The sequence below is a fragment of the Sphaerodactylus townsendi genome, linkage group LG12 (assembly GCF_021028975.2).
Source record: "Sphaerodactylus townsendi isolate TG3544 linkage group LG12, MPM_Stown_v2.3, whole genome shotgun sequence".
NCBI classification, from domain to species: Eukaryota; Metazoa; Chordata; class Lepidosauria; order Squamata; family Sphaerodactylidae; genus Sphaerodactylus; species Sphaerodactylus townsendi.
Window position 1 is genome coordinate 41,012,794 of NC_059436.1, and position 104,980 is coordinate 41,117,773.

At 45.8% G+C, this 104,980-nt stretch overlaps 1 protein-coding gene across 1 annotated transcript; it reads left to right on the plus strand.

Moving 5' to 3' along the window:
- Nucleotides 1–1,168: 1,168 nt before the first annotated feature.
- NIBAN2 (niban apoptosis regulator 2) lies at nt 1,169–104,680 on the plus strand. The gene is given in 15 exon segments (XM_048512585.1): nt 1,169–1,428; nt 50,549–50,679; nt 71,343–71,471; nt 72,793–72,898; nt 75,689–75,856; nt 89,984–90,099; nt 90,620–90,724; nt 94,065–94,227; nt 94,472–94,659; nt 95,482–95,629; nt 96,896–96,915; nt 98,721–98,837; nt 99,918–100,025; nt 101,065–101,176; nt 103,129–104,680. Coding segments are annotated over 15 exon segments (2,391 nt in total). The 5' UTR covers nt 1,169–1,373; the 3' UTR covers nt 103,854–104,680.
- The last annotated feature ends 300 nt before the right edge of the window (nt 104,681–104,980 follow it).

Below are 104,980 nucleotides of genomic sequence, written 5' to 3' on the forward strand. Positions count from 1 at the left end.
CTTTAAAATACGTACAAAAGATGCAGTTTTTTCCAGAGGTGGGATCCAGCAGGTTCTCACCAGTTCCCGAGAATGGGTTACTAATTATTTGTGTGTGCCGAGAGGGGGTTGCTAATTGGGTCCGCTTTTCCGTTAGAAATTCCATTAGGTCCAAAAACTATAAAGTCCTGTTGTTTCCTATGTGGCTGGTTAGCGAAGGTAGAAAATGGGACAATTCTCCCTGTTGGGCTGTTTTAAAAACATGTTTTAGAAATATGGTGAAGTTCCTTGTTTAAGGAAAGTATCCTTCTTTTGATTTCTAGAAACAAAATTAAGTATTTGAAAGTATGAAGTATTTGACAGGCAGTCAATTAGAGGAGAAGTAGTTGTTTCTGTTGGCAGTAGCCGATAGGACTTGCTATAATGAGTTTAAATTATGGACAGAAAGGTACCAGCTGGAAATTAGGAACTTCTTTTTTTTTTTACAGTAAGAGTTTTTTACAGTAACAGAGAAATTATTATTGCCCCACCCCGGAATGCCCGGCCACGCCCCCGTCGTGCCCCGCCCATCCCCATTGGCGCTACACCACTGTTTGAATCCCACCATCAAGGGAACCTGTTACTAAAATTTTTGGATCCCACCACTGGTTTTTTCCCTCCACACTGTCATCCTGAGCTGAAATGGCCCAGGGAAAGAACTAAATCATCGGTGTCAAACATAAAACCGATAAATGAGATCTGGCTCCTTGAGAGCTTCTATCTGACCCACACGCCACCCACCCCTTGCCCTGCTCTCCCCCTCCAGCAAGGATCAAACTGAACCTGATGTTTCATCTGCAACCCAAACTTTGGAGCATCTTGTATACAGAATTAGATTAGGGAAGCTCCTGTACCCCCGTGGCCAAACAAATTTCCCCCTGTTCTGCTCTGTGGGGGGCGGGGGTACGACGACCCAAGATTTTGCAGGCAACTTTTGAGCGTATTCTCTTTTTGGCTGCCAATATGTGTCCGTTTCGCTCCTCTTTTCTTGTTTTTTGGAGCTGATGATGGCGAAGGGAAATCCGGCAGGCCAGCTCAGCTCAGACGCCCGGGAGGCGAGCAGGGGAAGGCTCTGCTCAAGAGCGAGGAGAGACGGGAAGGTGGGGGAAAAAAGGAGAGAGGAAAACCTAAGAAGGGGGGAGGGAAGACGGGAAGGCAGGCGTGTCCCGGGGAGCGCGGCGTGCGCAAGGGAGGGCACTTTACTTCCAGGCTCGGGCTCGCCCCCTTCCTTCCTCCGTTCGCCTTCCCATGGAGCTGGCCGCCCGGCGGCGGCTTCCTCTGTGCCTCTAGCCGGAGCTCGCCCGCCGTCGCCCGCCGCTTTCCTCGCTCGCCGCCTCGCTCGCCGCTCGGCCGCCATGGGGGACGTGGTCTCCGCACACCTGGACGACAGCCGCCGCCAGTTCATCGCAGGTAATCCAGGGCGGTGGGCGCCGTCGGCGACCCAGTTGGGGCTGTGCGAGAGAGGAGGGTCGCGATTGCAATCCCCCCCCCCCCCGTTCCCCCGGTTCCTTGGGCGACGCTTCTTTTTCATGACGCCCTAAAATATTCAGGGTTGAGTAAGGCGTGCCAGTCGTCAGGATGCACGGAAAATAGTATGGAATCACTTTTTTTTAAGGGTCAAACCGTGATCCCCCTCCCCTTCGCCTTGTTGGTTTGTTCCAGGTTCCAGGTTGTTTTATATTAATAGACCTTGAGGGAAACACCCCCCCCCCCTTTCCACGTTGCAGCTTCAAAGAGTTTGGGATAGACTCGGGCCCGCCCTTTTCTTGCCTCTGGAAATGTAGGGTGGGGTGGGGGACGCAGGAAAGGTGGTTCTTATTGGGAAGGCAAGTCTCTGCAAAGACTTCTTGTCCTGACTGTTTTTTGGGGGGGTGAGGAGGGGCACCGGTGTGCTGGGGGGTTTTTGGTGGAGGGTGGGATTCGTCCTTAGTTGCTGCTGGGAAAGTCAGCGCGGCTCCCCTTCTTCCAAACGTGCTTTAGTTAACGCGCATTTAATGAGCAACCTTTCCATTGCTTTTGTTGGAGCATACCTTTTCAGCTCCCTTCCTAAGGTGTTTCGTTTTGGGTTTGTTTGAAGCCGAGGGAAGGGAGGAGATCTTCTACGCCCAGAGTCAGGCTGAAATCCGGCAGGTGACGTTTTGCCATGAGTTTAAATAATGGGGAGGGTCGTTTGTTGGATAGCTGCCTGTAAAAGCCAAGGGGCTCTCTGTTCAGAGACTGCTTTGCTTCAAGGCGAACTTGCCAGTGGAGATTGAAATCTGCGTTTCTTGGCTCTGATTGTACACCAAGGGAGTGGCAGCAGTGCCGGTTTGAATAATATGGGATATCAAGGCTGGCTGTCACAGGCCAGGTGTCAGAAGTGGACATAAATCAATTAAGCTTTTGAGGTATTGGAGACTCTGTTTGCTAAGTTTTCCCTTGGCGGTTGGCCTAATTGATTTGCAGCACCGTTTACTTTCAAAGTGCCAGGGACCAGGGCTTAAAGTCCACAGCTGAAACAAAGCAGGGTTTAACAGCAAACTAGGAAACTCTTTGGTGGTCCTTCGGATCATGATATGCCAGCTCCTGGTTTTGTTTAGACGCAAAAAGCAAACTGTGTTCATTGGCCGTCTTGGGTCTTCGGAGCTGGCCACTTTGAGCCTGGCTTAATCTATGGTGAGCTTGACTTCTGGAACTGCATCTGTGCAGTTAGGTCTGGAGTAGTTTCAGAGGCTCATTCCGCACATGCAGAATAATGCACTTTCAAACTGCTTTCAGTGCTCTTTGAAGCTGTTTGGAATGGCAAAATCCACTTGCAAACAGTTGTGAAAGTGGTTTGAAAATGCATTATTTTGCGTGTGCGGAAGGGGCCTGGAGCAGTGTTTCCCAACAGTTTCGACGTCACAGTACCCTTGACCTCACTCTTCATATCTCACAGTACCCCTGCCATCCCCCCACCTTCCCCTCCCAGTGCCCCTGCTTGCCACCCCCATGCCCACTACCTTCCCCTCCCAGTGCCCCTGCTTGCCACCCCCACCCCTCACCACCTTCCCCTCCCAGTGCCCCTGCTTGCCACCCCCACCCCTCACCACCTTCCCCTCCCAGTGCCCCTGCTTGCCACCCCCATTTCCCACCACCTTTTCCTCCCAGGGTGAAGGGAAGCACTGTGGGGCAGGGAGTGGCTGCTGACCTTGTGGCAGATCCTACCCCCTGGGCCAGCTCCATGTCCTTGCTGGCACTGGCGGAAGACACTGCAAAAGTGAAGGGGGCTGGTAGTATTGCCGCGGTACCCCTGGGACATGCTCACGGCACCCCAGGGTACCACGGAACCCTGGTTGAGAATCACTGGTGGAGTATTGTCCTGCAGGGTAGAGAGACCACATCCGACATGGATGCTTTTGCCAGTTTAAGAAGGGCTATGGTCAGGGCAGCATTTCTGGTGATCAGCAAAGTTGCTCGGGCTAGCCTGGGGATTTATTGGCATGTAGGATCTTTGCTGCCAAGAATCCATCTCTGTCCTTCTGGGGGTAGGATATATGGTTCCCGGTGGGAAGAAAATTCCCCCTTTCCCCCTTAAGTGGGCTTGGGATTCTAGCCAAGATCCTGCTTTCTGTACAATTTGCTATCGCCCCAGGAAGCATCGGTCTGATTATAGACTAGAAATGGGGGGTGGGGTTGGGACAATGGTAATTGCTGCCTGCAGATACTTGATTGACCCTAATAAGGGGGGAAAGAGGAGAGGTCAGTGGTCAGAGAGGGGGCAGATCTGCTGTCTGGCTCTTTTCTGACTCCCCCTAATTGACAGGGCTGAGCTCTGCCGAGTCTCAGGCTTGACCTCTTGCTGTCTCTGCAAGCCTGATTCACATTTCCGCATCTTCTGTCCAAGAGAGGAGCAATTTGTTTTGGCCTATTTTGTAGAGACTGTTAAGATGCCTGTATTTTGTCTCTTGGTTTGTCGTCTCTGGGGCATCTAAAGAGAGCGGAAGAGAATAGTAGAACATAATCAGAAGATTAAAAACATTGGCACTAAATGAAAAAGAACCAATCGGTAGATCCCATCGGTAGAACTGGAGGTTTCTGGTTTGTGGAGCAATCCCAAAAGCTCTACTTTGGCTCAATGCTGAAATGCCGTTGGAGGAGGGGGGAAGCAAACCTCCATGGTGAAGGATCTGATTCCACATCCGGGAAATCTCAGTCCCACATAACCTCCTTTGCCCTTCAGATGCCAAAGGGGCAGGGCTTCCCAAGAAGAAATTAATGCAGATGGTATCATCTGTCTGGCATGATCATGAATTGCCATCAGTTTTAATCTATTAGTGTGGGTGCTCAATATTGTATTTAAATTGATTTCAATTGTTTTATAGTAATCCTGTATTTTAAAAGTTAAGTGATTGTTAAGTGTTGATGTTGTAACCCACCCTGAGCCCTGTGGGGAAAGGGTGGGATATGAATGAATGAATGAATGAATGAATGAATGAATGAATGAATGAATGAATGAGATAATAAGAAACCTTAGGTGGGTTTCATCATTTCTACCACATTCTCTGACCTTGAGAAATTCTCTGACCTTGAGAAATGCTTCTTCTATAGACTCATTTGTTTCATACAGAGATTCACTTTTTGCCTTGGCTGCTGGAAAATTACAATCCAACTCCAACATGATTGTGACATTTTTACAAACTGAATGCTATTTATCATACGTTAGTGCGTTTAAATTATTATATACTTTCTTTGGATAATTTATGCCATGCATGTGACTGGTACTTTTATATTTTGTGTTTTGTTTAGCTTTTTATTTAGCTTTTATATTTTGTATTTTGTTTATATTCACTTACTGTGATGGCTTATGGCTATTCCCTTCCACCTCTTATAGTTACACTTGTGTTCATGACCAAGAAGCTAGTGGTCACTGTAAAGCAAAAGTAGCTGGTTCTAAAGTAGGGGATGTGAGAAGGTCCTCTTCTCTTTTAATGGTCCTTTTTTTAAAAAAAGTGCAAAAGGGCACAAGCACATAAAATCAAGTTATACTTTCAGGTGGAGCTTACTGGGGTGGGGGTTAAAATACAGGTGTGAGCATCAGTTGGGTGGAGTGCACACCCTCCAACCTGTCGGCTTTCAGTCCCTTCAGTGGTTTCAGAAAGCGCATTCATATCCACGAAGATATGAATCCACTGATTTCATCAGAACTTTACTTCCCCGAAAGTGAGCACTGGAATTCAGCTGAACGTGGGCAGCCGTCTTCTGCTGGTGCCCTGGAGACCTTTCCGAGAAAGGAGCCCTATTCCTGCTACTGAAAAGGCCATCCCTTCATGACTTGTCCGGCATGTTCAAGTGGAACATCTGAGTAGTTCTTTGTCGGGAAAGAACTGGTCAGTTCAGTGGGGCCTTCTCTTCTCACTCACCCCTAGCAGGTCTGTGAATCATACTTGAGTTGGTTCCTGTAAAAGGTCTAGATCTATGGTGTTTAATTTGCTGAACCCAAGGTCTTCTTGAGGCGTTGCTGCCTATATTTGTTAATTAGATTAATTTTGTTCTTGGCATAGTGCTTGCCTAATTTCATGCCCCATTTCCACGACTGTGAAAGATTTGTTGTGACTCCCAATCTAATTTGTTGTGTCTGTAGTGACTTGGTTGCACCAAATTGTGGTTTGTACTTCCTATAGAAGCACACCATGGTTTGAAGTTCCAAACAACCAGAGAAATTTACTGAGAAATGCTTTTTTTTCTTGAGCTTCCTGTCAAATGAGCATTCCCATTCCTGTGGCTTCTAATTCTAGCTGCTGGTGATAAGCCATGCTCTGTCAATTCAGGTTTTGTGCTGAACCACAGTTAATCTGTTAACCTTGTTTTAGTACGATGTCTGAATGGAGTCAGTGTTCCTAGTGCTTCTGTTAAATGTAAGGTGCTTGCAATGAAAAGCAATTGAAACATTTTTGCTCCTTAAGTACTGTGACCATCATGGTTTTCATAATTATCTGTGGGAGCACAAACACTAGAAACATATTGTTGTGGTTTTCCCAGGCTGTGTGGCCATAGTCTGGTAATTTTTCCTCGTAACTTTTGCCTTCACCCATGGCTAGCATCTTCAGAGGCATGTCATGGTGAGATTATCTCACTGTGACATGCCTCTGAAGATGCTAGCCATAGATGCAGGCAAAACATTAGGAGCAAGAACCGCCAGACCACAACCACACAACATGGGAAAACCCACAACAGCCAGCTGATTCTGGCTGTGAAAGTCTTCGACAACATACTAGAAACTTAGCTGGATTGAATAAGGAAGTTGAGTATTTCCGGATTCCTGCGAGATGCTACAGACAGCATACACTACCAAGGAGGCCCTAATGGACCAATTTAAAAGTGTCTTCTAACTTCTCAAAATAGCATATGTGAATTTTCTGCTGGTATGTGTTTCAACCCAGTGAAATTAGTTGGAAAGCTAAGGAAAGAATGAAGGGAATGGTCTCTTAGATTTTTATCCCAGTCTTTCTCCAGAAAGCTTGGGGCAACATATGTGGCTCACCCTGGCCTCAATACTTATCTTTGCAACAACAATCTTCAGAGGAATGCTAGGCAGAGCGGGGACTTGCACCACAGTCTTGCCTGCCAATAATGTCCTTTCTGGCTTCAGATCTGTGCTGTATCACCTTTGTAACTTGGGCAGTGGGGCCATTGTTACAGTAGCAATCAACCCCTTAATACTTTTTTCCCTGGGAAGCCAAGGGTGTTTACCTGTGGAAATGTGAGCCAATCAGGGTGTACCGAGAAAGCTTTTGAGAGGCTGCCCTTGCCCAAAATTCTGTGCAGGTGTTTAGATGGTTACTTCAGAGCACCCTACCCCCAAGCTCAGGAGAGGCTTGGTCCAGGAAATGGGTATTGTGCTCTGTGGTTTTACCGTTTTTTCATTAAGAATTCATTCTTCTTAGATCCTGTTCCTTGTCCAAACAGGTTCTGTTTTTGCCAGTCTCTGTCAGTATTCTTAGGAGTGAAAGCAAGGAAAGAAAGACGATTGCATTGTGGATTATGGTAAACCTTGCTTGAGTATACACTGTGCAGCTGTTTCACACATTACATGTTTAAGTGCGCATCTGAAAATGTCAGACTGTGAATACAGTACATATGGGTTTAAAAACTGTTTCTTTCTGGTAAGTCTGTAATGTGTGAAATAGCCCCCAAACTTCACTACTTCTGTTATATTTGTTTTTAGAATGCCTTTTAAAGCTAGACCCTGAAATGGTATGTGGTACAAACCCGGATTTCTCTCTTGGCACAATTATTTTGACTCGGGGGGTGGGGGGTGGGGGATCCATGGTTGGATGTTCCTAAATTTTTTTTTGAAAGGACAATCACAACTACACAGGACCCCAGTTTGGAGGAAGGGCAAACAAAAGAACCTTAACCAGCTGAAACTTGATCTCCCCACACTGTGGGAGGCTTTGGAAGAAATTAGTAAAGATGGTGTTTCCTCCCACCCCAGCTAACAATGTGTTTATAAAGTGCCGTCAAGTCACAGCTGACTTTTGGTGACCCTGCAGGATTTTCAAGGCTAGAGAAGTTTGGAGATCGGTTTTCCATTGTCTGGGTCTTTGTGGGCTGAGAGAGTTCTGAGAGAACTGTGAGTGGCCCAGGGTCACCCAGCAGGCTTCACGGGGAAGATTGGGCAATTGAACTCAGTTCTTTAGAATAGAATGCACAGCTCTTAACCACTACACCATGCTGGCTATAATAGTGGTCACTGTACAAGGGGCAACATTGTGAGTGGGTAGAAGACCCAAGTCCCATACTGTGGTTTTGCTTTGAGTTTGCCTATCTGTCTAAAACAAACCCGAAGCAACTTGCATTGTTCTTGGACTTGATGGCCCTTGGGATCTCTTCCAACTCTATGATTCTCCTCACCTCCATTTTATCCTTCCAACAACCCTGTGGTGTCATTTAAGCGGAACGTCTGTGACTGGCCCTTGATCACCCAACAGTCTTCCATGTCATAGTGGGGGTTCGACCCTCTGTCTCCCAGATCTAGTCTGAGCCTCTGGCCCAGTGTTTCCCAACCTTTTCGACATCACGGTACGCTTGACCTTACTCTTCATATCTCATGGTACCCCTGCCATTCCTCCTTCCCCTCCCACTGCCCCTGCTTGCCACCCCCCCACCTTCCCCTCCCAGGGTGAAGGGAAGCACTCTGTGTGTGCGTGCGTGCGCGGGAATTGGCTGCTGACCTTGCAGCAGGCCCTGCCTCCTAGGCCAGCTCCATGTCCTTGCTGGAGCTGATGGGAGACACCACAAAGTTGAGGGGGGCTGGTAGTGTTGCCACAGTACCCCTGGGACATGCTCACGGCACCCCAGGAACCCTGGTTGGGAATCGCTGCTCTAGCCACTACACCACACACTAGAGTAGATCCAAATGGATCTTCTGTAGATAAGCTCTCAGTGCAACAGACCCCTGTGTTTGCTAAGCGTTTTTAGATTCAAAACGTGGTTTGAGTTGCTGGTCACATAAGTTAGCCATGTTTTTCTTTTTGCCCGGACTTGGTGACAATGGGAACCAGTGGCTTGTTCATTTGAATAGCAGGCCAAGCAGCAGTTAGCACAGACTGGTTTATAAACTGTTCTAACCCTGGTTTCAGGTTTTTTTTAAACATCTTATAGCAGATATTGACTTAAGTTCCCTTGGCCACCATTTGGCATGTCTGAACTGGTAGTGATGGAGCAATAGATTGTTGTGTAGAATAGTTTGAACTAGTCAGTTGGTTTATTCTCTCTCCAGAGTGTTAGGAAAAAAAGGGTTCTATCAACCGCTTGTCCATGTTCCTGAATATTTTATCCTACATTTGGTTTTCCTTGGATTTTGGTTTTGTTAGCCTTCCAGTAGAATATTCTCCCCATGCCATTGCCCCATGGCTGTCTGGGAAGAATGCCATGCTTTTTTTTTTTTTTTTAGAAAAATGCTTATTTAGATCACCATGCCAAATTGATCACCATGCCTTGGGTTTTGTTGGTAAAATTCTTGGGCCTAAGATTGATTGTTCCCCGTCCATTGATATTTCCTGCAAAATCCACACAAAACCAAATTGGTCTTGGTGCTTACTCTTGCTTAAAGAAAGATACAACATAACAAAGAGAGGGGGAGGCCTGAATGTTTGTGGGAGCAGTGTGGCGGCCATGCTGGTAGATTCACCCTTTCTGGGGCATTTACCTGAGCAGAGGGATCAAACCGCATCTGTGCAGCCACTGCTTCCCTCCTTGGCAGTAGAACGTGGTGCAGGATGCTGTGGCAGCATTGCTGTGTCTCTGGCCACCAGTGTAATGGGGGACAGCCAGGGGCTTTACACCGGCGACTGTGAATTAACTGTACGCTATGGGGGCTTTTCAGTGTCAGGAGGCTGTTACACTTGTGAACCCTGCTGGCTGAGTTATCTCAGAACTCTCTCAACCTGCCCCCCGCACTGCCCCCAGAAGCAAAGTTCACCAAGACTGAATGTTATTACCAGGAGGGCCTCCTGGGGCCACCTTGAATGTCTGGTGCAGGGGTAGGGAACCTGCGGCTCTCCAGATGTTCAGGAACTACAATTCCCATCAGCCCCTACCAGCATGGCCAATTGGCCATGCTGACAGAGGCTGATGGGAATTGTAGTTCCTGAACATCTGGAGAGCCGCAGGTTCCCTACCCCTGGTCTGGTGCCTCTATCTTCAAAAATGGGCTGCCTGCACAGAAATTTCCCGTTGGGTACAATGGAGCCACTGCAGAGCACAGAATCTGTCAGGCTCTTCAGCAAGTTCAATGGTGGGAAAACCTAATTAACTTTTCCCATCATAGACTTCAATGGGGCTTGCTGTTATACCCAGCTGGCTCTGTTCTGGATATTTGGGGGGGGGGAATGGGGGATGGGGCACACACTTTGGAGGTCCATAACTTTAGACCCCCTGAACCAAACATCACCAAACATGGGTGACATCATCAGGACAGTTTCTGGATGAGACCCTGAAATTTTGGTGCCGCTGGCTTAAAAATGCGCCCCCTGCAGGCCAAAATGCAAAAAACCCACCAAAAATACCCCCAAAGCCCGAATGTCTTGCATTCGGATTCATTCATATTCGGGCAGGACACATTCAGGCTGATTTGAGCCTGAATGCACCCAGATTTGGTCTGAATCTGGGATTCAGTGCATCCAAATCTCCAAGCCTAATCCAGACCTCTTGTCAGGGTATTTCACTCTTGCAGTCAATTGATGGATCCTTGATAGTTTAAAAGCTAACTGCTTATCTCTCTTTTCCAAATATGCTCTATAGCCTGGCTTTTGTTGTTGTACATTTCATAGTCCTATTTATTTATATATATATATATATATTTATCCTACTCAGTGCTCCCTTGCAGAGCAGCTTATAAAATATAAAAGTCCTCCTTCAGAGAAAGCAACCAGCAAGATCAGTGTGACACCTGGCTGAGATGCAGCAATTTATTTTATTAAATTTCTACACTGCCCCTCCCCTTTCAGGTTAAGGTTCAAAGTCAGTTATGGAAGGTCTAAGTCAGTCATGGAAAGACATAATTGGGGTGAAGAGAGTAAGACTTCTGGAGCTGAAAGCATGGTTGGACAGATTAGGTTTTTGCTGTTGCCCTAAAGATGGCAAGAGAAAATGTTTCCTAGGTTAGGGAGTGTGTTAACTAATTTTGGTGCTGCCACTAAAAAGGCCCTGCCATATATTGCTATCTGTCCAACTTGTGATGGTGACACACAAAGCAGAATCTTGCCATATAACCTAAGTATCCAGGTAAGGTTGTGTTGAAGGACATGATCTTTCTCCTTCTATATTGTATCCTTCTTTAAAACCTCCTTGGCATCTCCAAGTTGCTTGTGTTTTTCCACAGAAGAGTCTGAAGGCCATGGCTAGATCGTTGCTAAAAAGGACAGAACAGTGACTTTCTTGTGCTTTTTCTAATAAGATGCTGGCACAATTTTATCCGGTCAGTGATTGGATAGGAGGCTTCTTGGTGGAGGCAATTCCACGATGAAAAAAAAAACCAGATAAAAATGCGACGAATTACCTTTTCCCCTTACCCTTTCAGTCTTCATCCCCAGCTGCAATTGAGATTAGATTTCCCTGTTACCATGCCTCTTTTTCCACTCTACCCATTGTCTTCTTGACTGATCCACTTTGTTGTGTAACCTGCTTAGGGGCAGAGAACTAATTTTCTTTCATTTACCTTGTAAATTGACCTGTGCGGTGGAGACATTGTATTAATAACTGGAATGGGCCACGAGCCCCACATTAGCTGCCTGGAAGCTGGATGGTGACTCTCAAATTGCAGTTTGTGCTCTTCCCTCCACAGTTGTTAAAAAGCAGCCGGTGTGGTTTTGACTTCCATTACAGACCTGGGAGTCTGGTTCGTGACCCACTGAAGGCCTCTCTTTCTCACCCTGCCCTCCCCCCCCCCCCGCATCTTTCCCATCAGTGCAAAGGTCTGATGACCATTCCATTTTTATTTTGCCTCCAGCTCTGCCACTTTGAGAGTCGGGGGACGGACTCGCTCTGGAACTGAACACTTTTTTTTGTTCCGTGCTGTGACCTCAGCTGCAGGGAGGTTTGCCCTTTGGGCATAGCCAGAGTTTCCCCCTGCTTTCCCTCCAACAGCAGAACCTCCTATGGCTTCTCCCTCCCCCTTCATGTCTACCTACAGGAATGCCCTGCAAGCCAGCCTGTTTGCCATTAGTGGTTTAGCTCCGGCTCTCCCTTCACCTGTTGGTCGTGGATGGGCAAGGCGTTGCAGGTTGGCATCAGATGTCACTTTTTGTGCCAGCTTCTGTGTCGTGAGCTGCTGGTTGGATGCCCAGCTTCCTTCTCTCTCTGCCTTTCTGAACAAAGGAGGACAAATAGGCTCTTTAAAGGGAGGCCCTGGTGCAGGAACAAAACCATGCTTCTTGATGCTTTGGGTGGGTTTGTTTTTCATTGTGGGTTTAGACAGTCTTGGATCCTGGCTTAGGGGGTTAGGTTGGCAGAGAGCCCAGAGTCATGAAAACCTGTCAGAGGGGAAGGGAAAAACTCTGGGATTGGAGAACTTGTCCTCCCTCTGTCTCTCACACAACGTGTGTTCAGATTTTTCTCCTATTATTTTCTATCTGGGCCTGGATTTTATACCTTTGGAAGGCCTTCACAGAAGTGATATCTACCATATGTTCATACCTCCCACTGTGTTGGGGTTGTCAGGAGTCTTCCATGCTCCACTCATGCAAGCTATTTTTATTTTATTTATTTCTAAGCTCCAAGAATGCATCTTGTGGTGTATAGACACAAACTAGGGTTATGCAGGCTTAATAGGAGGGAGGATTTCCATTCCAGACCTCTTTTTCAGTGGTACGATGTAACTGTGGGTTGCTTGAAATAGTCCCTCTGGGCATATAAGGAACACTGTTCTGTAGTGATTAATAATGGCATGTCTGATTTGGGGAGGAGTGTTGTGGTATCCTTAGTTGGCAAGCGACTGTGGCTCAGTGCTATATTACCTACTTTGCATGTTTAAGGACCAAAGTTTACTTCCTAACATTACCAGCTAAAAGACTGCGGGCAGCTTGTAATGAGAGAGAGATTTTTCTGCCAAAGAGCTGAGTTGCTGCCAGTTGGTGTAGGCAGTATAAACAGCCCAACAGTCTGAATTGATCCAAGACAGTGACTTCATAAGTTCCTGTGAATGCTTTGAAGGCTTCCCACCCATGTAAACATGCTCAGAAGGTGTGGTTGGTTGTTGGTCTTTTGCGCTGGGGACCCACTTTAGGCAAAACGAGGTTAGTAGGCTTTGTTTACTACAAGGCCTTATTGGTGGCTGCCCCCGGGGCATGATTAATTTGGCCCTTCATGGCCAACAATTTTCTGTTCCCTGTCTTAGTCTACATTGCTTTTGTAATGTGCTCTATTGACTTTGTAATGTGCTAATGTAGCATCTTACTGATACTACTTGGATTTCCTCATGTTTATTTTCTTTGATTTCATGCATAGTTTAGTATAGTGTTTTGCCAAACAGGGCTTTGTATATCCCACTCAGGGAAAGTTGACTATGGATGCCCTGAATACTTGCGAAGTCAATTACCATCTGGGCACTGCAAGCTGTCAGAATTTATGAGCCCCCAATGTTTTGTTTGCAAATCATGCACCAGCCAGAAAGGAAATATATAAACATGATACGGGTTAGATTGGGGAGACCTGGGTGCACCTCCTTTACTGGCCAGGATGCTTGTTAAGTAACTTCCAGTAATTGTCCAGCCTAACCTAGTTTGCAAAGTAGTTTTGAAGAAAGATGGTGGTGGCAGAGGAAGCATTTGCTCCAAGGGAAGGTGGGAGCTGGGCAAAGATATCGATTTCTGAAATTATTCCCTTACTGATACCTCAGTGTTACAACAAAGTGGGCGAACCATCCCTTTACACCATAGGTGTCAAATTCGCGGCTCTCCAGATGTTGTGGACTACAGTTCCCATCATCCCCTGCCAGCATCATGCTGGCAGGGGATGATAAGGCAATCCTAGTCCACAACATCTGGAAGGCTATGAAACTATTACCTAATGCCTGCTCTGGATTAATTTATAAATCATAGCTTGGCAGTGGTTCTTAATTCATAGTAGGTGACCTACCAGGGCTCTGTCTTGGACATTGGGTTTGTCTGTTGGCAGTAGTCCTTTTTGCCTATGTGTTTGCATGTGCTGTGTACACTTACTACGGCTTCATCCCTACCAGTGCCTCAAGGAACTCAGACTGACATGCAGTATCCTCCTCCCTCTTTCCTCCCTCCCTGTAACACTACAATTGTTATCTTGAAACAGTGACTCTTCCCAAATCGCTCTATTAGTTTCCTGGCTAAGGGGCGCTGGGGGGGGGTTTGATCTAGGGCAGGGGCTGATGGGAATTGTAGTCCATGAACATCTGAAGCACCAGAGTTGGACACCTCTGATCTAGGGTCTGTATGTTTCTAGTTGGCTATGCTAGCCCATGGGTCCCCTACCTTTGTGAGCCTGCAAGCACCTTTGGAATTCTGACAAAGTTTGGTGGGTGCAGCCACAAAAGGGTTGCCACTCAGTGGGTGCTGCAGGAGGCAGAGCCAGCCAATCCAATGGCTCCCACAGCTTACCTTCATTCACACAATGAAAATCCTTGAGCTGCGGTGGCAGCTTTTAAAAAATCTGCACAGTCAGTCAGAAGCCATGTGAATAAAAGCCCCACCTGGCCCAACCCATTTCTTGAATGCATTTGGTGGGCAGCAGGAAAGGTGTCTGTGGATACCATGTTGGGGACCCTTGCTCTAGCCACTGTATCGCCTTGGCTCATTGGGAGGATGCTGGAAGCGATGGGGCTGTCTTGGCCTCCATGGCGGTGGGAACTTTCGGGAGACGAAACACAACATGCCAAGAGGAGCTGGAGAGCAAGTTGGGACAAAAGCCTGATTTTCAGCCTCAAACAAGCCCTGCCTGTTCTGGGGGCGGGGGCTTTTTGTCGGGTCTGTGCTGTTCTTCCCGGAGCGGGGTGTCCTGCCAAAAGAAACAGCAGACGTGTGGGGCAAACCTGCGGCATGGAGTAGAACAGGGAGCTCTGACATGTGCTGGGTGGGGTGGATGAGATTGTAGGGCTAAGTTGAAATGGAATGTGACCAGGCGTGTTTGGGGGAAGCGACTTCTTTCTGCTGTTGCAGAAGAGGAAGGGTTCGAAGTCTGATCTGGCAAACCCAATTGCCTCCCTGGTCCCATGCTGGATTGTCCTCCTTTTAGTGATGTGGCGGGGCAGCTGGAGATGTGAACTTCCCTATTGATAGAGTGAGGGATCAACTGTTGGCATTGGGATTTGGGGTCTTGATGTCCCCCAGCCCTTGATGGATTTCCTTCCTTAGACTATCTTACAGGTCGAACCAGTGAAATCTAATCAAGAGACAGTATCATGGGTGGCCAACCTATGGCGCTCCAGATGTTCATGGACTACAATTCCCATCAGCCCCTGCCAGCATGGGCAATTCAGGGGCCGATGGGAATTGTAGTCCAAGAACATCTGGGGCACCATAGGTTGGCCACCCCTGGATAGATAGAGGCTTGCAAGTTAGATTGGGGAGACCTGGATACAGCCCGGATGCTTGCTAAGTAACTTCCAGTAATCGTCCAGCCTAACCTACTTTGCGGAGTAGTTTTGAAGAAAGATGGTGGTGGTGGAGGAAGCATTTGCTCGGAGGAAAGGCGGGAGAAGTATGTAGCAGTTAATAAAGAACCAGCTTTTTTTTAATTAAGGCAATTTAGCCGCTTAATTAAACTGCTGAGGATGTTATGAACTGTGTTTTTTTTTGCTAATTGCTGTTTTGTTGGGTTCCGGCTCCACATTGCTTTTGTTGTTGCATGGGGTTCACTTGCAGAGCTGCTTGGCTGTAAGGCAGAGCAGAAATTTTGGAACACGCACACATTGTGCAATTTTGCAGAGCTGACGGTTTTGTCCAGGGGCTGTGAACAGGGATTGTGGTTTAGGAGCAGGGCACCTGTTTTGCGCACAGAATTCCCAAGTTCAGTTGAGTGAAGCGAGGTGTTTTATCGGAAGGAAAAGTATGTCGCTGCGCTGTTGACTTGCTTGGCCTGTGTTTGGGATCTGCAGCTGATAGACTGTGGGTTTGGGGAGGGGGATTCATAGGAGGATTCTGATCCCAATGACTATTTCCATGCACAACAGATACCTTCTTCCAACCAAAGTGAAGAACTGTTTAATAGGGTGTTGCATATACTTGACTTTAAATAATAAAGGTCCTGTGACTGGTATAAATTAGATGCACTAAAGCAGGGGTGGCCAACCTATGGTGCTCCAGTTGTTCATGGACTACAATTCCCATCAGCCCCTGAATTGGCCATGCTGGCAGGGGCTGATGGAATTGTAGTGCATGAACATCTGGAGCACCATAGGTTGGCCACCCCTACACTACACTACACTACACCCCTACACTAAAGGAACTTGCATAATTTCTTAGGATAATTTATTCTGTTCTACTGTTGCACTTCACAGTTTTCTTTGTTGGTTTTTGAGCTTTCTTCTCCCTGCTGACTAGACCTTTTGGATGTTCTAGTTCAGTGGCGTCCAGCTCTGGTGCCCCCAGATGTTCATGGACTATGATTCCCATCAGCCCCTGCCAGCATGGCCAATCACCCTAGTGACTCACTTGTTAAGTTCCTACTAATTTCCGCCATTTCATACGCAGTGTTGAAGTTTTGTGACATTGCTAGCAGAATATGGAAATCGACGTCAGGTGAAATTGCTCATTAACCGTTAATTAACATTATTGCTGTGTTTGTTTTAATTTTGTTTTGCTATTCTATGACTGTTTTAAATAAAACAAATGAATGACAACATGGAGGAGAAGAGCCTGGAAGGTTAAGTGGGATAAACATGTGTGTTGAAAATTGGGTGGCACAGCACAGGAAATTGGAATTGGCTTAAAATCTAGTTCAATGCTGGGGTTGCCCTAGAGAAGGATAGGAATAATGGCAGTGGACTATAAAACGTTTCTGAAAAAAACTCTGAAAAAAGGTTTGGTTTGAGTTTTCTTCCCAGTTGGTCCAGAAAATATGCAGGCTGAGTGTTTTCTGAACAGAGATGTGATTCAGGAAGGTGTTTGCAGTGTGAGGAAGAAGATTCAAAGGGAGAGACCTCTATCCCGCTTGGGAAGATGGAGCAACTTCTGTAATGGCTGATCCCTGATTTGATAGGGTGTGTGTGTTTGTAAAGCCATTGCCAAGTCTCAAAGGAATAATGGCCTCTATTTGGGCTCCGCTGTTTGCCTCCGGATGTTTGGCACTTTTGCAGCCGAAGAACAGTTGAGGCTTGTCTTGAGCTGTCTCTGAGAAAGCCAGGGAGGCATCTTTCAGTGAGAGATCTGCTCAGACTCCACAGGCAGTACGCATGGGTGGGTAAAAGGTTTTATTTACCCACAATGCATCCTGGATAGCACTGCTGCAGGAAAGGCACAGGAAGCCATCTTAGGCCCCAGAATCACTCATTGGAATGTTCCAGGACTTACAGGCAACCCTAAACTCCCTCTTGACCAAAGTGCAGCCAACTTTTGGCTTGGTTACTCCTGTGGCTTGGTTACTTCTGTGAGTTTGGTTACTCCTGTGAGCTATACTGATACGGTATTTGATATATGTGTGATTGAATGGCTGGCTTCCTGTCCACCTGCTCTACAATTGGTCCTTTACAAGCATGCAGTTTGTGCGATTGCTCCCTTTAACAGGGAAACACAGTTTCTAAGTAAATCTGCGAGGCAGCTTTTAAATGCCTTTGCAGAAGCCAGAGCTTGCCTTGTCCAAAGCTTACCCTACGGGCAAAGGTGTAGAAGACAAAATGTTCAGAGTGGATGGATCTTCTTCTGGGAAGTCTTGCGGAACGTCGGTCTGGCAGTGCTAGGGTATACATTAGAGCGATTATCCTCCTCCCGCCCCCGCACAACCCATGCGGGTAGCTGTTGACCATTTGGATGTGAAGCCCCTGGCTTTGCTGGTGGCTTCCTGCTTGTCTCAACAGTGGTGTCAGAAGCATCTCAGTTGCTTCCATTTTCAAGTTTTGTAAATAAGGCATTTTTCTCCACTGCTGTACACTCAAAGCATAGGTCCTTGCGTATCCTGTCCTTGCGAGAAATGTCAAGCTGTGGCCACAGCTGCCTGAACAATCCTGTGTGGTCGATTCATGACTGCCCTGTGCAGCTGCGTCCGTGGCTTGCTACATTTAATTGCCTGGTCCAGTGTGGTGTGCGTGTTCTTCCTCCTTGCTGGAGGGGGAGCGGGTAGGTATGCAACTACCGTGGGGCTTCCTAACTTGCCACATAGGTGCACTTGATTTACAGCTTCATGCAAGAGCTAAATTATAAGGCTGCCTTAAGGTAAACATACCAGGGTCTTGGGAATAATGAAGGACCAGAGAACACCTCTCTTGGAAGTCTGTATGTGTGTGGATATATGGTTTGGTATTCTGTACCGTAGCGTGCGTTGTAGGATGCTCAGAGGAAATACCCCAAGAGAAATCCTGTATGGCAGGAAATACCAAACATTCTTGCGCCTTGGTCGCCGTGGTCTTGGCAGATCTTTGTAGCCTTGGAAGGCCCATCTGGTGAGCACTCCGGGCTTTTCACAAATTTTGCTGCTGCTGTTGACTCCCTAGAGCCAAAGCCTGAGAGCAGAATGCTCCTCACGTCCAGGAAGGTGTTGTTTTTGCTGCAAGAAATAATAGCTCCTCCCTGACGTATGCATGTGCTGTCTTTCTTCAAGAGACTTCCTTGTTCTGAGAAATCCAGTTAGTCATCTACCCCGTGCTCCCGGTTTCATGGTATAAATGTCTCAAGTTTGGAATGGTTTCTGTATTATCATATCTGCTCTTTAAGGCATGCTTGAGCATTTTGGGCCTGTGATTCCCTCCCTTTTGGGAAGTGGGGGTGACGGTGAGAGGAGAAAAGACAGTGACAAAAGGGCCGATTGGATCAGGTCATTTTCAGTCAGAAAATGGTAGTCTCAGAAGAAACTGTGTTGCTCTAACAGTGAAGTGATACATAGCACAAGCAATCAGGGCCTATAATGTAAAGTATGACCAAATATTTCAGAAACCTTTAATAGGCATTAGGAAAAAACCAAAACATTTAAAACTAAATACAATTACAGTTGAAAGTTAAAAGTTACAAGGCATACAAAACATGTATTAAGAATGTGGCATCATCTTTGGATATGTCTACCTCAGGATTATTCAGTAACTTAATCATTTTTATTTTGTCTGGAAGAAACACAAATCCTGTAGGAAATAATGCAACCAGATCAGATCTAAGATTATTATGTTTAGTGCAGTAAGCAAGACATGAGTGAGTCAGGTATATGGAGACAGAACAAGTAACGTCCCTCAAGATGAGCAATATTAGAAAAACAACCTTGGAGTAAAGCTGAGGGAAAGGAATTACATCTTGCTCTGGTATGATCAAATATTATCAATCAGACTTTATGGGAAAGCATATTTATAAACTGTCATTCAAGTTTATGCCTCAAGAACAGATGTTTTTTAAAATATTTTTATTCAATTTCAATTTATTAAAATACAGACAGTTGAATATATGTTGAAAAAAGAAGGCGTTTTTCCATCTAATTGAGGGAAAGGGTCAGTAGGAAAGATAGGAAGAAAAAAATAATATAATTGTCTTAAAGTTATAGTTTAACAAATAGTGTCTAATATCCAAATATTTCTACCTCTTCCGTCACTCCCTTCCCTCCCTGAAACATACATTTGGAGATCCTTATGCATGCTATCCTTATGCATGCTAAAAGAACAGATGTTGAAGAGGAAGAGACTGAAAGCTGAAACAGTAAAGATGACATGTTAGAAGAGCTTGGACTTCTTTCTTCATGTGACCAAGAACAGGAACTTATAAGTGCTGTGTAACTGGAGACCAAATCTCAATTAGCCTGATTACTTTCATGCCCCTTCCAGCCCAACCCCCAATGGAAATTAACCTGGTTCCACTGGCGAGTTGTAGAAGTCTGCTAATGCTGCCCACGGGGCTTCTGCAGCTTCCCCTTTTCCTTCGGAAAGGAGGACGGCTCATCTGGGGCTTTGAGCCAGCTTGACGCCATCTGAGGGAGGGGGGGAGAAACAGCTTGCCCCTTGCTGTGCTCTGGTCCTCTGGCCAATCTAGCTACTGGCAGCAGATATCCCCCCTCCCATCCTTGCAAGAAAGGTTGGAGCAAATTGGTTCATTAAATCAGTTGCTACAACAACGCACTCCAGGTTTTGGCCACAGCACTCCCTCCTTCCTGCCAATGAGCTGAAGGCTGCCTGGCTCAGCAATTCTGCATAATCAGAAGTGTGGTATTGTGGTATTGGTGATGGGGAATCACATTGAGCAACAGGCATTCCCAGTGACTCACCGCAGGCGTGTAGCAGCCGAGGAGAAGGCGAACTTGACTGTTCCTTTACAGCGTTGGCTTTATACCCATTTCTCTGTAGGCCTTCCCTTTTGTTGCCCCGGGGCAGTGTGATCTCTTGCTCTGGTTTATCATGGATTGAATTTATCCATTTGGTACACCAGGCAAGCTGGGCCCAGGGTAGTTTGGGGATCGCTGACTGGGGCGGTATGAAATCTGCAGAACACTTAACAGGGCATTGTGGTTTCCGAGGTTAGTTGTGTTGGTCTTCAGTAAAACAGTTAGATTCAAGCCCGGCGGCTCTTTAGACATCAAGAGTTTTCAGGGTATGAGCTTTTGACAGTCAAGAGTTTTGTGGGTTATGAAAGGGAACTGCAGACACAGACATTTGGCATTGGGTTGGGATTTCACAACCTGAGAACACAAAACTTTCACTTTTCTTTATTAAAAAAAGGATTCTAGTATTTATGACTGCAAGGTAGCCCTCAAACATTTGTTGTATTTTAAACATTCCTGCCTCTCCTTCTTCAACACCCCCACCCCCGTATTTTACAATTGCAATTTAAAACTGACTTAGTCTAAACTCAGCCGTAATTACATAGAATGAGAAAAGAGTCCAGTTGCACCTGAAAGTCTGAATAAAATGTATTCCATCTGGCACATGTTTTAGTGAGTAATAGCTCACTTTCTCTGATACACAGGAGTATAACTCCATGAAGCTGATTTATATGCATGACTGGAAAGGGAGGGGGAGAGAATGCTACAAAGTCAGTCTGGTTCAAAAGAAGGTATGTAACCCGCACAGTACCTTTATTAGAACCAATCAAATCTATCTATATAAAAAGCTAACAGTGACTTTGTTAGTTATGCCCTAACGCTGAAACGGCTGGACGGATTGCCCCCAAATTTTCACACGACATTCCTCCCTGTTGCGGGCAAGTAATCGCCAAAAGTCCATACCTGAGCCAGGTTAAATATATTTTTCCTGGCACACCAGGCCATGAAGCTGGCTGTGTTTAACTGTCACCCTTAGAATGTTCATGCAGCATGACTGTGGCCTGAGGAGTTGGTATGCCCTTAGAATGTTCACTCAGATGGCCAGAGATGAGCAGTGAAAATGGTAAATAGGTAATACTGTTAGGTAATACGAGTGGAAGTGAAACACATACACACTTTGCCATGTGAGACGCCACACACATGCAGGTAACTTTCACTCTTTGTGCCTCACCCACTGCTACCACACAACACACATACTCTCATACACTCATACACTCATCCTCACACACCTCACTCTGCCCTCCCTCATGTCCAAGCACCACTTACCCACTTCCTCACCCATAGTCCTTTTACTAAAAGTTAGCTGGAGTTCGCCTTTTTCTTCTAAGAAAATCCGCAGGGTGGGGGCGAACCAACACTACTGGCTCTGCTTCTTTTGCACATGGCCCTTTAAGAACCCAGGGAGCTGGCCTCGATCTGAGCGCCTCACCACCCTGCCTCTGCTGACTGACTGGGATAGCCTCCTTGCCCCAGTTCTGCCTTACCCAAGCCAGGACTGTGCGTGTCAACCAGCCTCATGGACAGCGGGATTCGCACTCTGGACAGTTCCATTGTGGAATGGAAAGGGTTACCTTATACTAAAAAAAACAAGACACCACCATATAACAATGTGAATTGAAAAGGGAAAGAGGGATTCCATTTTACCACCCCAAAAGGCTATGCTGGGGATCATTGGACCTGCATGGACGTCTGTGTGGGTTGCGGACTGCGATGAGAAGGACAATTGCCACAGCAGCGTGTGGCCAGGCCCCGCTAGTGATACATAATAGGATGTCATGATGGCTCACATGTATGTATCATCCAGTCCTAAGGAAGGGCGTTATGTGGATTACGATCTGGTTTTTGCCCTTTACATTGGGACACTCATACTTTTCTTAAAACAAGATCTAATCCAGGAGTTCACTTGACCTGGGTATGCTGATGTAGGTGCCTCCCACTTCCCCCGGAATTCTTGTGTAACCCATTTTGACTCCTTATTGACCATTCTGACACCTTATTGACATGTTCGAATATTCTCTTTTTCATTCTTCTGGGACTAAGCAAGCCAGATTCTTCATTCCTCACTGGGGTTAAGCAAGCTGGATTAAACAGGAGTTCTCAGAATAGCTTGGGATGTATCTATTAATCCACTAAAAAGACAAGTTGGTCTTGGGTTGGAAGCACTTCATGAGCTTTTCTAGGAAGCGGTGTAGTCCCTTTCTGAAATTGCTCAGGTCCTCACTTGTGTGCCCCACCAAATGAACTCTATTCTTTCTCAGAAAAGCCTTCGGGGAGGAGTCCTTTCTGGGGTTTGCGTGCATGAGGGAACTGTGGGAAAAAGTTAATCCATCATTAGTATCCTTTGGAGGAAGGGAATTTTGATAGTGATGACTTCTACCTGGTGTTACCAAGTATATGAGAAAGCTGGATGGCTCTGTTTGCACCAAGAGGTGGAAGTTGGCTTTCATCTAGTCATGTTAGCTGGCAGTGTAGATAAATTGAAAAAAAGGGTGGGTAATGCTTGCAGGCTTAAACTTGGCAGGCTCCACTGTGCATATTTGCCAGGTTCCTCCTCTTCTGCTGCTTCCAGCCAGCTTGAGGGGGCCACTAAATTGGACTAAATTATAAATTAACGGAATCTCAAGATGGCTGCCAGCAGGGCTGGAGGCCATCCCTTTTTAGCCAGGTAATTTCTCTTTCACAGGATCTGTGCCTCTTGGTACAGTAGCATGCCTCTGATTTTTTTTCCCCATGTCGGAAATGCCTCTTGTGCAAAGAGGTCTTTGCAGCCTGAATTTATGAACACTTCACAGAGGTTGTACTGCATTTGGGGATGACTGGAAACTCTGTGCTTCATATGTGTGAATGTGCTCCTGAAGTTACTCCCTGGTGTTACCCACAACAAGCATGAAGGCATAAAGTAGGTGCATACCTGGGTCTGGAAGTTGGTCCTGATCAGATTTCACAGAGGCATGCTCACACTTAAACTGGTATTTTCCTGCAGCACATAATTTCACAGGCATCTAACACACCCTCTTGGCCCCATCCTCAAAAGGAAGGTTGTTATAGGGTTTGTTTATCCTTAAAGATGTGATAGATTGGTTACAGTGACAGCCTAGGGCAGGGTTAGCTGACCCCACCATACCACACGGCTGACCACACCACAGTTTTGTTGGACATCAGGGCCAGATCTCTGTTGAAACGTTCAAAGCTCTGTACTAGCCATAAAGGAGAAGACGAAGGTATTGTTTATGAGCACCATAACCTCTCAGATCTGTACAGCCACTAGCTAAGTCAAGGCTAGACCCAGATATACTGATAGCCACACTTGGGCTTGGTTTGCTCCAAGCATATACAACCCTTAACTTTCCCCCCACCCATCCTGTTTGCCAGCACACCAATATCTTCATCAATATTGCATTTTGGGGTACCGTGGCTTACCCTGGTTTAAGACTTGGAAAAGCAGGTTCAAATCAATTCTCAGCCATATAATTACCTCCTAGCGTTGATAGGAGGATGAAATTGGGGTGAGGAGCAACCATAATGCTGCCCTAGGGGAAGGTTGGAGTAAAATACAACATATAAATACGACTGATAACATGGCAGTAGTTTTTTGTCTAGCCTCATTGCTTTACACCTAGGATTTGCTGCGTCTGAGCAGATTACAGGCACAGCTTAACATTTCCAAAGGAGATCAGTAAGATACCTCTTCAAGCTCATGCAAGAGATGTGTTGGCCTTACCCACTTGTACCTTCTACTAGAAGAGACACTGCCTTAGGATAGGGAGGTTCCATTTAGCTATCTTGACTGTTAGCTGCAGACTGATCTCCATGCACTTAGCTAGTCCTTTGAAGACCATCCCCAAGTTTTGGATCCACCCGCATCTTCTGATAGTCCTCTGAGCCAATGATACATTTGTGAGAGGTACTCTTTGAAAAATAAAATCCTGAATCTGCTACCTGTCTGTTTTATTAAGCTTCAAATCCTATTACTGCGTGAGAAGGAAAAGAATTTCTCTCTACACAGATTATAACTTTGACAGCATGATTTTATGAGCTGGCATATGTGTATTGGGACATAGCCATCCGTTATTCTTTGCCTAATAAATGAAGTTTAGACTAGCTTTTAACTGTGCCTTTTCTTGGCTGCCCAACACTGTCCACTGGATCTTTGCCAATTCTAGGACTGTGTACTGTATTGTGAGAAAATGTTTTTGGGATGGAGAATGCTGTGTGGTGACAAAGTACACTTTTACAAATTAAATGTGAACTGGGGTGTGTTCTAGGCAGCGTGGAAATGGTGTATTGGCAAGTTTAATAGTTTTGCAGCTCTTGAAATCCTTTGCTGGGCTGTACTGCTAGCCAAGACTGGAGAGTTTTGGGGTTGTTGCTCTTTGGGCTGCAATCAGTCCTTGCTGCTTTGGAGAAATCTTCCTAGATTGGCTGTTGGGACACTTAAAAAAAAGAATTTTATTTTTTCTTAGATGAAAACATAGAAAAAAAACACATAACATGGTACATCAAAATAACCTAACACATATTGGGGTATAATTATAAGGTGGGAAACCACAAAGTGAAAGAAATAAAGTGAAATCACCACACTAACACTACCTCATCAGCATAAAAAAGCTCTATGCCTATTAAAGGTTAAATAATAATAATAAAAGCATAAAAAAGCAGTTGGTAGCTGCTCAGTGAGCCCTAAAAGTGACAGTTTTAATTTTGGAGGGGAAACTCCTGAGAACACCTTGCCTGGGCAGGACAGGGGGAAGTTGTCTTACGAAGAAAGCGGAAGAAATTAGTCAGATCAACATGTTTGGCACATTACCTCTCTCACTGGTGAGCCTCCCCCATACTTATTTTGTTGAAGTAGGCTGGGATCGAAACAACCACTGAGGATCATGCAAAGCTCTTAAGCGAGCCTTGTGGAATCCCTGATCAGCTAGTCCAGTGGTGATGAACCTATGGCACTCCAGATGTTCATGGACTACAATTCCCATCAGCCCCTGCCAGCATGGCCAGTGAATTAAATGCTGGCAGGGGCTGATAAAGTATGAATCCATCGAACGCTTAACATGGGATTAGCCTACTGAGCTAGTCTCTCACGTGCAGTATCACTCTGCTTGGCAAACTCCACAGTGTGGCAGAGTGTGAGCGTAAGATTTGGGAGACTCAGATATACATTTTCGCTCTGCCATTTACTGGATGACCGTATTATTATTATTAAGATTTTTCTCTGCTTGTTACAATAATCCCAGAGCGAGTTACAATAAAAAGCCATAATAAAATCCCATACAATAAGATGGCAAGACCACTATATAACCAATCCTAAAACCATAAAACATTCGAAATTCTCAAACTCCCATCCCAACCACTCCCAAACAGTGGCAGAACTATTAGGGGATGCGGGGGTGCCGGGCTTGCACCGGTGTGTGTGGGGAAATCCCCCTGCCCTTGTCCCCTTCTCCCTTACCCCACGGACCCATGCCCCCCACTTACCTTAGTTCCTTCCTCCTGCCCCTTGAAAAATCACCATGAAAAATCACTTGTCCTTCTGTCAAATAATAAAAAGTAGATACCAGAGTCTCTTTAAAGTAAAACAATGGAACAAGAATATTTTATTTACAAGAAAAATGAGTTTTGGCAAAGGAATGACTATTTAGAAACATGAGGCTGGTATACAAGTAGTTACAGTGTCTATCTTTATAAGTGCTACAAGATTGACTCAGGTCACTAGCTTACTGTCTTGATGTTACAATAAATTTAATTTTAAACACACACCAGTTTTGGTGACACTATATTCAGTTGTTAATGCTGTTGGTTTGAAAAAACTTTTCTTTTGTCCTCAGGAGAGTATTTCAAAAACAGTTCCTTAAAACAATGTGTTCTAGACCAGTGATGGCGAACCTTTTCGAGACCGAGTACCCAAACTCCAACCCAAAACCCACTTATTTATTGCAAAGTGCCAGCATGGGAATTTAACCTAATACTGAGGCTTTAGTATGAAGCCGGTTGGCTCCAAGACGCAGCGTTGCTTTCAGAATTAAGCTTGGTGGTAGTTGGTGGCTTTGCTTTGAAGCAACTGTGCAACACTTCAAACGAGTGAATCACGACCCTAGGAGGGTTTACTCAGAAGCAAACCCCATTGCCAGCAACCAAGCTTACTCACAGGTAAGGATCATGCTTTCTTCCCATGAAAATCAGTAGGGTTTAACAGCGCTTAACAGAGTTACCTACACTGTTTCCCCAAAACTAGGTCTCAGATTTAATTCTAATAATCTCCCTGAAATAATTACACTATTATCACTTGACGGATTCTGTGCACGCGTGCCCACAGAGAGGGCTCTGAGTGCCACCTCTGGCACCCATGCCACAGGTTCGCCATCACTGTTCTAGACTATCCTTTCCTCTGAATGTGTCTAGCCCACACATTGTTTAAAAGAGCAGGAATTCCAGCTAATCCTCAGGAAGTCAATTCCTCTCTTTGTCTCTGCCTCCACATTCATAAGCTTTCCTTCTTAATATCTGCATGGGGTTTCCTTCAGAGGCAAGACAACCAAACAATCCCTGTGTTTATTGAGTGTCATTGTTTCTTTTCACCAGGGACGTGATACAGATTCTCCCTTTAATCTGACTGTCCAGTCCCTCAAACCAACTAGAATGGAGCCTAGTTGGCACACACCCATTCATAAGCTTATTCTGAAACCAACTGCCAAACCACCAGAGAGCTCACAATAATTTGTTCTGGCATTATAATCAGAATTCTCCTCACAATCTCACACAGCCTTTAGAATCCTGTCCTTTGCAGTCAGCCAACCACAAGTCATTTTCATGGAACTCCTTGTGGGCTGCAGTCCTCTTGCAGAAAATAAGGCTAAGTGTTGACAGTTGTGGTATCTTGAATGTTTATCACCAGGGTCCATATGTTTGGGAGCCAACCATTGTTTCAGGTGGCCAGCAAGGAACTGCTTTCTTCTTCCAAAGTCTAGAGATAATGTATAGGTGTGTCCATTTTGAACCTGCTGCCTGGCACCAGGGGTCTTGTGGGGCAGGATTAAAGGGGCATTGCATGTTTTCAGTGGCGTAGTTCCTACGGGATGGGGTGTGTGTGATTCCCCAAGCGGAGCTGTGGAGGAGGCGTGGCCTGGTCATGGAGGGGGTGTGGCGGGGGTGTTCTGGGGTGGGGTGGGTGCCTCCGCAGCAGTGGTGTGGGGTGCGTGCATACCCTGGGCGCAGTTTCCCCTCACTCCGCCGCTGCACGTGTTTATATCCATCCCTACCCATTAACTAATGCTGCTTTAGGGGCTTGCATGCAGTAGAACTGTGTGCCAAGTTTTTAAGTGGTACTTTGTTAAAAGCAGTAAAATGAAATCAGGTATGATAAGGAAGTATATATTGCATCTTGTTTCAATGTCCACCGCCTTCCTTTAACTAGGATTTCCCTTTTTTCAGTGGCTTCAAAAGGTTCAGCAGTTGTACGTTTTTATTCATACAGCATTACCAGTGTTCAAGGCACTGCACTTCATTATCAGACTGTTGTAGTAATTATGATAATGTCAGTCAATAGTCAGATCTTCACATTGCAGTTGTTAAGCATGGGCTGTGGCTTGCTGAAGGCTCAGGTGAGTTTGTGGTGGATAAAAAATTTGAACCAATGACACTTTGGTTCTTCATACAGGATGGGGGTGTAAAGTGACATCAAGTCACAAATGACTTAGGGTGACCCAGAATAGGTCCGCACAGCACAAATATAACGTCTTTGGGATGTTATAAATAGCATTTTGGGGAAGAACTTTGCACAGGCCTGTTCCCCAAGACAGCTTAAGCCTGTTATATTTTTCTCAACCCAGGTTTTTCAAAAACTGCTCAACTAGCAGTTTGTTTGTTTGTTTTTTTGCAAATCCCAGGTTGAAAATGACACAACAGGAAGGAGACACTTTAGGCTGATTTTCTGAGTGCCCGTCATTGCACAAGTTCCCCAAGCACATTTTCTCCCTGTGACAGCGAGTATGACCACCATTTTACTCATAAATCTACAGAAACACATTCATTATTACCTGACCATTGTACAAAAGTTTCTTTTTTTCTCTTTTAAAACAAAATCTTTGTGTTGAACATTTGAAGCTATGCAGGTGTAGCCAATCAGATTGCGAAAAAACCAGCATGGCTGCGAGGACTCATTTCTGTATGCCTTTGCAGCTATGCATGTGTTGTAAAAAAAAGAGAGAGAGAGAAATGTCTTCATGCAAAGGCACGAAAATAACCCAAATTGTTTCCATGGCCTCAAATCGCTTCCCAGACGCACAAATGGCACATACATGAACAGAAAAAAAGGAAAATGGGTTCATTCATGATGATTGCAACTTGTTGCTGATATGCTGTCCAGAATCCACCGTTGTTTAGGCAAGTGATAGTAGTTTGCTATTGCTTAGCTCTCTGTAGAGCCCCTGGCCGAAGTGGTCTCCCATCCAAATACTAACCAAAGCCAGCCCTGCTTAGATTCCCAGATCTGAAGCTATCTGGGCTTTCCAGGTCAGGATCACAGATTACGGTATCAAAAAGCGCATTATTATTTGTAGAGATGGCTTTCCTGTGCCTTTGGTTTCAGTCTTGCTGGCTCTCTCCTAGTCGCCATTTTTTGGCAGAATGGCATCTGCCCCAGTGTTTTGAAGCCTGCAAACATTTGCCAAACTGTTTCCACACATCCGCTCGCACAACTTGCAGCTCCTACTTCAGGGCCTCTCACCTGCCTGCTTCTGTTGAGAGCCATGATGGCAAGTTTCTACCCTTAAGCAAATGTTTAGCTTTGAATGAATTTTTTTTTTTGGTTTTCCTTCCAGCCATAGCTGGCTGCTATTGATAGTTCTTGCATCTTTTGGAACAGAGGCATGTCACCCCAGGCAGGCAAAGAAGCAGGAAATGCTGTGAATAGCTGATGTCTGAAGCTGGCTGGAAATTTTTTTTACTGCTGGTCCTTTTTCTTTCTCCCACCCCTCCCCTCCCGTCCTGGTGGAATCCAAAATGTGTGTTTTTGGTTCCATCCCTCTTCATTCTCCCTTAAAGGGCAAGGAAATTGTCCAAAAGAAGTCGTAATTGAAAACACTCATGTTTTGTGAAATTTGGAAATGAAACATGTGGCGCAGGCCTTTATCTCCCTTGCATGTTAATAAAGCCATCGTCACTAGTTCCAGAATAGAAAGAGGATTTTTCTTTTGTTCCTTAGATTCAAATGCACACAGATTTAGAAGGCAGTGGTCTGTGGAGTTTGGGGAAGATGTGAAATCACTTTTGGCTGATGCTCTAGGAATTTCCCATAGTCTCTTTGGTGAAGACCGTAGGGAAATTCTGTGGATACTTTTTCTCACCTGTCGTTTTAATATCTCAAAGACAAAGGATTGAGGCTAAGGAAGAACAGTTTGCCAGCTGCAGGTGGCCAAATGACAAGCATAGAAGTATTGGAGAGGCCTTTCTCTGCCTGAAACTTTGCGGAATGGGAGTAGATGGTACGGGGATGACAGGCGTCCTGACAGTTTGTTTTGGTGTAAAGTAACAGGAGGACTGAGAGCTTATCAGTGAAACTTATGTTCCATGTGCTGAAAGGCCACTTAAAGGATTTCAGAGTTCATCAAGTTTTTTTCTAGGCCTTTCTACCCAAAGGGACTTCAAGCAGTTTAAGCAAATTTCCAAAACAAACACGGACCCCAAAGCACATCCTGGACAAGGCCTTATCGACTGGCCGACTATTTTTTAAGCTGCCCCAGGGTTGTGAGCCTCGTGCCAAGAGCTCTTTGTCTCTTGCCCTTTCGCTCCTGGGGGCCACACCCAGGCTGAATTCCTGCAAGAGGAGAAACCAGCTCGACCCTGACAATATTTGCATGCTGTTGGCAGAAGCTTCCCTGCTTCTTCTTGCCAGCAGTTGGGGGAATTGGAGACTGATCTTTGCTTTGGACCTCTGTTAAGGTTGAGTGGGGCTAGATCAGAGGTCTTCAAACTATGGCCCTCCAGATGTTCAGGAACTACAATTCCCATCAGCCTCCGCCAACATGGCCAAGTAGCAGGGCTGATGGGAATTATAGTTCCCTGAACTGGAAGAATCACTGAACAATTTGAAGACCCCTGGGCTAGATGGACCAGGGGTCCAAGCAGAGGTCCACCTATTAAAACCTAGTGGGGTTAATGGTTGGTATCAGATTAGGATCTGGGAGATCCAAGTTCAAATCCTCACTGTGTTATGGAAGCTGTCTGTGTGACCTTGGGGCAGTTATACTTTCTCAGACTGAGGAGGAGGAGTTTGGATTTATACCCCACCTTTCTCTCTTGTAAGGAGACTCAAGGTGGCTTACAAGCTCCTTTCCCTTCTTCTCTCCACAGCAGACACCTGGTTAGGTAGGTGGGGCTGAGAGAGTTCTGAAGAACTGTGACTAGCCCAAAGTCACCCAGCAGGAATGTAGGAGTGCGGAAACACATCCGGTTCACCAGATAAGCCTCTGTCACTCAGGTAGAGGAGTGGGGCATCAAACCTGGTTCTCCAGATTAGAATCTACCTGCTCTTGACCACTATACCACACTGGCTGTAACCTACCTCAAAAGATTGTTGTAAGGACAAAATGGAGGAGAGGAAAGCAATGTGAGCCACTTTGAATTCCCACTGGAAAGGAAGGTGGGGGTATAAATAAATATTTGCTTTCTGATCTGGCAAATGAGCCTTCCTTCCTTCCCTCCCCCTTGGCCCCCATCCCTGCACACACATGTCATACCAGACACTGTTCTCTAGGTTAGGATTGTGGTGAGCTCACATTTTTTGACCAACTTCCAAGATAAGTTAAAGTTTGTTGACCCCTTGGTATAAGGCAACTCCTAGTCTGTGATAACAGCCACTCAAGCACTGTGCATTTGGATATAGCTGAGCCAAACCATCACCCACCGCCCATTTTTTTTGGCTTTTTTTCCAGGGGTGTTGGTGGCAAAAAAAGAAAAAGAAAAAAAAGCTCTCTGCATAAAGCTGAACAGAAAAGCCTAAAAAGAATAACCTTTTTTGGCTTTCAGCTATTCACAAGCCCAGCCAGCAGTGCTGTGTGCAGTGAGGGGTTGGCTCAGCTGATCCCTGCATTCAGCTCTGCGGCTTGGAATCTGTTGAGTTCAGCTTTAAAAGACCCCAAAGCATTACAGAAAAGATGGAAAAGCTAGTTTGGGGGTTTGGCTTCTCCAGATTTTTTGAAAACTTCAGTGTCTTTTAAAGCCGAACGCGAAAAATGTCAATTTTTTTAAAATGGTGTACACTCCTAAATTTCTCAGTGGTTTGTTTGGAGTGTTGGTCTCCTCCAAGCATTGCTGCAAATGATATGGGCTTGTGATGCAAGGCTTTTGATGGGACCTCTTGGCAAAACCATCAGCTGGCTTCCAATCTTTGCTGTGCGGAAACTAGGAGAGCTGCCATGGCTCAGATCGCTTGCTTTGCACACAGAAGATCCCAGGATTGTCTCTGGTGGAAGGAACTTGGATTGTAGGTGTCGGAGAACAGCCTGCATCTGGCCAGAGGCAGAGCGAGGGGGGACTGTGCCCAGGGCGTGCATTCATCCTGCACCCCCAGAATGCCCCAGCCACATCACAGCCACGCCTCCGCAAGGCACGTGGCCAGGGTGTTGTGTCCCACCCGGCCCCTTGGGCGCTACGCCACTGCATCTGACAAAGGGACATCAGTAATCAGAGGGACATCAGTAATCAGAGATAGTGGTGATCTCGGTGGGTCCAAACCTCAATTTGGTATTTGGCAGCTTCCTACGAAACCTAGCCACAGTCTGTGCTTATTGAGCTCTTGTTCAGCATTCTGGGTAAACCGGCTAGTGTGAGTAGTGATGTTAGAGGCTGAGATGTTGATTTGTGCAAACCTCTTGAAGTGTTGGTGCTCAAAGGAAAATTAGAAGGTGCCTGTGGGTTCTTTAGAACACAGTTATGTTGCATGTTGTTCAACACTAATGCCCAGAAAGTTTGAAACAAGAACTGCTTATTAGGGCTAAATTACAAATAACCCACCAGATAATAAGAATCTACAGCCAGGAAATGTAAAATGAGATTGTCTTGGGGTAGCTATTTATTTAACTTGTGTCCCACCTTTCACCGCAGTGGGGACCTGGAATGCTCACATCATTTTCCTCACCGTCATTTTACCCTCACAACCACCCTGTGAGTTAGGCTAGGCTAAGTATGTTATATTTGCCCAAGATCACCAAGCGAGTGCTTTTGCTGTGGCTATAAGTGTTATTCTTTCTGGGGTGGCATCTCAGTAATGCCCTGACTTGGATAATCCAGACTAGCCCAGTCTCATCAGATCTTGGAAGCTAAGCTAAGTAAGGTTGGCCCTGATTAGTGCTTGGAAGGGAGATGAACAAGGAAGTGCAAGTCATTATGCAGAGGCCAACCATGGCAAATCACCTCTGAAAGTCTCTTGCCTTGAACACCCTTTGAAGGGTCACCATAAATCAGATGAATCAGATGACAGCCCTATACACACGCACGCACACACATACACACATTGCTCTGTTATGGAACGCCTTCCCACAGATCTGGCTGGTGCTGAGTGTGCTCAGTTCCCCTTGCCAGTTAAAAGCACGTTTGTTGACCCAGGCTTCCTTCCTGGTTTGGTAATTAAAAATACCAGCATGGAAGAAGAGACTTTTGTGGGGAGTAGGCTAGGAATAATTCAAGTTAAATAAATACCGTCTACTCCGTATACAGCTGGGCTGGCCCTTGTTTTGTGGTCTTAATTTGTGTTTGCTGGGTAAAATATATATTTTACAATTTAGGTGCAGGTGAAGAGGGGAAAGGGCAGCTGAATCCATACCACTCATGGTGATCTGTTAGGACCAATCTAACTTCCTCTCATCGACATCAAGCTAGGACCCTTCAGACAATCCCACCACCCCAAGTATCTTGACCCATAGGTTGTGTCCTTCTCTACTCATCAGTCCCTGTCTATGGCTGATTAAGTTGGAAACAGCAAAATAAGGGATGGCAAAAAATTGTGTTGTATTGCAATGAATTAGCAGAGCAAATAATATAACAGAGATGCAAGTATGTTGTTTTATAGAATTTTACTGGATAATAAATGAATTTACACTAAATATAGGAACACCAAACTCTATCTTCGCAACTACCAAGCCTGAGCGTCTGTGCAGTCTATATATGCCTGTGTATCTGTCTCTCCTCTTTTGCTGGAAGAAGAAACAGAAATCTCTCTGGGAGGTCATGTGATTCTAGGCATGTGACGTCAGCAGTTAATTCAGTTGCTTGACTGAATGAAGCAGGCACTTGTGAAATCCTAACAAACCCCTTCTCAAGTGTCAGCTTCTGAAGTCAACCAGGCATCATTTATGACAGAGATTCTCAAATTTCATCTTGGTTTTGTCAGTATGTCTCCTATCATTTTCTTGTGTAAAGACTCCGACGTTTCCTTGCGGGCCGGAAGCTGACTTCGTCCGGCGCATTTCAGCGTCAACCCGACAATGCTGGGACGCGTCTGCGGGGCCGGTCCTGGACACTAACCGGGCAGCGGCACCGCGGGCCTTACCGGCGCTGACCAACCAATCCACGGGCCTCGACGCGTCGCCCGGAGCCAGGACCGCTTGGCCTCTTGGCCCTGCTCCAGTATGCCGGGCAGAGACTGGCTGTTAATCCCCGAGCCTGGCGACTGCCGAAACGGAGACATTAAGCTTCGGCAGCGGCTTCAGTGACATTTCCCCAACAAAGAGCTTCCAAAGCTCTGGGGAAACGCCGACTTTAAGGCTTTGAGCGAGGCGGCAGCGCCAGAAGCGGCCTTAGCGGCTCGCGATACCGGCTTCGCCTAATGCGAAGATAGCGGCCTGGAGGCGGCGTTTTTTGCCGTCTCCAGGCGCTTCGATAATACCGATCGCGAGCTTGACCTCCAATTCTTTTTTTTTTACTGCTGTCATCCGTTTTTCTTTTTCACATGGAGGCAACTGCACCGTTTTACCCCAGCTTTTGGGTTAAATATGGCTTTGCATGTTGATGTGGTAGGTCCGTGGTGGCGAACCTATGGCACTCCAGATGTTCATGGACTACAATTCCGAAATCGGCCCTTTGCGCAGCATGGCCAGAGAATGGCCAATGCTGGCAGGGGCTTTGATGAGGCATTGTAGTCCCTCAGGCTATCTGGAGTGTCATGGGTTCGCCACCATGGATATAGTCCTTCACAGCAATCAGAACCTTTCACATATACTGGGAGCTGGTGTACTACAATGAGAACAGCATGAGCTAAAAATATTCTGTTTTGTCTTGTAAGGAAATAAGTATATCAGGAAACTACCGTAGAAATAAATGCATGTGGTAAAGAGCATGACTCACCATTGTTCTCCAATAATGCCGAGAGAATCCCATCGTTCAGAAATGATGTTTGTGCATTTTACTAAAGATTCAGGGGCTTCTGATTTGTCAATGTCAGATTCAGGGTTCAGATGGCATTTTGGTGCCAGTATTGGGACAGTGCAACTTCAGAAGTTCTAGACTAGTGGTGTAAAAATAGATGGTTTGTATAAAATCATATATGTGAGCTCAAGGTTCTGTATGTTTTGAAGCTGGACTGTTTTTGAGCAATTGAGACAGACTAGACCAGTGGTGGTGAACCTATGGCACTCCAGATGCTCATGGACTACAATTCCCATCAGTTCCTGCCAGCATGGCTAATTGGCTCGCCACCACTGTGGTAGGTGTATCTCCTCGATGCCATTCCCTTAGTGCTTCTTTCTGACCTCCTTACAGTTACTACAGTCTCTCTTTCTGGTGGTTTGGCACCATCTTCTTCCCCTTCTGGTTGGGAAGTCCCTTGTTGGGATACAGTATATGCAGGCAATTCTGTTATCCGCTCTGTAAATGTGACTTCTTCAGTATCATGCCTGCTTTCTTTTGTGGAATCATCAGGTTTTAGAGCCCACTGAATGCTTTGTTCATCTATGTAGGCATTGATGCATATCTGCACATCATAAGTCTAGGGATCCATGACTCTGTAACCTCTTGAATTTGGATTGTAGCCAACTAATATTCCAACTTCAGCTGGAATATAACTTCAGTATAACTGGCCCAACGTCACCCAGTTTTCTTCTTCTCTATTGGGGAATTTATACATAAGTTTTTGTTCCAAATGGCTTCAAGTGTTTTAAACTTGGTTTCTTATGCCGTATTTCAAAAGTAGTCATTCCAATAGATTTTCATGGTGTTCTGTTGTAGAGCTATATAGCTGTATTGACAGCTTCTGCCCAACAAGTGTCATGCAGTTGAAACATGCAGTTTCAAGTTGTCATGGAAGGCTCAACAATCCACCTTTACGTGGGCTTTGATTCAATATACACTCAGGCTCATTCCGCACATGCAGAATAATGCACTTTCAAACTGCTTTCAGTGCTTTTTGAAGCTGTGCGGAATAGCAAAATCCACTTGCAAACAGTTATGGAAGTGGTTTGAAAATGCATTATTTTGCGTGTGCGGAAGGGGCCTCAGAGACAAAAAATCCTTTTTGTAATTTATTGAATCTTGTTTATATCAGATATCTAAGATAAACTAGCATAACAAAATTCACAGGAAAGCTAGCATACTTAAAATTCATAAAAAAGCACGTAAGAGTGCTTAATGTACATAACAGGCAAGCTTAATGATATATTACAAATTGGCCTACTGAACCACGATAGCTCTATTTACATATCAACTCCTTTCTTTCGTTTCTTAAAAAAAAGGCAAATTTTCCTTTTTATAAAACTACTAATCAGTAATTTCCCCTCAACCAATCAGGAGTGAAATTATTTAAAAGGAGCCGTTGATAACATCATTATACCCCATGAATACGCAGGTTAACCTTCTTTAAAACTTAACCAATTAACAATCTCACACAGCTGGTGATGACCTTCAGCTGATCATTATTCCACCTTAGAACGGGCTAGCTGGAAAAGAGCCAAAGGTGATTAACACTTTAAAAACATAGACAAGACTTACAGAGAAAATGGATACAGTTACAGTTAAATCAATACCAGTTCTTTCTCCACACAAGTATTTTACCATTACAGTGTTCTGCTAGACCATTTTGAGGAGGTGAGTAAGTATATCCCTGAACTTGCATGATGCGTACATTCTTGTTCTGGGTAATTTTGGAATTCACTAGCACTGTATTCAGTACCATTGTCTGAGAATAAAATTTCTGGTGCTCTTCCATGCTTACTGGTATTTTTAACAGCTTCCACATAAACATTGAACTTATTCAATAATTGATCTTTTGATTTGAGGAAATACACATGGGCAAATCTGCTTGCTGCATTGATAAAAGTCAACCTGTATTTGTTTCCACTAACAGAAAGTGCTAGAGGTCCAATTAGGTCTGAGCGTACTTTTGTTATCATTTCCTTTTCTCCTACTCTTTGTTGCCCTGAATAATGAGGAGCAATGCATTTGGCAAAAATGTATATTTCACAGCGTTCAGTATTTTTGTTGCATTCAACTAGTTTTAAATCATAGACTTTTATAAGTTTTCTTACTGAGTCTATACATCTGTGGCCTAATTGTACATGCCATTCATAAACACAACTGGAGTTTTTATGTGATAAATGGCTCTCAGCATTTCTTAGATAAAGTTTCCAATCTTTTCACCTTTGAACTCCATATGAAGTTTTGGATTATAAATGCAACATGTTTCTTTAGCCATTGTAATTTTGTTTCCACCATTCAGCAGTCTAGGCACTGATATTAAATTTTCACAATCTTCAAATGCATATGGGTCTCTTTTAGGTCATCCTGTACTGTCTCTCCAGTAGAACTCAAAACATCGATTATCACAGTAAATTTTCCACACACTTTCAGTGGTTTACTGTCAACCTGAAAAAGTTTCTCTTCTTCGCTTTCATTCAATTCAAAATATTTTTCATTGTTGCAAACATGGGAAAAAGATCCAGAGTCTAAAATAAATAAATTTACTTCACTTTTGCAGACATTTATAGTCATATATGCACATCTGTTCTTTGTTTGCCCCTTTTCTGTAACTGAAGTGACTTTCTCCTTATCTTTACAGCTAAAGTTTTATTAATATCACCTCTTCTATAAACATTAATTGGTTCTTCCCCTCTGATTCTCCAGTTGATTCTCTTTCATGACAATATTTAGCTACATGTCCTCTTCTTCCAGTGAAAGAGAAAAGTCTGTGCAGCGGAAACTTCTGTACCCTTAACCTTTTGTTGTACGGCAATGAATTAACAGAGCACATAATATAGCAGAGATATGAGTGTATTGTTTTATAGAATTTTACTGTAAAATGAATGAATTTACACTAAATATCTATGCACGTACTCAGTCTGGATGTCTGTGCAGTCTATATGGATATGGATGCCTGTGTATCTGTCTCTCTCCTTTTGCTGGAAGAAGAAACAGAGAGATATTTCCAGAAGCTCATGTAATTCTAGGCATGTGACTCTTGCTTGACTGAATGAAGCAGGCATTTGTAAAATCCTAACCAATTGCCATCTAGAGAGTAAATCTTTCAGTTCTTCAAAAGAATCACAGATTGGCAGGCACTATTCACCAGAGAGGCTCCTGTGGACTTTCTCTGTCTGTTCAGTGTATAAGCCTGATTTGCGTGTCTGTAATCTGTATGCCTTTTGGCTCCAGCAGTGAATCCTTCCTAGCTCTGAGCCCCCACTCCCACATAATGCATGCTGAACGCCACGAGCTTGGCATGTGCTGAGGAGCAGGTCTGCCTTCTAGGGAGCCTCCTAGAAAACAGGTTGCTGCCCACAGGCATCGGGTATCTGCCGTCACCCCTTTTTAGGAAAGAAGAAGCAGGTCAGTTCTGCTTAATCTCAATGTGGGAGGCCAGTTTGACCTTGCCCTTTGGGGATCACACTCTAGGGTGCTATCTGCAGCTTCCCCTGCTGTCCATCCTGTTTTTGTTGGTAGCCACACTGAATCATTAGTTAAAATATACCACGTGGTTGTGGTGATAGCCTCGTGGATACTTATTGCAATTTTGCATTGTTTATGTAGCACATGTGTGGCTGGCATCTTCAGAGGTATGTCACGATAAGATGTGGATACCCCGGAGAGAAACACATTTCACTGTGAGAAACCTCTGAAGATGCCAGCCATAGATGTGGGCGAAATGTTAGGAACAAAAACGACCAGACCACACAGCCCAAAACCCCCACAACAGCCAGCAGCTGTAGATGTTGAGGTAGTTGTCTTCAAGATGGGAAGGGCTGGTTTTCTTTTATTTATTCGATACTTATGTACTTTGACTTTCTATCCAACAAAAGACCTAAAGCACCTTGCAGCATTCTCCTCTCCTCTGTTTTATCCTCACAAACCCCTGTGAGTTAGCTTCTAGCTAGCCCAGAATGACCCAGCAAGCCTCTGTGGCATAAGTGGGGAAAAGTGGGTTTTACAAGCAGAAACTGTGTGAGCTTAAATGCAGGGTGGTGTTACAGATGCATGGCCCTATAAAAGGCCTGGTGGGTGGGTGGTGAGAGACTAATGGAGGAAAGAAGCCTGGTGCAGGAGGAAACACATAATTGTCCTATAGTAACTCTGTATGAGGCAGGGTGGCAGGCGTTCAGCAATTGCAGAAGCCCTGTTTTGCTTGTGTTGTGAATGCTCAGAGGGAATAGTTGACATTTGGCCCCACTGGCTTTGTCGCTGAATGCTACATAGTGGGAAAGTCTTGGCATTGCAGTTGACCCTTCTTCCAATGCTTGAACTGAAGGTGAGCATGCAGGCATGTTCTTGGCAGTCTTCAGTTGTCTGTCTTCTAGAACAGTGCTGGATGGCAGGCCAAGCAGGTTTGTCTTAGAACCTGATTGGAAGTGAGTCGCTGTGGGAATGGCCCTGTAAACATATGAAACTCCTGTGCTGTGAGCTGTTTCTTTATAAACCATGAAGAGCCAGCAGAACTGCAAAAATAAACACACTTGTTTATTTCTTCTAGTCTAGTTGCTCCTGTGTCCTAATAGCAAACTGAGAGCGGTTTACATCATTCTGTTGCAAAGTTCTGTAGAGTTTCCATTAGGTGTCTCTTTGGAAAATGTGCAACAGCAGAAGTGGTGGATCACCCTGGGTTGCTGTGAAGTCTTAGAAATGTGAGAACAGGAACTTCTGATTCCATTGGCTACAGGTGTCAAACTCGCAGCCCTCCAGATGTTATGGACTACAGTTCCCATCATCCCCAGCCAGCATGAGCAATTGGCCATTTTGGCAGGGGATGATGGGAACTGTAATCCATAACATCTGGAGGACCGCGAGTTTGACACCTATGATTTAAACATGGCCTGACATATCCAGGGCCTCTTGTTAGTTGCTTAGTTCAGGAAACTGACGTTTGGATGTCAATTACCTGTTAAACCCACTCACCTGTTTGCTGCCAGTTCACGGGGTTACGTTTCTGTTGCAGATCCACAATTGTCCAGTGTAGTTTCTGGATCCCTTGACAGTATCTTGAGAGAATGCCATCAGTCCTGTGTTGTTAAATGTTGGGTGCCATGAAGGTCTTTCTGTAGAATGCCATGTTGTGGGAGACTCGCCTGGCAGGCCTCTTTAGAAGATCAGCTGTTGCACTTCAGTTCGTAAAGGTTTTGAGGCCCAGATTGAAGCTACATTCATAATATAAATCTGGCTACTTGTGGTGGATTTGCCCTTTTAAAAGTGCATGTGCAGGAGCGTTTGGATATTTTAATCCCATTTTTCAGACCCACAATGATGGTGGCAGATGGCAATTAAAATTCAAGAGGCAGTCCCAATGGCGGACCACAGTACACAAAGAGAAATGAGAGATACCCTCTTCTCTGCCCCATTCTTCTGTTTCCAGGTCTATGAAAAGAAAAACAACCTGAGAGTCCAGAGAAGGAATTTAGGCTTGATGGTAGCTTGGGGTGTTGATGGGAACTGGAATGGACATCTAGTTGGAGCAGATCCACTGTGTGCTGGGCAATAATGCAACTTTCCAGTGAGCCTCCGGCTGGGGGAGACCGGATGGACATTGCCCTGAGGAATGTTGTAATTTTAATTTTGAAGTTGCCCACAATCTTTTGCCTGCCAGGTGGAGCTTTCGTATCTGAGGCTGTTTCTGCACAGCTGGCGGCAGCGGCATCCCACTGGCTTAATGAAGCCGGTGGGGTGTTGGGACTGCTTGCACAGTCCCACGCAGGCAGCCCTGATGCCACCGCTGCCTGCAGGAGGGCTCCACACGGAGCCGCCCAGGGTGTGTGCAAGGCACTTAACCTTGCCATCTCGTTCAGCTCCGGACGGCTGCACAGACACACTCACGCTGTCCTCTGCCCGCCGTGGGTCAGAGGGCAGCGTGGGCGTGTCTTTGCAACTGCCCGGAGCTGAATGGGATCAACAGAGTAAAGTATGCACACACGAAGAGCGAAAAGCCAGCCCTCCAGCGCCCGGTGCTGTTCGCACAGTGCCGGCCTGAAGGTGCCGCTTTGAAGAAGAAGGAGAAGAAGAAGAAGAAGAAGAGGAAGAGGAGGAGGAGGAGTAGTAGTTTGGATTTATATCCCCCCTTTCTCTCCTGCAAGAGACTCAAAGGGGCTGACAATCTCCTTGCCCTTCCCCCCTCACAACAAACACCCTGTGAGGTAGGTGGGGCTGAAACTTTGCAAAAACTTCACTAGTTTAGCGAGGTTTAAAGCGGCGCCTTCGCATGGCCAGAACGGCGCTGCTGGGACGGCATTTTTTCCGTCCCTAGGATGCTGTTATTTGGCTGTTCGGAAATGGCCTGAGATAGGTATATTTTTGGCCTTTTTTACCATATCCAGAATTTAACTGTTTGAGGCTCCCTGGGAAAGCTTCTCCCCCAATGGCATCATGCTCAGCTATAAACCAGGAAGGAAACAGCCTGGCTGCCTGCTCCTTCCCTGCTCCTTCAGGTTCTGCTGGCAGCATCCAAGCCGCAGCATCCTAGTCCTTTCCACCTCTGACTCCTCCATGCCATTTCAGCTGACTGCTTTGAGCTCCTTCTGGAGCTATTTAAAAAGCACATTAATTTTCAGGCAATTTTGGGAGTGGACAGAAGGGGGTGGAGGCTTCGCTCCCTTTTTTTGGCAGCCATCCCTTCTTCCAAACCTGTTCCTCCAGTTACTGGGCTTGGCATACCGCAAAGGGCTATCTAGGTGTGTGAAACTCAAATTGCCTCTCTGTCTAAGCTTGGACCCAAGAGCTTACATTTGGCTGAAATTTCCCTCTTCTATTACTGATTACTGATCAAGGTTTTGCTGTCTAATATTGCTGTAGTTTTAACTGTTTGCAAGTTGCTGCATTTACTTGAACGTTGGACTCTTTTTCTAGATGTAATGCAGGTCTATAAAAATGCCATCTAAAGAGGTGTTCTCAAGACAAAATTCTCTCGATCCCTCTCTTTAGAACTGCTTAAGTGTGCAGACAATGCTTGCGTGAACTTGTGAATGAACTGTGATACAGTTAGATCACATGATGGCTCTGTAATAGTGCTTTGTGGTGTCAAACAATCAAATGCTGAGCACGGTGGACCTCTGCCCAAGATAGCTGGCAAATCTAACACATTGGAACAAGTCAATCGAGGGGTAAGGAAGTGGCAGTGGTTCTCAACCATCCTAATGCTGTGATCCTTTAATACAGTTCCTCATATTGGTGACCCCCCCAACCATAACATTGGTAGATATAAAATATAAAAGGACCGTTTTCTGATGGTCTTAGGCGACCCCTGTGAAAGGGTCATTCGACCCCCAAAGAAGTTGCGACCCACAGGTTGAGAACTGTTGTTTTAGAGCACAGGTGTCAAACTCGCGGCCATCCAGATGTTCATGAACTACAATTCCCATCAGCCCTTTCCAGTATAGCCAATGCTCATGTTGGGAGGGACTGATGGGAATTGTAGTTCATGAACATCTGGAGGGCCATGAGTTTGACACCCCTGCTTTAGAGGGATAGATGCAGGCTAACTTAATAGCATGTGTATGGGTCTGACTTCTCTTGGGGAAGGTGTGAAGAAGATTTTATGGAAGAAGTGTCAGTGCATAGGTTTGGGTGTTGTACCCCCTTCTCCAAGCCCCTCCCTCCCTTCCTCACACACACACATTTAGACGCCATCCCAAGTTCTGTCTGCTGCTGCTTCTCCTGGGAACAGAGCGGTTGTATCCTTGAACATGCAGAAATAATAAGTCTTTCTTGCACAATGGTTAAAATTAAGAATTAAGAAGAGACCTGGGTTGACATCCTCACACTCTACCCTGAAGCTCCCTAAGATAACTTTGGACCTGTTATTCTTGCTCAGCCTCAACAGCTTGGCGTAGTGGTCAAGTGTGGTGAACTCTAATCTGGAGAACTGGGTTATGATTGACACTACACTAGACATGTAAGAAAGAGCCATAACAGCTGAGCACTGGTTCATTTCTTCTTGCCTTCCCTCTCATGCAAATTTATTTTAAACAGTTTAAACTCCAGCTCAGAGGCAGTAAAAATAATTTGCAGGTATTATCTTTAATCGATTTATTACATTCACTACCTGCTTTTTCCTCCCTCGTGTTTTTCTTTCGTTAATATTGCAACAGCCTTTGTGTGTTAGCAATAAATAAACTTGTTTAGCTGGACACCTGTAGGTTTTTTTGGTCTCCATAGGCGACTTGCTAGTTTTCTCAAGTACCACTCAGGGAATACACGTTACCCCAAAGCATCCCTCTTGGGGGTTGTACAGCATTTGGTTGCTGTTGCCTAAACAGTGCTCTTGGCCTTTACACCCAGCATGGTTTACGCTTCTGAGCTATGAATCATCCACTGCTGTCACTGGAAACTATGCTTTAGTGAGGCCAATTGTGAAAGAAAAGAAACTATGACTAACAACTTGGGCTCCTTCAGCCCCAAAGCAGAACGGATGGTTGCTAGGGTTTTTGGGTCAAGATGACTTCATGTGGATTAGTTCGTTTCAGCAAGTTCTGGTCTCCCGTAGTGTTCACAGTTGGGATGGATTTCTCTCCCCCCTTCCTTCTCTTTCATTGCAATGCTTATGAAATGAGGATCATGTCCGCACTTAAGCTCAGTTCAAGCCAAACTATGGGGTGATGCTGCGCAGACAAGCATGGGAGTTCTTGGATTGTCATATTTCTTTCACTATGACGGGGGTCTCCAACATGGTTCCCTGTGGGTACCATTCCATCCACGGACAGATTTCCTCCAGCCCAACCAAGTCTTCTTAGAAAATGGACAAGGCTAGATGGATTTTTTTTTTTTTTTTGCTGAACTGGACCTCTAATTCTCCAGTGGAAATCTGATTGGCTTCTGAAAATGTCTATGTAATATTAAATTTTGATAGTACTTAAAATACTTACAAAAAAGGAAAAACAGATCAAAAACTGTAAAAAGCGCACTTAGCATAAGGACTCTAATTTCATCTACATTGAATATGAACAGTAAATATTACTAACACTTTGACTTCAACCGCATACTTAAAATTCCAACTTAATAACCACTCCTGATAATTAAAATACTTTTCTCTGTTAAGTATTATAATAACAATTTGCTAATCTTCAAAACCACTAATCATCATTTAACTTCTTTCTGTTTTACTGAAGTAACCTATCAACACAATTTCCAATTGTCCAAAAAGTTTACTTAACTCCTTTCTTTAAGTAACGAAGTGAGTTTGGACCTCTCCACCAACTCCAAAACCTTCACCCACCATTCTTCTCTTGCAGGTATATCTGTAAACCAGTGGTATATCTTCAGATTTTCATTTTTTTGTGCATTGTGAAGATGTTTTTGAAAAATGTTGCTTTTGACAGCATCTTCCAACCCACACAAGAGCCTTCACTGCGTGGCCAAAGATATACAAGAAAACATTTTACAATAAATGTAAAGTTTTAAAGTAGACATGAAATAAACATTTTGAAATAAAGATACACAAGAAATAATTTTAAAGTAGAATGTTCTATTTTAAAAGTCATCCTGTTAAATCGAGCAACTGCCTGAAAGGTTAGAGTTATTCACAACTTCACTTCCTGACTCCACCATTTTGTGGTTGTACCCACCATGCTGTGTCTGATTTCCAAAGTTGCCTTCAAGTTTCAAACATTTAGGGGACCCTAGCACTATATCTTCCAATATGACTAATAGGTGTTTCTATGGTTTACACGGCGTGATTTGCCTTCCCAACCAGGTTTCTTCCAGACGGGATTTGCCTCCCCGACCAGGTTTCTTCCCGACGGGATTTGCCTTCCCAACCAGGTTTCTTCCCGACGGGATTTGCCTTCCCAACCAGGTTTCTTCCTGACAGGATTTGCCTTCCCAACCAGGTTTCTAAACAGGGCCTCAGTTGTGCCTTGGAATCTTGCTTTGCAAGAGAAATCCTGTAAACCAGTGGTTCCCAATTTGGGGTACGTATGCCCCTGAGTATTTGGAGTGCTTGAAAAAACTATGTAATGGGTTTACTAATATGGGGGTACAATTTTAGGGTGATGGGTTGCCAAGGTGTACGCGAGTGAAAAAAGCTTGGGGCCCACCATAGTTTGCAGGTTGGAATGTAGTGGTGAACTATTGCTTATCCTAGAGATCTCCGCTTTTGGCAGGAAAGATGGAACGCACTGCAGGCCATCGTCTGCTGTGATATCTGAGCCTAGCCTCAGTAGTGTGAGTGTACTAAAATAGAACAACGATGATGGCATTTTGGATTAGAACAGGGGTAGGGAACCTGCGGCTCTCCAGATGTTCAGGAACTACAATTCCCATCAGCCTCTGTCAGCCAATGTGGTGGCCCATGCTGGTAGAGACTGATAGAGATGGTCCCTGAATTTATCTGACCCTGGGATTCTGAATAAAATGTAAGGATGCTGCTATCTATGCATATACTGTTCAGTCTGTGGTTCTTCGAAACTGACCTTGGATGGCCCAGTTAGTAGATAACTCTAGAGGTAAAGAGACCAAACTCTGAATCAAGAACCCCACCCCCCTCCGAGGACAGCAGCCAGGATTTAGTGATTAACCCCCAGTAAGCAACCTTTGTGCACTGTGCAGCAGAGGCGGAGCGAGGGGGAACTGTGCTCAGGGCATGCATGCACCCGCACCCCTTCCATGCCCCTCTGCGCAGGCCAGCTCCTGGCATCCTTTGATCTTTCATTGCCCTCTTGCCACGCACTCTTGCAGCTGTACCTTCCAAATGAGACCTCTGCCATAGAAAGATTATTCATAGCCCACCATTCTCACTTGAGACTTAAGGCAGATTATAATATATGAAAAGCAATTCAGTCTGACAACAGAGACCTCCAATAAACTATGTAATAGGACTAGGATTACGGTACTGGAAGACAATGCAAATGAAAACTGGCCTAAGACGTGAAGAAATGGGATGGCAAAGCCAGCGTTCATGAAGTCCAGTTAGCCCTCCTCTCTGCTTGTGTATGGGATTAAGTGTTTTGTTCAAAAATACTGGATATATGTACATGCTAAATGGCCTTTTTAATGTTTGAAGTATTTCGATATTGTAATGTCTGCCACCTTGCAGACCCTGAGTTCAGTTGAACGGCAGCATAGACATGCTTTAAATAAAATGAAAACCTTTCAGTAAAAAGGGGAGGTGTCTCTTAGAGAAGGTGACACTGAACTAGATGGAACGAGTCCCTGGAAGCTGCTGCAATCAAATGGTGAACTAGGCTCGGTTCCAGTTTCAGGCTTTCAGATTCCTGATGGAGTCCCTCCGGCTGTCTTGCCTAACCATTAACTGCCCAGTGCTAATGTTCGAACTCTTGCGGTGAGTTCTTTGCTTTCAGCCTTGACTTGGACAACAGATCCCTTCCCTACAGGCTGTGCTCAAGGCGTCTTCAGAGTTGGTCACCTACTATGTGCTCTTCAAGTGAGGAAGAGACTGTATCTCGTCTATGCAAAACAATTGTTGTGCGTCATATGCCTACTTTTTCAACTTGTTTTCCTACCCTTGGGGCTCTGTACAGCAATTTCGCAGGGTGTTGGATTTTAACCCTCACGTGCACTTGAGACTTTAATGTTCTCTCCCCTGTCTCCAAAGAAGCTTTTAAATGCAAGATTTTTGGAAAACTGTCACACTTGTTTTGATATTTTATACACTACTTTGCTCCCTTCCCGACCTTCTCCATTTTAGGTAGGCCAGAAGTTGACCTGGTTATATAATGCGGTTCTTTGTTTTCTTAAATCTGGCCTCCTGATATCTGGTCAGAATGTTACTGTAATCCTACATAGACATCTGATCTGGTTGACCCAGGAGTGCCTGAGTTTAAAAAAACACCTTTCAGGGGCTGCACACCTTGGTTTTGGTGATCTATGCTTCTATCCGTATCATACCTGAAGTGCTGCTACAGTGAGGTTAGAGACCTTGCTGAATGCGTGCTCTTAAAACTTCTTTACGTGTTTGGTGATGATGCCTGGGTAGACAAGTGCTTTGGTCATGGGCAGGAAAGGGGAATAACAATGCAGTTGATAAGTAGCATGCATACTCTTCATTTTTTTCTTCATTAATTCATGCCCTTGTTGGGGTGACTAGCTCCTTTCTGGTAGGGGCTCCTGGGGTGCAGAGGGCAAACCACGGGATGTGTGTGTGTGTCCTAATCTTGAATGACGAGTCAGCCCAGATCTGAGCTGTGCTTCTAAAGGAAGGGGCCTACTGTTGAGAACCTTCAACTTTTTAAAAAGCCCATAAATGCGTAGAAAATTAACATGGAGTTTCTAGCATCACTTTCTCTCTGGTGTGCTAGCTTTCTGTGTGTGGGGGTATCGTGACTTTTTTTTTATCTGGAGGAAAGTTCAATTGTGTTGGTTTCCATTTGTGAGCGGAAATGGATCATCCCAAGTATAAAACAAGATCACTCAAGTATGGAATGAGACTGGCTAATGCTGATCAGCTGGACAGGATGTCGAAGAGGTGGAGTGCTATGCCAGAATAAACTGACATTTTTGTGCCTGCCTGCAGCTGGTATAGCATCCTTCCCCCTCTTCACGTTTGAGGTACTAAACTCTTCCTTTTTTTGCTTCCAGTCTGTTGTGTATTTTTTGCACAAAAAGGAGTAATTCAAGAGACTCAGCCCAGGCAGCTGTGTGCATGTTTTCTTTTCTCTGGAGCAGTTTCCAGTTGCTCCTGGGAGAGTTGCAACTGGATCCAATGAATATCTTTCTTAAAGAGAGGCTCCTCAGACTTGGCTGCCTTACAATCTGGAGCCGGACTTAATGTATGCTACATTTCCCCCTCTTTCTGTAATAGGCCTTCCCTTCTGCCCAGCATTGACCCCATGGTCCCGTGCTGGTTGTGTGAGGCTGCTGTTGATGCCCCTGGTTGCCAGCTTTGGGTTGGGAAATAGCTGGAGATTTTTGGGGGGTGGAGCCTGATGAGGGGTTTGAGGATGGGAGGGACCTCAACAGAATGTACCTTCCCTAGCAGCCATTTTCTCCAGGGGAACTGACCTCTGTCACCTGAAGTTCAGGTGTAATAGCGGGAGATCTCCAGCCACCACTAGGAGTGTGCAACCCAATCTTGACCAAAAGACATGGGAGAGTGATGGATGGGTGTAGTGGTGGCTGTTTGGTCTTCTCCATCTGCTTGTTAGGGAAGGAGATATGGGTATAGACATCCCACCTCCCAGATTAAGTAGAGTACGAGTCATGGTTGCAGGAGCCCTTAGTAGTAACTATTCTGTATGTGAGTAGTAGCTGTATGTGAGATTTGCTTGAAGATGTACTAGGGCCATGGTGGCAAACCTGTGGCACTCCAGATGTTCATGGACTACAATTTCCATCAGCCTCTGCCAATTGGCCATGCTGGCAGAGGCTGATGGGAATTGTGAATCCATGAGCTATCCTGAGATATATGGGATTCGCCACCACTATACTAGGGCATTACTGAGGCACAACCCCATTAATGTGGCACAGTGGCATAGTGGTTAAGAGCAGGTGTACTGTAATCTGGAGGAACCGGGTTTCATTTACCCCCTCATTTACCCTAACCCTAACTATTCCACTGGTGGTAGTGGGAGCCCCTTTGGGGGTGTTTTGCTGAGGGAGGGAGGTGAGCAACACCGGAAGCTGTCCTGGATAGCCATGCAGTGTTGTGATTGTTTTCCCACACATAGTTAGTGGAATAATTATTCCAGTTGTGGTGTTCAGCATTCAGTTGTGACAGGTGTTCTCCTTTGACCAAAAAAGTGTTGCTGTACTGTGAAAAAATATTTTAATTAAAGGGAACCCTAAACCTACTGAGCATGCTGACTGCTGCATCATTCTATGACTTGCTGCTCCAGAGTTTCTTCCTTTGAAGTTGCCTATGCTGTGTGTGGAACATGCCACCTCTTATACTTCATTGAGCCAAAAGAAGTCTGACTTGATTGTTGTAAGAACAAGTTAAATTTGACTCACTGACCTGCATTGAAAATGCCATGCACTCACGAGCCTTTGAAGATGTTTGAAGTCAGAATATATCCGGAAGCTGGTTGCTTATGTTGGGTTTTCAGTGTTCAATATTTAGTCAATAGCTATCCGTGTAAAGATTAGGGAAGCAATTGTAAAAGTGATTATTAGTTCTTATGAATCCATCCTTGTCTGTATGTGAGATTTGCTCGAAGATGTACTAGAGCATTATTGAGGCACAGCCCCATTAATGAAGTGTAGTGGTTATGAGCAGGTGTACTCTGGAGGAACCGGGTTTGATTCCCCCCCTCTGCTGCTTGAGCTGTGGAGGCTTATCTGGGGAATTCGGATTAGTCTGTGCTCTCTAACACACACCAGCTGGATGACCTTGGACTAGGCACAGTTCTTCTGAGCTCTCTCAGCCCCACCCACCTCACAGGGTGTCTGTTGTGAGGGGGGAAGGGAAAAGGAGTTTGTAAGCCCCTTTGAGAAATATTTTGTATATGCTTAGGGTTTTGGTATTCTACAGTGTGGCGTAAAACACATCTCCACACTGTGAAGAGACTCCACACTGTGCCATGGAGAGAAACACACCTTACTGTGACATGCCTCTGAAGATGCCAGCCGTAGGTGCGGATGAAACATTAGGAGCCACACAACCCGGAAAACCTACAACAACCAGTTGATTCTGGCCATGAAAGCCTTCAACAATGTAGGCCAGTGAGGATTTGGCACCTTCTGAAGTTGAAATAAATATTTGACTGCAAAGGTGCTGATAGCCTCTTTCCACAGAGCAGGTGGTTTGCTTGTTCTTGTGTGTTCTCTCAAAGGGAAATGACACCAATGGTGTGTGTCTAAAAGCGCTTGGTAAACAAACCCCCAGTGTCCTGGGGTTAGTGAAGTTAATGCTTCTGCTGAACGGTGAAGCTACTTTGTACCGAAAATCAATCAACTGATCCCTCAGGCTTCATGTTTCCAACTCCAACACTCCAAGATCTTGAACGGAGAGAGCCCTTTCCTGACACGTCTCACTTGAGGTTTTCCCTCTAATGAGGGATGTTTGGAATGGAACCTGGGTTCTTTTGCATGCATTATACTACTAAGACACCACCCCATCGCATAAGCAAAGTTCTGTCAGACTGGTTACCCCAACTAAGTGGCCTGTTTGCCATTAAGCACTTCACAATAGATGCAGGAACTGACACTCTCCCATTCCAAACCATGCTTCGTTCAATTCATCCTTTATTTATGGAATCCTCGATTACAGGATGTGGCGATAGCTTCTCCCTGAGGTGGCTAGATGAGAACGAAACAAATTAATGAAGCAGTGGTTTGTCAGCCGCTATTAGTCATGATAGGTGGAACTTTCTGATCTGATACAAGTAGGGAGAGGTTCAGCGGTAATCTGCTTTGCATGCAGGAAGTCTCGGGTTGAATCTCTAGCACTTCCAGTAAGAATCAGGTTGTAGATGATGTGGAAGGCCAGCCTGGAAAACTGCTGCCAGTCTACATAGACCAGTGGTGGCGAACCTTTGGCACTCCAGAGGTTATGGACTACAATTCCCATCAGCCACGGACATAGACCCTGGTGACTTTGATGGACCATTGTCTGATTCAGTATCTGTAAACTTTGTGTTGTGTTCATATACCCCTGAGTACGTGCTATTAGCACATGCTGCAAGGAAAATTAGGTTAAATCTTGCAGAATGATCTGCATGTCATATTGTCTCACTGTTGTGGTTGTCTGTTGTATCATTGCTTAAGATTTGTCTTAGGTATAGTTTAGATTATTTAGTTGCTAACATTTTCATAGGATTTTAGGCATTAGGGTACATTTTGTTGTTTCTTTGCTTTTCTGCTCGTAACCATGCGATTGTATTGTTCTGCATTATGGAAAGATTATGAAGGCCTGTAGCTAATACAATCAAACTCTTGCTTGCTTGCTACCTCTTGTATACAAGCTGCTGGTGGGAAAACGAGAGGGGAACTATTGTCTTCATGTCCTGCTTATGGGCTTCCTAGAGACATCTGATTATAACAGGGTGCTGCATTAGATGGACCCTTGAGCTGTTCCATCATGGCTCAATGGTTGTGATGCATTCAAACTAGAAACTAACAGTGGATGATATGTAACAGTTCATTTTTCCCAAGACTATTTGGGATTATTGCCAATAACTAAGTTTTTGTAGTTTAAAACCATACAGTTACAGTCATACAATTTTTTGTCATCTTGCAGAAAAGACTGGCAAAGTCCTTGGAGATTTCTCTCAGTTCTATGAGGAGCAGTATGGCGTCGCACTCTTCAACAGTGTCCGATATGAGATTGAAGGTGGAGGGGGGCCCCAGGCGCAGCTACTGCACCGCAAGGTAAGGAGGGCACTGGGTTTGAAGGTTTTGTATTGACGGCGGTGGGCTTCATGCTTCTCATGAAAGCGGTCTGGAAGCTGTAGAATGGCTATGAATTCAAAAATCTGCCAATTGTTACCTGCGGGTGTCTGCTGTTTTATGCTTTGGTTTTGCAGACATCTTCTACCCATCCTGCATTTTCGATGTGGGAATAGCACAAATTATGAAACCCACATAAGATAAATTTTATTGCATGTGGCTACATCGGAGTTCACTTGATGCGAAGTAACCTATCTAGTAACGGAACACAAACTTGATGAACATGTTGTATAAAAATATACAAATTCAACAGGTATCCATCCAAACCGTGGTTTATGTTTAGAGCCCAAACTGAGAGTTGAGCTTCAAAATGTACAAGGTTTAGAGTGGACATAAGAACATAAGAACTAGCCTGCTGGATCAGACCAGAGTCCATCTAGTCCAGCACTCTGCTACTCACAGTGGCCCACCAGGTGCCTTTGGGAGCTCACGTGCAGGATGTGAAAGCAAGGGCCTTCTGCTGCTGCTGCTCCTGAGCACCTGGTCTGCTAAGGCGTTTGCAATCTGAGATCAAGATTGGTAGCCATAGATCGACTTCTCCTCCATAAATCTGTCCCTTTTTAAAGCTATCCAGGTTAGTAGCCATCACCACCTCCTGTGGCAGCATATTCCAAACACCAATCACACGTTGTGTGAAGAAGTGTTTCCTTTTATTAGTCCTAATTCTTCCCCCCAGCATTTTCAATGTATGCCCCCTGGTTCTAGTATTGTGAGAAAGAGAGAAAAATTTCTCTCTGTCAACATTTTCTACCTCATGCATAATTTTATAGGTTTTGCTCTTTGAAATCTGCTCGGTACAACCATCTGTATAGGGTAGAGGAACCTCTAGAGCAGGGGTAGGGAACCTGCGGCTCTCCAGATGTTCAGGAACTACAATTCCCATCAGCCCCTACCAGCATGGCCAATTGGCCATGCTGACAGAGGCTGATGGGAATTGTAGTGCTGGACCCAGGCTATCTAGTGGGATTCTCTAGATCATGAACCAGAATGCCTCTGAATGTCAATGTCAAGAACTAGAGTGCCTCTGAATTTGCACCCTGCCAAACCATGGTTTGCAACTTTCTTCAAACCACAATGTCTAGTTCTGTTTGGCTAACCGGTCTTCATGACTAATAAGTTCTGTCATTGTGTAAAAAAACCAACCACATAGCATAACTTGGTGTTTGAATTGAGCCTGTGTATTTTATTTATTTGTATTTAGCATTTGATTTCTGAGCGTCTCTTCTCCATACGGACCCAGGGTGGCTTCCAACAGAACAATTCAATGTACAATCAAAACAGTCAAAATTTCATAACCCATAATGCCCTAAGTACAGGTCACTAAGGATGGAATCAGCAACATACAATATCAATCAACGATTAACAGCAAAGAAATGAAAGGACTTCAACCAAATAACAGGAAAAAAGGGAAGGGAAGAGAGGCCAGTCAGTTGGACATCATTGCTGTCCTTGACCAAATGTTGGGCTGAACAGCTTCATCTTACAAACCCTGTGGAACTCTGATAAATCCTGCAGGGCCCAGGTCTCATTTGACAGAGCATTCCAGCAAGGGGGATGGGGGGCAGAGCTGAAAAAGCTCTCGCCCTGGTCAAGGACAACCAGATAGCTTTGGAGCCAAGGACCACTAACAAATTGTTATTTGCAGAGGGCAGTTCTGTCTGGGAGGAATATATGGAGAGTTACTTTTCTTAAATTCTTTGAGTTACTTTCTTCGGCACTTATGTTTGCAAGAGTCACTTTACTTAAGGGGACAGGTGCCAACTGTCCGTTTCTCTCTTACCTTTTCTGATATTCTTTGCAACTTCACTTCTGTGTGTCGCTTTCAGCTTGGATGGGTGTGGACTTCTCCCCCCTCCAAGTATACAACACATTTTCCAAGTATACAATAAATTTCTCCAAGTATACAATAATTTTTCCTATCTCTTACTCTCCCGCTTGAGAGCTTTCCACTGAAGAGTCCATTATAGGGGCATTTTAACATCTTTATATCTTCTGGCTGGTTCCCAGCCTAGGTTTTCCATAAACACTCAGCTCCAGTCTGTTGCAAGGGGGCTTCATTCTGGAATGTGTGAAAGCTCTGTTTTGGACTGCCGCTTGGCATCTTCCGTCAAACAGGGAGTTACGATGATTTCTTGCTTTGCATCTGAAGGTACGATGCCATAACTGCTTGGCTAGGCTAGCCAGAACAAGCAGGAAGCTTAGAAGCAATGTTCTACTGTCAGTCTTTCATTTTAACTGCAAGCCTTGTATTCCTTGCTCTTGTTGAACAAGCCTAACCTTGGTTAAATAAACAGGATTGTTCTGATGGGGATGGAGGGGAGAGATTGACGTTAGACTGTCTTATCCTAGGTGAATGCCTTTATCCTTTCAACCAGATTGCAGAGTATGTGATTAACATTTTGGGGAGGCGTTAGGTGATGAGAGATCAAAAACTGGTGGCATCATAACTCAGGGGATCTCTATGCCAACACAATTATTCATAATTAAACCCTATGTTGTTTGGAAGGTCCTCTGATTTATGTTAAGTGTTGGAAAGATCTGAGTCTGCTCATTTTCATCTGGTACCAGTATTTATATAGATGCTGTCCAAATGCTATTAAACAGTGGTTGAAGCAGTCACAAATCTCTGCTTCTGGGTTAGCTTTATGGGATGGGCTATGTGAGAGGGAATGGACCAATATGGGATTTTTTAAAGTGTTAAATAGAGCCTCTAATCGATGTGTGTGGGAGATGGCTTTCTGTCACTGCCTTTAAGACAGTATGGGCCACCAACGGAAGGGGAGGAGAATTGGTAAGTCAAAAACAGACCTCAAACTTACGATTGACTTGTGTACAGAAGCATAGCCATATACAGAGCATCAAAAGGAACAGCTGCATCAAAGCATCAGAAGGAACAGCTGCATGGGATACCCATAATATGGAGTTTATTTGTTTGATTGTTTGATTCATTCATTTGTTTGTTTGTTTCATAGACCGCCTCATCCTCAAAGGGCTCTAGGTGGTTTACAGCAACAACATCCATAATCAATAATTTAAAAACAATTAAAACCCTTAAAATTCAGTTGCAGCGTACCAATTTCTAAAACAGAGACAGCTTAAAAATCCCATGGTAGTGGTGCCCGTTCCTAAGGATGGGAGGGGGCAGCAGTGCCAAAAGATGGAAAAGGCATTGCTGAAGATGGTGAAATATGGCAGGGGCCTCACAAGGGGACAGCCAATCTGCTGCCAGTCTCTCAAAAGGCCCCGTGATTAGTTTCATATCATAAATGTGTAACAGGCCTTGTTCACAAATTCCCCTGGATCAATAGTCCCTCTAATCTCTCACCACCACTGCATGGGAGCTCCCTACTATTGAGTGGAACTGAGCTGCCTGGGAGAGCTGCCCCTGTTGGGCGGCTGCCCAATCTGTGCTGTACCAATATGGTGACTGCACAGCCATGCAGCTTACAGGGAATGTTGTCTTGATGCATGTACAGTCTAACCCTGTTGAAAATTATAGTATGCATGTACAATCCATGTATAGAATACACTTTTTTAAAAAAATACGTGCACTGCATAATTCTCATGTGCATTCAATACATGAACAGGTAATACAGACTTCATGCTCATCCAGATACTGCATGTAAATGCACACTAGTTCTTACAGATAGATGTGTACCTGAATGTGCAAGATTTATGTGCATTCACGGTAACATGAACAGGGCTTCTGTGTACAGTTTACCCGTTACGTGTGTGCACTATTTATGTTACCTTCAACATATGATTGAAATGACACACTTTTCCAGGTTTTGGTCCCAGGTTCATTTGTAAAGTGAACACAAGCTGGCTTCTTTTTACAAACGGATGTGTGCATGTACACCCAGGAGGTATGTGCATTCACTGTAACATGCAAACAAGGTTTTGGCCTTTCCAGTGATTGAGCCCTCCAGCTGTCCGGGCCCTGCGGGACCTTGGTGAATTCCGCAGGGCCTGCAAGACTGAGTTGTTCCGCTGGGCCTTTGGAGTGTCCAGTCGCTGAGTAGGAAACCCCTCCCTTATTTTTGCAACTCCTAGGGAGGAGTCCGGCGTTCCTCTTTTGGGGAGGTTTTAATGAACTGGAGTTATGGGAACCTGTTATTATTGTTTTGACCACTGTTTTAATGGATTTTAATGGATTTTAGTAAATGTGGTCACTATTGTGATCCTTGTTATATCTTGTATGTATATTGACACTGTTGTGCACTGCCCAGAGCCCCTTGGGGATGGGGTTGTCTACAAATCTAGATAGATAGATAGATAGATAGATAGATAGATAGATAGATAGATAGATAGATAGATAGATAGATAGATAGATAGATAGATAGATAGATAGATAGATAGATAGATAGATAGATAGATAGATAGATAGATAGATAGATAGATAGATAGATAGATAATCTTGTGTATCGGTGATGAACCTAAAATGTGGCAGGCATGCGAAGCAGAATAGCAGACTGTGGAGAGGTAGAGCAGAAGTGATGTATGTAATAAGTATTCTTTTCAAAGGTCTATAAGAAGCTGGGGAGAGATGGCTGCTTGTGCAGGTCTGCCTTGATTGAATGACTTCTCTCTGCTTGTACGATTGTGTGGGGGTTTGTGGGAGCTGTCCAAATTTGCACTGTGAGTGGCTGGAACTGGTCACTGTAATGCAGTGGTGGCGAACCTTTGGCACTCCAGATGTTATGGACTAGAATTCCCATCAGCCCCTGCCAGCATGGCCAATTGGCCATACTGGAAGGGGCTGATGGGAATTGTAGTCCATAACATCTGGAGTGCCAAAGGTTCGCCACCACGGCTGTAATGGGTGGTAGGGGAGACTAGTTCTAGTATGCTAGTATGGGAGACTAGTTCTAGTATGCTAGCTGTAAGTACACCCTTTTATTCATCAAACTGGATAACTTCTGAAATTTTTGGCACAAACCAGAATGTACTGTTGGGCAAGGTGTTGCATCCTGGTGGAACTGTTGGTCTCTTTTGAATCTGTGTACCCATTTTGAAGGTATTCCTGTATCCTGCAGGAAGGAAGGGCTTGGTTTGGCCCAACCATTGGGGAGCATTCCAGATTGTATTGTTTAGTATCTTTCAGCTCTTGACTGTGATAAAGATGGTAAACAATATCTCTCCCCCCCCCCCAAGACATCTGCTTTCTAAATACAGTCTCTGGAGTATGCCTATATGGCTCTTAAAATCCAGTGGTTTGCCTCAATGAGAGGATGTTGATTTTCTGACAGTGGATAACTGTACAGTGGGCAGAACTTCAAATATGTGAAGCTGCTGTCTATTGTGTTAGGGGCTGCTGGTACTAGCTCAGTATTGTCTCTTCTTACTGGCAATGGCTCTCCAGGGGTCTGGAGAAGAGAATGGTATTTCACAACAGCAGCTCTTTGAAATCCTTTGACTGGAGATGCCAGAAATTGAGCTTCTGCATTCAAAGCCGGTTTGTTTATTTATTATATACAGCCATTGATCAGGCTTACAAATAAAAGAATAGCATTTAACACCTCCAAAGCTCTAAATAAAAAAAATCAACTTTGTAGAAAGATAATCCTTAATACAAAATCTGACATAAGGAAAAAACAAGTCTAGAGGACAGGTAATTAAATTTCTAAACAAATAATTACTCCAGCAATTCTGCTTGGTTACCTGATAACACGTTTGACACATATATACACACAAGATTTCACATGCAAAGCAGGTTTTACTAAGCCACAATCTCTCACTTACCGTAGTTTCTCTTTCAGGTATTGGTATAAATTTGTGATTTAGAGCTTGAGTCTGGTCCCTGCAATTTGAGCGCTCTCTGTATTTCATAACTGGAGCAGTGTTTACTTATCTACTTCTTCTCGCGTCACCCAGGCTGTGCAACCCGTTTGCTCCTGAGTATCGAGAGAGCGTCTCCTCCAGTTTCGTCCTACTTAGCTGCTAGCTGTATTTCTGGTGGGGAGAGTCTGCCTTAACTTGCTGGCTTGGCCATGAAGGCTGATTTTGATTCAGGTCTGGTGTGTGATTTGGATGACTTTATTTGACTCTGTTCTTTTGGCATGGAACCTGGTCTAGACCTCGTGTTGCCCTGGCTCTAACCCTGAACTCCTGGCTAAGTGGGGAAAAATGTGCTATCTTCTTGGCAAGACCAAACCATTTAGCTGACCTCCTGTTTGGTCAGTTTTGCATGTAAAAAGCTTACTGCAGTGTGAAGGGACCTGAGGAATAAGAGTGAAGTAACACACAAAGTATGTTGGGCTTGTACAACAGAGATATTAAAACTTAAATCAGCACCATGTTGTGTTCCTGCAGAAGTAGAGCCTCCACCCATACTGTCCAGCCCCCAAGTTAAAGACACTTTTCCCAAGTCCTGTGCTTTAGTGCCCTAAGGTTGCTAACCTTCAGGCAGAACCTGGAGATCTTCAGATATTACAACTTGTTTCCAGATGACCAAGATCATGTTCCTTGGAGGAAATGGCAGCTTTGGTAGGTGAACACTGTAACATTATACCCTGATTCTGCAGTGATTATGTTTTATTCTTAGTTGGCAGCCATCTTGAGAAAGGTGGTGTATAATTGTTTCCACATAAATAAATGGCAACTTTCAGTGCAAGTCTGGCCTGCATATGACTTTCTAGACTATCTGGGTCCCAGACTGAGGTAATAATTTGCAGCTCAGGAGGGAAATGCCCCTTCATTATGACCAGGCTTTGACCTCCGGCATTGACCTGAGTCATCTGTTCAGCTGGTGAGTCTCCTCCTAACTCTATGTGAAGAAAATGAATGGGTTTTTTTAATGAGGTCATTGCACAGCTGGTGTTCTTGCACCATTGTGGAAGAACGGAGGAAGTGGTAATATATTCTGGTCTTTACCAAGTGGCAGCTGACACTCTAGCTGGGTGTTTGTTGATGCCTGGATACAGTTACCAAGACCGTGCCCACTCCTCTTGACTGGTGGCCAACTCAAACTGTAGATATTTTCAGGGTGTCACTGTTTTCTTGGCTGGTTTTAGTTGGCATTCCTTGGGGGTAGACAGGGTGTGCCTGTTTGGGTTTCAATTTTTGCTGGCTCAAAATTAGCGATTTGGCTCAAACTCGCCTCATATGGGGGACGAGCAAGTCAATTTGAAGGTGAAGCACTGCATGGTTGATGGAAACTTGAGCATTTTATTGCAAATGTCATCAAAAGCAGGGAAGGCCAAAAAGATTTGTTTCTGAATTTAAAAATCGCATCTTCCAATTTATTTTGGTGCATTTGTCTCATATTTGTCCATATCTTGCTGAGAATCACAACCATGTCATGTCAAGTTAGAGCTTTTCACATGTTAACTTAGTTATTGGATTAATTCATACTGTGGGAATGTATATTCTTTCCAGTTTCGTTTCCAAGCAACAAGTTTCCGTGAAAAATCCAGGATTGAGATTGTATAGATTTGTATATGGAGTGGAAGTGTTGTAAACTCTGGGAAGTGTTGTAAACTCTGGGAAACTCTGATTCAACAAAGGCACATGGTTTGTGTGCACTGTGAATTCAGACTGAATACATATACCCTGAACATGTAAAAAGGCATGTTACGTGGTGTCTTCCCTACACAACTCCAGTTCTGTGAAAGAGGTGCACCAGTGTAGACCCTTCGCTTCAGATGGTGAGTGTTGGGGTCAGATTTGTGCTTCACTTGCATTTTCCTTGCTCAGCGACATGGAGTCAAAGGTGTGACTCACCTCTGAAGAATATTAGCTTAGGAGCAGTATTGCTGGGTGACTGATGGGTACTGAGACACAGATGGCCAAGAACATCCAGTGAGCTTTATGGCCAAATTGAGACTGCAGTCTCATCTCCCTAGCCTTCTGCCCCGATGCCCCTGTTTTCCTTGTGGCCTGTTTTTGATGTGTGCTCTTTTTTCGCCTCCCTAAAGCCTGTCTAACAGGGCATTGTACACTGAAGTGTCCTCAAGGGTAATTTTTCACAGAGGCCTCTCCAAATAGGGCTGAGATGAACCAGACGGGGCAAAATGAACCTGAGCGGTTCGTGTCTTCTGTGAGAACTGAAGGGGTGATGGTGATTGTCAAAACACAACCCCTGGGAGGATGAAGGAGGTGAGGTGGAGTTATCCCAAGGTGATTTGCCGCAGTTCCCTGGGAAATGAGCCAAGCATGAGTTCTGCTGGCAGAAAAAGCCTCGGATCTCACACCTTGAATGCTCTATTGGGAAAAGCTGCAAAGTTGGGGGAGAAAGATTTGGAACCGATCCCTTGGTTGTGGGACAGAAACGATGGTGACAGATAAGCTTCAGAGGTGTGGGAAAAGTTCCTTCCATGATGCCTGACTGGTCTGATGTGGCACAGATTGGGGGGCCCTTTCAGGTGTTTTGGGGTACTAGGTGAGACACACAAGGGAGGGTTGATGCAATTCAAGGTTGTGTTAAGTTGTTTTGCGTACTCATGTTTTAAAATTTGGGAGGAGGAAACATTCATACCTGCTCCTTACTCCTGGCTTACTATTTGAGTGTGACTTTGCTATTCTTCAGGAGCAGCAGTGGTGTAGTGGTTAAGAGCAGGTGTACTCTAATCTGGAGGGACCGGGTTTGATTCCCCTCTCTGCCGCTTGAGCTGTGGAGGCTTATCTGGGGAATTCAAATGAGCCTGCCAACACATGCCAGCTGGGTGACCTTGGGCCAGTCACAGTTCTTCAGAGCTCTCTCAGCTCCACCTACCTCACAGGGTGTTTGTTGTGAGGGGATAAGGGAAAGAAGTTTGTAAGTCCCCTTACAGGAGAGAAAGGGGGGGATATAAACCCTCCTCCTCCTCCTCTTCCTCTTCTGTGGCTGTTCGGAAGATTTTGAATCATGATGGAGGGGAGAGAGGGCAATGCTGCCTTCTTCTCCTTTGAAAAATCTAAAAAATTATCCCAGTTTTTGGTTGTCCCCACCCCACCCCAACTGTGAGGGCAAAGTTTTCCACAAAACATGTTCTTCTGTCACTCTCGCCTTATCCCCATTTTGATCCGACCTTTAAATAGTTAAGATTAAGAGAACAAACTGAAGGATTTATTAAGATCTGTCAGACGGGGTATATTCTCTTTCTCATCCTTCTGAGTAACCATAACCAAAATATTCCAATACTCTGGTTTCTCTTCAGATCGTATAAATCAAAATACCCCCCTCTTATGGGGTAGAAGGGCTGTCTTTAAAAGCCAAATAAACTTGTGAGTTAGCTATGTGAAGCTTCAATGCAGGATTTCTGAACTAATTATTCATTGAATGTCTATCCCATCCTTCCTCCAGATGGTTCAAAGAAGCATTTGTGGCTCACCATGTCTATCCTCATTTCAACCCTGTGAGGTAGTTCAGCCTGACTGGCCTCAGACCAGCTGGGGAGTATCCAGGTTGACACGTGATTAGAATGTGGTTCTTCCTAGTCTGAAACTGAGCCAGAATGTTGTAGTGTTTCAGAGCAGTGGACTCTAATCTGGAGAATCGGGTTTGATTCCCCACTCTTCCACAAGAAGCATGCAGGGTCATCTTGGGCTATGTCTCAGTTCTCTCAGTACTCTCTCAACCCCACCTCCCTTACAGGGTTCCTGTTGAGTGGAAGAGAAGGTTTGTAAGCTGCTTTTAAACTTCTGAAAAGTTGAGAAAAGGGGCTTATAAAAACCAGCTCTTTTAATACTATAACCAGTACACTGGCTTATCTCAGCAGTAGCAACCTGGTATGCAAGACTGAGATGATATGATGAACTGTCTGTGTGTCCTCTTTCAGTCCTCATGAGACACAAATGTAGTAGTGCAGGAGTGTCCAACTCTGGTGCTTCAGATGTTTGTGGACTACAATTCCCATCAGTCCCTGCTGGCATGGGAATTGGACACCCCTGTGCTAATGTCTAGGACTGGCCTGGGTGAAAACAACTGTGCAGAGAATCACCCCCACTGACTGTAGATGCTGGGTGGGTAGCAGTGGGACAGAACTAAGGTAGCACAGCATTAGAAACTGCCGCACTGCCCCCTTCCCTGTCACTCCAGAGCCCCTGACAACATTGCAGTACCTTTCGTCCAGTCTTATTTTTGATGGTTTGTCACTGTCTGGCTTCTCATTCCCTTGCTATTTTTCTGTTTGGTTTGCCGCTTTCGCTGCTATGGCTTTGGATCTTTAAATGGGGAGATCCTCTCTTCCCCTCTCTTTCCCTGCCCTGTTTTTCTTTTGGCAACACACCTGTGAATCTGAACTTTTGGAATGTAGCTTGGGGGTGAAGGAGAGAGCCTTGTTAGCTGAATAGTTATACAGATGCTAAGGAGATGGGGGAAATACTTTTAATTAATTGCTCGCTATCCAACAGCCCCAAGGGTTTGCCTCTCAGTGGTTTGGGGAACCAGTTAGAGGAGCCATTAAACAGGGACAAAATAATTCACTCCTACCCGCTCTCCCTTGTCATTTTCAGAAGATCAAGGGATGCATCTTTTCCCAAATGTCATCACACAGTGTATGTGTGGGTTGCTAGAATGCTGATTTAGCACACCAGACCTCTGAAGTTGAGTGTTAACTATGTCAGCAATTCCCCAGAACTGCCAGAGTTCCTCAAGAAATAAATCACGTAAAATTCCTTTAAGCCCCATGCAAGTAAAATTCCTTTTTGGTATGTCTTCCTGCTGTGCTTGCTTGATCTACTATCAGGCCCTTCTCTCTGCTTGCACATTTTTGCACTGAGAGTGATTGGGCAGTTAGGTCTCATCTCATTCAGAGTTACACTTGAATTCCACATCCTTAGTAGAGACCGGCTGTTGCAACTCTGCATGAATTATAGAACCTCTTCTGTCTTCCTACTTCTGTAGTGGGGGAAAACCTAGACAGGCTTGAAAATATAAGAATGATACACTTTTGTAATTGGGTACTAGAAACGTGATCATTTTTCTTTTTAAATAAAAAACTGTTATACTTAAACCACCCCAAGCTACTTTTCTGCACTTCTAGAACCAATCTTCTAGCTGGTGGTTGTTGGTTTTCCGGGCTGTGTGGTTGAGGTCTGCTAGATCTTGTTCCTAACGTTTCGCCTGCAACTGTGGCTGGCATCTTCAGAGGTGTATCACAGAGAGAATACACCTCTGTTCCTTCTGTGATACTCCTCTGAAGATGCCAGCCACAGATGCAGGTGAAATGTTAGGAACAAGATCTACCAGACCACGGCCACACAGCCCAGAAAACCCACGACCACCAGTTGAATCCGGCTGTGAAAGCCTTCAACAATACAGTCTTCTAGCTGTTCGTCTTTTGGGATATGTGTGAATCTTTCAATAGAACACATTTCACCTTCCCAAGACGACTGTCGTGGATTGCTTAAGAGTTTTTCTACCTGTATTGTAGTCAGTAAAGCAACTAAAGAACTCTGGGATAACCCCAGAACAAGACATCATTGTATTTGGCTCTTCTAAATCTGCTCTGTATATTATTTCATTTTAATTGTGAAAGACAAGGCAAACTTTACCAAATAATCCCTAAAAACTGTTCAGTGTTGTCCATGTGAACACATCTAACGTATAGTCTTATAAACACCTAGTTACCTATGGTGTATGGCAGCTACTTTCAGGCAACCACCAAGGCAGAGAACCTAGTCCTCTTGACTTACTAATGTGCACCAGAAAAATAGCATTGGTCTGTTTTTCATTATTTATTTGCAAGGGTAGATTATCTGTCAAAATGTGCTTGACGTTTTCCTGTAGGAATTAGTAGCTTGTAGTCTTTGTCTTTCTTTCCTAAATCAAAGCCAGAGGCTGCTGAACAAATCCTCTCTGTTTGTATTGTTGGCTAATTCATCCCATTTTTAAAAAAATAAATAGGCGCAGTGTTTCTCTCTAGCTGATCTTTAGCCCTTCGTCAGTGTAAACACCCTAAGAGCTTAATTGCAGTTGTGTCTGTCGAGAGGCAAGAGACGCCCAGACGCAGACAATCTGTGTAATAAAGTGCCGTCTGCTTTTGAGCCTTTGATCCAATGGGATCCCCAAGTGCTTGCCTGCTTCTTGACACCCTTGGCTGTTGGATGACGTACAGTTGGCAGTGCATGGGCCTGTAGTTCGTTTTCCACACTGTCATGGGATGTTAAATGTGGATGCAAAGCAGATAGTTGCAGTGCATGCATTGTCCTACAAAACAGGGCTGGTTGACTGAGATGGATCTTGGAGTAGCAGGTAGAGATTCTTGGAAACATGTCTATTGTCTGGGTCACCAGAAGGAAGTGTAAAGGCAGGATTTCAAAGGGCAGTGCTCATGTAATGCACAGGGCCATATTGATTGTGTACTATCATGGTATGTTGTGCTAGTAGTGCATGAGACCATAATAAGCCTGGAAGAGAGATGCCACCAGCCTCTCAGAACAAATTCTTACTAAATTCCTTTGGTACCCCAGTGTACCTATATTGAACATGTAGGGTAAGGAAAATATGGAAACTGTACTAATTTTGCACACCTTCCATACACTGTAGCTATATATGGGGCTGGCAATGACATCCCCCCCCCCAAACAAAGTCTGCCTAATAAATGTTGTGATGTGACATTATGCCATGGGTCAGTAATGGTCCAGTGTTTGCTCAAAGGACTACCTTTACCTTTATCTAAACTACACAGGACCACCATTATCTAATGCTGTACACCTCCACACATTTTAAAAAATGATTGATATATATTTTTGAATGTAGGAAACCTTGTCTTTAAAAGCATTTCAGTCAAAGACTATTCCATAAGAGTCCCTCTTCCCTCCTTGGGATTTCCCAAATTTTTCCAGTTTATCCATTAGGGATAAATGTAAGATGAGACTGAGAAGGGGCTTAAAAAAAAATTCCTATTGGAGGGGGCCCCGTACCTCCTTTTCTGGAGAAAGGGGAGCCAAATTCTTTTTGAAGCAATATAAATGTCAGAAGAGTTCTGAAAAATCTCTTATAAGCCACAGAAACTCTCTTGCCGCTGTTAAAAGCTCGGAAAAAACTCGACCACATTTTCCCACCTACTGGTTTTTTGGCCCCCTTCCCCCTCCCTGCTTCTGCCTCATGCCGACTTGTAATGACTTGCATCTGAGCCCTCTCCTATATAAGACTCTGAGTTTGACACTCCAGGGAAGCCTTCGGCGAGCACCGCAAGCTTCCAAGATTAATCTTCTCGTATATTTCTGAAAAATTTTCTGGACACGAGATTTTTTCACAAGGGGGTGCAACCCCATGACTGTTAGACTGCGTCAGATTTGTGTCAGAAAAGACTCTTGTCGTCTTCGGAATCTCCCCCCGCCCCCCGCAATCCTTGTGAATGAAGTATTTTTATACCCAACTCCCCACCACCACCACCATTACTAGTGGTGTGTATTTTACCACTTTGTGCATGGAACATGGAGGCTTCTTACTTTCCTTGCTGTTCCTATAGCCCCTTCTGAAAATATAATTCTCAAGCTTATAGTGCTGAGTGTTATACATGGAGAAATGCATGGAGGGTTGGAGTGAGGGGGGTCTGGGGTGGGGAAAATCTCTCCTTTTCCACTTCTGCCATCACAGCTCTGCTATGGTAAGGAGTCGATATCCTCACTTCCCACCCAACAACCCAGGAACAGAGAGGAATGCAGGTGGATGGCTGGATACCCGCCGGTGCACTTTGCAGGCATCTATTAACAGATGGCAAAAGGAGGCAGACTCAATTAAACCTGCAAGAGGTGTGTGTTTGTTTTACAGCAGGAAGAAAAGAGTTTAGCAGGGTGCTTTAAGCAGCATGTGTAATTCAATTGTTTCCCACCTGGATCCTGAAGAATGTTTTTTGGATAGATGGATGGATGGATAGGCTTCTTTCAGAATCTTTAAGCTGAAGCTAGAGGAGGCTGCTGAATTCACAAACAGCGAATCCACCCCACGCAGAAGTATATGTCCGGTCCAGTCATGGCAATAGGAGAACTGCTGCTCGTAACTTGGAGTATTTTCTCCCTGTGACTCCTTTACATCCTGGCAGGCTAATCTGGAGTTGAAAGCAGCACGGGTGTGTGTTTTTATCATGTGCTTTGCACAGGACAGATACTTTAATTGTCAGGTATATAAACAGCCAAGGGTACCTATGAGTGGTGTCCTTACCGCTTCTGCCTTGGCCTGGGTTTTGTTGCAGGGCATCTGTGGCCAGGAAACGTTCAGGCTTTAATAAGCACCCTTGGGTGTCCCGCCCTTGTGGTTAAAGTTGAACCTTGTCCAGGTGTACGCTGAATGTGCCTTCTGATTACCGGGTGGTGTTGATCTCTCAAGTGAGTGCAAGTGAGGGAGAGAGAGAGATGCATTTCTAATTCTCACCAAGGCGGTGAACGTGCATTTGGGCCGAGGCCTCTTTGTGCGACAGGAACACCACTTGGCTATATGTTCTCCCATTTAAAGAGCCAGTGGGGCGTAGTGGTTAAGAGCAGTGGACTCTAATCTGGAGAACTGTGTTTGATTCCCCACTCCTACACATGAGTGGTGGACTCTTCTCAGGCGAACCAAGTTTTTCCCCTACTCCTCATGAAACCTGCTGGATGACCTTGGGTCAGTCACAGTTCTCTCAGAACTCTGTCAGCCCCACCTGACTCACAGCATGTCTGTTGTGGGGAGGAGAAGGGAAAGGGTCTTTGAGACTCCTTTTGGTTGGGAAAAGCATAAATCCAATCTCTTTATCTTCTTCTTAAATACACCTTGTTAGGTCTCAGAGCGTTAGCCAATAAACAGATTTTGGATTCTTGATCAGTAGCCTTTATTGAAAGGCTTAGGGCATAGCTTGAGAAAGCCAATTCTGTTCGACCTGGCTTTCCTGGGTTCCTTTATCCTTGCCCAATTCCCCCTCCCGCTTTCCCAGAGAAAGTGTGAAAAGATTTTAGAGACTTAGGTGCCTTCGAGGCTGCAATAGGGATAGATGTAGCCACCTGCCTCGCCTCAGGCCAACAGGCACATCCTGTTTCTCTGAGGCAGAGAGCCTCCTCAGGGTCATTTGCCTAGTTATCTACAATCGGTGTCAAAGCTATAAATCCCAAAGAAAGTTTCTTTACATATCAATCAAGGTGCATATCAATCAGGTTACGTGAGAGTTACAATCAGTTTACATACACCAGGCTTTGTCCCTGACACACCTTTAATGACAATGAAAGGTGGAATGTACATGTTTTAATAAATATTCAATCCCTGCATATAGGGTTTATATCTTCTCCTTTTCTCTGACATGCTAAAGAAGGAGCATTCATCCCTAAGCCACCGTCCTGAAGCACAAAGATGTAGAGCCCACGGGGACATGTGAGGTCACATGTTCCGGGCGTAAGTCATGGGGGGGTAGAAAATCGAGACCCAGCAGTGACCCCTCCCTCCCTGCCTCCTTCCCTGAGGGGCGGTGCGTGAGGTGGGCCAGGTGCAGCAGGAGCGTGGCGTGTTACCTGGCAGATTTCAAATCGCAAAAGGCCATCCACCGTTTTCATTTATTCTTGCCCGAGAAGTGCTAGCTCCTAAGATCAGATAAGACTGTAGAATTAAAGGGCTGAAAGTGGATGGAGAAGAGCTTAAAATGAGAAGTTATATTGATGATGTGGTGCTGATAATCTCAAACCCCTCAATTGTTGATACGATACCTAATAGAACCGTGGTGGCGAACCTTTGGCTCTCCAGATGTTATGGACTACAATTCCCATCAGCCCCTTCCAGTATGGCCAGTTGGCCATGCTGGCAGGGGCTGATGGGAATTGTAGTCCATAACATCTGGAGTGCCAAAGGTTCGCCACCACTGTAATAGAACAACTGAAATATGTGGATCCTTCTTGGATTATACAATCAATAGGAAAACAGATGAAAATAATTTTAGAAGTTTAACAAAGCAGGAATAGGAAGTCATCAGAAGGACATACTTGATGTGCAGTAAGGTCAAATCCAGTTATCTGGGAATAAAACTAACTGGACAGAAGATTTAGCACAATTGCAAACAATGTGGGTGAAGATTCAAGAGGACCCGAAGAGATAGTCTAAACTAAAAGTTTCACGGCTTGGAAGAATTTCTACAATAAAAATGAATGGATTATCGAAGCAGATTTTTCTATTTTAGATGTCACCAATCTATATACAAAAAATATATATCTTGAAGCAATGAGAGAAACCGATAATTAAGTTCATATGGGATGGCAATAAGTCTAGAATCAGTTTTACAAGATGAGAAAAAGTGATGAGGACTAGCAGTGCCTAATACTAAAATATATCATCAAGCAGCTGGCCTGGTTTCGATTAACCCAGATTAAAGTATAACAAAATTGGAAACAGCAGATTTGGAAGAAGGTATACATAATTACCACATGGACTAAAAATCAGTCAAAATATAATACAAAACTGAATCCATGTAATTAGAGATGGACTTTTAAGAATTTGGATATCTACCCAAAGAAAAGCGAGTCCTCTGATATCCCCATTTGTGTCCTGTATAGAGGTATACTATGATAAGAATGTGAGAAGGAAAAAATTATTTTATACTGTAAGGTGACATGATAAACTCTCATGGAGAAATCAAGTGTTGGCAAAAGATGAAGGATGAAGGCAAAAAAGTACAATCACTGCTATATTTTCAATTGGTTTTGAGATTTAAAAAGGACATTCACACAGGAAGCGGCGTAATGAGGGTTCTGATTAACTTCGAAAGGGTGATAAACCTTCAAAAAGACCAGTTATTAGGACGGATTTATAAGTTACTAATTCATAACAAGCTAAAACATGTTGGTTAGATGAATCCAAAACTGTGAGAAAGAAATATCTATCCAACATCGGGAAATCTTATGAGGTAAAATTTACAGCCAGTCAAACATTAAGAGAAAGCTGGTGTAAGATGCTTTATCAGTGGTATATTATTTCAAAAAATATCAAGAAGATGGGCAAGAGCTATATTGAGAAATGCTAGAAATGTGAAGAGGTAGATGACATTCTTTATATGTGGTAAATATGCAAAAAGACCAAAAAATTGGAAAGAAATACATGCTGAAATTCAGGAAAAAACATTTAAATATTTAATATATAGATGGTAATCATATGTTAACTCGGTAGTTTTAGAAATTCAAAATTGTAATTTTAGAAATTCAAATTAGTAATTATCACTACAAGTTTTTTAAATCTATTTTAATTTAATTCATCGTAATAATATTGTCCAACATAGTTATCATGTTTATCAGGTATTGTATACGATACCTCATGATTTATGCTAAGATTTATTATTATGACAATCACCATTTAATGCTCGTTATTATATCACTGTTTACTGATCATGATTGTTGCTATTATGTTTTTTACTTATTATGTAATTGTTTAATATTGTTTAATATACGTATATTTTTCTTGTTTTTTCCTTTGATCTAATTGTAATTGTGGTTGTAATATTGATTCTCTTTCCTTTTTTTATGTTCTGCTCATATATAAAAAATAAAATTGTATTTATATATACATAAATACATATATATATATACATACATACATATATATATATACATATATATATATATACACACATATATATATACACACACACACACGCGCGCGCGTGTGTGTGGGGGGGTTCAAATTGTGTACCTGCAGCTGGTTTGCTTTCCATACAAGCGCACAGCGGACATCATAAATGCATGTTTCTTCTTAAAGAAAAACACAACAGAAAACTTGTGCATGCATGAAAAGGGGAAGAACAAAAGGGTGTCCACTGGCCAACGTCTGTTTTGGACTCATGGCTCGGGACTGATGTTCAAGTACTTTGTTTGAGTTTGTTCCTTTTTAGGTTCTTTGGTCATACAAGCCAGCCCGGGAAGTGAGTGCTTCTGACTCATGGGGAGACTCCCAGAATTGCTAAAGACCATTTTAACAAAAAAAGAACTTCTCTGAAATAAAAATCAGGAGGCAGTTAATTTTGAATGTGAAATCATAGCATCATCCACTGAAATCAGTAGGTGGCAGGATTATGACAAATGACACCAACCTTCACTTAGCACAGTGGGATTTTGATGGTGGCTAGCAGTGTAACACTCTTTATTCAGTGCATTTCAGGTGTTTGGGGGCCTGTACGTGCATCTGTGTGACGGCTCTATAAGATATAGCAGTATTATCTGTCCTTAGTAATGCTACATCTGCTGTGGGCAAATTGCTATAAGTAATGTTTAGCCCAAATGCAACTTCTGGTTTTGTCTGAATTCCATCCCTGCACAAAGGAAGATTGACTGGGATTTGGTCTAATGTCTGGAATAATGTCCAGCTCATTCATCTGCTACTCTGGTTTGGCATATTTGTCATAGCATCTGGATTGACAAACTAGTGTTTTTTTTCTTGATGGGCAAACTCCAAGTTAGAAGCTGTGGCTGGAAATGGGGTTGCACATTATGACTTGGGCCTGCCACGCATCAGTGTCGGGTTCAAATTGATGTACCTTTGGGGAGGTGTTGTAGCTCTTCCAGAAAGTGTAGCACTGTGACTTGAAATGGACTTCATAAATCTGGAAGAAATAGAAAGCTAAGCAGTTGTAAGCCATTCTCATTTGAAAGCTCAAAGCATGGTGAGATATGATTTATGAAAAGTTTATGCTTACATTGCTTTGGTCTGTTGCTATCTGTATGTGAAAAAACTACTTAGAATATAGTCCTTGGGCTATTATTTGGATGATAACCATTGGCAAGAATCTTTTTCCAGGCAGGGAGGCTTCTGTAAACTAGAAGAGATCTGGTTCTCCAGTTGGTTCATTTTTTAATCCAAAGCCACTACGCCAATAATTTTTAAGGAAATTTTCTTGCAAGGCTGATGTATACCAGAGTTTGCCAGCATCTATCTTAAACTAATGGGAAGAGACAATTGGGATGTGGGAATGTGTTAATCTCTAGCTGTTCAAGGGCAGGTTATTTTCTACCTTAGGTTTCTAGGTGGGTTGAATTGTTCCCATTTAAGAGTACAGAGCTTGGAGTAGATAGGGTGCTATAGGTTGAGGAAGCAGCCTTACCATTATGGGAGCTCTGCTATTGTCACTTGATTTAAAACAGTCATAGTCAGTTTCAATGATGAGGTTTTAGTTTCAACACTGACGTGAAGGTATCTGCACATATTTGTGCTGAATAACAAATAACAGCTTTGTTGCATTAGCTCAAAGCCATAGCAAAACAATAAAAACCACAAACAAATAAAACAGTGCAATTCCAGTATATGTATTGGGAAGAACGGCCTATAAACCAAGTGAATAAATAAAGTAAAATCCGTAAAATACCCAGTAGAAGATTAAAATACATAAAAGCAATTTTAAACACAGTCTTTATAGGCTTAAAAAAAGGACAATAGTTTGCTGTTGCTTTAATAATGAGAAATGATCCAGGATAAACCAGTGAACTATTAACTGACCAAACTTGGATGAAAGGATTTTACTGAATCGTTATAACCTGGGCCACAAACTTTGCCATTTATCTCTATCTGCAGGTAATATAGCCAGTTTGTTCTGGTTTAACTTTCCTGAGCACCGTGGTAAAAGATTTCCCAAGATATCTGTCTGTACTGAATAAAGCAGTGCTTTTGAAGAACAAGCCACATGTTTTTAGATAATGCTCATTCAGCATGTATCCTCTTGGCATTTTCTTATGCCGGAGAGAATGCCTCTTCTAAGATGGCATTTATCACCATGCATCACTTTTTCAAGAATTAAATATGGGGGGGGGGGGGGGGGGGGGGTTTGGTGAGGGGATCTGTTATCCTGTTAAGGGGCTTGCTGTTTCCAAGCCAGCAGAAGAGATTTTGAATTCATTTAATTGAAAGCCACAGACCTGTTAAGTGATGAATTCTAGCAAAAATAGAGACGGATAAGGAGTTACAACAAATACAACAAAGCTGTAATAAAGCTATAGTGTAATCAAACCTGTAATAAAGCTATAGTGTAATGAATGCAAAATCCACCAATAATTTTATTTCACAATACAGAGCAAACTACACATTATTCATGTCCCATATTCATCAGTATTTTACCTTAAGTCTTATTATACAATAACATCAATGACTGAAAAGTCCTTTGCATGGCAGTCATTGCTCTAATATTGACCATGACTCTCTTCTGCAGATTTGAACATCCTGCAATGAGTTAACTTGTGAGATGTTAGCATCTGCAGAGGATATTTATGTTCAGTATTAGAGCAGTGACTATAATGCAAAGGACTTTTTAATCATAAGAACATACGAACATAAGAACTAGCCTGCTGGATCAGACACGAGTCCATCTAGTCCAGCACCCTGCTACTTGCAGTGGCCCACCAGGTGCCTTTGGGAGCTCACATGCAGGATGTGAAAGCAATGGCCTGCTGCTGCTGCTGCTCCTGAGCACCTGGTGTATACATAGTCATTGAGTATGTTGTATACATGACATGTAGTTTGCTCTGCATCATGTATAAAATTATGAAAGGATTGTACGTGTATATGGGTCACATTGTGGGTCACATTCACTACACTATAGACCAGTTACGGCTTTGTTGAATTTGAGTGATGCATTCTGAATAAATGCCATCTTGGATTCCATTTCCCATGCCAGTGTTTCTCTTGCTCAGAGCATTCTCTTTATATTTCCCTCCTCTTCTTTTACCAGGTTCCACTGGAGGATCGCACCATCTTCTCTGGAAATCTTTTCCAGTACATAGAAGAAAACAAGAAGTGGAGAAACCGCTACAGCGTTGTGCCACACAATTATGGGCTGGTGCTCTATGAAAACAAACTGGTGAGCCACCCTGTCCTTATGAACCAAGGGCACATTGTGCTTGCTGGTGGGGAGAGGAGAGAATCTGTGTCCCAAGAGGTGCCACCTTATCAGGAACCCAGTAGCTATGGTATTTGAGTGCTTGTTGAGTTCTCTTGTGTTTCTAAAGAGGCCTCCAGTGATAGCTGCTCAAAGAGATCCTCCTGTGAGTGTGTAGTGCTTGGAGTGCATACTTGGGAAGAAGTGTGCTTTGATCTCTCAAGTGCAGTCATTTGACCTGGCTGGCAGCACAGGGTGGAAGGCAGACTGGCAGCATCTAACTTAGTTTTTTTCCTGTTAAATTACCCATTTTTGAAGGCTGGTGCTCACCAAATCTGCAGTGGTGCATGTGCAGGACCAACCTAAGGTTTTCAGGCATCCTAGGCAAACTCTGGCATCTCCCCATTCAATAGAGAGGAAAGGGAACGTCTAGGATGAGTATTTTACTTAGTAGGCATTCAAAATGAACACTACAAATTACACATTGGTGTGTTCTTGAAAAGCCCTCCATATTCCATCATGTCTGCTATGGAAGGCCCAGGTCAGTTCTCAAAGCCATGTCATTCTCAACTGGCCTTCATGCCAGTAGAAGAGGCCCCTGTATCCTTTTTGGTATCCCTCAAAATCTGGCACCCTTGGCAAACACTGAGGTTTTCCTCATGGCTAGATCAGCTCTGTGGCCCACATCCAGTTCCTACCGTGTTTCCCCGAAAATAAGACAGCGTCGTATATTAATTTTTGCTCAAAAAGATGCGCCATGTCTTACTTTCAGGGGATGTCTTCTTTTTCTGTGTTCTGTTCGTCGGGCACGCTTCCAAACAAAAACTTTGCTATGTCTTACTTTCGGGGGATGCCTTATATTTCGCACTTCAGCAAGACCTCTACTGCGTCTTATTTTCAGGGGATGTCTTATATTCGGGGAAACAGGGTATCATCTCCAGGCCAATGGATAATAGGCAGTGAGATGGAGGAAGCCATCTTGGGTGTCTGTAGGAGAGCTGCTGTCAGTTGTAACCTTTTGAGATAGGTGATCAGTGGCATGATGGGACTCGATAGACACTCCTTGGAAAGAACGTAGGTGTTAATTCAGGCTATGAATTCAGCATACAGGGATAACTTGTGCAAGGCCCAGATTTCATTGGAACAGAGAATCTGAGGCCTGGGTCCTGCCGCTCTGCTAAGCAAAGTTTGAAGGCTTCCTACAACTGTAGATGGCCCTGTGTTTGGGTTACTGTCATAGGTGTGAATTTTACTTTTAATAAAACCATGAAGCAACCTGTGTGGACTTTCCCCTCTTCTCCAGGCCTACGAGAGGGGTCTGCAGCCCCGAATTCTAGTCAACAGTGCCGGTTACAAAGTTTTGACCTCTGTGGAGCAGTATCTGGACCTGATCAACAATAGCCTGCCAGGTCAGTGCACTTCTGAGTCTTTCAGATTATTGTGGTCCACTGGTTACAGCTGGGAAAGTGCCTTGCGTTGACTGTAAAGCTACTGCAAAACCTCCATGAAGCAGCTGCTGAAAATACTTCTTTCTAGGCAGAAGTTAGCGGAGCAAACTTGTTGCTGCAGATTCTAGATTTCTTTCTTTTCTGCTGAGAGTTGGTTTATGATTTCCCAAAGGTCTCCTTTTCTCAGCATCTCACAATCCAAATGAACTTTTTTCATGTCTGGTTCTCTGGAAGCAGATTTTAGAACTGACACAGAGGAGTGTTGGTGGAGAGGATAGCTGTGGGGTTCATTTGCAGTTGCATTTGTGTAGATCCTGGTGGTTTGAATGTGTCACTCATCTCAGAAACCATAGTGAGGTGAGGGACGGGGGCAGATCTGGTCGTAGAGAAGCTAGCCAGGAACAGCAAGTTTCCACTTGAAGTGAGATTCCCTCTTTAGGAGAGAGCCCTGAGATGGGAAGTGGTTGAAGCTGTTTAGCTAATCCAGGGGTAGGGAACCTGCGGCTCGAGAGCCGCATGTGGCTCTTCTGACCTTGCACTGTGGCTCCACGAGCCGAGCCACCGGCCCCATCCTTGCCTGCCCTGCAGGCAGCAGGGCGGGCACACCAACTGCCCACGGTCGGCTGGGCTGTGCCACGGGCTTCCCCTCGCTTCCGCCCTGCTGAAGTGGGGTGGCTTTCCGGGCGGGCTGGCGCAAGAAGCCGAGCCAGGCCGGTTTCACTCCTTGCCCTGCAGGCTCTGCAGGCAGGCAGGCAGGCGCATCCACGCGCCTTCCTCAGAATGTGAGCTGGAGTAAAAGGTTAAAAAACCTCTATACATATAGTGTTATCTCTTTATTTTAAAATGTCAAAATATTTAGTGGAGAAGGGCTCTTCGAGCAAGGGACAGACTTTTAGTTTAGTATTTTTTTCTCCTGACGTTTCGCCTGCATCTGTGGCTGGCATCTTCAGAGGATCAATCACAGATGCAGGCGAAACGTCAGGAGAGAATGCTGCTAGAACACGGCCATACAGCCCGGAAACCACACAGCACCCAAGTGATTCCGGCCGTGAAAGCCTTCGACAATACAATTATTTGCGGCTCCAAGTGTTTTCTTTTCCCATGGAAAACGGGTCCAAATGGCTCTTTGAGTGTTAAAGGTTCCCTACCCCTGAGCTAAACCAACGAGTAGAACAGGGGGAGAGGGGGCAGATTGATGTGTTAGTTAAAGGTTGGAACAGCTGGCCATAATGCTGCTTCTGATCCTGACCTCAAGCCTGGTCAGTGTGGCAAAGCACACACTTCTGTATTCCCAGCTGCTGTCTTGACAGTCGCAGCCCTTGGGTGCAGAAGGGATCTCCCTCTCTTGCAGATGTTTACGTGTCTTTCAGGAAGCAGCTGTCTCCTGTCACCTCACATGGAAAATGGCTGGGTCAGGCCAGGATTGTATTTGTTGAACTTATATTCCCCATCCCTACTCCCTGCCCTAACCCCCCCACCACCACTTGTACCATGTCTGTGTGAGTTGCGATCTCGCAATCTTCAGCAAAGCTCCCTCACCCGCTCCTGTTGCAATGTGTGTATCTATCAGACCATAAGCTTTCCAGATGTTTCTGCTCTTTTCTTGTGTCTCCTGGAAACTTGCCATTGACAGTGAAAATCAGATGGTTTGCACATCTGCACGTCTCCTGGCACATGGCAGATGGCTCTTTGTCTCTCCTGTTGTGGAAACGGGCCAGCAGCTTGTCACTGTAAAATGCTGCCGAGTCTCTCACACCCGTGGCTTCGGGTCTTTCAAAGTTTTGCTCAGTTTTCCCTTTCTGCATGAGGGACTGCTTTAATAGGAGCAGCAGTGGTGTAGGAGGTTAAGAGCTTGTGTATCTAATCTGGAGGATTGATTCTCCGCTCTGCCGCCTGAGCTGTGGAGGCTTATCTGGGGAATTCAGATTAGCCTGTATACTCCCACACACGCCAGCTGGGTGACCTTGGGCTAGTCACAGTTTCTCGGAGCTCTCTCAGCCCCGCCCACCTCACAGGGTGTTTGTTGTGAGGGGGGAAGGGCAAGGAGATTGTAAGCCCCTTTGAGTCTCCTACAGGAGAGAAAGGGGAGATATAAATCCAAACTCCTCCTCCTCCTCCTCCTCCTCCTCCTCCTCTTCTTCTTCTTCTTCTTCTTCTTCTTCTTCTTCTTCTTCTTCTTCTTCTAATATTGATTTGATGAAAATCTATATTTCTGGATGATGCTTCCTAACCGTACAAGCTCCAAGCAGTGACTCATGCAGTGAGGCAACAAGCAGCCCCTTTTAAGAGCTGGCGGTCATGTTACATTGAGAATTATTGACTGATTCCTTCGGGTTCTTTGATATGGCAGAATTGCTTGTCCTTTGAGTCAACTGCCTTATCGCATTGCTGCATGAGTTGCTGCCCTTGACTGGTTTTCTAAAGGAGTGACATGCAGAGATGCAACTGCTAGCCTCTTTAGAGGCTAAGCCATCCTGTTAACCTGAACATCAGGAGAGATTATACCAAGATGCCGCAGGAGTAGCCACTGACTGTCTGTGGAATGATGCGAAGTCAACCCAGTGAATCATTCTGAGAGACAACGGGCAGCCTCAGTGGAGAGGGTGCTTTGGTGCTATAGTCAAGCTTTGTTTTGTTGCCTTTTCCAGAACAGTCTGAATTGCATGCTTTGAAAATGAGAAGAAAGTGTTTGAAATTATGACAGGTGTTGTTTTTCCACCTCCTGCTGATCACTCTTTAACTCTTCTTCAGGTCCTGTGCCCAAATCTGGCAATTCTGCCATACTGAAGTGCCCCACCCAGTTCCCGCTCATCCTCTGGCACCCTTATGCCCGACACTACTACTTCTGTGTGATGACCGGCAAGGAACATGAGAAATGGCGGGCTGTTTTCCAGGACTGTGTGCGCCACTGCAACAACGGTATGTGTAGCATGGAGTCCCCTCCTTGTGAAGCCTGTGTTGGACTTCCATTTGCTCTCCCTTGTCTGTGTTAAGGGACTGTGTATTGTGGGAGCCTCCATGTGAAACATCTCTGGAGGGAGGGCATGTGCTTTCCTTTAGACCTCTGGGCTGAAAAACAAACTGCTATTAACTCTAGACTGAGGGCTGCACTCTATTCCACTCTATCGTACATTGGTCAGACCTCACCTAGAATACTGTGTCCAGTTCGGGGCATCCCAGTTCCTGAAGGATATTGGCAAGTTGAAATGAGTCCAGAGGAGGGCAACCAAAATGGTCAAAGGTCTGGATTCCATGACCTTAGGAAGCTAGGTGTGTTATAGTCTGGAGAAGAGAAGGTTAAGGGGTGACAGGACAGCCATGTTAAAATATTTGAAGGGATGTCTTGTTGAAGATGGAGCAAGCTTGTTTTTTTGATGCTTCAGAGACTAGAACATGGAGTAATGGATGCAAGCATCAAGAAAAGAGGTTCCACCTTAACATTAGGAAGAGCCAGCGTGGTATAGTGGTGAAGTGCAGATACACTCTAATCTAGAGAACTAGGTTTAATTCCCTGCTCTGCCACTTGAGCTGTGGAGGCTTATCTGGTGGACTAGATTAGCCTGTACACTCCAACACATGCCAGCTGCGTGACCTTCAGAGCTCTTTCAGCCCCACCTACCTCAGGTGTTTGTTGCGAGGGGGGAAGGAAAAGGAGATTGTCAGCCCCTTTGAGTCTCCTAAAGGACAGAAAGAAGGGATATAAATCCAACTCTTCTTCTCCTTAAACTTTCCAGGGCAAGGGCTGTTCAACAGAGGAATATGCTGCCTTGGGGGATAGTGGAGTCTCCTTCTTTGGAAGTTTTTTAATAGAGGCTCAGTGGCCATCTGTCAGGAGTGCTTTGATTATGTATTCCTGCATGGCTGCATGGCTGGGGGTTGTTGGCCCTTGTGGTCTCTTCCTTGTGATTCTGTGATTCCAACTTTGAATTCTGCATTCACCGTATGTGCTTTGCAGCTGTCCTGTGCCACTTTCATGCATAAAAAATCTAGGGAGCTGGTATGGTGTAGTGGTTATGAGGACAGACTGCGGCCTGGGAGGTCCCTGGTTCAAATCTCTCCTCCACCACAAATTCTCACCAGAAAGACTTGAGGAGACTCCATCTGTGTTATGGCAATGGCATTAGCCAGCCCAGCAGGGCTGTTACTATGGTAACTCACGTGAAGCTAATTGTGAAATACTCCAAAGATCTCAGTGACGTGCATGATGTTCCTGGTGAGCGGGGATTCAGGCCAAGTCTGAAGACACATACCCTGATGGTTCCAAGATGTAACATCCTTTGAAACAATGTGTCCCTAAGTTATTAAATTAACTAAAGTGGGAATTCAAATTGGGTCTTCCCCACCTCAGTCCATGGCTCTAACCACTAAAAAATGTTGCCTCTGTTTTAGAAGCTGGCCTTTAGATTTTTTTAAAAACAGAGAGCCAACATGGTTAAGAGCAGTAGACTCTAATGTGGAGAATGGTTTTGATTCCCCACTCCTCCACATGAGCCGTGATCGCTAATTTGGAGAACCCAGTTTATTTTCCCCGTTCTTTCCCAATGAAGCCTGCTGGGTGACCTTGGGCTAGTCACAGTTCTCTCAGAACTCTTTCAGCCCATGTACCTCACAAGGTGTCTTCTGTGGGGAGAGGAAGGGAAAGGAGTTTGTAAGCCCCCTTGAGACTCCTTACAGTTGAGAAAATCAGGGTATAAATCCATACTCTTCTTCTTCTCCTCTTCCACCTCCTTGCCCATGACACAATATGAGAAGAGTTGTGGGCTTAGAGCAGTGGTTCTCAACCTTCCTAATGCCCCGACCCTTTAATACAGTTCCTTGTGATGTGGTGACCCCCAACCCTAACATTTATCCATTTTACAGATGGAACCCAAAGGGGTTCCGACCCACAGGTTGAGAACCACTGACTTAGAGTTCCTTTTGCGACAACCACAGTGAGATCCAGCTACTCTTTAAAAAAAACCTCATATCGAAACAATTTCTGATGCTGCAAGTTGAGCATTCTTCCAGGCGGTGGTGGGGAGAGTCAAGCAGCTGATGAAGTGAGAAGATTTTCCCCTATGGCTGCCTCCCAAATTGGATGTGGGTTTGTGTTTAATCTGCCAGCTGCTTATTTTAAGGAACTGGTTTAGAAGGAGGCTGGACACTGGCCAAAGCAATTATTAGACATGGAGTCGCACCCCAGGTTTTCTTCTGCCAGCGGTTTGCATCATGCACCCGAAAGGTGGCCCAAAAGTGAAGTTAGCGTGTCGCCAGTATGATCTGTGTCCAAGGATTGACCGTGCTAATTCAGCAGGTGGTGCCAGATAAACAAGGAGGAGAGCCAATCCTGGCTTTAATTGCGCTGGACCAGATGGTGGGCAAGGTTGGGCAAGGTCAGCAGACGTGGCAAAATGTGTCTGCGAACACTGCGGCAAATGCCCGTGTCCTTCGTGTTTCCCTCTGTCTCAAGGAATGTTCCGGTTTAGTCCTGTGGTAGTAAATTGGCTGAGGGGAAAAACAGCAGGCGGGATGCTGTCTCCATTGGCTTAGCCAGGAGTCTGTTTAGCTCTGCTTGCACAGCCTCAGAGCTCACTGGGAATCCTGGAATAGGAGAGGAGCCCATCTGGATCATAGCAAAGATTCACAAAGTTCAGTGTCCTGTCTCCAAGGTGACCAGCCACAGATGCCTCAGGGAAGGCCACAAATGAGAAAGGAAGGCAACAGTACCCTGTGCTGTTTCCGTCCCCCCCCCTCCCCCCAATAACTGGTTGTTGGGGGTATACGGCCTTTGGTAGTTCCAGTTTGTCTAATCCCCTTCTAAGTCATCTGATGTCATGGTTGTCCCCATAACTTGTGGCAGTGAATTCCATAAGTTCTTTGTTGTGAGAAGATGTGTCCGCATTCGTCCAGCCCCCTCCCGCCACCCCAGTGAAGGCGATTTGTCCTAACCTCCTTTCATGTGGTGGCCGTGAGAATAGCAAGAACTGTGTCATAGGGAGGCTTGCCAGGGGCAAGTGGAACTTTTTATTTAAGTGGCATATTTGAACTCAACCTGGAGCATAACTTTTCCCCCAGCCTCTTGAAAACAGTCAGAATGTTCTGCTTACAGTTTACTACACCTGTAAAGTTTTTCCTGTACTTGCTTAATGATTGTGTTTCCCATTCTTGCCCTGATTCAGAAAGCGTTCCCATTGCATGCCTTGTAGACTAGGTGACTGTAGTAACAGAACTGTTTTAGGATTTCCTTCTCCACCCTGGACTTACCACCATACATACTCCCACGGGCATTCTACGGAGCCATGGTTGGCTGTATGTGTTCTCTCCTCCTCCATATTATCTTCACAACAACCCTGTGAGGTAGGTTAGGCTGAGAGAATATGGCTGAACCAAGGTGACTCAGTGAGCTTCATAGCTGAGTAGAAATTTGAACTCTGGTCTTCCCAAGCATTCTACAGTTTTTGCTCTGAACAGAGAAGAGCTTGATTCAAATTTCAACTGAGCTGTGAATTTCTCTGGGTGATCTCTCTCTCTCTCTCTGTGTGTGTGTGTGTGTGTGTGTGTGTGTGTGTGTGTGTCTTGTGGACTACCCCACATCACAGGGTGGTTGTGAGAATATAACTGCTTAATCCACAAGTTTGCCACCTCAATCTCCATAGATGAGAAAGGCTAGGCTACTGATGTGACTGGCCTTTTGTTGGGACTTTTGAGCATCTCCTATTAGCCACGTGATCCCTTTCTTTGCACCCAGTCCACCTTTTGTTTTTCTTTTGCACACACACAAAGATACTCCTAATCAATCTGAAGAATCTCCCTGCACAGTTAGCTCCTTTCCCTGAGCGAGCCCATTCTCCTGGAGGCGATATCGGGCATCCTGGATGGGTGATTTCCAACCTATGCTCAGGGAGGCAGGACTTAATTGATGTCACTTCCTGTGCTGGGTTGGAACCTCCCCTCGATCCCTTACAGTCTTCTTCTCCTGCTTCACAGCAGGAGTGCAGCTTAGTCTGGAGCTCCAAGCCCAAGCTTACTTTCTCCCTACTGGTTCTTGTCTCACTGTGAGTTCATACACTCTTCATATATATCTCCCATCCCTTCTTCCCTTCAGCCGCGATAGCACTGACTAATTGCTAGGTATGCTAGGCAATGCCGAAAGACTCCAGCGCGACCTTACCCCAGACTCGCCTCCTGGCAAGTCTGCAGTCAGAGACTGAGGGCTGCAACCCGTCCATGGGATCTGCAGGAGCCCAGCCAGCCAGAAGCCTCGGAGGAGGGCGGCCAAGTGGGTAGCTCCTCTAAGTCCCGCAGCCAAAGCTGCTTCCAAGGGAGGAGGGTAAGGGCATGCCGAAGCTCCCCGCCGACAAAGCGCCGGGAGCCTCCCCGCAGCCCAGAACAGAGGCTAGGTCAGGAGGCACCAACGCCCCACTCAGGGACGCTGGACAGCAAAGCCTGCACTGGCATCCCAGAGACTCAACGGAGTCAAGCTTTTGTTCTCAGTTTCGGACGCTTCTTTAGAAAGCCGCTAAACTGAGGGGGGGGGGGGGCGTGGGCCGCACTTCACACCAGCTGCCAGCAAGGCGCTGCATCGCCATTTTTCCTGAGGACTCCCTGCCTTCTCCTTACAGGCAAGATCCAGGGGGTAAGGGGGGAGGGAGGGCCTCCTCCCTGCTCTTCAGCCCCCAGCTCTGCTTGATCCTCCTCCACTGGACCAGTACTCTCCCAGAGGCACTAATGGGATTTTTTTAGAACAGCCATGAGGGGAGTGAGATCAGACAGCATGATAAGGGAGAAAAAAAAGCCAAACGGAAGTGAAAAAAGATCTCCCACCCCAAGAAGGGCTCACAGGCTCCAGGGACATCACTTCTAGTTCCTCATCCTTCTCCCACCCCACCCCTCCTGCCACCCCAGCCTATAGGGATCCCCTTAATCTCCCTGAGGAGGAGGGTACCAGTGAAGGGGAAATAGGGGACTCATCTGAGCATTTTTCTGAGCCTGAGGAGACCTGTGAGGAGCCCAATGAACAGTGCTAGGGACTTTAAAAAGAGGGACTCTTGCCTCTCTTATGGCTACAAGGGCCATCTCAGCCTTGGAGTTGTAAGATCCCTGTAGATGCTGGAGGACCCCGAGGGCCCTCCTCCACCTCTAAAAGTCAGTCAGTCATGCCCCTAAGGGGAAGAAGGGAATCCTCCCCAGTCTGGAGGAGAGGTTCTCCCTGCATTTCCTACCAGAATTCCTTTCAAAGGGAGGATTAAGAGAGAGTGGCTCTGCAATCTAGAGGCTAGTAAGAGCTAGTCCTTTTCCTTCCTCAAAGCCTTTTACGTGCCCTCCCTGGAGCATATCTGCTACAACATCATCAAACACTCCCCTGGTCGACGTTTCCCAGTCGTGTTTCCAGTCTGGCATGCCTCTGGCCACCAAGGGACGGGAAGGCAACCTGAAGGGACGCTTACAGATCGTAGGAGTTGATGTCTTTTCTCTAAACGGATCCACGATAGACTAGCTCCTATCCATCAGAGTTCTCAGCCCCATCTCCTCCACTCATGGCCAGGGGCCACTCATTGTGTGGGTTACGCTTCAGCCCCTTTCTTCTCTATGCTCCCTCTCCTGAAGCTCAAGGTCTCAGAGAGGGGTGTGAAAGGGTCATGAAGGCCGCCTCCTATTGGGCAGACTCCACCTTCTCCTACTGCTAACCTCACGGCTCCCAGTACTTGGCAAAATGCGTCAGAAGACACATGCTCTGCTAAAAGCATGGTCAGCCGACTTCCACCCAAACAATAGTAAGGTCGCTCTCCACCTTTGATTACTTCTGCTCCCGCCTCTCTTCGAAAAGAACCAGATGCTGTTCTAGTGGAAACCAAGGGCAACAAAAAATCCATGTTTTTCCTCCTAGATACGCCAGGGTCTGGATCTGTATCCTTCTTCCTCTTCAAACCATACACCTTTTCGTGACAATAAACGACACTTCTGCTATAGGGCTTCCAGAGATGGGTAAACGTTGGTTCCTCTGTAGCAACCCCAACAGCAACAGCAAACATTTCGCAGGACGCAAGCCACTTTCAACAGTTCCCTTTCTGGCCCCTACAATCGCTAGCAGGGCAGGAGGGAGCCAGACAATTCCTGTAGCATGGAGCAGGAAACCCGGCCAAATCCTGACCAATACCATCATGAGCACTACCAGTGGGAGGTCACTTGCAGCCACTTTCACTCATCAGTGGACAGGCGTACTCACGTGGACCACAGTGCATCAGGGAGGTGGTCAGCATCCGGTACCTCTCCTAGAATTTTTCCGCTTCTCCCAAAAATGCAGATTCCGCGACCTACCCTCTCCAATGCAATCTGGACAAACAAAAGAAAGAACCCAGGAGGTAATCCCGCTATCTCACTCCTGCATTCAAGCTAACGTAACCGTGCCTACCAATTCCTAGAACGCTCGGTATGGGCGGCTTCACTGCATTTTTTCACCGGGCCCCCAAGAGGGAACGGGCGGATTGGCGCAGCCATCCTCAACCTCCTCCGCTTATGTGAACAGATTCATCCGGCTTAAGCAGGTTCAAGATGGAAACCCCAGGTCCATCGAGAGGCACTGGGCCCAGGCGTAATGCATTTTGACCTCCTTGGACCTCAAATGGAGGCTCATCACTCTCCATTCCTATCAATCTTCTTACACAGAAGATTTCTTCACTTGCAGTGGACAAGACCACTTCACACTCTACAAATTTCTTCCATTTGATTCTACATAAGCACTCGAAGCTTTCGGGTCCCTCCTAGCCCCTATCAAGTGGCTCATCCTGGAACAGGGGCATCCATATTCAATCCTGCATTTCTTAGGACGTATATCTTAGCTGTGGTCATGATCCAAAGAGCAGGCCTTTACAGGGATCTGCAGCTGGTCATGCACACTCTTCTCAAGAAACACGGCTTCCTTTGTCAACCTACAGAAGAGCTCTCTGAACCCTTCCACTGGATGGAACACCTGGGGCAATCGCGGGATTACACCTCCCACAACCGCCTCTTTCTACATCCCACTCACCCAAGATAGCCAAAAATCCAGAAAACGGTCATCCCTTTCTTTCGACCTTTCTCAACAAAGCTCTCTCCTGCAACTGGCCAAACTGATGTGGGACTTTTCATTCATCAGGTGATAGACATGTTACAGTGGGCTGCAGGTTCCATGTCCCGGATGTTGCAGTTGTTCCTACTGGCCTCCTACTAGCTCCATCGGATCATGGACAGGTCCTTGCAGACCAACAAACAACTTCTCTGCTACAGCCTGCTCTGGTGGTCCAAGCGGAACCTCTCACGGGAAAGTCTACCTCTACCCATTATCGACCTAACTCTTTCATACAGACGACGCCAGCTCATGGGTTGGGGAGCCTCCCTTGCCAAGGGGACATTCTACATGCGACTTGGCCTGCTCCTCGGCCCGCCTAATGATCGTCATCTTAGAAATGAGGGCCATTCCTCCTGGCTCCTTCTCACTCACTTCCAGCCGCAGACTCCCAGAACTGCCATCATTCTAGTCAGAACCGATACAACATCTCCGCCAAGGCCCACATCAACAATCAGGGGCTCACGATCCCGCCAGCCTTCATCTGAAGCTTACAGCTATTCTATCCTGGGCGGAGATACACCTCCAGTCCCTTATGGCAGAACACATACAGGGCATTCTCAACATCGAGGGCGGACTTTGGCTCCAGCTCGACAGTCTCTAGTCGAGAGCAGAATGGCAACTACATCCCCTAATCTTCCTTCAGATAACACAGACACTAGGCCAGCTCCACCACGGACCTTCTTCGCTCTCCTCACAACTCCCAGCTGCCACTGCCATCACTTCCAGGCACTTCCACCCCCCAGGCACAGGGAATCAGATGCACTAATCCAGCCCATGGCCCAAAGTTGCTCACTCTCACTTAGCATTCCTCCAACCCCAGTTCCCACCAAACTCCTCAGAAAGATTTGGATGGAGGAAGCAGAGGTTATTCTAGTAGCACCGTGGCTCCAGACGTCCGTGGTTTTCTGGCTACAATCCTGCAACTGGCAACTCTCTCCTCGGGCTTCTGCCACTCACACCTAGCTACATGCTGTCACAAGGGCCAAAAGGCCACCTCCCAACTCCTCAAGGTGGAGCCTCAGCCTGACCGCTTCTGGCGCTTTTGGAACGCCAGGCCCTAAGGCAAAGAAGGGCTATTCTAACCAGGTCATGGCTAATGACTATCATTTTCCGCTTCCAGGAGGGCTCTCCCTCCACCACGCTGCATATATAATTCCCTATGGAGGGAACTTCGCTTCCTGGGCAGAGAGAAACTCACTGCAGACTCCACTACTGCCCTTCGGCCCCACAAATTCTTCTAGTACCTGCAGCAGGGATTTGACGAAGGTCTGAGGAGTTCAACTCTGAGGGAGAAGGTTAGCCGGGTCTCTCCCACCAGATGGGCAAAAAAATACAGGGACTGCCAGTGACCATTGTGACATCCTGGACATCTCTGAGGTTTCAAAGGAGTTCTCCTCAAAACAGCCCCGAGCATAATCATAGATTCCCTGCCTGGAGACTTAACACGGTCCTATCAGCTCCTTACTAGACTCCTTTTGAGCCTATCTTGTACATTAACCTCAAGTGGGTCTTCGAATGAAACTATTAGTATTCCTCATTGCCATCACTCACCTCAGCTAGGGAGGGGATATCAGGAGCTGTGGCTCTATCAATTAACTCAACAACTGTGCTTATTCCATAGGGACAGAGTAGCTCATGCTACTCTGACCCCACCTTCATTCCTTCCAAAGGTAGCTCAATACATTTCACCCCCAAACAGGGAGATCATAATCTCAAACGCTTTGCCCATCACTATCTCATACTCCAAAGGGAAAGACTTTACACCACTTAGATCGTTAGAAGGGGCACTCAAAGCTCTCATCATCCGTGATTCGTTCTATCAGGAAACACTGAGTCCCTCTTTATTAACGCCACTTCTAATATAGGCTATTGTGATGTCCAAAGTATCCCTCAGCTACACGCTTCAAAACCTGCATCGTGGAGGCATACAAAGCCTCTAACATTCCAGTCCCTCAGGGGATTACAAGCAGCCCACTCCACTTCAGGTCCTACAAGAATCCAACGCAGAGCGCTTAGGACTTTGTATCCCGCTTGAGGATATTTGTAGAGCTGGCCACGCGGTCTTCAGTTACGCCATTTATTAGACACTATAAGCTATTAATGACCATTTTCAGCTAAAGAGACAGCCTTTGGCAACCCGAAGTTTAGAACACATATTCGAGACTAGTTACCCACCCGTTACTGGGACACTGCTCGAGGTCCCATCCATGTGGATGCCCGACATCACTTCCAGGTGAGAACGGGTCCATTGGTACTCTCACCCTGAAGAGGCCTTCTCCTGATCTACGATGAGGGGCATCCTGGCTCTCCTGAAGTTACAGGCCCCATCTAAGCTTACACTGTTTGGAAAAAAGTTAAAAAGTTTAACTTAGCCTTAGAAAGTTAGCCTTTGGAGCTCCGTTTTCAAGACATTATACATTGTGTTCTTGTGTTATATGTTGCCTTAACCTGTTGTCATTCTCCTGTTAAGCACCTCCTGAGATCCTAAATTCTGCTATACTATTGCTACGCCAATCGAGACTGTGATCGAGGGGAGGTTCCAACCCAGCACAGGAAGTGACATCAATTGTCCTGCCTCCCCTGAGCATAGGGTTGAAATCACCCATCCAGGATGCCCCTCACTGGCCCAGGAGAAGGCCTCTTCTAGGTGAGTACCAATGGACCGCTTCAGACATTTAAACCTCAAGTGGTCTCCGCAATTGTAAACGTCTAGTATTCCTCATTACCATCACTACCTCAAGTGGGAGGATATCAAAGCTTCACAAGCTCTATCCGAATTAACTCCACAACTGTCATTATTCCTTAGGGACAAGAGTAGGTCAATATTACAGCCCACGCCTCTCATTCCAAAGGTAGCCACTACATTTCATCTCAAACAGGAGATCATAATCTCCAGCGTTTTGTCCCATCACCATCTCACCCAAAGCGTTAAAGACTTTGGCACCACTCTAGGCGTGCTAGGAAGGGCACTCCAAAAGCCTTCATCATCAAAGTACTGAAACTATCAGAAACCACTGAGTCCCTCTTTTATTAACGCCTCACGCCCTAATAGGTGAAACAGATGTCCAGAAGCATCCCTCAGCTACGCTCAAAACCTGCATCGTGGGAGGTGCATACAAAGCCTCTAACAGGCTTCCAGTCCCACTCAGGGATTACAGCCCACTCCACGCAGGAGTCGCCCGCCAACTCAGCGCCAGCGTTTAGGCGCCTTATCCGGCTTGGGAGGATATTTGTAGAAGCTGACCCACGTGGTCTCTCCAGTTACCGTCATTTATTAGACACTCATAAGCTACACACCATTACTCTCTAGCCAAAGAGACAGCCTTGGCACTCCGGGAAGCTTTAGAACACATATTAGGAGACTCAGTTTATCCCACCGAGTTCGCGGGACGCACTGCTGGGAGAGTCCATCCAGAGATGCACGATCTCGCCTCCAGGAGAAGCGGTCCATTGGTACTCCACTCCTGAAGAGGCTCCCTTCTCCTGACGGCCAGCATGATGAAATCCTTATCCTAACCCTGGAGCTATATAGTCTCCATTCTAGAGATTACACTGTTTTGGAAAAAAAGTTAAAAGTTTAACTTTAGCCTTTGTAGGAGTTAGCCCTTGGAGCTCCGTTTTTCATTATACACTTGTGTTCTGTGTTATATGTTGCCCTTAACTCTGTTGTCATTCTCCTGTTACACCTCGTGAGATCCTAAATTCTGCTATGCTTGCTTCGCCAATTCCAGATGAGACTGGGGATCGAGGGGAGGTTCCAACCCAGCACAGGAAGTGACATCAATTAAGTCCTGCCTCCCTGAGCATAGGTTGGAAATCACCCATCCAGGATGCCCTCATCGCCGTCCAGGAGAAGGCCTCTTCAGGGTGAGTACCAATGGACCGTTTCCTTGCCTTCCCCTAATCTGCTCTTCCAATTTAATCCAAGCTGTCAGGCCCTTTTGCTAATGCCTGCTTCCCTTTTTGCTTCCAATTTAACCCAAGCTTGCCAGTGCCCCCCCCCCCCTTTTCACCGTCTCTGTGTTCTACCTGGTGCATAACCTGCCTCTGTCTGTGCAGGCCTTGGGACCTTCTCAGACAACAGGGAACTCCTGTGTAGGCTGAGCCTTTTGCCAGGCCTGGGTTGGGACATTCCTTGGATGAGGGTGGCATTTGTATGTGCAGTGCCCCCACCTCCCCCCCCCCCGCATCCTGCTCCCTCCCTTGGCTGGTTTCCCTTTCTGGCCCTGTCTGGAATGTCTGGCGGGGGGGGGGGGGGTATTAAAATGGCTCACTGTGAAAAGGCTGTCTGCTGCCTTCCCTGTCCCTGGGTGGGTGGGTGGGAGACTCCCTCTGGAATTTCCTTCCCACCTTCAGTTGGACAAAGCCCTCCACCCCCCTGATAGTATTTGGCCTGTCATGTCCCTCTCCCCAGCAGCTGTAGGATTTGGGTGTGTTTCCTCTTCAGTGCCTCCCCCAACCTCCCCTAATTCCTGCCTTTGCCATGAAGGCTAATGAAACGCTTGGTTGAGATGGCTCCTTGCCACCTTTCTGATGGAGCCAGGCACTAAACCAGCTGTTGCGTAACTCAGGTCAAACGGCAGGTGTGTGAGGCTGATGAGACTAGTTCCAGGGTTGGCCTGCCTTGTTTTGCTTCCCTTGGGCGTTGGCTGTGAGAGAGAAACTTGGGTGCCTCGTCTGTGATGAAGAAAGGAGCGTTGGTGCCTCTCCTGACTTCAAACCCTACTGTTTTTTAGGGGAGGGGGACTATAGCTGGGGCTCACCCTTTAACATTCTGTGCCATGCATGGTATGCATGTGGAACTCATTGCACTAGATGTAACCATGGTCAAATGAATGAGTCAATGGATAATAAACTTGGTGAATCAGAACTTCCCGTGCAGGGGGCAATCTACCTTAGAATACTAGCTCCTGGGGTGCAGTAGCAAAGCAAAGTTTTGTGGGTGACCTGATGTTTGGCATCTGGACTAAGTGAACCTTTGGCTGTTGGATACCATGCACAGGTACAACTCACTCATGCATTACAGGTAGTCTTGCATCTTATCTGCGGGGGCTTTCCAGCATCTTGGCTGGAGCAGTTTTTCAGCCCATTTGAGGGGTTGATCAGTCTCCACTGGAGTCTTTTAGGGGCCAGGGAGAGAAGTCTGTCACAGGAATCCACTTTGGTGGGACTGTACCATCTCAGGAGGTTTGTGGAGGGATAGTGTCAGAGCAGTAGAGAAAGGATGCCCAGTGTCTCGACTACTCCATCTGTCTGACTCTCTAGTCAAGACCCCCTCTGAAGTCTGATATTAAGAGTTTGTGGACTGTGCTGCCAATTTATAGGAGAGAAATGGGCATGTGGATTTTGGAGCTGATCCGGCATTGGATGCCCACATTTTTCTCTGCCAAAATAGGAACCTTCTCCTAAAGAAACACTATTCCCCCCACCCCCTTTTGCACACTTTCCACTGATTGGCCAGAGCCTGGAAGCTGGAAGAAGGGATGATGAACTGAGAGGTGGATTCAAGAAAGACAATACACAAAATTTCATCCATCATGTGTGCAGAGTTCAGTTGCAACATCTGGAGCCTGCCTGGGAATCTTCATGGACTTCAAGGCCGATTAGCCTTGATGGCAGGGGCCGATGGGAATCGTAGTCCATGAACATCTGGGGCACCAGAGTTGGACACCCCTGCAATAGTATCATAACCCTAAGAATCCTGGTCACGTTCTGTGTTGTTCCTTCTTCCTGAGGAAGAGAGAAATTCACACTCTCCAGTGCCTCTGGCATCTCTTTGCCCAGAAGCGAACCCCAAACTGCCTCCTGTGCTCTTTAAGATTGTGTGTGTGTGTGTGTGTGTGTGTGTATTTTTTCTCTCTCCCTGGCACCTTGCCGAGAAGTCAAGAGTGCAGGGTGGCCCCCTTCTCCAAGGAGAGAATGTTCTTTGCCCACCTCCCCTCCTGATTTTCCGGTTCCACTGCGCTCACTGCCAACTCTGGGTTTGAATTGTTGGGTTGTGAAAGACAGAGCTGGAAAGGTCAGTGCCTCGTGTTTCTCATGACACGAGAGGAGTTGCCGTAGAGGAGGTCACGCCACTGTTGTAAGTCTCGCTGTTGCAACCTTCCTTGGTCTTCCCTGGCTCCCCTGCAAGACCTGGCAATTCCCTTCCTCCAAAAGAGGAAGGCCGCCTGCAGGAATCACTCTCTGTATTCCCGGAGCTTCCAGCCCTTTCCCTTCTTTGGGATTTGCTCTTGCTGTGAATCACTCGGGTGACCCTGAAGGCAGCAGACGCACAAAGCATGGTTCCTTCCTCCCCGTGGGGGTGTTTACATTTTAGCAGTCTGTGATTCATCCAGCCTATTTTAGTCACTTTTGCTCCCCTTCCCAGTCACCCACCCCCCTGAAATGTGGCAATTGCCGTTTTAGACCTCACTTCCGGTAGCTTGTGATTCTTGATGGTGCCGTCGTGGATTTAAGCCAGAGTTCCCAAGCCAGGCCGACAGCAGCCAAATTCTAATTCATTAACTCTTTCTTGTACTGCTCTGGCTTATGGTGCAAATCCTGTGCTCTACTGCACTATGGCTTGGAGCTGTCATGCGCATAGTCCTTCAGATCATGCCGTGTGGCTGTTGTACATTCTGTAGTATGCACCAGCTCTCTGTGTGGATTTCCCCATGGCTCTACTCTGGGCAATCTCTTTCTGTTGCATTTGTTGTTATGGCAAAGTGTGCCCACTCCATAGCTTCTCTGTGCCAGTGGCTTGTTTGTGTATTCACAACCACCCCGGGGGCATGATGCAGAAGAGCCTTGATGTGATGGCAGCAGAAATGGGCAGGTAGGACCTTATCTTTTGCACCCCGTTTAATCGTTTGTGATGGAACCGTCTGATTGGCTGGCAGTCTTAATAGGACCACTGAATTTAAACCCAGTTCTCCCCCTCCTCAAGTATATTCAGTGCAGCTGTTCTTTTCTTCCAGGGATCCCAGAGGACTCCAAAGTCGAAGCTCCTGCATTCACGGACGCCATCCGCATGTACCGCCAGTCCAAGGAGCAGTATGGCACCTGGGATATGCTTTGTGGCAACGAAGGACAGGTGAGACTAGGAGAGAGCCCTGGGAGTCAAAGGTCAAGATGCAGCAGACCTAGGAAGAAGGAGCTGGAGGCCCTTGCAGGGGGTGCAGCTTGAGAGGCTTTAGCAGAGCCCTCCCTTACTGAGTGCCCCTTCTGCTGATGCCAAGATACAAGCTAAGGTGGAAGGACTTGGTAGACAGCAGGTGAGCTGCGTGCCAGAGCCTTCCTTTTTGTACCGGGAGAGAAGGTTAAAGGCAATCCAAAGGCCTTTAACCTTTGATTCACTAGCATCACTGACATGTCCTTCTGCCCCCCCCCCCCCATTGAGGTTACCAGCTGTAAATGCTAAAAAATCCTCACTGCCAGAGGAAATTTTGATCAGCAAGCCTGCTTGCAAGCTATCTTTCTGTAAGGTGGAGGGAAGAAGGATCAATATGGAAACAATGGCTGGGGAGAAGAACAATAGGGAAAGAGAAGGATGGGGAGGATGGAAGAGATTGTGGGTTGTGAGCCTGCTAAAATTGTGCAATTTGTCCTTCCAGGTATTGAGCAACTTAGTGATGGAGGAAATCCTTCCTGAGCTAAAAAACATGATTGGTCCTCGTCTGAAGGGCAAAGCCCAGGAGAGGCACAGAGTCTGGATCCAGGTAAGGGTGCGCTGCACATGCGCTGGACCCCACGGCTGGGAGAATTTTAGCTGTGAACATTCTTCTCTGTGTTTGGGTGTGTTTCCCATTCTTCTCTGTGTGTTTGGGTGTGTTTTCCCATTCTTCTCTGTATTAGGGAGTTGTACAGATTTGAGCAATACCCACTGGCTCCATCAAAACTTGTATAATATGTAGTTTCCCATTTGGCATATCATTCCGGACAGAAAGGCACATTATCAGAAACACAGGCCTGCTGCTGAAAATGGCGACCCCGTTATTTCTACTCTGCAGACGTCCGCAAGCTTTTTGAGCCTGCGGGCAGCATTGAAATCCTGACACACCATGAAATGGCTGCTGCAGGAGGTGGGGCCAACCACAAAAACGTTAGAGGGTGAAGTCATGCACAACTCTAATAGTAACTCTTCAACATTCCAAGCAGAAGCTCCGTTTTAACAGGATGCCTTTTAACAGGAAGATGTTGCTTTAAATTATTTTCTTGCATACTCGTATCTTACCTTCAGTCACACAGTGAAGATCTTTGTGCTGTGGTGGCAGATACTGCCAAAGATAGATCTTATAGACCTGTACAGCAAGCTAGAAGCCCTGCTGAGCAAGTGTCCTACCTAGCCCCACCCACTTTCTATCTAGCCCCACCCACTTTCTAAGAACACTTTCTAAGGTGCCAGGAAAGGTATCGGTGGACTCCATGGCTCCCACAGACACCGTGTTGCTCTAATTTTGCTTTGTGGAGTGGCTTCCACTCATACCTGGTTCTGTGGAGTGGCTTCCACTCATACCTGTGGCTGCTAGTCACATGGTCTGGAGAAACGCATGGTGATGGTACTCCAGGCAAGATGTATTATCTTAACTTCCGTCACAATTTTTTGGAAAGTTATCGAGCTGCTAATCTTCCTGACTTTGGAGGTGATTTTTGCCAGTAGAAGAAGAGTTGGACTTATATCCCCCCTTTCTCTCCTATAGGAGACTCAAAGGGGCTTACAAACTCCTTTCCCTTCCCCCATCACAACATATACCTTGTGGGGTAGATAGGGCTGAGAGAGCTCAGAAGAACTGTGACTAGCCCAAAGTCACCCAGCTGGCATGTGTTGGAGTGCACAGGCTAATCTGAATCCCCCAGATAAGTCTCCACAGCTCAGGTGGCAGAGTGGGGAATCAAACCCGGTTCCTTTAGATTAGAGTACACCTGCTCTTAACCACTATGCCACTGCTGCTCCTGTAGGGGCAGAGTGGCGAGATATCTCCAGAGACAGAGGATTTCAGGAGGCAAAGTTTGTGGATGGTCTGTCCTGGTTAGGAGAAGCAGAATCAGTTATGCAGAATCTGTGGGCGGTGTTAATTGGCATAATCTGGCTGTTCAGTTCTGGCTTTTGTTGGCACAGAATCCTGACTGCTTTTTTTGTGCAAAGTCGGTTCAGCCCTCCTTTTGATTTGGTTGTCTTGCTGACTAATGCAACTCTGAGTCACGCCCTCCTTGATCCCATGTTACCTCGAGGACCGGATTGAACAAAGCCATCTTTTATTCTAGACGTTCGGCTGTCACTGCAGTGCTAAGAATCGGCCTGTTTTCGGCCTGCCGAATTCCATGGTGCCAGGGTGCAGGGCTGTACCGTTTTGGCACGACCTCTTCCTCCCTGAGACTATGTTTATTGAAATTATTTTTAGCTTTCCCATGGATAATTCTGGCCCGGAACATCAAGCTCAGGGAGGAGCTTATTTGGAAAACGAATGGAGATCTTTCCATGAAAGTTATTTTAGAAGTCTCCTTTAAATATTTGTCTTTGGGGGTGAGGCTCGATCCAGTGGGTGTGGTGCATGTATTCAGCTGAGGCTCAGTTCCTAATATCTCAAGTGAAAGGACATGTGGAAGCATGGTGTGGGAAAGAGACCCCGGAGTACTGGTATTACTGAATGGACATAGGTCCGTGGTGGCAAATCTTTGGCACCCCAGATGTTATGGACTACAATTCCCATCAGCCCCTGCCAGCATGGCCAATTGGTCATGCTGGCAGGGGCTGATGGGAATTGTAGTCCATAACATCTGGAGTGCCAAAGGTTCACCACCACTGACATAGGTGAACAAGTGTGACCTTTGACTTGACTCTGAACAGGGCAGTTTCCTGCATTCATATTACCTTCTTGGAACTGAGAGCCCCCTTCTTGGACATTCGTGTGTTCATTACCTTGTCTCCAACTCCATAGTTAACCTTTCTTAGCCCTTCTCAGATCTCTGGTGGATTCCAGATCTTTGTTCATAAACAGGGCTGTGTACATGCTTTGGGCTACCAGACAGTAGATTTGCTGCATCAGGTGTAGATGCAGGTAGATTTGCTTCATCAGCTCTCCTATGGTTCAGCCCAAATTTGTAATTCCATAAGCCATAACAGAATTCAAGCTTGTTGGCAAATTTGCAACAACTCATGGCAAGAATGTTAAGGTTGACTTCTGATTTGCAGCCTGTTTAACTGGTGAAACATAAGGAAAAGCAGAGCAAAAACTTGCCATGTTTTGTTATGACGTCCTTTTTGGAGTCTTGTGATATATCTTATATCTGCTTTCTTTAAAAAGATGTTCCTAGCCTTCATGTGAAAAAAGGCGTTGACATTTGTGTGGGTAATTCTTGCTGGAATTTAGGAAGATGTGAAACAGGGGTGGTTATGGTTGCCAGCCTGCAGATTTGGTGCTATTAAAACTGATCTCCAGGCAATAAAGATCAGTTCACCTGGAGAAAACGACTACTTTGGAAGGTGGACTGTATGGCAGTACACTCCATTGAAGCCCCTCTCCTCTCCAAACTTCCCAAACGGCACCCTCTTCCTTGCACTGTCTCCAAAACCTCCAGCTATTTTCCAATTCAGAGCCAACAATCCTTTTTTGAGTGTGGGGGGGGGGGGGGGGGCAGGTGAATAAGATTTCCAGGCTGTGGTCTAGAGCTTGCCATAGTTTAACTTCGTCTTTTCCCTTTCAATTCGAAGTAAAATCCTGACAAGAAGCAGTTGTCTAGAATGTGCATACAATTTATGCGTACAGGTTAGAGACACTGAGATTTTTTTTTGGTGCAGAGGATAGAGATTGTTTGGTGTGAGTGTAAGGTTGCACAACTGTTTTGATGTGCCACCTAGGATGGTTAGCCTTCACTGTCTTGCCTATTCCAAGCCATGCACATCGTTGCAAGCCATGCATATTGTTGCAAGCCATGCATATCGTTTTTCACTGCAACCTTGCTGCTGAAACTTAGGTTGGAGGTGGTGATTCTCTCTTTGTTTCATGGAGAAGTATCCCCTTCTTATCTCTGTATTCCCCATTCTTCCCCATTCCACAGGTCTCTGATGCTGTGTATAGGATGGTCTATGACCAGACCAAGGCCAGTTACGACGCAGCTGTGACAACATGTGAATATCAGCGTCCCAAGATGCAAAGCACCATCCGCACAGACATGGACCAAATTATCCAATCCAAGGAGCACTTGGCTAGCAAAATTAAAGGTAGGGAGCAGAGAGAAAGCTGCTTGCTCATTGGGTGGGTATCAGGTCTCCTGCTCCTTGCTTGTTCACCCGACATCTGAACATTATGATGTTAGGAAGAACCGAGCAAAATCTTTTTCAGAGGCCCAGGGCCAGAAACATCATTGGCTGGCTTTGCCCCCAGAAAGTTGGGAGTTGCTTGGCCATGTATTGTCTGTGGGATGCTCTGCAGCTCTAACCTCCTGGTTGCTTCCTTCCTGGCCAGCCTCTGTCCTTTCCAAAGCTGAGATCTGCGTGCGCAACCACATCCAGCCTTACATCCCTTCCATCTTGGAGGCGCTGATGGTTCCCACCAGCCAGGGCTTCGCCGAGGTCCGAGAGGTCTTCTTCAAGGAGGTCACTGACATGAACTTGAACATCGTCAATGAAGGGGGAATGGAAAAGCTGGGAGAGGTAAGACTCCTGGCCGGATCATGCTGGAGAAGGAAAGGGGGGCATTTGGAGATCCAGAAGTAGGGGCTTGCTAAGTGGGTCTGATTGGCAGGAGGCTGGGCAGACTGCATCAAAAGGGGCAGGGAGGAAACAGTATCATGAGAGCCCCTGTGGCTCAGACCATATCTTGTTTCCCGTGGTGCCAGGACCCATGCTCCGAGGCCAGTGGTGGTGAACCTATGGCACGCGTGCCAGAGGTGGCACTCAGAGCCCTCTTTGTGAGCGTGCGTGCCATCACCCCAGTTTGGGCACTCAGCAGTGCGGCACTTCAGCGCCAAGGGGTGCGGGTGCACGATCCACTAGGTGTGCACCCCTGCGGGGGTTTGGCAAGGACGTTCCGGGGGCATAGTGGTGGTGTTTCATGGCGTTCCGGGGGCATTCCAGGGCAGGGTGGGGCAGACAGGGGCTCAGATTGCATGCGTGCCCCGGGTGCAGTTTCCCCTTGCTCCGCCCCTGGCACTCGGTCTCTAAAAGGTTCGCCATCACTGTCCCAGGCAGTCCATAAAGGCAACAGCCCTCTCCAGCTTTGCCACAGCAACATATTCCTTCTGAATATGTAGCTTCTAGCTGGCCACCGTGAATGAACACATAGAGGTCAGGCAGTGACAGTTTTTGAAATGTCATTCTGAGCTTTACTTGAATTTCCATTTCACTTGCCTAATCTTGTGTATTAGCTGGCTGATTTGCTCCCTGGCTCATGGGTACGGGGGACTTCCTCTAAATATTGACGGTTTTGTCAATCTTGCCTCTCTCTCTCTCTCTCTTTTGGGGGGACTTCTTTAGTATATGGCCAAGGTTTCGCAGCTGGCTTTCCACCCAGTGAAAATGCAGCCCTGCTACGAGAAGATGGACCAGCTCAAGCTGGATGGGCTGCAGCGAGAGGAGCTTTGAGGTATTGTCAGTGCTCCTCGGTCATCTTTCAAACAAGCGAGCCCGAAGATCCACCATTGATAGGGAGACAGGTAAAGGGGAATGCGCGGAAGGATGGTTTTGTTGGATTGCCACTCCAAGCGGCTGTTTACGTTCTGAGCAGGGCGTACTTCCAGCATGTGTCCTTTGGGCAGCCTGAAAGTGGGATAGTGAGGTGAAGGGCTGCCCTCTTGTCTGCCCCATAGGAACCTGTATTCAGATACTGTGCTACTTCTCATAGAGCAGGGGTGTCAAACTCGTGGCCCTCCAGATGTTCATGAACTACAGTTCCCATCAGTCCTTCCCAACATGATCATTGGCTATACTGGCAAGGGATGATGGGAACTGTAGTTCATTAACATCTGGAGGGCCACGAGTTTGACACCTGTGTCATAGAGGAATCATTTCATTACCTTGGTCAATAACTTCCAGTAAACAGCAATACCAAATGTGTTGCATTCCCCCCTGAAGTCTGTTCTTGACACCACAACTGTTTTTTTGATGTAGTTATGTGTGGTGCTGAAATGATTACAGTTTCGAGTGCGTAGCCGTGTTGGTCTATAGTAGAAAAACAAAATTAGAGTCCTGTAGCACAGAAACCAAAAAGATTTTCTAGGCTTAACTTTTGTGAGTCAGTGCTCACATCCTCAGATACAAGTACTGTATCTAATGAAATGAGTTTTGACTCACAAAAGCTTAGTCTGGAAAATTATGCTGGTCACTAAGCTGCTGTTGGACTCTAATATTGTTTTCCTGCTATTGCTGATATAATTTCTTACAGCTGCACGTTGCCGTTCTTCCTTCATGAAAATCAGGGGGTTAGGTAAGCTCCCCCAGAAGACTCCCAGCCAGGCCTTGACCCTATGCTGGAGCTGCTTAGCTTTAGCAAAGATGCAGGCACCTGGGTCCCCGAACCTGCCTCTTGGACTGAATTGCCATTTGTATAACCCAGTGTTCTGTGTGGACCACTCGTCAGCTTTGCTGGGCATCCCAGGACTTTCTGCTTTTTAGGAAAAACCTGCTTTTCACCTAATTGGAATAGTTTGGGGGCTGGCAATGGCTTCTTCCTTGCAAAATACCCTTCAGTTTGAGAACAGTTTCATTGATCAGTCAAGGCAGGCATTTTGCAATGAGCTGCTGTCCCTTTGGCCCTGCTGTGGGCAGTGAGCGTGCCACCATCGCCCCCTAATGGCTGGGAGGGTTTTGTACAACACAGTTTTGTATGTGTTTTGGCTCGTACTGGTAGAAGTCTGTGATGCTGGGGCCAGGTTGGGGGAGGAACCTGAAGGGAGATTGGATGATCGGCAGGTATAGATGGCAAATGGTTGCTTTCATTCATTCCCCTCTTTAACTTGTTTTCCCCAAGCTTCCCCATGAGAACCAGCATGTGTAGTGGTTAAAAGCAGGTGGATTCTAACCTGGAGAACCGGGTTTGAGTCCCCACTCCTCCACCTGAGTGGCAGAGGCTTATCTGGTGAACCAGATGTGTTTCCACACTCCTACATTCCTGCTGGGTGACCTTGGGCTAGTCCCTGTTCTTCGGAACTCTCTCATCCCCACCTACCTCACAAGGTGTCTGTTGTGGGGAGGAGAGGAAGGGAAAGGAGTTTGTAAGCCGCCTTGAGTCTCCTTACAGGAGAGAAAGGTGGGGTATAAATCCAAACTCTTCCTCTTTTTTCTCTCTCTCCCCCCTCCTTTTTTTTTAACCTGTGGGGGAAATATTGAAAAGCTACATGGACTTTCTGGACTGGATCTCACAGATCTGTTCTACCAAAACCTGCAGCTTTCTTTGAGCTCAAGGAGTCTTCTGCTTGTTCACTGGACATCCGCTGATACTGTGGTATATAGTTACCTTTCCAGGTGGTGGGAAGAGAAAGTTTCTACAAATGGGAACTTTGTCTACTTCCCTCCCTGTCATCACATGTAACTTAGTCATCTGGTGGTGTCTCTGTGTTGTGTTTTTCCCCATCCCTGTGTCTGATTATTTGGCTGCCACTTGCAAAGGGTGGGAAAATGCACGCATAGCCTTGTGATATCTGGTTACCGGCAAGATGATTTAGCTAATAAGAAGAGCAGAGTTTGGACTTTTACTCCGCCTGTGTCTCCCATAAGGAGTCTCAAGGCAGCTTAAAAGCTCCTTTCCCTTCCTCTCTCCACAACAGACTCCTGAAAGTTGGGGGGAGAAGGGGGGAGAGAGTTCTGAGCGAACTGTGACTGGCTCAAGGTCACCCAGCAGGCTTTATGTGTTGGAGCGGTGGAACAAATCCAGTTCACCAGATAAGAGTCCACCATTCATGCAGAGGAATGGGGAATCAAACCCAGTTCTCCAAATTAGAGTCAACCTGCTCTTCATCAGTACATCTCACTGACAGAGATAGAAGAGCGAATTGGACATGGGGCTGCAATTTTGGATGGCGGTTCTGCCTGTATTGTGCCTTGGTTCATGTGAGGCCTCTTGGGCTCGTGTGGACTAAAAATGTGCGTTGCGGATTGAGATTTTCTATGCCCATGCCAGTGTGGTGTAGTGAGAGCTAGTGTGGTGTAGAGCACCAACATGGTATAATGGTTAGGAGTGGTGGAATGCACTCTGCAGAATCAGGTTTTGCTCCCTACTCCTCTGCATGAGCAGTGGACTCCAATCTGGTGGATGAGATTTGTTTCCTCTCTCCTCCATTTTTGCTGGGTGACCTTGAGCTGATCACAGTTCTCTGAGAACTCTCCCAGCCCCACCTACCTCACAAGGTGTCTGTTGTCGGGGAGAGGAAGGGAAAGGAGCTTGTAAGCCCCCTTGAGACTCCTTATGGTTAAGAAAAGCCAGTTATGAACCAAACTCTTCTTTTTCTTCACCCGTGGACCTTTCCTATGAAACCCATCCATCCTTCCTGATCCTCTCTCTCTTGAGTAATTGCTGCTAAGCCTCCACAGAACTAGCATTCAACAGCATATAATCAAACATTCACAGGATGCAGCAGTCTACCTGCTTTGCTGATTCCCTATCAGCATTTCAGGAAATGGCTCTGGATGTCTGGATGATCATATTCAATGACATCACGGAGCTACTTGACGTTGGGACCACTCTTCACCACTGTTTTTTTTTCTTTTTAAAACTGTAGCAAATGGACGATGCTGTCTACACCTTTGAGTCTCTTCTTCATCAGGAGCTTAGTAAAACACCAAACAAGGAAGAGCTCTGCAAGACAATCCAGCGCATCTTGGAGCGTGTGCTGAAGGTAAGCTTGCCTCCCATCCAAGCCTTAGATGCTGTTGCACTGATGCCAAATTAGAAAATTGTTCTAGCTCCCGGCAGGGGATGGTGTTCCCCCAAATGTTGTGTTCTCATTTTGGAAATTCACAAAGGCCCATTATCGATGCCCTCTAAGGAGAAAAGTATTGTCAGCATGGTGTAGTGGTTAAGAATAGGTGGATTCTAATCTGGAGAACTGGGTTTGATTCCCCACTCCTCCACCTGAGTGGTGGAAGCTTATCTGGTGAACAAGATGTCTTTCCGCACTCCTACCTTCCTGCTGGGTGACCTTGGGCTAGTCCCAGTTCTTCGGAACTCTCTCAGCCCCACCTTCCTCACAAGGTTTCTGTTGTGGGGAGAGGAAGGGAAAGGAGTTTGTAAGTCCAGAGGCATAGCTAGGGTAAATGGAGCCTGCTGCAAAATCTGCGTTTTGCTGCCCCCCCCCCCATGTTCATTTATGTTTTTTGTATGTTTAGTGTTTTTTCAGCTTTCGGCCTGAAGGGGGCGTCGATTTTAGGCTAGCAGCATCAAAATTTCAAGGTATCTTTAGGAGACTTTCCTGATAATACCTCCCAGGTTTGGTGAAGTTTGGTTAAGGGGTTCCAAAGTTATGGACCCTCAAAAGGGTAACCCCATCTACTATTAGATCCCATTGGAAACAATGGCAGATGGGGCACCCCTTTTGGGGGCCCATAACTGTGGACCCCCTGAACCAAACTTCACCAAACTTGGCTGATATTAGCAGGAGTATCGCTGGACAATATACTGAAATTTTGGTGCTGCTAACCTAAAAACTGTGCCCCCTGCCAGCCAACAAAATAAAAACACTAAAAATATCAAAAATACATTTTTTTAACTCCCCAGAGCGCTGGTCTCCAGTGTGACGCAGCACCCCTGCCCCATGGTAGCTATGTGGCTGGTAGAAGCCCCTTGAGGTCACTACTTTGCAGGAGAGCGGGGGTATAAATCCAAACTCCTCCTCTCCTCCTCCTTCTTTTCCTTTCATTTTCACTTGGGGCCTTTGTACTGTTGTGTGAAATGTCTTCCCTCTCTTCTCTCTCCTCAGAAATACGACTATGACAGCAGCACAGTGCGGAAGAAGTTCTTCCGGGAAGCCCTACTGCAGATCACCGTCCCCTTCTTGCTAAAGAAACTGGCACCCACTTGCAAGGGGGTAAGGAGAAGCCTCAATGTGACTGTGGGGAAAGTCTCCTTTCCAGGGTTCCTTCATAGCCCCTCCCGGGCAGAGCCTTCAGTAGAGAAGGGCCTCAACACATTGGGGGAGGGGAGCGGTTGGTCTCCCCCCCTCAGGTTTCCCATAGAATTGCCTTGATGGCCCAGTCCAATGATCCATGTCATCTTTTCACAGCAGGCAGCCAGAGGCATCTTTGAGAGCTCAAAAGTGGTACTTGTGGTCACATTGCCAAAAAAAAAGGGGGGGTGAGATTTGTTTTGGGGTGAAAAATTTGGCACTCTGAAAATCCAGCCTTTTAATTTTAAACAAGGCACAAAAATCTGGGCTGCTAGCTCTGGAAGGCGAAATCTCAGAAGCCAAAGTTTTGATGAGCAAGGTTTTGATGCCCAAGGACACTCCGCCACCCCCCACAACTTCTTGCCCATTCCTTGACCCAGCAACAGAAGAATATATTTTGTCGAAGGCTTTGATGGCTGGAATCACTGGAGTGTTGTGGAGTTTCCGGGCTGTCTGACCGTGTCCCAGTAGCATCCTCTTTTTCTTTAATATATTCCACTAATAAACTCCAGTCCCCTCTAAATTTCTCTTAATTCTGATATTTGCTAGATATAGACAGTTTATCTGTTGACATAAACTCAGTCATTTTCTGGATCCATTCCTTTTATCAGTGGGCTTTGCATGAACTTCCACCTTCTGGACATACTGCTGCTGTGTTTTCTAAGGTTTTAATATCACGTGTATATTTTGTTTTATTTATTATGTATTGTAGCTATGCACTGTTTTGTTGTATACCGCCCAGAGCCCTTAGGGGGTGGGTGGGTTATTAAATTGAGATGATGATGATGATGATGATGATGATGATGATGATGATGATGATGATGATGATGATGATGATGATGATGATGATGATGATGATGATGATGATGATGATGATGATGATGATGATGATGATGCGGTCTCTCTTCTGTACCACTATTTCTTTATAATGCCTGAATGTTCTTATTTTTTCTCATGGCAGGATTTACCAAAATTCCAGGAGCTGATTTTTGAAGATTTTAGCAGGTTCATCCTTGTGGAAAACACATATGAGGAGGTGGTGCTGCAGTCTGTCATGAAGGACATCATGCTGGGTGAGAGCAGAGACCGCCTTCGCCCCCCCCTCCCCTCCCCGGGAGTTGTGTGCAGGACCGATGCTGCATGACAGCTCTAAAGTGGGAGAAGCATCATTGAGACCATCTTGCTACCCAGATCTAGCACTCAGAGTAGGGATGCAGTTGATAGGTTGATGACAGATCCTTCTCTGAGAAATGCCGCTGCTGCCCCAGACTGGACACGATGCAAAAATCATGCTCTTTCCCCAAGAATCCATGCTGTACACAGAAGAGAGGGGGTTGTGCAACTGAAGTATACAACCTGAGCAATTTGCACAAAAATGGCTAGCAATCAACGGACTGAATAACTTAACCATGTTCTAATTCAGCAATGGGAACAGCATCTCCAATGGGGCTAGAACGCTACATATCAAATGTCTGGGACATTTCACAGCCCCGAGTTAGCTGTGCAAAGATAAACATGGTCCTATTTCCATGGTTCTCAACCTTCCTAATGCCGCAACCCTTCAATACAGCTCCTCATGTTGTGGTGACCCCCAACCCTAACATTTATCAATTTTACAGATGGAGAACACTGATGCAGAGAGTCTTAGGCGACCCCTGTGAAAGGGTCATTTGACCCCCACAGGGGTCCCAACCCCCAGGTTGAGAACCACTGTCCTATTTGGACTGTATGAAAGCCTTATTATGGGACAATTTTGATGTATATGGAAAATGCCACGATCTCATTGAAGACTCTATGAAGCCAGACTTATTCAGGAATCTGACCACTCGTTTGCGGGTTTCCACATTAGTTTAGAGAATCTTGCATATATGACACCAATGATGATGTGTGATTGATATTTTCACATGAATGTTGGAGGAGCATGATATGTAGTATAGGGTTCAGGTCCTTTTTAAAAGCATTGGTGGGGAGGGGGGGGGAAGTTCCCACAGAACTTGCCCCCCCCCAATGTTTCTGACAGGTTCTATTTGCCAGAACCCGGGTTAAATGAAAGTTGCTAAATTAGCAACTTTTTTTTAACCCGGGTTTTAGACGCTTCCTGCTTGCCTGTGCATTATCAGCCATTTCCTCACTATAGACACTGTTCACATTGCTGAATTAAATGGTTAAGTTACTCAGTCCTTTGACTGCTAGCCATTTTGTGCAAATTGCTCAGGTTTTGTACTATCCCAAAGAATGGCATACATTGGACTCCCCTGTTGCTATTGTAAGCTTAGGAAGGAGAACTGACCTAAAGAGCAATTTGTTTGGGGTTGCCAAATCAATTAGTGGCTGGATGAAGGATTGAGCCATACTCTTGGAATCAATTACCAAGAAGGGGTGGGTGGGCGGGCAGAAAACAGGGTGACCAAGAGAAGGAAATTGGCTTACTCAGCCCCGTAATGACTGTAGGCCTTCAACTTTTGGGAATGGTGATAATGACCTACCTTACAGGGTAGTTGAGAGGATTACAACACAGTGATATTGAGGGCTTTAACGTTCAAGAAGGTCCGTTATGATGATCCTTAAAAATGATTCTGCAAAGTTGGCCAGTATTATCGCCATATGACAGATGGGGAGGAAGGGAGCTATGGATTGGAGAATTTAACTGGCTCAAAGTTAACGGGCTCACAGTTTCACTCCCTTAGCTGTTGTATAACACCAGCTCCCAGTATATGTAAAAGGTTCTGATTGCTGTGAAGGACTATATCTGTGGTGGCGAACCTATGGCACTCCAGATGTTCATGGACTACAATTCTCATCAGCCCCTGCCAGCATGGCCAATTGACCATGCTGGCAGAGGCTGATGGGAATTGTAGTTCATGAACATCTGGAGTGCCACAGGTTCGCCACCACTGGACTATATGAATGCTTAAGGCTTGAAAATTGTTATTCGCCTGATATAGCACTAGCATTATTAGGGTATGGAAACATTGTCTGGTCATTAATTAAAGTTCTGAAAATGTCTTAATTTATACCACTGTAGCTGTGAAAGAGGCAGCGGTGCAGAGGAAACACAACCTTTACCGCGACAGCATTGTGATGCACAACAGTGACCCCAACCTGCATTTGCTCAGTGAGGGGACACCCATCGACTGGGGGGAGGAGTATGGCGGCCAACCAGACTCGGATCCTTCAGACGAAAAACGGCGTCGGGCCAAGCAAGTGGTGTCAGTCATTCACGTGGATGAAGCGGCTGTGCCTTATGAGGTCACGTCTCTGGAGGGATCCCCAGAAGTGACGGAGCCAGAAGAATCGGGCCGCTCCCCTGGCTCTCCTGACAGCGTGAAGGAGCTTCGTGGGATGTTGGTGAAGACGTTTCAAGTGGAGACCCCGGTGGTGGTGGCCGAGAAGGTGGAGGAGCAGTTGAGCAACGGCACCGTCATTCAGGAGAGCAAAGAAACCGCAAAGGAGAAAGAGGAAAAAGCGCGGGCGGAGGACCACCCCGCAGGATTCCCCGGCACTCAGCAGGATGAGGAACAGGAGGCCGTCGCCAACACGCCAGCTTCTCCTTCCAAACTGCCAACCCTGGCACCCTCTGGAGAAATCCAGGTGGACTGCCTTAAGCCCAGTGATAAGGAGACAGGGGAGGAGGTGTCAGCCCGGATCCGTGAGGCCAAAGCGGAGCCTCCCTCAGCAAGTAGCCACGAAGCCACAGAAGACAGCGAGGGGATACAGACTAGGGCGGTTTTAAGCCGAGGCCCCCCTTAGGCCACTGGTGATTAGCACCAAAAGAGCAGACTGGAGCTGGTGACCCCAAGTGGGGGTGAGGCGAGGCGCAGGGCAAGTGGCCCGGGAGCCTCAGCTGGTCCAGCAGCATCCCTGTTTTGTGGTGTGGCTGGAGCCCTCTGGAGGGTGTTGCCTTTGGGGGGAAAGCGAGGATGAAATCCCAAAACAACCTTGTTTGCGGCAAGGGGCTTCAGCTGCCTTGTGGGACTGGGCTTTTGCTGACCTTTGTGGGCCTCCGTAGCCCTTCATAGCTTGCTTTCTCCCTCTTTTTCTTTGCACCTTTCGTCTACCAATTGGATTGTTGAAGTCCCCCTGCTACTGATGCTCGATCCTGGAGTTTGAGAATGTGTGAAGCAGTGTGGCTGTCAGATTCCTGCCTGCACAGCTAATGTTTATTGTTAGCATCAATCACACTTGGTCCCATAACTCAGTCCTATGTAACTCCACCTTGGTAGCTCTCTTATTGATGAGGGAAGCCGATTTATGCAAGCAATTCTCTGCTCTGGCCCGCTCCAGCACACTCCATTTGAACCATTACAGGGATGGAAAACTTTGTCTCCGGTCTCCCAACCCCTCCCCAAATTAGCAGAGATGCTGCCATTTCATAGCCCAGCTTCCTGGGACCACAGAGTCCAAGTTGAGCAAGGTGAGTCCAAGTTGAGCAACTTTAACTCTGAAAGGAGAGGCTTAAGGTTTAAATGAAAGCCAGAAACAGGATGTGATGTCGAAAGGTGAGGTGTGAACCGGAGCAGGTGAAGTTAACAGACTCCATCTTTTAGTTTATTACCAGCTGGCATCTTGGAGCAAACCTTGTAGATCAGGGGTCTTCAAACTATGGCCCTCCAGATGTTCATGGACTACAATTCCCATCAGCCCCTGCCAGCATGGCTAAGTGGCAGGGCTGATGGGAATTGTAGTTCATGAACATCTGGGGGGCCATAGTTTGAAGACCCCTCTTGTAGATGAAGAGATACCTGCTGGTTAATGCAGGGAGAATTCTTGGGTGTTGGTTTCGCCCACTTCCTTAACGCACATTTGTATGACTAGAAACTCTGCAGGCTCTCTGCAACTTTTAAAAGGACGTGTGCGTTCAAGCCTTTATATTGATG